The sequence below is a fragment of the Lissotriton vulgaris genome, chromosome 1_2, assembly GCF_964263255.1.
Source record: "Lissotriton vulgaris chromosome 1_2, aLisVul1.2, whole genome shotgun sequence".
Taxonomy (NCBI): Eukaryota; Metazoa; Chordata; class Amphibia; order Caudata; family Salamandridae; genus Lissotriton; species Lissotriton vulgaris.
Genome location: NC_141686.1, coordinates 361,805,996 through 361,950,174, shown reverse-complemented (window position 1 = coordinate 361,950,174; position 144,179 = coordinate 361,805,996). Strand labels below are relative to the sequence as shown.

The 144,179-nt window shown below is 47.8% G+C and overlaps 1 protein-coding gene across 1 annotated transcript; it reads left to right on the top strand.

Moving 5' to 3' along the window:
- Positions 1–82,052: 82,052 nt before the first annotated feature.
- LOC147736866 (uncharacterized) lies at positions 82,053–134,211 on the top strand. Its single transcript, XM_086952715.1, is given in 4 exon segments — positions 82,053–84,199; positions 124,667–124,730; positions 133,354–133,778; positions 133,977–134,211. Coding segments are annotated over 4 exon segments (2,871 nt in total).
- The last annotated feature ends 9,968 nt before the right edge of the window (positions 134,212–144,179 follow it).

The window sequence follows — 144,179 nt, the reverse complement described above, 5'->3', positions numbered from 1 at the left end:
CCGAGTTCCTATCAGTCACTCCTATGGCAGGCCTTGACAATCCTGAAGGCAGAGTGCATGGGCTCGTGTGAACTAAGCTCTGGCCCGAGCCGAGCCCGGTTGCAGCTTGCGGAATCAAGACCCAATGGCTGTTCCATGATAACGCGTACCATATCGGTAACTTCGGTGTCGCGTTATCAAGACATGTCGAGTAAGGTGTCATACGAATCGGGATGCTGCCCTCTCACCAACTCTGGCGACGAGGTTAGCATTCCGCCCTTCTAGAGGGACACGACATGTACGTAACTGTGAACCCCGGTTAAAGTTAACGAAAGCCTCAGCTCCACAAAATGGATGCTGCCACCACAGACACGAGTCTGACCTCCTGCTGCTGGGAGTCCTTCCAGCGAGGAGCACTTGGACAAAGGGTTTCCTGTCAAGGGCGGTGTTCGCACCGTCCCAGACAGGGTTTGTGTATTCTGGGTAGGTAGGGCTTTTGCGAGAAGGTGACTGCGGAGTGGCACCCCGGTGCTCACTACGCATCTGCCGGTTAGAACCAGTTCCAGGGGCGACAGCCCTGGCCTGGGGAAAGTCCGGCAGGGGAGAGGGGTGTAACTACCCCCCTTCCTGGTCCCACCCTTAGGGCAGGACCTAGTCATGTACCCACCCCTTTCTTTAGAATAAAGGCCGGAGCGGGGACCCTTCCAAATTAGATCATCTTTGAATCAAGAACTACTTTCTACGAAAGGACCTTCAAGACTCTTCTCAAGATTTCTCCCTTGTGGCTAAGGAGTAGTCACCCTGCATCAGCGGGCACCATCTAAGAACTCTGCGGTTTGCTGTAAGTCCTTCCTCAAGGAATCCGACGGCCCAGCTCGACGAGAACCGGCTTCCCTGGCACCTCTGACCTCTACCCACGTCATCAGCTCAGCTGTGATCTGTGGGTGCGACGAGACCTCGAGGGACCGGCCATCATCAGAACCTGCACGCTCTTAAAAACCAGCACGACCATCGAGGTAACTCTCTGGTGAGTGCTCTGGGGTCCGAGAAGCCCCGACCCTGAGCCGCTCCAGCACCGAAGTGCAGTCTCCCAGCATCTCCACGATCTGCGTGGGGCCCTTCTGCTCGCTGCTCAGCACGTTGTCTGGTCACTAGCCGCTGGCTCGTGTCCTTCTGTGACGACATCCGAGAATCGACACTGCCGGTCTGGTTGCTCCAGACTGGCCCTTGCTTCCATCTTTTCGAGAAGCACCCCGGACCCTCCTGGTCCACTCAAGACGCCGACAGCGACATCCGTCGTGGGACAGCTCGCACCTCCACCGTGGTCGCCAACAACGCCTCCTGGTCCGAGAGACTGCAGAGCCTAGCGTCGCCCACTCACCTGGTCGAGGTGACGGCCAACCGGTGCCTTCCTGGTACCCTCTGACTACTGGCTAGTAGTACGAACTTGGTCCCCTCTGCTTTCAGGTTTCATCAATCTCCGATCCAGGCTTGGATCTCTACGAACTATTCAGCACTGGTCGCCGGCCAGCAACTCCTTTTCTTCCGGCTCCTGGCTCGTCAGCGAAGACCCCGACGCCTGTAAGACTTGTGCAGCCGCAGCCCTCGTGGCTAGGTAACTCGGCACTTCGGTGCCTGCATAGCCTCCTTACTCTAGGGTCCCGAGTCCCTCGCTTCCGACTTGCCTTAACCTTTCCGTGTCCCCGGACACTTGTTTTAAACTGTGCACTTGAAGTATTTACTAAAGAGATTTGGTTTGTGCTAAATACCCTGTCCTCATAAAGAGTACAGGGCTGTTGTGATTCTTAATAAATATACTGTTTATTTTCATAACACTTGTGTGGTGTCCTTTCACTGGGTGTTCAAGGGGTACATGTGTGGTAAACAGCTGGCTTAACGCGCCCTCTCGAGTCTTTAGCCTTAGACTGCTCGTATCCACGCTACTAGGATAGCTGGTCTATAGGTTGACTTACAACCAAACACCATAAGGGTCGTTGGAACGATACATAGCGGTCGTTAGAATAGCGAACGTTGCATATCGGGCCAACTTCTCACAAGTCCCTTTTATTTTTGAGAGGGATCCGAAAATGTTCCAACACCGGCTCAGTGGTGATTTTTCTCTTGAGGAGAGACAGTTTTCCAGTATTAGCGTCGATGATGACCTCTCGACGCTCCTCCTCAGCAAGCGGCTGGAGCCGAAGCTTCGACACCACTAAGGCTGCTTTCGGTGTCAGTACCTCCTTCGAGGGCCCGCTATGTTTCGGCGCGAAAGCCTTCGGCGTCGACTTTGGCGGCAGGGTAAAACGGATAGGCGTTTGCGCCTTCGCAGGCTTCGGCGTGTGCTTAGGCGCCACAGTGTCCTGATCAGGAACCACATTGTCCTTCCGTATCCGCTGCAGGGATTCCGCCACCTTCATTGTCAAGGCAGGAGAGGGCTTGACCGGCTCGAGCGATCTCCCCGAGTCGGGAGTCGGAACGATGGCCGGCACCTTCTTCGGGGCCGACACCTCACGCGCCCTGTCCCCAAGGGCCGGCGCCGGCCGTGCCCGGGTCGCGTCGTCGCCCTGACGCTTCTTCGGAGCCGTCTTCGGGTCCTCGACCCCCTTCGGCGCCGACGCCGCCGCGTCGGTCGACTTCGGCGCCGACCCCGAGGCCTTCGGGTCGGCCATCTTGGCGTGGCTCTTCAAGTCGGCCATCTTGAATTTTTGGGAAGTTGATGCCTCCAGAACCTTCTGCCCCAGCGCAACTTTCACTTTCAGTTTCGGAACAGAGGGAGCGTGACCAGATGGCTTCACTTTCGTTTTCTTCAACGGGAGTGGCGCCTCAGAAATGTCCGTGACCGGGCCCGGAGGCGGGGACGTAGGACTTATAAGCAGATCTTGGGTAAGGCCCGAAGGCGATCCCTCGACCCGGGCCCTATGAAGGGGATTGACCCCTGAGTCAGGTTGGGGATGCTCTTCCTCCGGGCTATCCCCTACGGTGGCAATAGCCCGATCGTCGTCCCCTACCTCGTCGGCGACTTCGTCAAAGTCCTCATCACCCGCGTCGTAGGCATCCCCTTCGGACGCGGGACTAGATTCCGAACCTTGTACGTCGTCTTCGTCTCCAACAGATTCTTGGAATATGTCGTCTGGTGGGGGCGCCGCGGTAGCCGAGAACTTGGCCTGGAGCCTATTGGCCCGACGAATCTTGAGAGTCTTCTTGCACCGGAATTTCGAACACGCCATGCAGCTGTCTTCGTTATGGTCCGGTGACAAGCAGGTATTGCACACGGGGTGCACGTTGAGGTGTGAATATTTGGAATTACACACCGGGCACTTCTTGTCCGCTCCATAGCAGAAGTGTAGTGTAGGCCCGTCCGCGTCGAAAGCACGCGGAAGGGTAGCAAGAGTTCGGAGCTGAGAGTCAGACAAGAAAACCCGAACGCAACTATACCGACGCTCAGCCTAAAGACCTTCTGGTCTCGAGTAGAAGTTGAACAACTATCGGTTCCGACAGAGGGAACCGAAACACATCCGAACCCAATGGCGGAAAAAACACAATCTGGGGATGGAGGCGATGCCCATGCGCACTGTAGTCCAGGGGAGGAGCCACCTATCTCGTGATACTTCGAAGACTCTTCCAGGACAACAATGTGCAATCATCCGGACCCAACACTAGGCGGCGATCTATGCACAGATATGAATTCAGCAGCCCACATGCCTCGAACCAATCATGAATAGTAAAAGGGTGAGGCGGGTAGAGGTGAGTCGTCCGGCTCCGTGGACCGGGAAGAGCGGAACAAACTCACACTCGGAAGGCAGGGGTGAGGTACACCGTCCAGCTCCAGGGTCACTGAGAGCGGAACAGTTACACACTCGGAAGGAGGCATGAGGTGTGCCATCTGGCTCCAGGGGGCAGCGAGAGCAGACCAGCCACACACTCGGGAGGAAGGGGAGATGTGACATCCGGCTCCAGTAGGCAGCAGGAGCGGAACCACCACACACTCGGGGGAAGAAGTGAGAAGCGCCGTCCGGCTCCGGAAGGGCAACAGGAGCGGAACGCGCGACTAACTCACCGGAGAAAAGAAAATCTTCAGAGGCGAGAACGATCCGGTAATCAAAATGAGACTGCTGGAAACTCCTAATACAGGGTGCTAGGCAGGACTCGAAGAGGAACTCGGAAGCAAAGAAAGGGGGCGTGGTCACGTCCAAAGAACAGTAAGTCAAGCAGCGGCTTACGTTGGAGACAGCTTTTTACGTCATCTGGGGACTGTCTGTAAATTACCAAAAGCGAAGGGAGGCACAATTCCGAACATACATTAAGGTTAGTTTCATACATCCTATCCCCTAACTATCGTCTATTCCTAACAATAAATGCGCAGCTGAGAGCATGCACTCCAGCGAAGGACGATGCCAGAGCAGCCGGTGCGTTGCACTCATCAGATAAACAATGCATAGCAGTAAGTGTTATCCTATAAAACACACACAACACACCTGGAACCCCTCAGAATGTGACATCCAGTTGGTATTTATGGTCCCTTCTATAAGAGTAGGATAAAGTATCTAAACACAATGGGCCAGATTCACAGAATTAACATAAGACAAAATATTAAACTTACTACCATTTTGGAAGGTCTGGGCATCGGTCCTCTCCATACGCCTCCCCAAGCACACCAGCAACCTAATGGAAGACATCAAGAACGTCAATGAATAGATCACCACCTGCACCAACAATCTGGCCCCCCTTAAGCACATAAAAATCAAGATCACAAAAGCAAGCCAGCTGGTACACAGAAGAACTGTAGATTGTGATGCAGCACTGTAAGCACCTGGAAAGCAAGTGTAGAATGATCCAAGACACCGCAGACAATGACGTCTTCTAATCTGACATGCTTCCACCAGCAAGTCTGAAATGCCAAGTGAACAGCCCACACCCAACGCATCAAAGCCAACAACAACAGCACCAAAAATCTTCGTCATAGTTTGCCACCACCAGCAACATCTCCCCGTACAAGACCCAATGCAACAAACTCTGTAACTTCTTTTGGAAGGTGATCAAATCCACCTACGCCAACTTCAACCGGCAAACTGACTCCAGCAACCTGGCAGCAAGTCTTCCAATGTCAGCTGAAGAATGGACCTTGACCATGTAAAACGGCATCACCACAAAAGAGACTGCGGCAACCATGAAGACTATCCACTGTGGGGCCCCCTAGACCCATGCCCCCACCACACTTTCAACAAAGGTCTAACCACTGTCAGTGACGTCCTAACTCCCCTACTGAAAGACTCCTTCAATGCGGTCTTCTTCCCAGAAACCCGGAAGCAGGTAACTGTCACAGCCCTGCTGAGGAAACCCTCTGAGGATCTCACCAAACTCTCCAACTACTGACTAATCACCCTCCTATCATACATGGCCAAAGTCCTAGAGAAAACCATCAAGAAGTGCTTGACCAGCTACTTTGTGAACCACCAGCTCCCCAAGGCCATCCAGAGTATGGAAACAGAGCTCATTGAACCTACCTGGAGAAGTGTGGCTCAATTATTAGAGCGACAGACCCTGATGCAGAGATCTGGCCCGAGACCAGGGTTCAATTCCCCGCCTCGGCGGGTCTTGGGCTCAAAAATTCCACGGACCTGATAATTCTCGCCTCGGTGCCTATTCCAATCATGGAGTCCCACTCTGTAACTCTGGGCAATAGCTTGCTTAATCTCCACAACGGCCCCCACAACGCTAAGGATACCTGGCCTCCACCTTGGGGGTGCCCAGGAGTGGACACCTCACAGGGAAAGCTGGGATGGGTTCCACAGCGGTACAAGCGCCTTGAGACCCTTGCAGGTGAGTAGTGCGCTATACAAGTATCAATTTACATTTACCTACACCATTTGCATGATCCTAGACAGAGGAGAGGGTAAGGTCGTCATACTAATGAACCTCTTGGCGGTGTGTCACATGGTACCACATCTCATCCTCTTCAGGTGCCTTCACAAGGACTAGATTCAAGAACCTGCATGCAATTGATCTGCTACTTCCAGATAAAAAGAACTTCGACAGTTAACCTGACATCATACCCCTTGGAACCTGGAAATCTCATCTGCAGAGCACCTCAAGGTTCACTCCTCAGCAGAACACTATTCAACACTTAAATAACCCCACCGGCCTATGCCATCCACACCCACTACATCAATATCCTCTCCTTCACTGACAACACACAACTAATACTGTCCCTCTCGGACAAAATCCACAACAAAAGGAAACTGCCTGCATGATGGAAGTAGCCACTAGGATGAAGTTTAACAGTCTCAAACTCAACACTGACAAACAACACTCAACACTCACCATCCAACCTACGACCTACTCCCACCTCCAGCTTGCGCACCAGCAACCTAAGAATCATCATCAACAAAAAGATGGACATGTTCGCCCAGGTCAATGCCATCACTGCTTTCCATACCCTAAAGAACATTTTCAAATGGCTCCCGAGAATCACCATAAGACCGTCATCCACACACTCATCAACAGTAGATTGACTACAGGAACTCCCTCTATGCAGGAATCATCAAACAGCTCACCAGAAGGCTGAAAACCAGCCAAAACACGGCAGCCAGACGTATCCTCAACCTCCCACTCAGAACACATATCACAGCTCCCTAGCTCCAGATACAAAGGCGCCCACAGTTCAAACTCCTCACCCACACATTCAAGACACTACCCAACAAATTCCTGCCTAAATTAACAACTGCATCTTCTTCCATCAACCCCCTATGCACCTCCATTCAGCCAGAATCATACTCAGACACATCTCATGCATACACAGAAACAGATCCAGGTCAACTGAATGAATGAATGAAATGTATCTTGTCCTGCGCAAACTTTGCCCAATGGGCGTCAAGGCGCCTACTTCAAATAATACAGCTCGCCGGATCAAACAGCATTCTCTCATTGGTAGGCTCTAATGAAGCACCAAGTTTTAAGGGCCTTTTTAAACAAATCAATTGAGGGTAAGGTTTTAATCTCAATTGGAAGAGAGTTCCAGAGCTGAGGAGCGGCGACAGAAAAAGCTCTCGCTCCCCATCTGGTCAGCCTAGCACGGGGCACTACAAGTTGCAGTAGCCCGGCCGATCGAAGACATCTTGTTGGAACATAGCGGATGAGCAGGGTACCGAGTGCGTCATCGGGGCCAGCCGCAAGTGCTCTGTATGTAAGACATAGGATCTTAAAAGAAATTCTATACTGGACAGGGAGCCAGTGAAGGTCTCTCCTAGCAGTCGTGGCCGATGATGCCATAGGAAGGGCCAGAACAAAGCGCGCTGCAGCATTCTGCACGATTTGCAGTCGATGAATGAGGCCCTTGTTGAGCTCCACATACAAAGAGTTACAATAATCGAGCCTGGAGCCAACAAGAGCGACTGCGATCTGTTTGCGCGACTGGAGGGAGAGATAATTACGAATTCTATTTAGGATCCTAATAACACCCCAGCACATGGCCACGGTCCTATTAACTTGGAGCGTCATAGAAAGTGAGGTGTCAAAGACAACACCGAGATTTCTGGCTGATTGGGAGGGAGTGGGGCAGATGCCAAGAGATGAAGGCCACCACTCGCTCGACCAAACATCTTGGTCTTTCCTGAAGACCAAGACCTCTGTCTTGTCGCCGTTTAGCTTTAGGGAGTTGATGATCATCCAATCTGCCACATGCTGCATGCATGACCTAAAGCTAAGGGCGGATGTACGGACAGAGGAGTGAGCCAGCGATACCATGATCTGGGTGTCGTCTGCGTAAGACACCACCTCCATCCCCTGCGATCTTACTAGTCTAGCAAGGGGGGCCACATAGATATTGAACAGGGTCGGACTCAAGGCCGGCCCAGTGACCCCTGCCTCCCTAAGCCGAGATGTTAGGATGGCGGGAGACAGGGTATCGAATGCGGCCGTGAGATCCAATAGGACCAGTACTGTAGTTTGGCCGCTATCCACTTTGCGGCGAATGTTGTCTACCACAACAGTGAGAGCGGATTCAGTACTGTGATGTTTTCTGAATCCGTGCTGCGTGTTATCAAGGTAATCACTGGTCTCAAGAAAGGTGGAAAGATGAGTGTTGAGGTGTGCTTCTAATATTTTTGCCGGGGCAGGGAGCAATGAGATAGGCCTGAAGTTTTTAAGAAGGCCAGGATCCAAAGACGGTTTTTTAAGGAGAGGCTTCACAATAGCCTTCTTCCACACTGGTGGAAAAGAACCCTGGACAATGGCCCTATTCATGACTTCCAGCATAGGCGGAAGAATGCTGGTTCTACACTCTTTAAGTTTTTTAAGCGGTAGGGGATCCATTAGGGAGGAGGATTTGGTCTTGTCAAGTAGGAGGTTCAGTCCTTCCAAAGACAGTGATGGAAATTGCGTGAATAATTCGGAAGGGCCTTCACCCAAAGTATCCAGACTGGCTATGGCAGGAGGGACATCCTTATCCAGCGAGTGGCATTGGGCTTCTAGAGAGATATGAATGTCCGAAATTTTGCTGTGAAAGAAGTCCGAGATGTCATTACAGAGATCCTGAGAACTAACCACTGGATCAGGGAGTTGAAGAGAGCATAATGAATCAGCAATTTTAAAAAGTTCCCTAGATGAAGTTAGGGAACTTGTAAGATTGGAGAAATACTCCTGCTTTTCCATTACCACTCTCTGTTTGTACTCCCGCAAAGCGGACTTATGAACCTCCCGATCCTTCGGATCCCACGATTTCCTCCAACTTCTCTTGCTGCTCCTACACCCCTGCCTTAAAAGTCTCAGGTGTTCGGAGAACCAGGGTGCAGTAGGCTTCTGCCGAGCTACATATCGGAGGGAGGCGGGGGCAAGCTTTTCAACTGCATTGGTGACAGAATCCATAAGTTCTTGAGCTGCCTCATCCGCCTCTTTCAAGGAGAAGGACTCCGAGGTCCGAACATGAGAAGCAAGAGCCTCATCCGTGATGTTTCTAAAGTTTCTCCTAAGAGCAAATGTAGTGGCGGCCTGGTTCACTAAGGGCAAGGCAGGGAGAGCAAGTTCCAGCGGCACTGCAAAATGGTCTGTCCAGACCAGCGGCAAAGGGGGGCCAGTAGATAGTCTTAAATCACTAGAAAATACCCCATCCAGAATATGGCCAGCCCTGTGTGTTGGGCTGCTCACCAGCTGAACGAGATCACAGGCTCCAAGTGACTCGATTAATGTCAGGGTATCCTTTGAGTTGACTTCATCAAGATGGAAATTGAAGTCCCCCAAGATGGAGAGATAGGGTTTTCCAAAATAGGGTTCGAGGATTCTAAGTAGATCCGCAGAAAAGCTGGCCCTAGGGCCAGGTGGCCTGTATATAAGTATCCCAGTGAAAGAGACAGATGGAGCACACAGAATGCAGAAATATAGTGCCTCAAAGCGATCTTGAGGCATTGATAGAGATTTAATAGTGCAGGAAAGGGAGGATTTTAAAAGGATGGCAATTCCTCCACTTCTACGCAATAGTCTGTCCTGCCTATGGAGAGAATAGCCATCAGGAATGGCCAAAAGTAGATAGTGACCGGAGGAATCCGAAGTCCAAGTCTCCGTAATAAAAACCCAATCCGGCTGTCTCTCTTCCACGAATTCGTGGAAGGCAACATTGTGTTTGATAAGCGAACGCGCATTTATTAGGAAACCAGTTCTAGGCGGAATGACAGGATGGCTTCCAAGGCGCGAACGGGATCTAATGGGACCAGGAGCGAAGAAGCGAAAAGAAACTTTACATGTCATGCATAGACGGGAATGCAAAATTCCTTCAGGGGAGGAGCGGTGAGAGCATAGCTGCGCTAATGGTCTGAAAGCCATAAGTTCTGACATAGAGTATTGCCTGGGTACCTCAGAGAGTGGAGGGGGAGTGCCAGCCGAGTCCAGCCCGTCCTGCAGCCCGTCCTCAGCGCGGACGGGCGCAGACGGGCTGAACTCAGGCGTAACTCCGGCGGAAGTCCGGCGATCCCGCTGCGCGATGACGCTGCACGTAGGCGTGACTGATATTTATGCTGGTCGAGCCTCCTAAATGAGGACTAGACCGCGGTATGGATCACCCCTCACCTAAGATGGCCGCCAACGAGACAGGGGCGAGAGACCCGCGAAATGCGGTGAATTAATCCAAATTACGGTGCAAGTGAGAGGGACAGCAGTGCAGGTAAACATGGCCGGCACTCTAAAAACAGGGGAAAATATTGCAAACACAAATTAACCCAAAAGACAAAACGGGGATTTTAAAAACAGCAGGAGCTGCGCAATGATAGAGCGCTGCGAGGAAATGCGCCGAGGCTGGTATGAGAGCTCGCCTTCAATTTACCCGATATTTATGCTGGTCGAGCCTCCTAAATGAGGACTAGACCGCGGTATGGATCACCCCTCACCTAAGATGGCCGCCAACGAGACAGGGGCGAGGGACCCGCGAAATGCGGTGAATTAATCCAAATTACGGTGCAAGTGAGAGGGACAGCAGTGCAGGTAAGCGTGGCCGGCACTCTAAAAACAGGGGAAAATATTGCAAACACAAATTAACCCAAAAGACAAAACGGGGATTTTAAAAACAGCAGGAGCTGCGCAATGATAGAGCGCTGCGAGGAAATGCGCCGAGGCTGGTATGAGAGCTCGCCTTGAATTTACCCGATATTTATGCTGGTCGAGCCTCCTAAATGAGGACTAGACCGCGGTATGGATCACCCCTCACCTAAGATGGCCGCCAACGAGACAGGGGCGAGGGACCCGCGAAATGCGGTGAATTAATCCAAATTACGGTGCAAGTGAGAGGGACAGCAGTGCAGGTAAGCGTGGCCGGCACTCTAAAAACAGGGGAAAATATTGCAAACACAAATTAACCCAAAAGACAAAACGGGGATTTTAAAAACAGCAGGAGCTGCGCAATGATAGAGCGCTGCGAGGAAATGCGCCGAGGCTGGTATGAGAGCTCGCCTTGAATTTACCCGATATTTATGCTGGTCGAGCCTCCTAAATGAGGACTAGACCGCGATATGGATCACTCCTCACCTAAGATGGCCGCCAACGAGACAGGGGCGATGGACCCGCGAAATGCGGTGAATTAATCCAAATTACGGTGCAAGTGAGAGGGACAGCAGTGCAGGTAAGCGTGGCCGGCACTCTAAAAACAGGGGAAAATATTGCAAACACAAATTAACCCAAAAGACAAAACGGGGATTTTAAAAACAGCAGGAGCTGCGCAATGATGGAGCGCTGCGAGGAAATGCGCCGAGGCTGGTACTCTTCTCATACATCACTCCTAAAATGTGGAATGACTTCCCTCAACACATCAGAGCCTCCTCCTCACTTCTTGAGCTAAGCAAGTAGCTGAATACATGGCTCTTCAAAAACATTTCTAGAGTTGGGACAGATTGAGGTGGTCTTGGGTGCAAAATCGAAGCAGCTTAAATTTTTTTTCAATGTATTTATTATTAGGAATTTGTTAGACCCAGCGGTTTCCGGATGGTATGCATCTAAGCCATGCAGAATCCACTGTCCTAGATACACTTGTCTGATAACCTACGCTCACCCTTGGATAGCTTGGCACAGAGCAGTCAGGCTGATCCTCAGGGTAAAAGTGTAAAGTGTTGATACAACGCTCCACCTCACAACACCCTCTGGATGCTACAAAAAGACTCTACACGGTATGTATACAACACTGGTCTTTGTATTGCACATACATTGAAATCAAAACAACATACACATTGGATATATATTTTACAGTTATATCAAATTTTCAAACTCTTCCATTAGCAGCAGAACGGCATTCACATATATATAATTGTCCTGGGTGTTCACTTGCACCATTATCCCTTCAGCCTTGTAAGCAACATACACACAATACAAGCAATCCCTTCCACATTAAAAGCAACAGAAGCATATATCAAGGCTGTTCAGAGGTATTCTACTTTTCCGCTAACACATTTGCATGAACAACAACATTCCCATTATCGCGTACTCCGTATACTTGTAATGGTCACGAAATCACAGGTTCTCCCCACACTTTATGACTTAGCCCCTCAGCCACTCAAACTACACCAGCCAACGATACAGATTGCCCCTGCTGTCGACACTTTGATTAGATTAAGGGACCACCTTAAGAGGAAGGAAAGAGTTACACGTTTTTGTCCATCCAGATTACGTCCTCAGGCACCTAGTGGCACCTTCACAAGTGCAGGATCACTATCCTCCCCACAGGAAAAATACTGCAACACCAAAAGCTGGCGGGCTCCCAATTTGGAGAATGATTTCACCTCCGGCAGAGGTGGGAGCTACAGTTGCTCCAGGGAGCAAGTTGTGGGTGCACACAAGGCACGACAAGACCTTTCAGTCAGGCTATCCTTAACAACGTAGTACCTTGTGGCGTGGGCCTGGGGAGAAGGAGCGAGTGACCTCAGACTGAGGCTGCGATGTCCGGCACTGTTGTCCTCCCAATCTGGAGGTCGGACACAGTCTATGCTGCCAGCTTGGCTATCGGTTGGCTATCGCAGACTCTGCAAACTTCTCACAACGCCTGCTCAGAAACCTAACGCTTAGGAATACTAACTAGCAGAGGTGTCCGACTGAAAGCTCGAGCCTCTCAGGCTCATTAAACATCCCCTGCACTCATTGAACTTGTCACTCTATAGCCACCCCAGGTGAGCCACTGAACTTTACCAGCTCATTCTACGGCACAGTCTGGTGACTGCACACGTCGGAAGGGTCCTTGTCCCACCGGAGGATCATTTCCACATGTTTACCCCTCACCCTGCACGGTCCTTACGAGCTTGTGGAAACAGGGAGACCTTTTCTGTCCGTGGGAACTCGAGCCCTAGGAGAGTGGTTGGGGACCTGGGTCACAACAGTTCCCAATTAGCTGCAGGCCAGCAGCATCCAGGCAAAGTCCCATTCCTAGAGCACAACAAGCCACATGCCACCACTGGTCTGCAGATAATCCAGTTGCAGCCCCCGCCCCAATAGTTCTTCTTGTTGATGTCCCAGCATCAAACCAGCGTAGTATGTTTCCAATCCCCAAAGCGTCTCTAACTCCTAAAGGCAGAGCCCCAGTGGTTATACCCACAATGACCTATGAAGATGAGATCAGCTCAAAAGGCCACCTTTGAAATGCACGGGCCCTCTCTAAATGTTGTCATGTCTGACATCCTACCCTGGGAGGCTTGATCAGTATCTTTAGTGGGGCCACAAACCTACCATTTGGAATGCAGGTGCCAATTCCACCCCGTCTTAACCAACACAGGAAGGCCCCTCAGAGTGAGAGGTCTACAGTATACCGTAAGCCCTTAGTTTATGACTGTCTTATCAGAAATACACAGATGTAGCCATCCCCCAGCAGCCAGCTGTGAATTGGAGACAGGTGGATAGGCATACAGAGCCATTAGTACAGACATTACCAATTTCCCAAAGTGGTATTTCCACCGTCGTAATGTCGAATTCACTCACACGACCGGAGCAGGATCGCCATTACAAACTCATCGATATCAAACACTATACTGACACTCTTATGCATGCAGGAAATCCAGCTCAATAGCCTTTCCACAGTTCCCTCAAGCCAATCCAATACGAGGAGAAGGCCCTACTGTACCCAATACACTACTCATTGCCATTCACTACTAGTGCATGTAGCACACACACGCACATGCCCTACCCTTTACCGATACCGCACCCTGTCCCCAGGGAGTACTCAGATATAGCAAGAGACATGCAGAACCTTGGAAAGCGTCTTCTTAAATGCCAAGCATAGTCTCAGTAACCTACAGACACAGGCCCCGTCATGGCAAATCAGTGGCACATTTGAAGAACTACCTCCGTGTGTGGCACAACCAGTTCTCCAGGCCTATGGAGGAGGTGTTGAGTTACATGCCCTAGGTATAAGTCTTACCTCTAGACAATGGACTGACAGCAAACTCAATTTAGCCAATCATGTATACACTAATCACCAGTATGTATATGACAAGCACAGCACTTTAGCACTGAATGGCAGTGTAAAAATCGATCAAACTCCTTAGGATATTACATCAGCGGAAAACCAGGAGGGACAAAAGTAAAACAAATGTTGAGGGAAAGCACCCTAGAAAGGGCCACCACCAACAGAATTTATTAGAATTTGTATGTTTGATACAAAGGTAACACAGATCTGTGCATTATGTGCATAAACACATTTATAAAGGAGGACGGTTGGAACCTGGGACCTCCTAACTGTGTCACTTGAGCTGAGATTGGTAACCCGAAAATACATTGATCCCTCCCTTTGGTTCATTTACACCCTTTGGTGATTGGGATTAAATCCCAGATCCAAAGCTATAAAGTTGGTTCAAGTATTGGTACCACTAAACAGCACATTACCCCTATAACACTTGAAGACTCACATTCACGTCACTTAAATTACATTTATAGCTCCTAAAATATAATTCAACTTTTGGCAATTTATAAATAATGTTCATTCGATTTTTTTTCCAGGCCATCTTTTAGAACTCTCGTTCCCTCCCTTACACATTTCTTTCTTTTACATTTTGGCCGATATCTATTAAGTACTTTTTTCCACCCTTCGTGTGTTTTCTCTCTGTATCACTCTTATTTCTCTTCTCTTCTTGCTTTTTCTGCTCGCTCATCTTGTTCTCCCCTTCCTGCTGAAGTGACAACTAGAGCAGTATGACTTCAAGAGTCTCTTCGAATCCTTCATGTAGGCTTCATATCATAGCACAATCCTCATCAACACACCGTTGATGAGAGAGTGCAGCAACCCCTTGTAGCATTGTCATACAAGTAGCCCTGGGTGCTTGTGGGCAGACACATAATTGAAAGTCGTGCTGAAGTCTCACTCAAAGCTGCCAAATTCTTCCAAACTATTGGGAAGAACTAGGACTTTACATGTGACTTTGCTCAGACGTCTACAGTGTGCCGAGTAGTACCTGACTATTCTGCACAGAGCAGACCCTTTTACAGCAAGTGATCCTAAAGATTTCGGTACAGAGAGGAGAGGCCAAGAAGAGTGACTGACAGTCACGCCAACATCTGCTAAGACAGACACACTTGAAAGGCCTCCTACCTGGCAGACCCAAGGTCAGTGCACATACACACAATCCCTGCAGCAGACACACAACCTCTGCAGCAGATAATGCTATAAGCCAACCTATGCCGCTGGAAACTATTGCAATGACAGAGGTTTTACCTAGACTGAGATATGAAAATAGGGGCAAAGGGGCATGGGGCAGCAAGGGAGCCTTGACGGTCAGCTACCTGGGGGACATGCTTCTGACACAGTGGTACAGATGGGCAAGTCAACAAACTAACAGCGAGAGCCGCGCAAAGAGTGTGCACAGATTTCTCATAGAGCGCTAAGATGCAGTGCAATATGAACACATTTTACGCAGTGTAGTAAGATGCAATGCAGTGGGACAAATTCCTCAGTAAAGTAAGATGCATTGTAGTGACACAGATTCCTTATAGTGCTGTAAAGTGCAATGTGCAACGATCTGTCACAGTGCATTAAGATGCAGTGCAGCGTGCACAGATTACTCATAGTGCAGTAAGTTGCAGTGCACAGATTCCTCACAGTGCAGTAAGATGGAGTGCAGCGTGCACAGATTACTCATAGTGCAGTAAGTTGCAGTGCACAGATTCCTGACAGTGCAGTAAGATGCAGTGCAGTGTGCACATATTTCTCACAGTGCATTAAGATTAGGGCTCCCGGTTTTATGGTATTTATTTTTGTGACATTTCCTTCTGTATTTATCCAGATTTATTTTTTGTCAACTTTATCTGTATTTATCCACATTTATTATGGGTTTTGTGAAAAAACTAAAGCTGAAACGGATATATTTCCACATTTATTTAACCAATAAATATGAAGTAATGCTTGAATGCCTGCCAGCTTTTGGTGATCTTAACACCCGCAGAAGATAAATCAATGCACTTATATGAAAATATGCACATTTCAGTATCAGCCTTGTGCATAGCTACTGCTGTTTAAGCCTCTTTACTAAAATTCCTTTCTTTTTTACCCCCCTTAACCATCAATTCACACAGTTATTGGCCTGGCAGTCATGGCAAAGTGTATTTAAAATCACTCAAAAAGCACCCATTTCCGTTTTTCTCCACATTTAAAAATGAACACAGACAAGAAAATGAATGGTTTTCTGCCTGCATTTATCTGTTAAAATCAGTAAAAACAGGGAGCCTTAATTAAGATGCAGAGCAGTGCACAGTTCCTCTCTTTAAAACAAATGATGACCACAAACACCCCCAGGGCCGGACGGAAAGACCCACAGAGGTCCCAGGATAGAAGAGCCCGGCTCCTGAAGATTTCCTCCAGGATTATTCAGTCTATTTCTACAAACACAGCACAAGGTGCTGACAATCTCCTACCTGAGCAGAAACCTGTGCAGACATTTCCAGGCTCTCTCCTCCTCCTATGGCTGGGGTGGGGCAGGTGCTGATTTAGGGTCTGGGAGAGGTGGTGGGGGGCTGTGAGGGTCTGAAGATGAAGATAACTGCACAGAAAGACAGGGCGTCCTTCCTCCTCTGCAGCAGCCTGGACACAGAGGGAGAGGCAGGAAGTGATGTCAGCATCTGCTGCTTGTACTGTCTCTGCCACCGCTGACCTGGAACAGGAAACCCTTTCCCTTTCATACAATGTGCTCCGCTCTGCTGGCCACTTAAAGAACTATCACATCCAGTCTCGAGTGAGAAATACACAAGCATTTTGTGGCAGGAAATGCCTGGGTTTTTAGATGTCTCAGTAAGTATTTACAGCTTCACTTCACATGAGCATCTTCAAAACACTGATGCAGAGGACTAAAGAGTATTTACAGAAAGTTATCAACTGGAAGTGACAGTTTATATTTCATTAAATATATGAGAATATGTGATTGTGGTGCAATTAACCTGGACAGCTTATTAATTTTTCATTTAATTTTTTTTAATGCTTTATTTATTGAGTTTTTCAAATGTACATCATGGTACATAGCAAAATAAATAGAGAACAATACCATGCAATTTCATACACCAGACACCAGACCAAATACAGTGTGGCATAAGTCTTATGTCAAAGCGAAAATTAGAATAACAGATTTTTTCTAATCTTCCTGTGTTTTTGGGTTATTCCTTATCATAGTTGCCAAAGTTTCAGATTGCTATGAGTTACATTTCAATTACTTTGAGTGACACTTTCTGGCCAGCATAATTAAGCGAAGAAGAAGAGGAAAGCATATAAATATCAGAAATTACACCCATCTGTGCAACAAGAAACTAAAACGTTAAGTGCTGCAAAGCACCAGAAATGAACGGGCACTAACCTAGTGCACTTGTACAGTCAGAGGCACAACACCAATGTTAACTGCTGCAACTATTTAAAATATCTAAAAACACTCCTTAAACAATTCATAAGCAATAGCTGTGTCACCTATGGTTTCACAATTCATTTTCGTCATGCATGCCATGATGTAAAGCTGTTTCTGTGTTATCGACTGATGGAGCTAAATCTGTTTGTCTATTTCTGCATTACACATACAGCATAAATGATGTAATTCATAAGGATATATGTAGACTGCTGTGATTTCTGTCTCGAGTAGGCACGCTGGACGTGCGAGGAGCTCTCTGAACAGGTAGATGTCAACAGATTCAAAATTCGACAGCAACAATTCTAAGGGGCCCGGGCAGGTAGGAAATTGAACAAGGGACATGTTGTCACACCCTCGGATACCTGTTAGGAGGACGGGTCAGTGTTCTATGGGCACAAAAAGGAGGGTAGCTCAAAACAACGTTACACACAGAAAAGTTATTCCAGCTTTCACCAGCCTTAGTACACCCACTGGGCCCTACGCTTTTTGCTGGCAATCAATCGAGGCAAAGGAGGAACATCACTGGCCAGGCAGCTCTCTCTGTCCCATGCGAGACCTGGGTCCAGCCTTGTAGGATGCAAGAGGCCCGACACAGATTTCCGCTGCCTCACCCTTCATAATTATAGTCAGCTAACCGTAGTCTAGGTCACAGCCTGGCAGGCTGCTGTATTTAAAAACACACTCACTGACAACTCACAGTAGCAAAATAAAAATCATTCATTATACCTGAGATTCTGACTGCCACATGAGTTGGCACGCCACATGAGCTGGCGCGTCACGTGAGCTGGCGCGCCACGTGCCCACGACCTCAGTTTAGTTGCATCAGTATGGCCAGCCCTGCCATGTACCATGCATCAGGAGTTAGACTAACGCCTTTCAGTGTTGTGGTCCGCATCACTGTACTGAAATCCGAAGTCACACATTATAGCGCCTCCTTAGCTACTATAATGCACCATGATTGAGTGACAATGCATGTTGTGCGCTGTTCCTGTTAGGTTTCAGGGGCGTTCTCATGATCTGCTCCTTGCAGCTCTCTACTTTGTTAATATGTATTGGGACTGGACACCCCACGGGCCGATACGATGCGGCATCACGGAGGAGTCACTACCCAATGACATGGCTACTTAAATACTTAAAATATAATTGTGAAGCCTTGAGACATTTTAATAAGTGGGGGGGCTGAGTCACGGGGTAACCCTGAAGTGCTGCCGGCCTGCGCTACACGCAGCGTTGCGAGTGCGTGGCATTTCAGGAAGTTTTCACTGACACTTGTCAGTGTGTTGGGCAAATTAATGGTGCTCAGGTCCTCTTCGCCGCTCGCACCGCTGCATTGTGGATGAAGATCGATTCCCAGGCCCAGAGTAGGCCACGCCTGACTTGCCATTTTGGTGAAGCTGGTTAGCATTGCCATATGCTCACCAGCCCAGCGGTATAGATTCCGTGAGTTACCATGTCACACACAGGCTGATCCTACCAGCGCCAGCATTAGAGCTGTTGCCAGTCCGAGTCCGCAGCCTGTCCCCCTGCCAGAGTGAGTACTGTCAGCGCAACACACACAAAGGAGTAGGAAAGTGGATAATAAAAGTTGGCACATGCTCAGTGGAAAAAAAACTGCCCTCGCACACAAAATGGTGACATGCTTCATCATTGGGATTGCTTACTAACAACCCTGTGTTCCATGATGCCCCCTTGCCCCATGAGCATATATCTGGGAATAAAACTAAATAAAATATGAGAAATGTAAACAACTGAATATGTTGTGTGGCTATGGAAAAAACTTGATGAACGAAAACGTAGGCGAGACACAAGTTAATGCGAACCTTAGGTGTAAGAACACAGAAGTACCATTAGATGCCGGAAATCCAATAAAAAGTTTACTGCACACTACCTAGAGGAACACCACACAGTAAATGACCTACCCTGGATGGGGCTGGACTAACCCAGAATCAGACCATCTACAGGAGATAAAAAGAGATTACTCCTGATGAGGGAACAGAAGTGGGTTTACAGAATAAAAAGCCATGTGTTGGGATTGAATGATGATATTTCTTGCAACACTCTGAATATATAAAGTTGACCACTATATAGACTCCAGTTTTGATTAGGGACCCCCTTGCCCCATGAGTATCTATCTGTGAATAAAACTAAATGAAATATGAGAAATACAAACAACTGAACATGCTAGGCAGCAATAGAAAAAACTTTGATGAAGGAAAACGTAGGAGAGATACGAGTTAATGCGAACCTTAGGTGTAAGAAGGTTCCCTACATTTAACATTATCTATATATTGTATCAGTTTAAACATGTATAGGAATGATTCCCTTGCCAGTTCGACTTAGAGACTTAATTACACATCAGATACTGTTCTTACAATTTATAACACTATGGGGTTGATTCCGATCTCACGCGACAGCCCTTCCGAGAGCTGTCCATAGCCTTACCTTGCGACCGACTCGTACCAGGAGCCAGTCTGTCTGGGCGATGAAGTACGATGCGCAAACGTGTCACAATCCCGACCGACGCTTTGGCTGTGATTCCAGCAGCATTTCCCGTATGAGCCAGATCTCCAAACGCCTATTTGAGTCTCCCGGAAGCAGTTTCCACAGCATTTTCCGGCCGGACAAGTACGATGCGGACTTCCTACCTGCCGAACGGTTTGCCACTATTAGCACGTCACAGCATCCGGTAGAGCTGTATAGGTGGTCCGATTCACACCACAACACGATCCACGGCTATGAGACGGACCAACTCCCAACATGTACAAGACGGAGCAACAATCAGCAAGTACAAGACGAATCAATGATGAATCCCATCACGCAGGTCATCCCAGTACTGTATATCTATGACCGGATCAGGAACAGACGCGTACATCGCAGACAGTAAGTCAGACACCCACACAAACAAACGTCACGAACACACGAAATGCTAAACCCACATAGGGGGGGACATCCATTCCACCAGCAACAGCAAAACCACAGGGGTTGCATGGTCCTCACCACCAGCAGTCCCCACACCTGGGGGGGTGCCCATCACCACTACCATCCCCACACATAGGGAGCTGGATGCCCAGCACTACCAGTACCTCCTACACATAGGGGGCTGGATGCCCAGCACTACTACCATCCCCATTCACTACCACTACCCACACTCATAGGGGGCTGGATGCCCAGCACTACTACCATACGCACTCATAGGGCGCTGGATGCCCAGCACTACTAGTGCCCCTACTCATCGGGGGCTAGATGCCCAGCACCACCAGTACCCCCACTCATAGGGGACTGGATGCCCAGCACTACTACCATACCCACTCATAGGGGGCTGGATGCCCAGCACTAACAGTACCCCCACTCATAGGGGGCTGGATGCCCAGCACTACTACCATCCCCATTCACAGGGGGCTGGATGCCCAGCACCACCTTCATTCACACACATAGGGTGACTAAGCAAAGCCCCCAAGCCCCCTACCATCTTGGCAAGATTGAATGTGTGTGTGTGTGTGTGCAAAATGCCCACAACACAGATTCTGACAGCGAACATACAATGTGGCTCCCATCACATGTGTGCCCAAAAGGTGATTGTGGTGTCCAAAAATCTAGCATTTTAGGATCATAGTGGTAATGGGGTCTAAAGTCCACATCACTACAGTGACCAGAAGGTGAGTGTTGACATAATAATAGTAGCATCACCAAACCAGAATGTGTGATTACTGGTCCCAACACCACAAGCAATGTAGTGGCAATGTGGTGGTTGTGTCACATATAAACATAGATTTGGGAGGCAAAGATTGCTGAGTATCACAAGAACTCCCTCTGACATGTGCAGACAAGTATTGGCCATGAGCCCTGACAATGCCTCCAGTGTCCAATTAGACTATGTGAAAAGTGAGCATCAAGATGCATACACACATATCTTTACGAACAAACACACAAACTAAGGAATCCTGTGGAGACTGTTGATGTTAGGTGACCAAGACCCATATCATGGCAGCAATGAGACATACCAAACATGATCAATGTGCAGGATGATGAGATAGGAGATGCAGGGACACTAGGGAAAAACCTCCAGACAACATCAAACCAATGGAACGCAAAAGCCATACCAATGCAGAGGTGCAGATGCACAAACACAGACAGGCAGCCCCGCACTGCATATCATACACAACACGTGTGTGTGTGTCTCAGTGACAAGTTGTTACTTATTGTTTGCCTGCACTGCTACGGCCAGGGGAAATCTCCCCTTGGAGGGGCATACATAGGGGCAGGCCAGGCACCACAGGGACAGGATCAAGGGACAGCAGAATAGGGAAGGGGAGGAGTGATGGTTGATGGGTGCAGGAGTGTCACTGGCAACTGCAGTGGAGGTGTCTGACACAGTGGGCGCCGTCACCACTGCAGGGCCCAAGTCAGATTTGGTGGGTGCCGTCACCACTGCTGGGCTCAAGTTAGACAGGGTTGTTGCCTGCACCACTGCAGTGGGCAGGTCAAATGGTGTGGGCGGGGTCTCCACTGCAGTGCCCAAGTCAGACTGGGTGGATGTGCTCTCTACTGCAGTGCCAATCTCCAAAGGAATGTGATGGGGTTCAGGTGAGGTGGGCAGGACAGAGGAGAAGCGTGGCTCAATGGTTAGAGCGGCAGACCCTGATGGAGAGGTCTGTCCCGGGACCAGGGTTCAATTCCCGCCTCGGCGGCTCTTGGATTCAATTTCCCCGGACCTGATAATTCTCGCCTCTGTGCCTAGTCTAATCATGGGTCCCACTCTGTGACTCTGGGCAATAGCTCGCTTAATCACCACAACGGCCCCAGCAGCGCTGTGGATGCCTGGCTTCACCTTGGGGGTGCCCAGGAGTGGACATTTTCACAGGAAAGCCAGGATGGGTTCCACAGCGGTATGAATTCAGCGCTACGATGCCTCCGGGTAGAAGTGCGCTATATAAATACCCTACATTTATATAAATACTCTACATACATTCTCCACACCAGTGGCAGGAACAGGGTGAGCGTGTGAGGTGGGGGTAGAAGTGCATGTGGTGGGGGAGGGCCTACGCATTTTGGGGATGCAATATCAGTGTGTGGGGAAACCAGGGGCAATGTGTGGCGGGGGGACCTGTGGAGTGGTGGCCTGGGAGCTGCAGGACGGAGACTGTGTGGTAGAGATGCGGGATTGTGGTGGGGTCTTGCTCTTCCTGGTCCAGGGGTCCTTGCGGGTGGGGGCCTCAGTGTCCGTGCGCCTAGGGGAGGGTGTCCGTGTGGCAGGGGAACTCCCCCCTATGCGTGGTGACTTCCTCTTCCCCTTGTGAGGACTCCTAAACTGAGAAAAATTCTAATTTTAAGACTTTCAGTATTCACAGAAGGCATTTAGGAGTCCTAAAGGTAGGAGTCCTAACTTCTGTGAATACCGAAATGAGTAAGTGCCTTCTGTGAATACGAAAATGTTTGTCTTAAGTTAGTTCTGTGAATCGGGCCCAACCTTTATTGAAAGCTATCCTACTGGTAGCTATGGAGAGCAGCCTTCAGCTAAGTCTTGAAGGAATGTAAAGCAGCTAGATGCTATATATATATATATATATATATATATATATATATATATATATATATATATATATATATATATATATATATAAGATATGTATTTATTACTAAACACACCCCGCTAGTCTCTTTATTAGACTAGAGGTCAAAACACATAAATTACACTTCAATAATCACAGTAAAATAGCACAAATACACGTCAGGCCCTAGGGGCGAGCCAAACATATACTAAAATAATGGCATAAGAACCACGACTTAACTAGAAATAAAGCCTAGAGCCTGTAGAATCGCTTGGACCCCAAGGAACCACCAAAGGTAGTGACAAAGGGGACCCACGTGGGCCGTGTGCAGTGTGTGAACACACCTGCGATCTCCTGTTAGCTTCTATGGGGAAAGTCGCGGTTAGGTTTTTAAAGATTAGGGACACTTAGAAATGAGTCAGGACCAAACCCTTTTGGACTTAGGAAGTTCTAGGGCTAGCACCCATGGGAGCATTGTAGTACTCGTGTTACCTCACCCAGGGAAGCCGGGTGCATAGGTGTTTTTTGTTGTCGGGCTGCGTCATCGATTTTAATGGGAGCTGGTGAAGAAGTGCTGCTGCCGTGAAGATGTGAAGTGTCCGAAGAGATCCAAGCCTGGATCGAAGATGATAAGAACTTGAAAGCAGAGGGGACAGAGTCTGGGTCACTTGCCAGTGACCAGGAAGGCGATGAGCAGATGCCCACCGATGTCAAGTGATTTCAGGTGAACGAGGTGAAGCTTGACTCTTCAGCCACGAGGACCAGGAGGCATCGAAGATGACCAGAAGCTGGATTCAAGCTTTCCCATAAAGGATGTCGAGTGCTGCAGCATTGGTGCCCGGATGGGACACAACAAGCCTTGGCAACAGCAACCCACCCAGAAACAAGAAAGATGCTTCGGTGCAGACCAGCAAGGTCTGTGAGACTCACCACTTGGTTGGGAGACAGGGCACTTCAAGAGTAACCAGGGAAGTCCAAGGAAATACAAAGTTACCCCCTCAGGGACCTACCAGTCAATGGAGCAGGGATTGCGAATGGACCTCAAGATGAAACACAAAATGGCGGCCCACGGGTCACTTGGAATGACCAGGCCAACAATCTTTGGTGGATTTAGTGCTCAAGGTGGGCGCTACAAGTTAGCCCAAGCATGACTTTAAGAGATGTCGAGAAGTAAATTCACTTGCAGAAATGCACGATAACCAGGAGTTCCGGTTCCACGCTACTCACGAGAGCTGCAGGTTTCAGCTTTGCTGGGGACTCGGGTCGGTCTCTGAGTTGTCTGGAAATCCTCTTCCTGGGCTGCAAATACTTTGGAGTCCGGCAGGAGCTTTAATGATGCAGACCGGCAAATTGCTTTGTTGGTGCCTGCCAAGCAGGGGAGTCATTCCTTGATCCCAAGGGAGATTTCTTCAGTCCTCTGATCTTGAGCAGAGAATTGAAGGTCGAGGATTCAGCTTCAGAGTTTCGTCCAGGCTAATCTAAAGTCCTAAGGCCTGGGGTACCATACTTATACGGAGGTAGGGGGTTGGACATACTCTGGGGACTCACCTATGGGAGGGGACTCACCTATGGGAGGGTTTGGAAAGAAGGGTGGCTCCACCCATTTCCTTTGTCCAGTTTTGCACCAGAGCAGGGACTGGAAGACCCTGAACCGGTTTGAGCTGGACTATGCACAGGGACACCAAATGTGCCCCCAGTGCAGGACTTCAAAGCACTCAGAGAGTGCTCCTACCCACCCCCAAGACACATAATCCTGTCTGGGAGGTGGTTAAACCTCCCTGTGACAGGAAACCTATTGTCCAGGCCTCCCCTGCCGGAGTTTCGGTCAGCAGCAGGAGGCCAGACCAGTGTCTGTGGCTGCAGCATCCATTTTGTGATGCCAGGGCTCTATTAAGTTTCTATCGGGTATACCAGTGCTGTCATGTTTCTCCCTCTAGAAGGGTAGGATCATACTCCCACACCAGTTACTGGCCAATCCATTGCATTGCACGCCTCGTACACGCGTTCTGCATCGTTCAAAACATTCAAATCCAAGAGTTTGATACATTTTTGTAGTGAGCCAACGGATTTTTCAGCACACGAATCGTACAAGGGTCAAATGCGCGTCAGTCCCCATTGCAGTCAATGTGCAAGGAGTGTGCACGCCTCGTTCCTTAGACGTGCGACGAGTCTTTAGAATTTGTCACCCGTGTCAGTCCCCATTGCAGTCAATGTGAAAGGCATGCACACGCCTCGTTCCCGAGGTGTGCGATGGGTCTTTTGAATTTGTCACCCACGTCAGTCCCCATTGCAGTCAATGTGCAAGGTGTGCGCACGCCTCGTTCCCTAGGTGTGCGACGCGTCTTTTGAATTTGTCACACGCATCAGTCCCCATTGCAGTCAATTGCAAGGTGTGCACACGTCTCCTTCCCTAGGTGTGCGACGCGTCTTTTGAATTTGTCACCCGTTTAGTCCCCATTGTAGTCAATGTGCAAGGTGTGCGCATGCCTCGATCCCTAGGTGTGCGACACGTCTTTTGAATTTGTCACCCGCGTCTGTCCCCATTGTAGTCAATGTGCAAGGCAAGCGCACGCCTCCTTCCCTAGGTGTGCGACGCGTCTTTTGAATTTGTCACCCGCGTCAGTCCCCATTGCAGGCAATGTGCAAAGGATACCACCCACCATAGCTTGCCAGGGACCCATGGGCACACCAACAACAATACAGCCTGTGACACAGTATATCAAAGAGCATGTCAGGCTGCATTACCTGTGTGTGTATGTGGGTCAACATGTGATTTGGTATGTGGCACTTAGTGACACCCACTCCCACGCAGGGCAAGGTGTCATGGGGACCGATACCTTTGTGTGTTGTACACATAACCACTGTGATTGACTAATGTATAACCCTGGGCGAAGCTCTACGCTACGCTCGCGTAGTTTGCGAAGTCTGCGCAACTTCGCACTACGCGAGCTGCAGGTAGCACAGTGCGAATACGCGTAGCGAAGCGTAGCGTAGGGCAGCAGTCATTTTTTGCTTGTTCGCGGTCCTCAACGTCATGTTCGTGACCCTGAGCAAGCAAAATGACATCCCGGCAAGACTCTCAACGCGGGGAGGTCAGGTTTCTCATTGCGAGGGGCCGTGCATGCTCGCGACCGCTCGCGATGAGAAACTACCAGTTTGCGTTGAGAAAGCTGCCGCTCGAGTTAAAATCTACTCGAGTGGCAGAAAAGTACAGCTCGCACTGTGCAAGATGCCGTTTTCAATGATTGCACAGTGCCGGATGCTTGTTCGCACTGTGCAATCATTGAAAATGCATCTTGCACAGTGCGAACATGCTACTACGCAGCTCGCGTAGTGCTACATGAAGCTCGCGAAGTGCACTTCGCGTAGTTTCGCGTAGCGCTACCTCGCGAACTACGCCCACCAGTTCAGAGCACGAGCCATATACACAGTTGCCGGGGGATACATTATGTATGACATGTGACATACTCCCTGACTCTTCGGTAGAATGGTATGTGTGTCACAGGGTGTCCCAGTACCACAAATGTGATCTTCATCCACAGTATGTGTGCATTTTGCTTCGCAGATGACTTTGATTTCATAGGCGCAATGTCAAACGGTCACCACATCCATGTGTTTTGTCAACATAAGCAAATCAGGTGGCACTTCATGTGTGTGTCATGTGTGCATTGTGGTGTGTGCATGAGATGCTACATCATGATGGTGTCCTTGTGGCAATACAAGGTCCCTGTGTGTGTGTCTGTCAAAAACCTGTGATGTAGGGTAGACATCTGTCCTCACTAGTCACTGTGGTGTATGTCTGGTATGTGACACTCGTACTGATGTACTGTGGGAGAGCCTATAGATCTATCACAGCACAACGTGGACCTTGTTGTGTGTACCTGTAGAGCTGAGATGTCTGATGATGGGCATGTATCTGACATGTGTACCCATACCCAAGAGCACACATCATGTCCTTGTGTCCTGTCCTGTTGTTTCATGTGCTATTTAGCGTGGACACTGGCACATAGATAGGAGAACTGACAAACTGTCTTTGCTCATCTATCTACTGCAGGAGACCTGCTGTCCACAGACCGTTCCCTGACCTTGCAACCATGGTTGAACGTGACTGCATGCGACAGTACCGCTTCACTGGGCCACTGATTGAAGAATAGGCGGAGCAGTTGGCCCACACTTACAACCTGGCTGGACATACCCTACAGAGCTGACCCCCAAGGTGAAGGTGATGGCAACCCTACACTTCTTTGCCACCGGTACTTTCTAACACCCTGTCCCTACTGCTAGTGGGATGTCACAGACCATGTTCAGCCGTGTGCTTCGAGATGTGTTGGAGGCGATGTTGCATTTCCTCAACCACTACATCCATTTCCAAACACCACAACAACTCGCTGACATCAAGGTGACTTTTATGCACTGGGAAGGATGCCAGATGTCATTGGCTCCATTGATGGGACACATGTGGCTTTGGTACCACCACAGGCACATGAGCAGACATACTCAACATTTCCACTCAATCAATGCTCTGGTGGTATGTCTGTCAGACATGACCATTTCACATGTGTGTGCACGTTTCCCAGGTTCAGCGCACAACGCTTACATCATGAGGAGTAGTCACATCCCAATGATGATGTTACAGATGCATACCAGTGTGCCTGGCTTGTCGGTGTGTACTGACTGATTACCATTGTGTGTGTTTGCTAAAGTTGATTTACACCCTCTTTTCAGACTCATCTAATGTGCAAACTTTATGAAGGTGACTCCGATATATATCCCAATATGCCATGGTTGCTGACACCCCTCAGGAACCCTGTGACACCAGAGGAGATGCACTACAATGAGGCGCATGGTCAGACCAGGAGAGTGATCGAGCTGACATTTGGACTCCTGAAAAGCAGATTCCGATGCCTGGACGAGACAGGAGGGGCCCTCCAATATGCACCTGCTAAGGTGTGCAGAATCATCATAGTGTGCTGCATGCTACTCAACCTGGCAGTGAGGAAGAAGTTACCTCTCATACAAGATGACGAGGACCAACCTCCGCCAGCCGTGGAGGATCCTGCACTGGGGCATGATGCCAGTGACGATGAGGGTGAGGGTGATGTTCTGGGCCAGCTGATCCACAAGTTCTTCACATGAATGTCAGTATACAGTGATGTGATGTCAAAGTATTGTGTTTGCCTGATATATGTTGGTGGTGCACTGGTGCTGCTTGAGTGTGGCAGTGTGCTACTTGTCAGGATAGTGATGTGTCCTTTCAGGGAGTCTGTACTCCCAAACAGTGTTTACCTGATTGATAGGTTGAGTGTACGTAGTTTGGGTTTTGTTTTGGGCATGTATATTGTAGTTGTATGCTGTAAATCTGTTTTTGATTGTGTTTTCTGTCTGTCCTTCACAGGGTACTTCGGCTGCTGTGTGGTGAGGTCTGAACCCCAACACACAGATCCTTGTTCCAGAGTGCAAGTAGTCGTTGTCCCAACCAACGATGTGCTCCACACCCTTGGACTTTCATTGTTTATCACTTGGTTAATTTTTTATCACTGTCACGTGAGGTTACCTTGTATCAGTTGTGGAATTCTCACGTTGCGAATCTTTAATAAACCTGTGCTTCACTTTGGGATGCGCGCCGTCTGTATCTACACTTCCGACAGTCATTAGCATCCTGTACCTGTGGGCTGCTTGCCACTGACCTAGGATGGGTGTGGTGTACGTGCATTTGACTGTATTTCCTGTTAACACCAATGTAGGCGATGAGTTAGATGGACATGGTGAGTATGTGTTGTGTTGCACTAGTGGTGTGTCTACCTCATATGTATCACATTACCATGACTCACATAACGGTGTTCACATTGCTGTAGTAGTTTGCATGCAAGGTGTTCTTAAGCAGATCATCATCGCCATGACACAGACCAATGATAAATCACGACAGAGGCAAGTATTGTGTGATTGTGATTATATTTACAGACATGTGTAAGGATAGTGTACGGAATTGGAAGTGCTGTACAGTGTGAAGGTAATCCAAAGTTCACAGGTGAGTTGGTAGTGTTGCTAGATGAAATGTCCAGAGTAGAATCCACAGTAATTTGAGGCCTTGTCACAACTTTGACCCTCCATGTCAAGTGGGTGTTTCGGATGTCAGTCAACAAGGTTGAATGGTTTGCACACAAAGGTCGATATCAAGAACAGGTGTGGAGTCCCTGGAGGATATGCATGGCCATCAGCGTCTCACTTGCCCTTCTTTGGACGGCCCCTCGCCAGGCTGCTGCGGTGCTGAGGACTTTCCGCCAGAGTCCTCCTCCATCCCTGTGGCAGTTGCGGATGTTGTGGCAACAGATGTCGTGGGCGCACAGGGAGGTGCGCTCATGTTGGCGCTGATCTTGCGGAGGCATGTCAGTATGTCCCTAGGCACCGCCGTTAGACCATCAATTTGTCCCACTTGGACTCAATGCGGGACATGTGTGTCTCCACCTGGGACATGTGGGAGTCCAAGCGGGCATGATGGGGAGCCTGCTGTTCTTTGAGGTCCTTGAGGATCCACTACCTGGCCAAAACCTCCGGTGCTTTTGTGGTACGCGTCAATGATATAGTAAGAGTTGGCGGTCCTCCTCCCCCAGTCCAGAAATCCCACCATGCAGCATGCTTCCATTGCAGGGAGAGGAAGTTAGCTTTCAGGCTGTCAGGCATTGGTGTCCTGTTGTTATTTTGAGCCCAAGTCCCAGCAGGGTCTTGTGCTCTCCATAGCAGGGCCTAGTGTTAGCCATCTTGGCAGTACTTTTGTACTCCCTGTGAGGTGAGCAAGGTTCAGTGTGTGCTTGCTGGGACATGTAGGTGGGGGACTGTTGGCTGTGACTGCAACTCCCATCATGCTTTTGGCTACACCCACCTTTCCACAATACCTGCCTTTGCTTCCTGTGATTCATTTTCCTTATGTTGTGTGCCTGTGCTGACAGGTTGGCAGACAGTGGTGTCCTGGTGTTTTGTTGCACACAAGTCCCAACAAGCCCATGTGCTTCACACAGCAGAACCCAGTGTGGTAAATCTTTGTGAGATATTTTAATTGAGTCCGAGCGAATGCACTATACCAGGTGGGTTGTGTGGAGTTTGTGTTAAGGGGGGTGTGTGTGGAAGTACCTGCTGGTAGATAGAGTCAAAGCTGGCAGTACTCCTTCCCTCTAGGCCAGATATCCCACCATGCAGCATGCTTCCATTGCAGGGAGTGGAAGTTACCTTTCAGGCTGTCAGGCATTGGTATCCTGTTGTTTGTTTGAGCTCAGGTCCAAGCAGGGCCTTGTGCTCCCCACAGCAGGGCCTGGTGTCAGCCATCTGGCAGTACTTTTGCACTCCCTGTGAGCTGAGCATGGTTCAGTGTGAGCTTGCTGGGGCATGTGGGTGGGGGCTGTTGGCTGTAACTGCAACTCCCTTCATGCTTTTGGCTACACCCACCGTCCTAGCATACCCGACCTCCTTCCTGGGGCTCTGTTTCCCTGTGGGTGATTGAGACAGCAATGGCAAGATGACTGACAGTGGTGTCCTGTTGTTTGTTTGGGCACAATTCCCAGCAGGGCCTTGTGCTCCCCACAGCAGAGCCCATTGTCAGAGATCTTGGAAGTGACTTTTCACTCACTCTCTTGCGGATCATAATCCCAGGTGTGTGTTTTGGTGTTGGTGGTAGGGGTGAGTGTGACAGGGGCTGCTGGTAGATATAGTCAGGGATGGCGGTCCACCTCCCCTAGTCCAGATTTCCCACCATGCAGCATGCTTCCATTGCAGGGAGTGGAAGTTACCTTTCAGGCTGTCAGGCATTGGTGCCCGTTTGTTTGTTTGAGCTCGGGTCCCAGCAGGGTCTTGTGCTCCCTACAGCAGGGCCTAGTGTCAGCCATCTTGGCAGTACATTTGCACTCCCTGTGAGGTGAGCATGGTTCAGTGTGGACTTGCTGGGACTTGTGGGTGGAGGACTGCTGGCTGTGATTGTGACTCCCATCATGCTTTTGGCTACACCCACCTTCCCATAATACCTGACCTAGCTTCCTTTTGACTCTGCTTCCCTGTGAGTGGGTGAGGCAGCAATGGCAAGATGACTGACAGAGGTGCCCTCTTGTTTGTTTGGGCACAATTCCCAGCAGGGCCTTGTGCTCCCCACAGCAGAGCCAATTCTCAGCCATCTTGTCAGTTTTTTCAACTCCCTGTGAGATGTGCATGGTTTGGGTTGGAGCTTGTGGGGTCATGTGTGTGGGGGGGCTGTTGGCTGTGACTCCAACTCCCAGCGTGCTTTCTGCTACATGCACATTCCCAGCAGCCCAAGCTTCCTTCATTTTGACTCAGCTTTCCTGTGAGGTAGGGTGACAGTGGTGGCAAAATGGATGACAGTGTTTGTTGGTGATTTATTGTAATGCCTTGCCAGATCAGTAAGGCGCTAGCTAGTGGTGAGGTGACTACTGAATACTGTTGTGGCGCTTTGCGCTTGGAATTTGATTTAATAAATTCGAGACGCTAGTTTTTTAACTCCTGTGAATATTTTAAACTGTTCTCTTTTAAACCTACCTTTGCTTGCTCTTCCGGTCTGAGCCCCGTTCCACCACGGCTTGTGCCGCTTGTGTGGAGGGCATTGACAGACCAGGCTCAGCCCCCCGAGGGTGACTCACTACCGGCAGGGGCGGGTCCTCCACCCATATAGCCGCCATGCCTGCACTACCGTGCAGCGGACGCGCCGTGGGCGCGCCCAAGGCCTGCCCGTCGGCGCCCGTCCGACGCCATACGCCAGACCCCCTTGCTGACGGACTGCTCAGATGCTCCATTACTCCGGCAAGGACCTGCTAGCTCTCCGCACTCGGCCCCCTGTGCCGCCCATCTTTGGCGCCTAGATACCTCATGTACTAGGTGCGATAGATGTGGGTTCCAGACCACTGAAGATGTTCGTTCTCCCCCCGATATACTCAAGCTTACGAACTTAAATATATTTAGCCTGAACTGCAGGTCTCTAGTCGAACATCATGAGGATAAACTTGAGCTACTCACGCAAAGGTCCCTTGCCCTGCTTTTCCTCACGGAGACGTGGCTCACCAGTGACTCTACCGCCATTCCAGCCCGGGCTCTCCCACCGGGCTACTTTATGTGCACCCAGAATAGACCTAGTGGCGGGGGGGACTAGCTGTCATAGCTAAATCCTCTTTCCTCTGTACTCTCTCCCCTGTTACAATACCCGAGTGTGAGAGCACACTATTTAAGATCAAGATATCTGACAACTTTACCCTCACTGGCCTCCTCATCTACCGTCCCCCTGGGCCGGCATGGACCTTTCAGGAAGCCCTGCCCCAGACTGTCTCCACCCTTGCCCTGAAGACACCCAATTTCAGTATATTGGGAGACCTAATCTGCACTTAGAGCAACTTGACTCCCATGGCATCGCTAACTTTCTTGGGGATTTGGAAGCCTGCCAGCTATTTCAGCTGGCCAGGGGCCCATCGCATCTGGCTGGTCACCTACTTGACCCTGTGTTCTCTAACATGGAGGGAATTAGAGCTTACGATCCCCTTCCCCTCACCTGGTCAGAGCACTTCCTCATACACATATGCATCAATACTATAGCAACTAGTCGCCAGAATCCCCTCCCCCCCTCTGCAGGCACCCATGGCATAAACTGGATGCCCCCAGCCTCGAGTCCAGCCTAAATTCTTCCCGTCCCGATTGGCCTAGCAATTTGGAGGAAGCAGACCCTGCATATAGGGGATGGATTAACAACTCCCTTGATCTCCAGATTCCTAAAAAAAAGTCTCGGCCCAAGCGTGAACAGACTCACCCATGGTACACCGTAGCACTAGCAACTAAAAAAAAGAACTGTAAGACCCTTGAACGCGCCTGGAGACGCCCTTATGACCCCTCAGCAAAAATTAACTACAGGGCAGCCACGAAAGCATATCATAAACTCATACAAAAAACGAAGGCTGCATTCTATACTAATCTGATCAATACCACTCATAATCCTTCCAAAACCATCTTCTCACTGGTAAAAGATAAGACCAAAATCCCTGAGAGTACCCTCAACACTATCACCTCTAACACGCAATGCGAAGAACTGGCCCAGTTTTTTATTAACAAAGTTCAAGGAATCTATACGTCATTGGTCGCTAGAAGGCCCACCCCGACATCTGGTCAATTGACCTACTTACCTGACTACCTCCCACTCTTGCAAACCCTGCCCCTAATTTCTCATAAAGATCTTGAGTTCCTGACTACTAAGGTGAAGTTTGGGTCCCCTGACGATCCTGTCAAACCTGATACCTTTCGACTTCTACGGGATTCCATCTTAATTGAGGGACGGGAACTGATCTGTGGTAAAATTAATTACCTATGCATAATTTATACGGTAAAATCAATAAGAATAACTCAGAGAAATAAGAGGCAAAATCCGGGATATTGAGGTTTACTCAAAAGGGTTTTATTCCTATAAAAGGAATTGGGTTATTGGCTCGAGCCAAGGTGGCATACCATTCCGTCACCACATAGGTTCGGGAAGGGGCAGACAGACAACATTTTATTTACAGAAATTCATATATATAGTCAATGCATTACAATGAATGAATATGCAGTAGGCGTAACAGCTGAAAAAAGAGAGATAAAATATGAATACGTCATAGAAAAGGCGTTGCAATAGGCGTGCATAAAGGCGTGTACTAGAGACGTCATTCATCATGAGATCACAAATAGGTGGATCCATAGGAGAATCCTGCAATGTCAGCAGAAATACATGGCAGAGATGCGCGCGCAGCAGCTTGACGTGTGTCTGACGTGTAACTGGAGGGTGAAGGGGACTTGACATTTAGCACTACAAGTGTAGACATAAGTCTAGGATGTCAGATCAACCTAATCCCAAATCGTATCTGATATCGTATGTTTAAGGAACTGTAGTATCTGGAAGGGAAAAGGTCTCTCGGGCGGAGGCTACCCTATACTAGTTGTGAGTGCGTGTATATGTGTCTACGTGTCGGCATGCGGGGTGAGGGGGCATGGGCCTACCATGGCAACGGAGTCTATGAATTACTTGCACGGAGACAGAAAGACCGGGTCCATTGCTCCTGCAGCTGGGAGGATGTTTACTTGAGCTACGAGACAGGAATGTATTTTCGAGGAGTGGAGCAGATAATTCGAAGGTTGAATACAGTCTTGGCAGGCAGAAGGCTGGGCTATGCGCCGGAGCCGCGCAAGGAGTAAGGCAGGGGTCACTGGTACAGAGGCAGCCTGGGCTGAGGCCCTCAGAGTCGGAAGGCAGGAAGAGGCTCGATGGCAGAATCAGGGCCTACTTCGCCAGAGCTGAAAAACGTGTAAAGTGTACCACAAAAAGACGGTGGTATGGCATATATAGGAACTGAATATTCAATCCGTTCATGGCGGATCTGAAAGAGGACATGTTAAAGATGGACGCAAATGTATTTGCGTCTTCATAGCTGGCACAGGAGGGAAATCACATGCACTGCAAGCTAGTACATGGAGACGGTGGGGTACGCGCTGGGGAACACTACTCGATCAAAAATTATATTTCCTCATTCCCTCCTTGTTCCCCACGGACCCTTCATGATACATCGATTCTCATCAATTGATCAATCTGTTCACTTAACATCATTTGCTCTTCTTTCTTCTTTTCGCGTTTGGAATGGGAACTCGGATGCGGAATGCATGAAGTAGCACACAGGCCGCAAATCGCCGGTCCACATTGTAGACACAGGCAACAACTGAGTACTATGAGAAGGCCAATACCTAGGAGGGATAGGATCTTCCACCCCCAGGCAGATAACGTTGTCCAGAACCAACCGGACCAAGTCCAGGTGCCTGGAGTCTGATGTATTAAACTTGCAATTTTATGGAGACGTGTAATAGCTTTGTACACGGTTGGCGCGTTATTTGGGATGAAAACACAGCAACTTGACCCGATGACCTTACAAGCTCCACCCCTATCTGCCAAGATGACGTCAATAACGAGACGATTTTGAAGAACAACAACCCGCATGGCGGACTGCTCCTCCGTTAAGTTACCTAGAGCTGAAGTGGTCTCAAGCACCACTGCTTCGAGGGTTCTGGTTAATCTACGGATCAGTTTACTATTAGAAACAGTACCTAGGTAGGGGAAGAAACCTTTATTAAAATCTGTATATTGTTCCCATGTTGTTTCAGTATAATCGACAAGCGGGAGATCTCTTTGGTATCTATGCTTTACCAGATTAGTGTTTCTATGGTAGTCAGGAGGGGCTAGAAAAACAGGCGGCAGAAGGAATGCAATGTAACAGGTACCATCCCAATCTAGAGGCAAACGGACATATGCTGTATGGCCACAAACAAAATAGGAATGACGTAAAGCCCTAAACATGGATCTACCATGATCACTGAAATCGACCACAGTAGTACATTTACTATGACCTAAGTGTACGGAACCATTCTTGCGAACACATAGTTCACCAGTAACTGGCAATACTGCCATAGCAGGTAGAACAGGAGCAGCCTCGGATTCGACAGATAAAATCATGAATGTGACTGTGTAATTACCTAACCCATATACTTCGTTTTCTAGATCAGTTCCAGTATCTACGGGGAGTCCCTCCTTGTCAGGGTAGCATACTTTAAGCAAGACTAAATTCAGGTTTCCCCAAACCCAGTTACCTTCGTAAATAGCAGCATCAGAAACTAGGGAATTGAGCATTTTAAACCATGCACCACATGTGCCATTGTGAGTGAACGGGTACGGAAAAAGGGGCAGAACTCCCTTGTTTTCTTGGTAGGGAGGGAGTCGACCACATATCCAACAGTTTGTAGCATTGGTAGTCTGATGGGAGTGATGTAACATACTAATGAAAGTGTTATTGCGCAGCGCAAGTCTGTAGGACAATTCATGTGGGGGTAATTCACTAAAAGAATGTTCGGCAGTAACATTATAAGCAGATTGTGCACGCTTGAATATAGGGTAATATATGTGTAATAAAACACTAGCAGTAATAATCAGAAGACTTAAAAAAAACATAATAAGTAGTGTCACTATACAGCGACTGCGAAGTGATTTACAATATGCATTCTTCTTATGTTGTCTTTGTCTATCTCTCTCTCTATCTCGATCTAGGGGATACATGTCAGAAACTAATTTAACCGATTCACCTAGGGGAGGACTTAAACAATTAAACTGTCTGACTTGCTAGATCGTAATTTCAATCTGTATTCCTCTGAAGCGGTTTTCTCAACCAAAGGGAGTTTTGAGTCAGTTTGTGTAGGAGGGCAGGGCTTAGAGTCCAAGTCCGAAGGAAGTCCGTAAAATTTCTTAATGTGGCTGGAATGCAGCCATCCCTTCCTGCCCTCTATCTTCACGGCTGTCCTCGTTGTGAGCAGGACCAATTTCGGGGTTTGCCAGCGGGGCTCCAATGGGCTCCTCCGATCAAAGTTGCGGATGAATACGTAGTCACCCGGGACCACCTCGTGGGGCTTCACCTCGGTGTTGTCGGGAAAGGCTGCAGCTACCTGTGAACGACAAGATTGTAGTGCAGACATCAAGGAGGCAAGGTAATCTGTCAGCATAAGACAATCAACATCAGTTATTTTTCGTGGAATAGGCGTCCCCCACATATTCGGTGGTCTACCAAAAACCACTTCGTACGGGGATAGCCCAGATCGGGAATGGACCACCATCCTCATATAGAAGAGGGCGACCGGTAATGCAACTATCCAGTCCACACCCTTCTCTCTACAGATCTTGGAAAGTCGGATTTTTAAAGTCTGATTATGGCGTTCCACGAGACCTGCTGCCTCAGGATGCCGGACACAATGGAACTTCCACTGATAGCCTAACAGAAGTGTAATGTGTTTCACGAGCTCGGATGAGAATGGCTGGCCATTATCTGAGTACACGATACGGGGCAAACCATACCGTGGGAAGTATTCACGAACCAGCTGCTTGGCAGTGGTTGGAGCAGTGTAATCGGGAACTGGGTATGCCTCTATCCATCGGGAAAGAGCACACACAACTACGAGGACATACTTGAATCCTCGACAGCGTTCCACCTGGATATAATCCATCTGGAGTATTTCAAAAGGGTGTTCGGGAGGCTGAAATCCACCTTGTTCTACGGGGATGCTTTTACCTGGATTGAACTGACCACAAATCATGCAAGTACGCACTTTCTGTTTGGCTGCTGCCCGTAAGTTTTTATTGGACCATATGTGTTGAATACTGTCTAGCATTGCTTTCTCTCCTAGGTGTGCAGGACTATGTATTGTGTTAATGATGACTTGTACCATAGAGTCGGGGAGAAACCATGTAGATTTTCCCTTCGTCATCCATCCCTGGTCCGTTTGGATCCCTCCTAGTTTAGTCCATTCCTTAATTTCATCTGGTGTAGCATGTGTCTGTATGTCAATCACATCATGTGCGGGATCCCTGACTGTCATGCAGTGTGATGGTACAACTATTTGTGTCTGGTCAGTTACATGAGTTCGGTTTTGAGCAGTTCGCTTTGCTGTTCGGTCTGCCAGGTCGTTACCCTGGGAAATGATATCAGTAACCTTTGTATGTGCCTTACATTTCATGATAGAAATTGCAGTGGGTAGATGTATTGCATCTAACAGAGCTTGAATGAGGGGACCGTGTTGGATGTTGGCACCGTGAGAAGTTAAGTAACCTCTCTCTCGCCAGAGGACTCCAAAGTCGTGAACGACTCCGAATGCATAACGTGAATCCGTATATATGTTGACTTTCTTATTTCTGGCTTGAATACATGCTTGTGTCAGAGCAATAAGCTCTGCTGCTTGAGCTGACAAAGTGTCAATACAATTGGTCTCAATGACTTCCGTGTCTGTCGTGACAGCGTAGGCTGCCACTAATTCACCTGTCCTTGTTCTCATACATGAACCATCCACATAAAGTGTCAGGTCTGGATCTGGTAACGGAACATCTGTCAAGTCTTGTCTGGGTTTTGTTGTGATAGTAATAACTTCAATACAATCATGTGCCAATGGATCTACTCCATTTAGTGGCAATAACGTGGCAGGATTTAATGTGCTGCAGCGTCTGATTTCGATGTGTGGTTGAAACAATGTCAGTTCGTAACCTGTCAATCTTGCTATGGTCAGGTGTTGGGTCTGAGTCCGATTTAATAGGACTTCCACGGAATGTGGAACCTGTACTGTCAATGGATGTCCTAACACAATGGAATCACTCTGTCTGATTGCTAAAGCTGTTGCTGCAACTGATTTCAAACACGCCGGAAGGGCCTGGGCTACTGGGTCTAATGTGCTAGAAAAGTAAGCACAAGGCTTGTGTGAACCTGCTTGTTCCTGAGTGAGGACTGACAAAGCAGTACCCTCGCGTTCTGTGACAAAAAGTGTAAAAGGCTTACTGTAACATGGTGTTGCTAAAACAGGTGCTTGACATAAGGCTTTCTTCAAGTCTTCAAAAGCTTGTGTATGTTCCTGAGTCCAAGGGAGGACAGTCGAAGTCGCTGCCTCCTGTGTCGTTAACTGAATTAGTGGTTTCGCTAGAAATGCATATTGGGGAATCCATTGTCTGCAGTATGAAGTGAGGCCTATGAAAGCCCGTACTTCCTTTTGTGTTCTGGGTGGTGCCATATTTACAATTAACTGAATGCGATCAGGTGTGAGCTGCCTCCCCACTTTGGACAGCAAGTGACCCAGGTACACAACTTGCTGAACACAGAATTGTAGCTTCGAAGGAGACACCTTGTGTCCCTTGTCGGCCAGGAAGTTCAAAACAGTCAGTGAAGCATTTTCACATTCGGGTTCGCTTCGAGCGGTGATCAGCAGATCATCGACATACTGAAGCAGGGCAGTGTGAACTGGCATGTGAATACTGTCGAGTTGCTTTTTCAATGCTTGACTATAGATGCTGGGGCTTTCTGTGAATCCTTGAGGTGCGCGGGCAAATTTGAAAGATCGTCCATTTAAACTGAATCCGAACAAATATTGGCTTTCCGGGTCAATAGGGACACTGAAGAAAGCGTTCTTGAGGTCAATTACAGTGAAGAACGTTGCTTCTGAATCAATAGCAGTCAGTAATGAAGAGATATCTGGGACCACGGGGTACTGTGGTACAATACATTTATTCAATTCGCGCAGATCAATAACCAATCGATAAACAGGTGGAGCATTTGGGTCAGTACGTTTAAGAACAGGAATGATAGGAGAATTACACACATTGGAGTCAGTTTCCACAACCACTCCTTGTGCGATGAGCTCGTCAATGATTCCCAGTAAAGCCACTACAGCATCAGGGGGTAACTTGTATTGTCGAATTCGTGGTAATACCACTCCTGCCTTGAGTGTGACTCGATATGGGGTAATGTGCATGCAACCTACATCAGTGGGACCCTGCGCCCACAAGTGTGCAGGGACGTTCTGTAGCCGGGGATCCATATCTCTCAATACATAATGGCCTTTGAAATCTCGCAAAAACAATCGTACTCCTTCGGGAGAACAACATATAATGGCTCCTAGAGCTTTCAATGTTTTTATGCCTAACAGGTTTTCTGGACATGATTTCGTGAGCAATAAATCTGTAGTCCGTGTCAGAGGACCTACTGCAAGAGGGAGGGGTTGTGACACTTCATTAATAATGGGTTTTCCTGAAAATCCAAGGGACACGTTCTGTGAGCCTGAGAGGGGTGCCCCTGGTACCTCGTTGTGACTTATCGTGGTTCTGCTTGCCCCTGTATCAATGAGAAACTTTCTGTCTTTCCCTAATACTTGACTATGTACATAAGGACCATTTTGATCTACAGGAACCTCAATAAGCGGCAAGCGGAACTCCCTCTCCAGGCTGTTTCATGTGTATCGCTGGTAATCAGGGTAATCGCTCTGTGCATACTGGTACATCTGCTGTGTTGTGTTTTGTGTTGCGGTAATGGGCTGTTGTTGGGGTATCGCTACGGTCTGTGTGGAGGCTGGCATGGGTGCAATATGTTGTATATTCTGAGGTACTTGTTGTAAACTCTGGTCTTGTCTAGGAAGACGCGGTCTCTCTTTAGTCTTACCCGTGGCGATATTATGTTTCAGAACTGCACAATCGTTTATATAATGACCTGGCTGTTTGCAATAATTACATACACCCTTTACAGGAACTGTCGAATTACTGGGTTGGGTCGCACCCTTTTTCTGACCATCGGCGGGAACTGACTGAGCAACTAACATTTTCATTTTTGTATCTTTCATACGTCTTTGTTCATGTTCTTGTTCTTCTCTAAGTCTATTCTGGTGGTACTGTAACATTTGTAACATTTGTGAAGGAGTATTAGCTTGCCAAGTGCTTTCTACTTTCAGTACTCTATTCTTAACCTGGGGCAAAGAATTCTCGACTAATTTCGTTACAAAAAGATGTGGATATGACTCGCTACTCGCTTTCAGACCGCTGTTTATACCAAAACATTTCTCAAATCGTGTATAGAAATCACTAGTGTCTTCATCAGGTTTCTGTTTGCATGCTGAAATTGCACCCCAATCTTCCTTTTTCGTACTCAATAAACGTGGCAATACTTGTACTAATAAACCTGGTAACGCTTTAACTTTGTCTCCAAGCCCTAGGCCTGGCACTCGGGTATCTTCTTCATTTTGTAATCCAGCCCAATCAATCTTTGCATCTCCCACCTCCCACTCTTTTTCTTTGAGTTTCTCGTATATGCCTGGAGGTAGTAGTACTTTCAGTATTTTCATAAGGTCGGGATAAGTGTAATCGCCCATTAATAACATATCTTTTATTTCGCGGTGAAACCCGGCGGGGTCTTTATCGTGACTGGGTACTAGTTTCTTCATTTCCAACAATTCAATTTTTGTTACAGGTGTATACACGAACACACGTCTAAGCGTGCTGTCTGCGTTCTGTACGGGGTGCACTTCTCGCAACGGATTCTGTCTATCCATATAATACATGGTTTTTCGTTCCATAACGGGTGCTGAGTTGATCTGCGGACATAAGAATGTACTATACTTGTGGCGATGTTCTAGAATTATTTTATTTAGATCGGTACCTAGACCTTTCCATCTGTTCGTGAGCAGTTCTATTAATATATCAGGCAGAGGGCCTGGATCAGAATGTTGGCTTTTATACAATAAGAGCAGATGTTGTATCATGTACATACCAGCTAAACGCTGTTCACTCGGTGTCAAGTTCAAAAACGTATGTGCTAACGCATCATCACCATATTTCTCAGGGCTGTCAGCCCATTGCACGGCTGACCTGGCTAATTCCTGTTCATCCATAGAATCGAGTACATGGTACCCCATTCGCTCTTGAAGTATTCTATCAGTGGCTTGGAATAAGTGTTCGGGGGTTCTCGGATTACACATGGCTTCCTGATATATCCTTTTACTTTCTGGGCGCACTGGGCGCATCGAATTATTATATGGTCTTCCTTTACCTACATAAGCTATCATTTCTCTGGCCGGCAACTGTGTGTGTTCTGGTGTCTCGGCTTCCTCCTCTGCCTCCTCCTCTGAGGATTCATGTTTGTCTGAATCTACTTCCGGTGTGGGCTGTCTTTTCTCATGCATCTTATTTATTGCAGTTCTGATTCTTCGGTACATATTATCTACACAGGCCTCCTTGTCATGCTGTCCATCTGCTATATTCTGACCCCATCTGTGGAGTGCTTTTACATCTTCTGGGTTCATACCCGGCCTATCCACTTCTCAAATTAAGCAGTTTATAAGAAACCGCAATATCTTGGCTTTAGTATCCACTTTCTGATAGGCCATGGCCTCCTTAATACTTTCAGGCCCTACTCCTGTCTGAACATACAGATATATTCGATCTAAGTGTTCTGTCATTCCAGGTAGTGTCATTAGGAAGTTTGTGACTCGCCGTAAACGTACTGATGCGAGTAACATTCTCTCGTCATTCTTTTTACCAGGTACAGGATCATATCTACAGTCTGCAAGGCGATCTCCATAAATTGTAATATCTGTTCTAGGTATACGCTGTTGCGCTATTTCTCTAAAGGTCATGCGATGGGTGGGTGGCGGGGTCTGGAAACCTATCGCTCCTCCGGACGCGCCACCTGAGGCGCCGGCTCCGACGGGGTTTGTCGGGTTTGTATCGAGGGAAGTAGGAGGTGGAGGGAATGCTGGAAGACCAGGAGGAATCGGGGGAGGAGTAGCTTGTCGGGGAGGAAGTGCATAATCGTTCTGACCGTTAGGCGCAGGCACTCGTGGCAATGCGGTATTAACATATGCGGGAGCTACATCGTCTAGATAGGAAGAAAGAAAAATGTCCTTTGCTGTCTTCTGGTGTTTTTTAGTCGGGAGCAACGGGGGTGGTAGGTCGTTCGGTACTTCTGGAGAGGCCTTAGGCAAGCCCTTTGACAAGATGGGGAACATGCCATTCATAAGTGTATTTCGCTGTCTCTCTACTTGTTCTAATTTTACTCTGATACCTTCCTCAACTAATGCGTTTTCTCGGGTCTTGTCAGACTCCTCCTTACTCTTTTCCTCTAGTCTGTGTGCTTTTTCTGTGCGCCTATGCGATTCTTTACGCCATAACTCAATGGCATCCTTCTGTGACTGTCTGGCTTTCTTTTTCCATAAAGCTTCTTCTACTCTCATGATGCAATCTGCATCCCATGTCCCAGCAGCGGGCCATCTCTGATTCTCCGACAGTTCTTTAGTGTAGTCCACCCATAGGTCGAGAAACAAAACGGCATCTAGGCCGTGCTTATGGTACATAAAGTACCCTGGAGTGTCCCTAGGTGGAATGGGAACAGCTTCTTCTAGAACCCCTTTACGGGTTTTTATTTGTCTTAGTTTGGAGAACAACGGCATTCTGTAATCTGGCTACCTGGTCCTTACTCAGATATGAACATGAACACACTATACATAAAACACGTTTAAGCACAATAATGAAGATCGAACATTCACTCACACCACGACATTTGAATGACACCTTAAAAACATTTCAAGAACGAACCACATTAATTACAATGAAAACCTACCAACCACGTGAAACAGGATGCACCGCTAAACGGTACAGATACACCTTCTACAGATGCAAACTAGATATACTGCTAAACAGTACAGATACACTGCTAAACAGTGCAGACCAGGCTCGTGTACCCGAACCCGTCTTGACCGGCACAAGCTAATGCGCACGTCAGGATGCGTCCCTAGCAACGGTACTCACCAGGAAGCACGGAAACAGAAGGCCTCGGAAACCCCGGACTGGACTGGGCTCGGACTGGATTCGGACTCGACTCGTGACGCAGATACTTCGGAACTTCGGAACCTGGTGGGCCTCCGTATACCTCGGATCTTGCTCTCTCAGCTAGGCTCAGGTCGGGATCCTCCGCACTCCTCACCGCCTCGTCTGGGTGTCGATCGCAGCCTCAGTCACCTCCGTTGGCCTGAGGGAGATACAGGAAATCCTGCGGGTACGCGTAGTTGTCCGTCCGGCTGTGGCAGGGGGCTAGGCCTGCAACGCACCTCCGGCGCGTGGGGTGGGGGAGGGGTCCCTATTCGGGCGCCAGAACTGTGGTAAAATTAATTACCTATGCATAATTTATATGGTAAAATCAATAAGAATAACTCAGAGAAATAAGAGGCAAAATCCGGGATATTGAGGTTTACTCAAAAGGGTTTTATTCCTATAAAAGGAATTGGGTTATTGGCTCGAGCCAAGGTGGCATACCATTCCGTCACCACATAGGTTCGGGAAGGGGCAGACAGACAACATTTTATTTACAGAAATTCATATATATAGTCAATGCATTACAATGAATGAATATGCAGTAGGCGTAACAGCTGAAAAAAGAGAGATAAAATATGAATACGTCATAGAAAAGGCGTTGCAATAGGCGTGCATAAAGGCGTGTACTAGAGACGTCATTCATCATGAGATCACAAATAGGTGGATCCATAGGAGAATCCTGCAATGTCAGCAGAAATACATGGCAGAGATGCACGCGCAGCAGCTTGACGTGTGTCTGACGTGTAACTGGAGGGTGAAGGGGACTTGACATTTAGCACTACAAGTGTAGACATAAGTCTAGGATGTCAGATCAACCTAATCCCAAATCGTATCTGATATCGTATGTTTAAGGAACTGTAGTATCTGGAAGGGAAAAGGTCTCTCGGGCGGAGGCTACCCTATACTAGTTGTGAGTGCGTGTATATGTGTCTACGTGTCGGCATGCGGGGTGAGGGGGCATGGGCCTACCATGGCAACGGAGTCTATGAATTACTTGCACGGAGACAGAAAGACCGGGCCCATTGCTCCTGCAGCTGGGAGGATGTTTACTTGAGCTACGAGACAGGAATGTATTTTCGAGGAGTGGAGCAGATAATTCGAAGGTTGAATACAGTCTTGGCAGGCAGAAGGCTGGGCTATGCGCCGGAGCCGCGCAAGGAGTAAGGCAGGGGTCACTGGTACAGAGGCAGCCTGGGCTGAGGCCCTCAGAGTCGGAAGGCAGGAAGAGGCTCGATGGCAGAATCAGGGCCTACTTCGCCAGAGCTGAAAAACGTGTAAAGTGTACCACAAAAAGACGGTGGTATGGCATATATAGGAACTGAATATTCAATCCGTTCATGGCGGATCTGAAAGAGGACATGTTAAAGATGGACGCAAATGTATTTGCGTCTTCATAGCTGGCACAGGAGGGAAATCACATGCACTGCACGCTAGTACATGGAGACGGTGGGGTACGCGCTGGGGAACACTACTCGATCAAAAATTATATTTCCTCAATCAATAGATCTCTTCTGTCATCCACCATCCCCAAGTCATGGAAACATGCCAAAGTTATACCCCTGCTCGAAGGCCACTGTCACTGCAATCTCTGCCTGCCGTAGCTGTGGAGTGCTGCGAACCACTGTTTTGCCCAAGGATCACCGGGAGAGGAAATCTACACGGGCGTGCAGCGGGACTGCGAGGACCAGGGGGCCAAGTTCCATCTCAGTGGCCGCACCTGGGTCCTCTTCCCGCCCCGCCCCCCGCCTACTTCAACGCCTCGCGGCTCCCGCTCCGCGGGAACCGCTCGAAGGCCACTGTCACTGCAATCTCTGCCTGCCGTAGCTGTGGAGTGCTGCGAACCACTGTTTTGCCCAAGGATCACCGGGAGAGGAAATCTACACGGGCGTGCAGCGGGACTGCGAGGACTAGGGGGCCAAGTTCCATCTCAGTGGCCGCACCTGGGTCCTCTTCCCGCCCCGCCCCCCGCCTACTTCAACGCCTCGCGGCTCCCGCTCCGCGGGAACCGCTCGAAGGCCACTGTCACTGCAATCTCTGCCTGCCGTAGCTGTGGAGTGCTGCGAACCACTGTTTTGCCCAAGGATCACCGGGAGAGGAAATCTACACGGGCGTGCAGCGGGACTGCGAGGACCAGGGGGCCAAGTTCCATCTCAGTGGCCGCACCTGGGTCCTCTTCCCGCCCCGCCCCCCGCCTACTTCAACGCCTCGCGGCTCCCGCTCCGCGGGAACCGCTCGAAGGCCACTGTCACTGCAATCTCTGCCTGCCGTAGCTGTGGAGTGCTGCGAACCACTGTTTTGCCCAAGGATCACCGGGAGAGGAAATCTACACGGGCGTGCAGCGGGACTGCGAGGACCAGGGGGCCAAGTTCCATCTCAGTGGCCGCACCTGGGTCCTCTTCCCGCCCCGCCCCCCGCCTACTTCAACGCCTCGCGGCTCCCGCTCCGCGGGAACCGCTCGAAGGCCACTGTCACTGCAATCTCTGCCTGCCGTAGCTGTGGAGTGCTGCGAACCACTGTTTTGCCCAAGGATCACCGGGAGAGGAAATCTACACGGGCGTGCAGCGGGACTGCGAGGACCAGGGGGCCAAGTTCCATCTCAGTGGCCGCACCTGGGTCCTCTTCCCGCCCCGCTCCCCGCCTACTTCAACGCCTCGCGGCTCCCGCTCCGCGGGAACCGCTCGAAGGCCACTGTCACTGCAATCTCTGCCTGCCGTAGCTGTGGAGTGCTGCGAACCACTGTTTTGCCCAAGGATCACCGGGAGAGGAAATCTACACGGGCGTGCAGCGGGACTGCGAGGACCAGGGGGCCAAGTTCCATCTCAGTGGCCGCACCTGGGTCCTCTTCTCGCCCCGCCCTCCTGCCGTTCCCCCTCCTATCATCAGTATCTGGCTAATCTATTTAAAGGAAGTAAGTCGCGCGCACGCGGGACGCGCGCGGGACCTAGCCCGGGGCTAAGCCTGGGCCAAGGGCGGGCCCGTTTTAGCCCGTTCTAGACCGGGAAAGACTGGACTGGGCCTCCCCACTAACATTTTCTTATATCTGTTACTGTATACCTAGGCCTTCTGAACCTCACTGTATAGTTTCTGGTTGTGTATTCGATATAACTGCATTATTTAAGTATGTCTCCCAGAATCACCCGAAACAGTAAAGCTGCGCATACTGCCCAGATTATAGGTCCCATTGACCAATTCATTGCTAAAGCACATGACGCTATTAACCAAGGTGTGCTATTATTAGAGAGAAGGGTATCACAAGATCTTGCTATGGCCAGGCGCTCTTCACTGGGCTTACTGGCCTCAGCTATAACACCACAACGTCCCTTGGTGCCTGACTCCCAATATGAAACCCCGTCAGTACCAGGGACGGTGGATTTATCAGTATCCATTGACCTCTCTGTAACACAAATATCCCAGCTTTCTGCTCCTCACCCCTCAAGATCACTTGAGAGAACTCCTATTCTTTTTCCCAATATGGAGGTGAATCCTCCATCCCCGAACACCAGGGGTCAACGGGAAGGTGCAATCCCGAAAAACAAAAACAAAAAGAAAAAAAAAGATAACTACCCTACCCAGAACGCCACAGACTCCCAACAGGTTTTTCAGCCCCAATTTAATGATGATCTACATTTATCAACTCACCCTGTACCACTACCGGAAATTTCAAATCAGCCTAGCATCTTAATATTGCCTGAAACAATTGATCTTTCATCTGACAATTGTAGTATCGTCCCAGAAGGTACCACAGGCATAGGGCGAAACTCTTTCCCGCAAGATATGCCTATTTTAGCCTCCATAGAGGCTCTAATCAAATTACATCTTAACCCCATTAAACTGGTTTTATCTAAGATCGAGAAATCATTAGCCACATTGACAACTGAATTAAAAACTAACACTACGACAACTAAGCCAGCAGCTCCAGTGACTCGGCAACCTAAATCAATACCTATTCCAAAACCGGTAAAATCAGGGGCCACTCTCCCCAAACAAACTTTACAACTTCCTAAAGCGGTGACCACCACAGCGGTGGTTCACCAAAAATCTGCCCCCATAACCAGCCTTAACCCTCAGCAAACCTCATCAAATTCAGCCACAAAACAACCTGTTATTCCTTCTGCTCCCGCCCCTCCTGTACAAAAGGCCACTTCTTCCGGTCCACCACCTGCTCGCCCCGCAGCTAAAACTCCAGTCAATAAAAATGCGGCCTATAATACAAGGCGTAATGTCCCTCGCTCAGCTCATCTCCCCCCAGAAGCTACACCGTATGTAGCTATTATGACCGGGGTCCCAGCGTTGCATGTCAACTCTGAAGAACCCGGTTGGTCCTTAAAAAATAAGGTTCTTCATTGGCTGTCATTGAATCGCCCACTTCCCCCATTTGTCAACAACGGCATTGTCTCTGTCCGTAGAGTTCCCTGGGTAGGGAAAGAGAAAAAAACCATCCCAGGTGATTGCATCATAATAACTTTCGAAGACCCCCAAATTATAGAATATATCTGCCCATGGGGTGCCCAAACCTCCTCGGAAGGAATTGGCACAAAAAGGTTAGCCTTCTTCTATCCCCCAGCCAACCTCCTCCCACCGGCCCCTGAATGGAACTGGACTCAGGTAGGGAACCGACATAGAAACACGGATTGGATAAACTGGCAGGGACAAGGAGGCAGAAACGCCATGCCTTCTTTGGATTGGAGAGGAGTCCCCACGTCTAACAGGTTTGACTGTTTGGAGATGGTGGACTGACCACCAACAGCCAAAGCCCTGGCCGCTGGTAACCCCTCCACTTTAGAGCCCCGACTCTTGATGCCAGTAATCTCCCCTGTCATTCAAAAACCGTCGCCCATACCCACGTCCTCATTACCACCAGCCAAGTTAACTGTTTCAGAGGACATTCGCACCTCCCAACATGTTGGTTCTCAGTTTCACCCCCATCCCAATAACCTGTGTGTAAATCATCATGAAAGTTTGCCCCGATCTCCCAGCACTGAGACGACCTCTACACAAGGCAAACAACCTCATGATGGACTGATAGCAACTGCCAACGGACCACCAGCGACCACCTCACTGCCGATATTATTCTGGAACGTAGCTGGTCTGCGACCCAGGATGCTATCGGCATCATGGTTGGCTTTTGCTACCTCTCATACGATAATGTGCTTTCAAGAGACGTGGATAACTGACCCACTCCACATTCAAGGTTACGTAACATTCCACTCTTCCGCTACTCCCTCAACACACGGCAGACCAAAGGGGGGTCTTGTGGTATACGCATCTAATAAGCTCGAAGTTAAGAAAATTTCCCTGCAGTGTACTTCCTTGTATTACCAGATCCTTTTGATTACTTTCAAAAATGGTATTTTATACTGTCTCATCAATTTCTATAATAATCTTTTACCTGTAGAATGTGTTAAAATTGTCTCTGAAATTTCACTTTACGTAGACAATCTACGTGCAAGGTTTGCGCCAACTACATGTAATGTAATTTGGGGAGGGGATTTCAATGCACAATTGTGTTCCCACTACATGAATTCTGAATGTGGCCTCCTAGACGAAAACGATTGCCCTATGACACATTTTACTCACTCCTCTGTAGGAGATTCTTTTAATGGTAGTCTAATGTCTTTGGAATTGTCTTTTGCTAACGAACTTACTGACCCCCCCCCGTGGAATTTAATCCTACTTTTCACGGAAGGGGTTGTTTTAGCACCATAGACTTTATACTATGTTCTTATTCATTAAAGGGTACTGTCTCACAGTTTAGTACAGGATCTGAAATCTCAGGAGACCACTTCCCCAACACAATAGTACTATCTCTAATTTTGAATGCCCCCCAACCTTTTAAGAAAAGCCTTTTGGCTCAAGAAACACTGTCCATGGCCAAAAATAATGGGTACTGTGTGAAATGGTCAAGAATCGAACCAGTAGAAACAACAACCACTGTGATCTCAAACGCACTCCCATGGATCAACACATGTTTAAATGAGACATCCTCCCCAGCGCAAATCATCACCAGTTTTGGGGAAATTCTGAAAGTAATCCAGAAGGCCCTCTATAGATCTCGCAAGCAGGACCGCTCCAAGGAGCCAGGTTGGTTCAATACGGCTTGCAGGAAAGCTTTAAACGCCCTAAAAAAAGAGCTACATAATCCAATCAGGGACCGAGTAAAAATAGCTAAACTAAGACAGGATTATAAGCAGGCTCAGCTTAACTGTAGGAGAGACCATAGGAACGACTTATGGGCCCAACTACACGAGAGTTGTAATAGAAAAGATAGCGTTCTATTCTGGCAAACGGTAAAAGCTCCCTTCCTGAGTGAGGGTAGCTCCCACCAATATTTGGATGTAGCTGTGTCTGCGGATGAGTGGGTGTCCCACTTTTCAAAAATCTTTAGTGACCCCATCGCAGAAAGTGTCACTCAACCAAATTTTGTACCCGAGCCCACTGAGAAGGGGGAATATCCCATCGACCTCAACTTCTCTCTTGATGAAGTTATAAGCGCACTATCTTCTTCAAAAGCCGGAAAAGCCCCTGGTCCTGATGGTGCACCACTAGATATATTTCTTTTTAACATCGAGTTGTGGTCGCCAGTAATCACCCAGCTAATCGCTGCTGTATTAAAAGAAGGACTCTTGGCCTCTTGGTCTTCCTCCATACTGCTCCCAATCTTTAAAAAAGGCGAGAGAAACAACCCTACGTGCTACAGGCCCATATCCCTCCTGGATTCACTAGGTAAAGTTGCGGGCCGCTTAATTTTGGACCGCCTCCAGGACTGGGCGACAGAAAAAAACATCTTAACAGACCTCCAGTACGGTTTCCGGGAGGGACTGGGCACTGTTGAACAAGCACTAAATCTAACACTTCTAATAGGGAAATATGCTGGAGTTAAACGGGGAAACCTTTTCATGGTTTACGTCGACCTCAGTGCGGCGTTTGATTGTGTAATCCACGCCAAGCTATGGTCTATCTTGGACAAGTTGGGTGTCGACCCACCTCTTCTCAAATTCTTGCGGGAGCTCTATACTGGCGCATCGGCTCGCGTAAGATTTGGCACAGGTGGTGAGTTGACCCCATCTTTTCCAATAAATCGTGGAGTAAGACAAGGCTGCGTCCTCGCCCCCTTTTTATTTAATTTATATACTAACGGCTTGGAAGCGGCCATGTTGGAGGGGAGCCGGGATCTACCTACCATCAATAAGCGCCCGATACCAGCACTCCTCTACGCGGACGACTCCGTAATTTTTGCTAGGACCCTAGTGCAACTCCAGAAACAGTTAGATAAATATTGCACTTTCATTCTCTCACTTGGGCTAAAGGTCAATAAGACCAAGACCTTTGTTATGCAATCAGGCCCCAAGGTAAAAAGCTCGAAACATCTTTGCATAGACCAATCAAAACTGGAACGCGTCACGGAATACCCCTACTTGGGTATCCTCGTAGACGATAAATTATCATGGAAAAGGGCAATGGTAAATAGAAGATTGCTCTACCAACGTGCAACTTCTGCCCTCGTTTCCTTTTCCAGAAAAGTGGGCAAACCATCTCCCCCAGTATTGCTTAATATCCATCAAGCAAAATGCCTGAGCATTGCTACGTACGGAGCCGGGGTCTGGGGCTACGTAAAAACAGATGAACTACAAAAAATACAAAATGGCTTTGTAAAATATCTTCTGGCTCTCCCGCAGAGCGCCCCCTCTTTCGGATGCCATACAGAGCTTGGGATAGATTATCTAACAGATTATGTTAGGTGTCAACCAATGCTACTATGGCATCGCATATGGACAAAGCCCCAGTGTCATCTTACGCGTGCCCTGATCTCAGATTGTCTCGAGATGTCGGCCTGGAAAAACATTCCATGGCTGTCTTACGTGATTAAATTCCTGAAAGACCTTGACTTTACTCAGTACATCATCGAGCCTTCAGCCATTACTGAGATGAGTAGAAAAACCCTGAAAGCACATTGTCTTACTCATCTAAGGGAACTCCGTATGTCCAGTGAAGTATCCAAACAATCCAATGCCCACATTCTGATGGTTCAGACGTCTCTAGGCACCCAACCATATTTATCATATTACATATCTAATTATGAAAAGTACCTATTAACAAGGTTTCGATTTAATTTGTTTTTCCGTTTAGTTACTTTTCCTAAAATGTCTACCTGGTCACACGATTTGGATAAATGTCCATGTGATAAGGTCTCCCCCCAAACAACAATGCACGTGGTACTGTTTTGCCACTACTACGCAGTACCACGCAGGCGCTGGGTCGTACCTTTGTTACGACAAAGGGGGTTGAGGACCTGTCGCCCGGCGTTCTTAGCCCTGCAACAGCTTGACTCGCAATTTGTGGCAAAGAATTTAGCTGTGTTTTTGAAAACTTGTATAGCCATCCGTAAAACCCTGGAAATGAACTTGTCTGATTGTCAGTACTAGTGCTGTAAATGTATATAAACTGTACCCCTAAAATGTATTAACAACAATTGTGATTTTTAATGTATTGTTTTACTACGATGTACTTTTTATGATTGACAAAACGGTTAATCGAATAAAAGAATTGAATTGAATATACCCCTGCTTAAAAAGCCGACCTTGGACCCCTCCCGCCCGGAGAACTTTAGACCCATCTCCCTTCGGCCCTACCTGGTCAAGGTGATGGAAGCCCATGTGAACTCCATTCTGACCAGCCACCTAGAAACTAACGGGATCCTGGACGAGTCGCAAAATGGCTTCCGAGCAAATCATAGTACGGAGTCAGCCCTACTGGCAGTCACAGAACAACTGAGGGCCTCACAAGATCTGGGGAACACCTCTGCTCTCATATTGCTTGATTTAAGCGCAGCGTTTGACACGGTCTCCCATGAGATTTTGCTCAAACGTCTTGGGGAGATCGGAGTCAGAGACGGGGCGCTCTCCTGGTTTGCTTCATTTCTATCGGACCGCTCCTTCCAGGTTCACGCCCTTCCCTACTCATCCAGCAGGCTCCCCCTCAACTGCGGGGTCCCGCAGGGCTCCGCCCTCAGCCCCACGCTGTTTAACATGTACCTCCGCCCCCTGGCCCTTTTGGCCAGGGAACGTAAGATCAAAATGATCTCTTATGCGGACGACACGCAGCTTATATTCACGTTCCCCAATGACACCTCGCCTGACCAGGCCAAATTTCAGGAAGACGTAATGACCATCTCAAACTGGATGTCCGACAATTATCTCCAGAATAATTCCTCCAAAACTGAGGTGCTCCTGTTGGGACGCCACGTACAGAAATGGGACCACCAGTGGTGGCCCCCGGATACGGCCCCCCCCCCCCCCCCCTAAACCAAAGGAGGTTGTAAAGAATCTGGGTGTCCTAATGGACAGCGTACTTTCTTTTGAGTCGCATGCAAAGAAGGTTGCTGGTACCTGTTTCGGCCGCCTACGCTGCATCAAACCTATATTGGGCTTCTTCGAGCCACCTACCCGGCAAGTTATAGTCCAATCCCTGGTCTTATCCCACCTAGACTATTGTAATGGACTACTGCTGGGTACTAACAAGTCAGTCGTCAAAAGACTGCAGAGGGCTCAGAACGCAGCCGCTCGCACTCTCTTTGCCCTACCCAAACATAGCCACACCTCTCATCTCTTCAATCGACTTCACTGGCTGCCAGTGAAACAGAGAATTGAATTCAAGTCTCTCTGTTTAACTCATAAAATTCTAAATGGCCAGGGCCCTCAAATACTGCAAGGACTCTGCACCCCCTATACTTTCACACGGGCCTTGCGCTCTGCCGATCGCCATCTAGCCTGCACCATTAGGGTTCGCAGGAGCAGAGCGGGCGGCCGCTCTTTCAGGTCTCTGGCCCCTGCTCTCTGGAACTCCATCCCCATTGAAGCACGTGCCATACAAGACCTTTGGCTTTTCCGAAAATGTATTTAAAACCTGGTTGTTCGCCTCCATCTAGACAGTCGACTCTTCGGTTTCTCATAGTACTCTCTCTGTTGTCCTCCGCTGCCACCCCTGGTTGGTTTTTCCGCAAGCGCTGGGACGCCCTGCTGTTGGGGCAGCCATGCGCTATATAAGTAAAATTAATATAACATAACATATTTGTTGTTAGGTTTGTACATGTTATGACGTAGTTCCATATTACTGTGGGGTGGCAGGTATTGTGTTTGTGTAACTGGCATACACGTTAAAGGATACTTGCCTTTCTGTTGCTATGGCTTTGCTGACAGTACTTGGTTTCACAGTCCCCTTGACATTGATATATGTGTATTGCCGCACAATATTGGGAATATTGGTTGTGTACTCACCAGGCTCTGGTATTCCTGTTAATCCATGGATGCCCTCCTGTGGTAGGATGGCCCCTCAGCTTCTCCTCCCAGGACCTGAAGTGTGTTGGTTTGGCAGGAGGGCCACCGCCAGTCTGCTTGCGCAAGGTATGCTCCCTGTCGATGAGCTTCTTGACCCTCCTGCGCACATCATAGTACCTGTTCCGTATATCGTCCTTTGTGCGTAGACAAGGTGCTTATGCATTACACCTTGTCAACAATCCTCTCCCACATCTTTGTTTTCTGTGACATGGGGGTCTGTTGGACCAATGTGCCAAACAACTGTGGCTCTACTCTGAGTAATTCGTCAATCATGACTTCCAACTCACTATCTGTGAACTGTGGATTCTTCTTGGGGGGCATAGTGCTGGGTGGTTATGGGGATTGATGTGTGTGTGAGGGTGTGAGTGTGGTGGGTGTAAGTTTGTCAGTGAATATGTGATTTAGTTTTTGAATGGTGCAAATGGTGTAGTTGTTGTGTGGTGTGTGAGTTTTGGTGTGTCTCTGCAGTGTGGTGGTGTTGTCTGCTGTCCTATGTCTGTAGTTTGCAAAGGATCATGGTAGGGATTCCTGGCCTTCATGTATGTGGGAGTTGTGGGTGTGTCTTTGTTCCTTTATTTGTTTTAGATTTTATTTATTGGCTTTGTCATTGCTTTTTTTGGTCCTTTTTAGGTCTCGTGTTTGGCAGCGCATGCGCTCCATGCGCTGTCTAAGCGAGACTAAAGTAATCTCTATATGTTGGCAAGCAGCGGGTAGTTTCTCCTGCTGCTTGCCATTGGCTTAGGGTTGTTCCCCCATTTCTTACCTTTGTTTTCAGTGGCTGTTCTGACTTCTGTGTAGACCGGAAGCAGCAGTCACCAACTACAGTTTTTAGTCCGCACTGTTTTGTCTTGCGCATCGCTGCCTGACCTAAACATGGCAGCAGCGCATGCGCAAGGAGCTGGTGGGCAGCGCATGCTGCTTGTTCTGTTCTGTGATTTAAAATACTTTTTTTGTATGTTTTCTTTAATTACGACACCGGTAGCAGTTGCCATGTGAATAAAGAACAAGACCCGATGGAAAGCTCAAAGCTCGAGGTAATCCGCTGATGGAGAATCGCTTCGTTTCGTGCCCCAAGCACCCGATCTCGGTAATCATTCAGTGTGGCACAAAGAGGCGTTCAGTATGTGAAGGGCCCTCGGCTGCAGGCCGTTTGTTTACCTATTGCAAAATCTTCTGTTGCGCAACAACCTGAGGCTCGGTGTGTCATCGGGTGCACCTTTTTTATGGTCACCAACTTTTACCTTCACCACTTTGCATGTAAGGACTTAAAAATTCACATTGGCAAAGGAATGGCCAAACTACAAGTCCCAGCATGCAAAGAGCCGGACAAACAACCATGTACTTGTAATAGGCGTTCTTGCTGATAATGAGGTAGATCGCAACTCTGCAAATTGTCACAAAGAGCAACAGCACGCAAAAAAAAAAAAATCAATGACAAATGTTGTTATAATCCATATGGCTAGAATATTTCCCGTTATGACATTCACTTATGCCTTTAAGCAAGATATTTTACACCCGCAATGAAGGCCTGACTGCTGCTGATAGGATGTTGTAAAAGTGGTGTTTTAGAGTACTTAAGTCTGTAACACCCAGAGAGGTTCACACATACTACTAGATTGTTGCACTTGATGCCTTTATCATTTAACTGGTTGGTAAAGTCGTTGCGTGACAATACAGCGTCACTGCACATTAGAATGTCTTACTGTTAGCAAATGGAAAGCAGGTGGCATGTGTTAATGAATGTAGTGAAGTTGTTCTTTATTGGAAAAGTAGATTTATGAAACGTCCCATTAGGCTCTCGGTTTTTGTGGTAATAAAGTAACTCATAAAAAAAGCTAGCCACTGAGTAGAGAGTGACTTTAACGTTTAATATCATTTTAATAGTCTGACCGGGTATTTTTCTAAGAGATGTTCCCACCCCCTATAAATCTTGCCTTGTCATCCTGAGACAATTCTCTCAAAGGTGTTAAGTGGACATATTGATGCATCTTGTCCTGATGGTAGCTTACCAGTGTGATGTGATTGACATGCTTTGTGTGCAGTGACGCTCCACAATCGCCGTTATTATTGTTGTTGTTATATTATCTAGGTTTGCAAAAGCGTGTTTGCTGGATAGATGTCTTTTGCGCTTTGACATCGGATCAAATGAAAGCCTTTTCTTCACACCTGTGCCTCGCAACACAAGTCCAGCACAACAACTTTTACATATGAGGCACTCAAAAAACCCTTTAAACAACACAATTCCACAGTCCCAGGTATCCGAAAGATGTGCGCATGTGTGGGTACAAGCCTGGGCCACGCCAGTGTGCTCTGGCATTCACATGATGAACAACCGGGACTTATGGGCCTGGCGGCGCAGGGTACGCCTTAATCTCCGAGTTCACCTGCCTTGTCGGACAGCGACACGAGACACTCTGTTTAAGCATAGAAAACCAGGGGGCAGATTTATGATGACTGGCGCATCCCCAGGGATGCGCCAGTTATCATGCACCGCTGCTCTGCCACCCATGGTGCGCCGCATTTACAATGCGGCGCACCATGGGGCAAAAACGGCACAGATGCGTGACGCATCTGTGCCATAAAGGTGGCGCATTGCTGGAGTTTCGTCGCAAGCACAACGCAGCTCCAGCAAGGCTCGGGGGTGCCCCATCTTGACAATGCTGCGTCAAGACCTACGCCTGCTTCAAGCAGGCGAAGGGTTTTGACGCATCATTGTCCTGAAAGTGACTGAGTGAAATCTTATAGATTTCACTCAGCCACTTTTAGTAGGCGTTCCTGCGCAGGAACGCCACCCCCTGCGCAGGAACGCCCCCCCTGCGCAGGAACGCCTCCTTATGGCGCAGGGCTTTACAACGTGACTCATCTCCTAGATGCATCACGTTGTAAATAGGGTGCATTGTTTGCGCCGCCGTTGCGTCAAATAAAGTGACGCAATTGCGGCGCAAGGGCCTCATAAATCTGCCCCAAGTTTATTAGCTGCAGCTAAGCACAGTTGTCCTAGAAGTACAGAGTAGGTTCTTAGGAGACTGCCACTTCAATTCCGTGGCGCACAATCTTTTATTACACACATATTTACGACATGTACTCCCAATACATACAAAGCTAACCAATAGGAGACGTTGGAAAACAAGCTATCGAATATCCCAAATACGCCCTTCTTTCAAATCCTGTGTGTTACCCCTCCCCACAAGTTAATCAATGCTAGTGCCATAATCTAATTTGCAGGTGGCAGCACGTATCTGTGTGCCTCAAAGGATAGTTGTATAACAAGAGAATACAAGAAGAGAATGGCAAAGGCCAGTCGGATAAGATAAAGTGAGGAAAGAATAGGAGAGCCAAACAGTCAGTCGAGACAGGGATCAATCAGCCCAGACATGGATTAGAGACTCGGCCCGACCCTGACATCGGCTTCGTAAACAAGGGCAGAGAGTTACTTTTTAACAGAAAGAGACACGTAGCAGCTGGAAACGACAAAAACACTCAGATCGCCGTGCTGCCTGAGTGAAGGCAATACAAAATGGCGACGGGACACAAAATGGCGGCCAAATGCAGAACGAAGTCGAAAACCAAAGAACCTCAGACCCTCCTTTTGCCATTACTCAGACAAAACACAAAAGACTCAAGTTAGTCTGAGTCGATGTCAATGGCCATGAGGTCATCAAGCTGTTGCTGCAACATCATTTTAATGTGCTCTGTTCTCTGTGACACAGGTCTCGGGACGCACATGGTGGTACAAAGACCACAGATGGCAGGTCCACATTGTACGCACAGACAACAGGAGAAAATGATGGCAAAAACCATTCCTAGGAAGGTTAATACCTTCCATCCCCATGTGGACAGTAGTCCCCAAAACCATTCCATCACCGACCAATCTCCTGCATCTTGATGAATTGACTCGGAAATTACGTGCAATTTAGAGATGGCTTGGTATACTGTGGGGGCATTATCAGGAATATAAATGCAGCAACTAGACCCGAACAATTTACAGACTCCTCCGCGATCTGCGAGAATAATGTCCAGAACCATCCGGTTCTGCAAAGTCATAAGACGGTCCGCCTGAAGTTCGGCTGTTAAATTACTCAAGGCTCCAGAATTCACATTTATGGTAGCCTCAACAGCACAAACTAGTTGCCTAATATTCCTGCTATTGACCATTGGGCCCCAGATAGGAAGGAGTCCTTTGAAAAAGTCCCCTCCCTCTTGTCCTGCGGTGTCTTTAGTATCAATAACTCCTCTGCAGTATCTATTTCTATGATGACCTGAAGGAGCAGTGTATGTCGGAGGGAGAAGAAAAGCCACATAACATGTCCCTGAAAAGTTAGTGGGGAGCCACGTGTAGGCTCTGTCATGACGGACAAAATATGTGCCTTGAGATGGTACTAATGGTGAAGGGATCTGTGATGAATAGATATATGTACGGGAACAAATACTCTTTTCCTGTTGGTTTTCAATATTTTTACCTTTTATCTGTAAACACAAATTTCCTCGATGAGATACGGTCCAAATTGGTGGTGACATTCCTTGTCTAACCTTATCTGTGAGGCTAATAACATAACGAGTCACATTCCAACCATTATAAGCTCGTTTCTCATCGACGGGAATCTTACCACTTTCGGAAACTCTAGCCATAGCCACTATTCTCTTTATCACAGAACTATGACTAAAATCTGCTCCACCACCATATGGACCAACAAGATGATGTCGAAGTTCATTCTGGTATGCATTGGAAAACATAGTCAGATAGGCCCAAGCAGAACCCTCATAAGAGAACGGAAGGACTAAATATGGCATCCCTTTCTCTGTGTGATGGGGCATGAGTCCACAAACCCAACAGTCAGTTGTATTGACTGCTAGTTGATGCTGATGCAACAACTGAATAAATGAGTTGTTAAAATATTCTGTTCTCCTAATTTGTTCGTGTTCTGGGAGTGTATAAAACTGATGCGGAAAGACAGTAGTGGGAGAAGACAAAGAAACAGAAGTAGGAACAGGTGCTTGCTGCATAGTGTGAACAACCCAACCCACACGAGCCAATAAAATACATGTACATATTAAAATGCACAAAGTTATGCCACATGGACTAAACTAATTTTAAGAAGAAGGTGCCAGCAAGGGAATTTGTTTTATCAGAATCGATCACAGATTATAGACACATAAGTTAATTATTATTGTCTATCCAACCCAAATGGTATCTGTTAACTGTTATTTGAGTCTTACTCTTTAGACAAAGGAACAAATCAAACAAAAGAAAAGAATTTGCTACACGGGAAATTGATTTTATGAAAAAACTGATTATTATTTATATTTTTTTTAAGTGTACAGCTAAATAATTAAAATTCAATATACATAAAATTTCAAATGAACAGGAATTAAATCAATCACTCCATTAATTCATCTGAACTAGAGTCCAGTACAACGAAAAATATCATCAACAACTCCTTTGTTACAACAAAAGAGATGATGTTGCATGAATTCAATCAAGATGAAAAGGATCTGGACAGTTCGGTCGACGTTTCGGTCTTATAGTTGATGACTCCTTAAGACCATCTTCAGGACACTCAATAGTTACATGGGAATATGATCCCCTGGTTATTACTCTATGATGTTACCCACTTGTGAATTAATCGTGAGTCTGTCTCTGTCTTCTCGTTTATTTTGCATCTTTTTGGTCCGTTTATTTGCTTGGGACCTGAGTGACGTTTTCAAATGAAAGTGTCTTGTTGATTAGACGTGCACTTGCTGTTGCTCGATTCACAGCATAGCCAACTCTCTCGAACCCGACGTGGTCTGTGATCGAGTCTGATAAAACAAATTCCCTTGCTGGCACCTTCTTCTTAAAATTATTTATCAGCCCGAGCCCGCAAGTGTATATTGGGTAATCCACTCTCCTTGAATACATGGACTAAACAACAATTTTTTACATTTGCTGTTCATTTTTTGTTTTTCATCATTCTTTCCAAATTCAATATCCATTCTCTAAAGCGTTGCTCACGGTAATCTTCCTAGATCACTTAGTTGTGGTTATCAGCCGCCCTATGACACTGCAAGTCCTGCAGACCTATGTCACTACTCAGGTCACAACCTAAGACTCCTACCATGACCCTGCAACTTGATGGATGGTAAAAAGTATGTCTCTTAAAAGTATAACCAAAAAGAGTTCAATTGTTTTTTGTCAGTCTCGGTCTCAGATTGTACCGAGCCTTGTCTCTGGATTTGCTGTGTTCAACCGCAGACGTGGTGGTACAGCTTCTTGCAAGACATCGTCATCTTCTTTCTCAGATCTCATCCGATCCAGACGTGCACTACTGAAAGGCACCAACCAAGGGACCCTTTCGCCTTCACTATCACCTATACCCTTGCGAACCCACTGATCAAAAGGCAAAGGCAAAGGTACCCTTTTGCAGTGCACGCTGTGGATCCAATTATTCTTTCTGACGACTTTCACTGCTGTACGTGTCTCAAGAATGACCTGTCGAGGCGGCCCCCAGCGAGGTTCCAGATTTTTCTTCCGCTGAAAGTTCTTCAGACAGACCCAGTCTCCGGGTTGGATGTAGTGCCCTGGGTCTGTGGAAGCCTCTGGCAAAGCGTTTTGTACCTGCTGATGAAGAACACGCAATTTAGTGGTGAGGTCATTTAAGTAGTCAATCAACATAGGATACGGAATATCAGAGTACTTTTTAGGTCATGGGACTCCCCAAACATTAGCTGGGCGCCCAAAAACAACTCCGTATGGGCTGAGTCCCAAGCGAGAATGTACAGTTGTTCTCGTAGATAGGAGTGCCAAAGGTAAAGCATCGGGCCAAGGAAGACCCATGCTGGCCTGAATCTTTGCCAGTTTGAGCTTGAGAGTGCCATTATAGCATTCTACCAAATCCGCTGACTGAGGGTGGTTTGCCGCATGGAATTTTTGCCTAATACCAAGGCCTGCACATACCTTCTGTATGATTTGGCCTACAAATTCACTTCCGTTGTCACTCCAGACAACTCGCGGCAAACCAAACCTGGGCAAAAATTCCTTCAAGAGGACTTTGGCAGTGGACAAAGCAGTATTATCCTTTAGGGGGCAGGCCTCTATCCATCTGGAAAAGGCACACATCACCACCAGAACATACTTTAAGTTATTGCAACGTTCCATATGAATGTAGTCGATTTGTAATACCTCAAAAGGATAGGTAGGGGGAGCAAAATGACCTGCCGGAGTTGGGGTCCCCTTTCCTGGATTATGCATCAAACAAACGATACAATGTTTCACCACATTTTCCGCAAATTTAGGGATTCCTTCATTCTGCCATACTGGAGCTAGAAGTTTGCATATCCCTTTGGCACTGATGTGGGCTGGACCATGCGTCATAGTAACCACAGGCAATACATAGGCGTCTGGTAACAGCCAACGTTGGTGTTCTGACAATTCTGTCCAACATCCTGTCGCGTCCAACATTCCCGTACTTTCTCTCCACTTACTCAATTCCGTCTCCGTAGCTTCTTCTTGAATCATTCTCACACTTTCTACTGTGTCCTCACACATTCCTGCTTCTCTGACCCATCTTGCAGGGCCTGCAACATACATGCGACTTGTAGCATCTCTCGCTGTTTCTTTCGCTAGCTCGTCCGCAAAAGCATTCCCGCGACCCACATCATCAGTGATCCTTTTATGTGCACTACAATTCACAATTGCTATCTGGGTAGGCAAAGCAAGTGATTCGAGAAGGTAAGTTACCAACTGACCATGCTGTATTTTAGTACCATGGGAAGTAAAGAATCCTCTTTCTTTCCAGAGATGGCCAAAACTGTGGGCTATCCCGAATGCATATTGTCTGTCGGTGAACACATTCACTCTCTTCCCTTCAGCCAACACACACGCTCTTGTCAGGGCAATCAATTCAGCTGCTTGGGCTGAATTCTGTCTAATGCGTGCTGTTTCCACTACTGTATACAAAGTAGTAACAGCATAAGCTGCAGTCTTTTCACCATTGGGGAGCTTAAAACAAGACCCATCCACCCATAGGATCCCATCCGGGTCCACGAGTGGTGTATCTTTTAAGTCTATTCTGCCTTTCGTTTCCTCCTCTGTACGGAGAAAACAATCATGCTGTTCTTGGGTATCTTTCTCTTCTGTAATGGGTAACAGTGTTGCCGTATTACATCGCATAATGTGTATATGACTAGCCAAAAGCGTCAACTCATACCCAGACAAACGAGCACTGCGTGGTAATTTAACATTAGGCTTGACAGTAACCACGTAAGGTGGAATTTGAAGCAAACCAACATCATTTGGACCTGTAGCCCAAAGGGTAGCAGGAAGGGAATGTAATTCGGGTGGAACATTTTCTTTAGACAAATACATAGGAGAGACCAAGTTCTTGCCTAAAGTAAGATGTACACCAGAGGGGGAACAGTGCAACCCCAAAATGTTGCATGAAGATGTTTCAATAAGTCCAAACCCAGCAAATTCTCACCGCAACCACTCGTTAAAATGAGCGGGGCCTCCAAGTCATAAGGACCAATTGAAAGAGGCAAAGGGCAAGAAACCGGGTTATGAACTGGGGTGCCAGAGAAACCTACAGAAACGTTTGTTAAGCCAGACAAAGGTGCCCCAGGGAATTTAGAATGAATGATAGAACTTCTCATTGCACCAGTATCCAAAAGAAATGGCTCTGAAACACCCAATGCAACACTTTAACATAAGGCCCATTCTGAACCACTGGAACTGATACGACTCCCTTACTTTGTCCATGGCTGTCCTAACTAGTATGAAAATCTTCATTCCCACCCTCAACACAGTAGTCGTCATTGTAATATTGTGCAGACTGAGTATTCTGTTGGTTAAAATAATTCAAAGAATGTTGAGGGGGAAAGGAACGCTGTGTTTGTGACAACGCACCTCGCCCTCTACCCCTGAGTACTGACTGAAAACTACCACGGCCTCGTGGCCCTGGTAATCCACCATTACGCTGTAATAAAACCAGACAGCTATTCTTAAAATGACCTTCTTCTTTACAATAGGCACATTGATTAGGACCGAGCAAAGGTCGCGGGACAAAAGGTTCAGGTTTCTGTAATAACCTCTGAAACTGGGGAGGCTGTTGAAATTGGTGCTGAGCAGAACGAGGGAGATAAGCCTGTTGCAAAAGAACCTTCATTTTCAATTCTTTAGTCTTTTTCTCGAGTTTATCCTTTTCCTCTTTATCCCTATTCTCATAATACTGAGCAGTGGCTAATATCTGGGCAGACGAAGAAACAGCCCACGAACTCTCGCAGTCTTTCAATTTATGCGACAATTCTGGAAGTAAATTAAATCCGAATTTGTCCACAAATAATCACTGTCCACCGTCAGTACTCATATCTTGACCACTGTGGTCGATAAACGTCTCCTCGAAATGGGTAAAGAAATCGGAGACACTCTCCTCTTTCTTCTGTTTACAAGCCGCTAACTTATCCCAGTTAACACGTAAGGCAGGCATCATCGTTTTCATTAAAGTAATGATCCTACCGGGCAATTCTGAAATTAAAGCATCGAGTTTAGCACCACCCACTTGTGCAGCATCCGCAGTAAGTATAGCAGCCCAATTACCATCTAAAGATTGATCATGGCCCTCCCTACGAATCCGAGCCCATAAGGCTTGTGGGACTACATTTCCCATCAACATATCAATGTCGGCCAAATTCATAACGCAAGCATCAACAGTCTGGGACAGCTCTTTATAATACCCAGCAGGATTTTTACGAGGGTCCGGTAAAGCGCCAAAACTTCAGATCGTTTCCAGGGGACATGTACCCATATACGCTGAAAATGAGCAGGGACACCTGGAACATTGCCTGCCTGTGGAACCGCCTCTCTCCATATTGGAGGAACTTCTCTCATAGGACAATGTTTCACTTTTTGACTAACTGCAGGATCATGTTCAAGAGAAGCCTGAGAAGAAAATAAAGACCTAAAGGTGACAAGTGTCCTTACGGCGTTCTCAACCTCAGAGCCCACAATAAGTCCCTTATCAAATGTAGCCTGTATATCTAACAGACCCTGGAGAGCTAAACCCAATTCCATATCCTCCCAAACTTTAACAAGAGTGTCACACATAACATTAAAAGCATATCTTTGACTGGGCGCATCCCACTGGTGAAAGGTGCTCATAATATCCTGCACACCATACTGCGTAACACTCATAATCCATTTGCGGGCAAGATTATCTAACACAATTCGCTCATCGGGTCCTGGGAATTGACTACGGGATTGCCTTCGAGAAAGAGCAGGAGTTAAGTTAAAAGATCCAAAGACGGCGGGAGAAAAGGCCAGAAACAGTATCGACCAATCGTCTACGAGCGGTAGGGGAATCTGACAGTAGAACGGGAGACAAGGCATTAGGCAGAGTAGAAGGGGGGCTGACAGTTATAAGAGGAACCGAGGATAAAGGAGACTGAGGTATAGGAGTCCCAGGAACGGGAGTCGGTGGCAAAGGAGGCGGAGGTGGCAATACTGGAAGAGGTAATTGTGGAAGCGCCGGGACCTGTGGCGGACCGACAAGTGGCTGAACAAGGGGCAACAGTGGGGGTGCATTGGCACCTTGTACATAGGGCGGAGGCAGTCTCAACAAATGGGACATTAAGGGATTTTCGTCAAGATTCTTGCTCTGTGGGGAAGTAGGCAACACAGGGTAACATTTATCGATTGCCATACAATGCTGTCTGTCAGAGACTTCAATCGCCTGATCAATCTCATTATTTTTAAACTGCTGGGCAGCCTGTATATTCGTCATATTTTTCTCTTTCTTGTCTCTTTTCACATGCTTAATTTCTCTCTGTTTGGCTTCCTTACGCCAGAGGCGGAAAGAATCAAACATTGCCGGCCGGGCTTTTCTTTTGAACAAAGTTGCTTCTAGGTTATCTAATATATCAGACTCGAAGCTACCATTTCGTGTCCACTGTAAAACACCATCTTTCTTTGTGTATCGGATCCATGCTTCATTAAAGACAATGGGGCCAACACCATGTTTTGAATAGAGCTCATAAGTCGGAGTTCCGACTGGAGGAATTGGACAAGACTCCTCCAACCGGGAATCCTGATTACAGTTAAAACAACAAAACTTCCAAAATTTGCTAAAACCAGACATGTTGAAGTCACTGAAAAATCAGAGAAAAACAAAGAAGTGGGCGCTACCCACAAATACTTAACTAAATGTTTTCTCACGCCAACAGAGGTCCGTCTATAGTCTGGCAATACCAATCATCACCAAAGGGCCAAGGCCGGGCGGAAGTCAAGGCAGCAGTCGTCAGCAGCCGTCGAGAAGGAGTAGCCGCGCTGCAAAAGACCTTCGGTTCACTTTGACATGCAGGGGTCGCTTGACGTGGTTCGCGAATCCTCCAGAATTCTCCTCCAGCTCCTCACGACCCTGAACCTCTACCACTGATCCCGCACGAGCCCCATGTTGGGTGCCAGTTGAAGAACCGGGCCTTATGGGCCTTGCGGCGCAGGGTACGCCTTAATCTCCGAGTTCACCTGCCTTGTCAGACAGAGACACGAGACACTCTGTTTAAGCGTAGAAAACCAGGTTTATTAGCTGCAGCCAAGCACAGTTGTCCTAGAAGTACAGAGTAGGTTCTTAGGAGACTGCCACTTCAATTCCGTGGCGCACAATCTTTTATAAAAATATAGAACAAAGATGACAGGTCTGCTGTGTATGCTTCTGTACTAGTGACTAGGAACCAGTGGGATTCATGTAAATAAAATATGAGTTACATCTGGCTGAGAAATTCTCATCAGCCCACCCTTCTGGCGGAATCTCATCATGTGGGATTAGTGGTTCAATCCAAACACCGCCCAAACCATCAATCAGTGGTGCGGATGTGGATATCAGAAGAAACTCTGGCCAGAATGTTACTCAGAGAATGATCCTAATGGAGTGTTGTGCAGTGCTCTAGTGAAGTGGTGATTAAAATTAACTACTTGGACAAAAAGTATATTTATTAAGGATTGTACAAGTGTCAAGAATTAAACCCATGCCTGGTAGTCTAAATTTATAACTACACTATGGCGCTGTGCAGGACGGTCAACATGTTTCAGCCAAATGGAAACTCTATCCGGCTTTCGTCAGGACCTTAGTGGTGGTAAGCTATTGCAACATATAAGTGGTGGTGATGTGCAAATTTAAAGAATAAATGATATACTTAATGTTACTTATATCTACCAGGAACTTGGAGCCCCAATGTATGCTGGAAGAAGTAAGTTGTCTTTGCTCTTATTGGAGAAAACATACACAGACAAGCACATATTTACATGTATATCCACATGATAACATAGAAACCGTACAGACAACACAGCAGCATAAGTATTTTATACTTAGCTATCAATTGAGCATACTAGCTCCCTTACAGAAAGAAATTCCCTTTCCATAATACTCACCCAGCTTTTTGTGGGAGAAGACCCCACCTCGCCCGGCAACCGCTCGGGACTATGAGGCCCCGCTCTAACGTGTAAAAGAAATAAAAGAAATAATAGGGCATATTTTAACAAACACTGGCTTATATGTCCCAGCTAAAATTGCTTTACACCTAAAACCCTAGCTAGCTATTGTGGACGCCACCAGCATATCCCATGATCTAGTCCCCACAGGTGTCAGCAGAGGGGAAAAAAGGACTCATACTCGCAGTATATACCCAAACATGATTGATTGATAATTGCAGTAAAAAACATGAAAGTTGCATACTGTTACCTTAAGTCTCATATCCATATATAATAGAGTAATTGGAATGAGACATTATCATTAAGTTGAAAATAAAGCTTCTGCATAGTTACAAGTTGCAGCTACCTCGTTACAACAAAGTGTCAATAAATGGAAGAGCAAGGATCTTACCTGTCCGTCAGTACCTCTCTCTATCATCCGAGAGGAAGTGGAGGTACCGACAGGACTCGACCTTCTGCTTTATATAGTGGAGCTAATTGGTTAATTTGCTCAATCTGTCCCACCTACGTAGACAAGGAGTCAATTCTCTCTGCGCATGATCGAAGTAGACTGGGGCTGTTGCTGATGAACTCTACATGCGCGGAAGAACGCATACCACGGGATAGAGGAACACTACTCTATCGCGCATGCGCAATGTTATTTACATCCCGCACCAAGTGCTGAAGCGCGCGAAGGCATGCTTGTCATAGCACGCGTGCCCGGAGTGAAGAGCGCTTGCTTCTCGCGCACGCTTAGTACGGTAATTGACATCGCCCTCCGTCACAGGTTGAAAAGTGCTCGATGTATTACCCTTCTCTAAGCGTTGTTTTGGCGATCTCGGGCATGTATAGTTTTATATCTCAACAGATCCTTGACCCGAATCGAGACACTGCATATTAGTTAGCTGCTGAAAGAGGAATTTTCAATTATCAGGCGACCGCTATGAATGTACTCGTGGAGCGGCACTGCTCTCACATCTAAGCACTCTTAGATATCATTATCAGTACACAGGCAAAGTGCAAATGTATAACAAGAATATTAGTATGTCACCAAGTGATGGAAAGGAAGGTTTGACCATCTTGCTTTCTAGCACGATTACACTCCACCACTGGAATGAGAGATACTGCTAATCATGGAGCAAATAGGACAATGTGGGTGTACTGTTCTCATGTCAGCTACAGCGACACCCACGGGATGGTGTCATTCAGTCCCTTGCTGTCACTTTGAAGTCTGAAGATCCATTTTTGCTCCTTAATGAATAAAAACCTTGGATGGTCGCTAATATGTGATGGTATGTATGGATGTTCAAGGATCACCCATTTCAGATCTTCTGCCTGGTGTTTCATAGATAAAAAGTGATTTGTCATGCAGGTAGACTGTTTATGACATCGAATGGTGCTCTTATGTTCACTTATTCGAACCTTCATTTTGCGAGTGGTGTGGCCAATGTATCTTAGTGAGCATGGACAGGTTATCATGTAAATGACACCTTCCGTGTTGCAATTAGTGTGCTTTTTAAGCAACCAAGGTTTACCTTTACCAAAATCCACTTTGTCAGCTTTGTAGGTTTGGGGACATGCATTGCAAGAACCACAAGGAAAGTGACCACGGACTAGTGGAAGATTCTTGAGTGTATTGGACGTTTCTGTCACTTGTGCTCTAGGTCTACTGTGAACCAGACTGTCGCGTAGGCTGCAAGCTCTTTTGAAAGAGAACAAAGGAGGCAGAATATTAGTTTCAGCTACATTCAGAATGTTCCAATGTGTGCGTACTGTCTTCTGGATCTTGTTGGAAAGAACACTATATGTGCTGACAAAAGTCAGTCTCTCCAAGGGTACCTTTTCAGGTCTCTTTTCCAGAAGAGCCTCTTGATTATTGTTCGAAGCTCGTTTCCAAGCCTTTCTTACTAAATAACGAGGGTACTTGCGCTCCTGCAGTTGTTTAGAAAGTGCACTAGCATGTTTCTCAAAAAGTGGTTTGGATGAACAGTTCCTACGAACCCGTAGGAACTGTCCCACTGGGAGATTTTCGCGTAAAGCTCGAGGATGGTGGCTGCTGAAAACTAGCAACGAGTTCCTGGACATGGGTTTTTTATAAAGTTCACATTCAAGTTTCCCTTCTTTAGGGAAGATAAGAATGTCCAGAAACGGCAATTGTTCCCGGCTGAACTCTACGGTGAATTTGAGAAACTGGTTCTGACTGTTGAGCCATTGATGGAATGATTCAACCTCTGATGGTGTACCTCGCCAAACCACAAGGATATCATCAATGTATCTCTTCCATAGCACCACCTGGTGGAAGTAGGGGTTGCTATGGTTGAGAACATGCTGTTGTTCAAACAAGTGAACATACAGGTTGGCGAGGCTTGGGGCAAAGATACTCCCCATAGATGTCCCTGAGGTTTGAAGATAAATTTGGTCTTCAAATTTGAAGTAGTTCTCCATCATGGCCAATCTAGCACACTCCATGATGAAGTTCACCGGAGTTATGCTCTTCAAGTCACGTGTGGCTAAAAGTGATCTAATAGCCTCTAGGGTCTCTTCCTGCGGTATGCAGGTATACAGGGACTCGACGTCGAAACTGACTAGAAGGTCAGTTGCAATGTCGAATTCCACCTCCGGTAGCAGTCTGAGCACATCGGCCGTGTCCTGCAAATACGTGGGCATCTCTTTTACGAGAGGCCTCAGGAAATGATCCACAAAAGTGGACAGAGGTTCCAGCAGGGATCCGATCCCTGAAATGATCGGACGTCCAGGGGGGGGGCCTGATGGATTTATGAATTTTCGGTAAACAGTACAAACCCGGCATGACCGGATTATTCGTTACCAAAAATGTGGCCTCTTGGGGTGTAATCCACCCTTCTGCACTCCCTTCGTCCACTAGGATCTTAATTTCTGTTAGGAGTCGCGGAGTGGGGTCACTGGCTAGTCGTTGGTAGAAGTTGGTGTTATCCAATTGTCGTTGGCACACTTGTCGGTAGGTAACCGTGTCCATAATAACAGTTGCACCCCCTTTATCCGCCGGCTTAATGATGATAGATTCGTCTTCGGATAAATGTGCAAGAGCAGTTTTTTCTTTGACGGACAAGTTTTGGAAGCTACCTGGGTTTCCCTCAAATAAGGCCATGACATCATGGGTCACTGCTTGCTCGAACGTTGTTACTTTTGAGGGTACCTGGTGTGCTAGTGGAGTGAAAGTAGATTTGGGGTGGAGCCCTGTATTGATTGAACGGTCGTCTCTTTCTGTAGTCAAATCAGTCTCTTGAGTCTTAAAAAAGAAATGAAGGCGAACTTTCCTATAGAATTTCTCTAACTCACATCTGGTATCAAAAGGGTCCCCCTTGTTAGTAGGAACAAAGCCCAACCCTTTTCCTAAGACATCCTGTTCATCAGTAGTCAAGTCTCGTGAGCTAAGGTTCACTATTAAGTTCCTGTCGCCCCGTGCTGGATGTCGCCTGAGCTGCTCTTCGGATCCTGGGATTTGGGGAAAGTCTGCGCTGCCTCCCACTGGACACTCTGTTGGCCTCTTCTTCTGCCATAGCTGCGGCCCCGGCCCTGTCCTAAAAAAGACGGGTCTTGAAAAAATTGAGGATGTGGAGGAAAAGTCTGCATGTGTTGTGCAAACGGTGGTGGTTGGAAACCCCACGGTCCTGGTGGCCACCATTGGCCCTGATTCTGATAGAAACCCCGTGTACCTCTCCTCCTACTGAATCTGCGCTGTTGTCCGCCCCCTCTCATTTGTGACGTCCCTGCATTGGAACTGTCAGAATCAGTGTCAGCATCTGATCCGGAGGACGAATAATTAGAGCCATAGCGTCTGCCCTTATTATTATAATCTGGTGCAACCCAGTTATCGTCAGTGTATGAAAACATTTTTGTCATTGAAAAACGCGCTAGATCCTTTTTGAACTTCTCTATTTTAGAAAGAAGAATGTTGTCATTATAATCCTTGTTAGTTTTGTTGGTCTCATCTAGATGTTTCTTAAAAACAGTATTAGTGAGAGTGGCTTTAATTTGTACCTCAAGTAGCTGAATTTCTATTAAAATAGCATCGGCTGTTCTCTTGGCGGTGTTAACTATAAGGATCAGCCAGTCTCGCGTACACCGCCATGCGATGAGAGACCAATCACGAAGAAAATCTCTGTCTGTTAGAAAAAGTCGCGGGGTGTTTGTTACAATCAGGCCTGTTGGTGAACATTTGCCCCGTAAGTACTCAGCCATTATTATCCCATGTATGGAAATTCGGGAATGGCTTTTCTTAAGGTTCAATAATATTGACCAATCATCTTTTATGGTGTTAACATTATCAGGTAAGGAGTCTAGAATACTTGGGTTATTCGCCAAAATGGAGTTGAGTGCTTCATCATCAAATGCCAACCCCGTGAAGTCAGCCATGGTCAACAGGAGGCGTCACACACAAATAAGCTGGGTGAGCGAAAAGAAACATCTAGATGAGACCAACAGTGTTGGTTCCCGTCCCTTCTAGAAATATCATGGGACAGGCCTCTTCGGTTGCCATCATTCAACCTCATTCCAACAGATCCATTGGGTCATCTGCATCCCCTAGTTCTCCAAGGCCATCTACATCTCATGGCCTGGAGGATTTCAGGGGACGTTGGTCTAACGACTCTCTTTCAGCGAGCCTGGGCCCCTAGTACCACTAAACGATACCGATCAGCCTGGAACAGATGGGTTCGTTGGTGTGTGGCAAAACACCTGGATCCTGTGGGCTCCTCTGTTACTGACGTAGTAAACTTCCTTGCTGAACTTTTCCACAAGAATCTTGCATACTGCACCATCAATTCTTTTAGATCAGCAATTTCCGCTGGTCATGCCCTAGTTGATGGCTCTCCTGTTGGAGAGCATCCTTGGGTTTGCAAACTCCTCACGCCCCCCAGAGCCACGCTATTCTGGTTTATGAGATGTTAATGTGGTTTTGCGTTTACTTTTATCCTGGCAGGATAATAAGTACCTTTCACGTAAGGAACTTTCGGCTAAACTGGCTATTCTCCTCTGTCTCATATTCTTGCAAAAGGGCTTCTGATGTTCGTGCCCTTGATATTTCTGCCAGAGTCTTTACTCTTGAGGGGGTTACATTTACTGTTTCTAGGAGAACTAAGTGCAATACCAGGTCAGTATCATACCCAGCTTTTCCTGATTCTCCTAAACTGTGTGTTGTTCGTTGCCTCAAAACTTATGAAGATGTGACTCTGGAGGTCCGCCCTCCGTGCGAAAGACAATTGCTTATTGCTATTAAGAAACCTTTCAAGGCGGTTTCTTCTCCCACCATTGCCAGATGGGTCAGGTGGATCATGTCTGAGGCTGGCATTAATATTACAAACTTCGGCGCTCACTCCACTAGAGGCGCAATGGCATCCAAGGCTGTCCAAGATGGGGGCAGGTTGGAGGACATTATGAATGCAGCGGATTGGTCTTCGGATGACCTGACCTGACATCGTCAGAGACGGTCGCTCCACCCGCCGCGTGGCCCCTCCTTGAGTCACCCGGTCTCCCTGCTCCCACCGCTCGCCGCCGCTCCTGTAGGCGTGACCCCTGTGCCTTCCTCTGGTTGTTCCTCTGTGCCAGTTGTACTTTTGTGCTATTATCCCCTGTGCCTGTCTCTGCTTTGTTTCTCTGCGCCAGTTGTGCTGCTGTACTAGTATCCACTAGTGACAATTTCCCCCCGTGTTGTTTTTTTCCTCCCCCCCCCCGTGTGGTGACCCTGATTGAGTGAGTCCTGTACTGCTGCCGTTTTTTCCCGCCTTCTGCCGTCGCACCCCGCTCCCCGCCGCTGCTCCCCTGTGGCCACACCCCCTTCTCGCTTAGGACCTCTCCCCTTCCCTTCCCATTCGCCATACCACTCCCGCCTCCCAGCTGCTCCTCCCTCGCTCCGCCCCCTCACTCTCCACTTATGGCAGAGTCTGCACATACGCGCAGCGTTCACGCGCAGCGGGCGAGCTGATTGTGCGCCAAAGGTGCGCCAAAGGCAAGCCCGTCTGCACCTGTCCGCGCCTGGACCGCGCCCAGCGCCAGGACCCCTGGCCCCCGAGGAGGCCAGCCCACACGACGAACTTACGACGCCGACACCCTCAACGCACTCAACTCCGGCCGGAACCCCGCCTGCTACCAAGCCACCCCTAGACGCACCCACGGACCCTTCACCTGCAAGGCCTGCAAGTTCACCTGCCTCCGCACCTGCACCGCACCCGCCAAGCCAAGCACCAGCAAGACCCACCTCAAGTGCATCCTGCTCAACACCCGCTCCATCCACAGACACGCCATCGAACTCTGGAACCTGCTCGACGCAACTTCACCAGACGTCGCCTTCCTCACTGAAACCTGGATGAACGCCTCCTCCGCACCCGACATCGCCATCTCCATCCCAGACGGATACAAGATCACCCGGAGGGACCCCATCAACCAGACGGGAGGAGGCATCACCATCATACACAAGAACACCATCCGCATCACGACCGACTCAAACAACACCTTCTCCGCCGCAGAGCACCTCCATTTCCAGATAAACGTAGACCCAAAGACGACGCTCAGAGGCTGTAGTATGTTTATCTAGGGATCTGTATCGATACTCCTATTTCTGACCCTTGTCCGGTTAATCAATCACTAATGGCCATACAACGGCACAGAAACCCGTTTTCTGATTAGGTCATAGCGCATGCTATCACATTAGGCAAGCACTATTCCTCCAGCCCCCCCTAGAAAGCATACTGAGTTTTGATTCAGCCGAGAACTTCAGTAAAGAATGTAAGAACGACCAGTTCTTATGACATCCTTATTGACGTATTATGTCCATCCTTACGTCAAACTCGGCACCTTTCAGGTATAAATAATACCGACATTGCCCTAAGCAAACACACGGTGGTGACGAGCTTGGAGCAGCGCTACTTGCCGGAGAGCCCAGCTGATGCAGAAAGCCCACAGACGCTGCCCCTCCATTTTGACGCGCTGAGAGAGACGCTGCCTTTTCTCCTGCCGAGAAATCCAGCCTCCAGCGTTTCCAGCCGCCCTCGCGGGTAACTGGGAAAGGCTGAAAGGTAAGCGCTGCAGTTCTTTAAAACGTAGCTTAATGTTTGATTTGCGCAACCTGGTCGCGCTTTTTACTTTCTAATTGACCTCTTTTAATTTTTCGCGCCTTTTCAGCCATTTTAATTCCGTTATAATTCCGCCGCGCTCTATGTGAGGGTAACAAGGCTTTCTAGGACATTGCTTGCACTCTAATCGGAGACACTCACCGCTGTTACAGCGGCCCTTTAGCTGCTTCTGCCTGCGAGGAGGACATCTTGGGTGAGGTAGTGCCGGCTGTGGCAGACATCTTTGTTAGCAGGCTAGCTGCTGCGTGACGCGATAGGCTCACAGGAGGCCATTTAAACCTGTCACATGCAAGCGCGCAGCATACACGCGCAGCGGGCGCGCCGTGGGCACGCCGGAGGCGAGCCCATCTATGCCCATCCATGACCAGACGGGACCCGGGGCCAGAACCCCTGGTTCGCGCATCACCTATGACAGAGGTGAGCTTTTGGAAATTAACCTGATTAGCACTTCTCTTGAGGAGGGGAGCGCGGCCCTACTCCGACAGGTAGGATTGGGGAGGGCCCAGGAGAAAGGGTCTGGATGGCCTCATGCTCATAAAGCTGGGGTCGTGCATTACGGGCTGTTAAACACCGCTCCCTCCAAAAACACAATGGAGAGGTGTTCTCATTGCTGGAGGACGGGGAATTTGATGTGTTGGAGATCACGGAGACGTGGCTGGAGGACTCCTCGCTACCGGATCTTGTGGCTGCCTTACCAGCAAATTTTTCGGTCCTACATCGCAATAGAGCGGGAGAGAAGAGAGGCGGAGGGGTGGCACTTTTCTTTGCTGATCGTATGCGAGGAGAAACAATCTTGGCAGAAGATTTGGGAGGGGCGGAGGTTCTCGGTGTTAAACTGAGATTGGGGATAGATTGCCTGACAGTTCTGGTAGTGTATCGTCCTCCATGGGCCATGCCGGAGTTTCCAGACCTGTTTCTGAAATTAGTGCAAGATCTGCGCTCGAGGTACGATAATATGGTCATCTTGGGAGACTTTAATTATCACTGGGAAACTACCCCAAGAGAAGGGCAGGCTAGCCAGATTGATGAGGCATTATCATCGCTAGGTCTAACCCAACAAGTAAAGGGGCCGACACATGTGAAAGGTCACACGCTTGATCTGGTGTGGACGTCACTTCCGGTACAGGGAGTGACGATTACGCGGCCTTGTGTCTGGTCGGATCACCACCTAGTGAAGGGAGATCTCCTGATGAACTTACAAAAAACGAAACCTGTAGAAGGCCAGAGGGTGGTGAGGAAATGGAAGAACATCAATGGAGACAATATGGTAGCACACCTTTTAGAGAATCCATCCCAGAACTCTCTGGATGAGAATCCGGATGCTCTTTGTAGCAACTTAGATGATAGACTTTGAAGGGCGGCCGACTATGTGGCGCCAGCACGAAGGGTCAATTTAGTGAACAGAGGCCCGGGATCCCCTTGGTACAATGACTCTCTAAGGGAGAAGAAGAGAGCTTTACGCAAGGTGGAGAGAGCTTGGCACAGAGCCTACGACACTAAGGCGAGAAGTCTTTATATGCTAGAACTAGCGACCTATAAACGGGCAATAACAGCCAGGAAGGCGGAGTTCTATGAGGAAAGGATCACTACAGCCAAAGATCCACAAAAAGAAATCTTTCGAGTCCTAAATGAACTCAGGAAAACAAAAGAACAAAGGCCGGAGTTCACTTTAGAGGACTGTCAGAGGTTTCAGGACTTCTTCACTAGCAAAATCACAGACCTCATCTCGGAAATTGCCTGTACTCCCATGCATGTCTGTCCCGTACAGACCATCTCGGCCAAGAAGCTGGTGGACAGACCTTTGGACACTCTACCTTCAATTACGAAGGATGAACTGTCCCTGCTTGTGGGGCGAGTTAAGTCTGGCTCCCAGGCCGATCCCTGCCCTCCTGAAGTATTCAAACTGGCTATGCCAGGAATAGAAGAAGAGGTCTTGACTCTCCTGAACTCATCCTTAGCATTAGGCAAGGTCCCGACAGCCTTCAAGGAAGCACGGCTGATCCCTCTGTTAAAAAAAACTGGGGCAGATGTGAAGTGCCTGAAAAATTTCAGGCCTATCTCCCAGATCCCTTTCCTCGCTAAAGTGCTAGAACAGCACGTTTTGTTCGATCTCTCTGACCATCTGGAAAGGAATGGTCTGTTGGAACCAAATCAATCGGGGTTCCGTGCAAATCACAGCACGGAACTGGTCATGCTGTCTATCGTGGATGAGGTTAGGAATAGGGCAGATAAGAAGATACCTGGTGCCCTGGTGTTGTTAGACCTCTCCGCGGCGTTTGACACCGTGTGTCATAAACAACTTCTGTCGCGGTTGAGGGATTTCGACATTCAGGGCACAGCTCATGCCTGGTTTGCATCTTTCCTACAAGGGAGGACGCAAAGAGTACAGCTGGGAGAATTGCACTCCACTGCAACACCAATCTCTTGTGGAGTGCCACAGGGGTCTGCCCTGTCGCCCCTGTTATTTAATATATATCTCCAACCTTTGATTTCACTCCTCAATCAAATGGATTGTCAGGTATATAACTACGCTGACGACACCCAAATCATTATCCAAATGGACAATGCTCCGGGGGCGTCAGCAAGTCTGCAAAATATCCTTAAGCATACAGCTAACTGGATGTCGTTGAACTCCTTAAAAATCAACCCGGATAAGACGGAGGTTTTACCTATTACCATCGCTGGTAATCCATGGCACGACGGGTTTTGGCCAAGGGAACTTGGGCCGCCCCCGGAGCCTGCAGTGGAGGTAAAAAGCCTAGGCATCCATGTGGATGATAAACTATCCATGCGGAAGCAAGTCACCACGGTGGTAGGAACTTGTGTCGGCCTTCTCCGACAACTTAGAAAAATTGCGCCATTATTGTCATTCTCCACCTTGAGATGGGCGGTGTCCGCAATGATACTATCAAGGCTGGACTATGGCAATTCGCTTTATCTGGGACTGCCCCAAAAACTTTTGGACAAGCTTCAAGTGGTGATGAATGATGCCGCTAGGCTCATTTATAAAAAACCTAGGAGCTCGCATGCGTCCCCACTTATGCGCGAGTTACACTGGCAGCCAGTAAGGCAGAGGGTGCTCTTTAAAGGGCTATGTATTGCACATAAATCGCTCTATGGTAAGGCGCCAAGATATATTAAGACCCGCCTGACTCCATACAAACCGGGTAGGTTGTTAAGATCTGCTGAAGCAACTTTTCTCACCCAACCACGCTTCAGATTGGCTACAGTGGGTGGTTGAGCCATCTCTAATACTCTCCCAGCAGTCTGGAATAATCTATCGGCGGATCTGCGAAAGGAATCTAATTTGTTGTCCTTCCGGAAGAAGCTGAAAACTGTTCTTTTCCAGAAGGCCTGGGTTGGGCTATAATTCCTGGAAGGGCTTTTTTAGGAACTTCTGCTGTGCTTACCTGACAAGCGCTTAGAGACCCCCCGGGTTATAACGCGCTATATAAATCGAATAAAATAAATAAATATCGAGTTCTGAGACTGAGATACCAGCCCTCCAGCCTTCTAAATCCCAGGTACTGAACTAACTAACCCCTTACAGAGATTTCTTGAGTCAGATCCTTGGCAAAACAAACTTAACTTAAACTGCTACTTATTTACTCCCGCCCACGTATTAGGCTTAGGTCAGGTACACCGGGGTAGGCGTAGTTAGAAGCACCAGTTGAGAACGATTAGTCAATGTATATATGTATGTATATCTTTTATCCATTTTAAGTATCATATGGCTAAGAAACCATATCAATGCTTTTACAGTATTATTTTATAATCCTGCTTTTACTATATGCACTTTACTTAACCTTAAGTATTGCAATTGTAGCGATTCATTTCTCTTGTATGAGAAAAGAGACTGATCAATAAATAACACCTTTTTATTGAACACGCCCGTCTCTTCTTTTCTCTACAATCTGGTGAAACTAAGAATGCACGTATTGACTGAGTAAAATAGCTGTCTTGTGTTTTCACACGACTCTAGAGATATACTCTTGATTAGGGAGAGCAAAGTTGTCATGTTCTATGGTTGTCAGAAACTAAATCCCTTCTTGTCTATCCAGGGAGGTTAAAATCCTCCTTGCCTATTCGAGAAAGTTTCTAGTGAACTCTGAGCTAGCTGGCACACATAACTTTAAGTCTAATATCGTCAGTAGAAGACCTAGTTAACCTCAGTCCTACTTCTATACTATTGAAGATATTATTCCAATGCGCAGAGCCTATTGGGATAATAGGAACTACACTACATGGCGCCCAACGTTTGGTAAGGCGATAAATCTAACGCAAGGCATTAGAGTAACTCAGTCGTGCTTTTTCAGACAGACCCCTTTTTTCCCATAAAACTCCAAAGATGTCTGGAGTGGGTGAAAGGTTAAATCCGCCAAACTTAGTAGGAGGAGACTCCTATGTATGGTTCTTGGTTTATTCAACGTTGAAGGATACACTGTTCCAAAATATTGTGCATCTAATCTTTGTTTCCGTAGAAACCTGATCTACAAATAAACAAAAAAAAACTTCCTGTCAGTAAAATGTCAGACAGTGAAGTAGAAAGGGAGACAGCTAGAGTAGCAGCTCAACTCCTAGCGGATGACAATAGTCTCCTGCAAAATGAACCGGGTGCAATCATCATCCCGGTCACCATAAGAAAAACTATAACTTTAAAACTTATAGAAAATGGACTGACACCAAGAGGTGGTACAGTCATTTTCGTAATTGAGGCACACAAATATCGGCAGACAGAGGTATTCTATTCATGGATAAACTTTCCAGCAGCAAACACTGTAACAAAGGAATTCCACTATTACAAAATAGAGGAACCTCCGAATGAGTACACTCCTTTCGAGGAGGTGGAAATACCACTGAAATACCAAGAGCACCTGCTCTGGTTTAATGGCGCCCTAAAACATAATGACCACATCACCAGGCTCGGTCCACTAGGTAGACCAGGAGCAAAGTGGCCGGTTCCAGCCAGCTACACATCACATGCTGACATTAAAAGAATGTCAAGCGAAGAACTCTTAGTTAAAATAAAAGAATTAACACAGGCATGTAGAGACTTAGTTCAATTGGCAACTGAGGATATAACTTTCCTCCAGAAACTGAAAGAAACAGATATAGCAGAACAACCATTTGAACTTGCCAGAATCATAGAAAAATCCGATGAAGAACTAGGAAGAGATAGTTTGGGTGGGAAACCAGTGAAACCCCAACTAATTGAAAATCCTGAAAAGGTATTTATTAAAAATAATCTAAACACTCCAAAAAAGAGCTGGGATGGAAATAAACAATCCACTCCCAAAGAAAAAAGATTCCAGTCAAGAGGAAGGTCTCCTCGGCGGAGAGAAAGATCTCTGGACCAAGGACACAAGTCTCCCCAAAGGGCGCCCTCTGAGAAAAGGTACAACCTTAGAAATAGGGATAATTTAAAGAAACCTGATAGATATCAAGATATTGATACACGTCCCTCTCGATCTTTTCAGACTTCCTCGCAGAAATCGGAAAGAAGAGGACGGTCAGAACACAGGGTAGAGCACGTCAAGTCCAAAGACAAAGAACCTGCTCATCAAAGTAAAAAAATACAATTTCCAAAGAAGAAGGTAGCCAGTATTAAAGTAATCAAACATGCCGAAGATACTGAGGACACAGCTGAAAAACGGAGAATGGGCTCAGACAATGCTAGACAGCGCAGCAGAAGTGAGCATAGCTCGCAAGATCCTGATGAATCATCTGGAGACAGTGGACACGAATGAATACATTCAGGTGGAAACTGCAGATACCAGAGTTAGCAAACCTCATAAGATATATGAAATAACATTGCGTATAGAGGGAGATAAGACTAGGAAAATAAGGGGTCTATTTTGGGATAATCTCTCCAAGGGCTATGACAACCCTCTAGCTGAAAAAGACTGGCCACCGGAGTTTGTCAGGGAGTGCCCTCATGGCGAAGAAATGATTATGCCTGCCTTCTCAAATCATATTCCAATTCATAAAAAATATACACTCGCAAAAAAGTGGGCAGTAGCCCAAGCTCCTGCATTATATAAAAACCATGTGGGATTGGATGAGGACTCTCCTCCTCACAAAATCCAGTTAAAATCTCAACCTACTGCGCAGAGGCAGTACCCAATTAAGCAAGAAGCTAAAAAACAGGTAAAAGGGATCTAGATCAACTTGAATACCAGGGGGTGATTGAAACTTGCACCTCACAAATGAACAATCCTTTGTTTCCTGTCTCCAAACCAGATGATTCATATCGTCTTGTTTTGGACTACAGACACTTGAACTCATGTTGCAAGACCTTTGCAGTACAAAACTCACACAGTGCAGCACTAATGAACAGCATAGTGCGCAAAACATACAAAACAACATTAGACATCTCTAATGGATTCTTTTGTCAAAATATAGCACCAGAAAGCAGATATTTGACCGCGTTCTCAATAAACGGCTCGCAAAAAAATTTCGGTCGTTTGTCACAGGGGTTCAAGAACAGCCCAGGATTATTCTCAGCGAGAGTAACAGAGTTACTACAAATATATGATGATGAGGCATTATCTTATGTCGATGACATTTATCTAACAGATGATGACTTGGATACTCACTTAAAAAGAGTGAACACCATAATACTTGGGTTCGCAGCAGAGGGTTACAAATTCAACTTCAAAAAGTCAAGAATTGCCCATCTAACTGTCCTGTTTTTAGGATATGAATTATCAAGTGAAGGCAAAAGCCTGGCAGACAATTTCCTAGAGAAATGTGCTATAATCCAAGCACCTAGAACGCTAAAAAACTTACAATCAATTCTAGGTTTCCTAAATTTCGGAAGAACTTACATTATAAATTATGCAGAGAGGGTTAAACCCCTCTATGATCTAATAAAACCAGATTTTAAAAGAATCAATTGGACTCAAAAACACACAGAAATTTTGAGATCTTTACAAACAGACATGTTAGTTAAAACAAAACTACAAACACGCGACAACACACGCAACCTTGTGATTCGAGTCATCCCAGGAAGATGCGGATTCACATACCTAACCTCTAATGAGGGAGAAACGGTACCAATAGCATACAAATCACACTTGTACACAAAAGCTGAAATGAAATTTAGCCCAACGGGAAAAATTCTAACCACGGTACAGACTGCTGTAGCGAAAGAAAGAGCCCTAGCACAAGGTAAACGAATAATCATCGTGACACCAATACCAGCCCTGGAGGCGGTAACAAAGGCAAGCATTCCGAATGCTAAAGCACTACATCCGAGATGGATACAGTGGGCTAATTCCCTTGCTGCAACAGACGCGGTATACGAATTTGATCCTAATTTAAAAACACAAGAATTTCTCCAATATGAATTTGAATGTCCTCTGCCGACCGAAATCCTGCCTCTAGAACATTACGGCTGTATAATATATACGGACGGATCAGCACAACCCGCAGTTGGGGGTAAACATGCTTACAGTGCTGCGTGCGCGATTGTTAAAGGTCGCTGGCACGAAGGGAAATTTAGACCACTGGTAACTAAAACACAATCTCTAGGAGATTGTACAGCTCAGCGAGCTGAACTACTAGCATTCAAGATGGCGCTTGAAAATACCGATCAAGAATTCCCCACACTCATAGTGTGCGATTCATATTATTGCGTTCAGTCTTACAATGAATACTTGCAGATCTGGGTTCAGAACGGTTTTAAAGATGCAAAAGGTGGCACAATCAAGCATAAAATGCTTTGGGAACAAGTAGTTCTTTTACAAAAAGAACTACAAAAGACTCACGTGATACATACACTGAGTCATCAACGTGATGGCGTTCACGTTGCAGGGAATTCATTGGCTGATGAGGCCGCGAAGGCAGCTGTGCAAACGGCTTCCGTAGCTGCCATCACCCGGTCAAAAACAAAAATAGACAGCGAAATATTACAGGCTGTCTGCGCTACGGTAAAAGATGCGATAGAAACACTCCCGAAAGGCTTTCCAGTAAAGTACTCATACATAACTGATGCGAATAATGTTCCATTTGCTTGAATCCCTGGAGTGGGGGATAGGGCAATTCCAAACATGGAACATAGGTTAGGACTCATTATAGCGGCACACGAAGGGCTTGCTTCTGTACATGCTGGCGTTTCAGCCACAGTATCATTATTAAAACAGAGATACTGGTGGCCAAGAATGAGAAGACAAACTAGGAACTATGTTCTAGAATGTGAAATATGTCAAAGAATGAAGGTATCAACAGTGAAACGACCAGCACAGACGCCCCTTCTAATCTCAGATAAACCATTAGCCTGTGTTTACCTGGACCACTGCGGTCCCTTACAAAGGGATGGTAACTATAAATATATCATGGTCGCAGTGGATTCATGCACGAGATTCATATGGATGTGGCCCCAGCGATCGGCTGACGCCAGAACTGTTATAAAGGATTTGCGAGTCTTTATCGGCACATACGCAATTGGCATACTACATTCTGACCAGGGTCCTGCTTTTAGCTCTCGAGCTTATAAGGAGGCCATGACCAGCATGGGCATTGCATTGCAGTACTCTTGTCCCTTTCATCCTGAGGGAAACGGAATTGTGGAAAGAAAAAACCGTGACATAAAGCAATCTATAACGGCAAAGGTATTAGGTTCGGGAGCTGGGTGGGTCAAACATTTAATAAGTGTCCAACGTAGTCTTAATAATCTGCCAAGAAATTCTCTGAGAGGTCTCAGTCCGTACGAATTATTGTTTGGCACTAGAATGTTAATCCAGGACTTGGATAGTCAAACTTCAGTGGTGAAAGAAAAATGCTTTGATATCAAAGATCGTTTGGCTATTTTACAGGACTTAAATGAAACAAGAAAAGACCTGAGCAACATAAAGTTGAAACAGCAGCCAATAACCACTGAAGAGAAACCACCTGTCCCAGCAAGGCCTGTCTGGATTCCAAAAATCGGGGATCTGGTCAGAGAGAAGATCACGGTAAAGAAGGAATTTGGGCCTTCTTACAGAAAAGCAGTTCCTGTCTTGTCTGTCAACGGGACAAGATCAGTAGTACTACCGCCCCTTGCTGGTAAAAAGGAGAACCGAGCTGTATCCATCGACCTGGTTAAACCACAATCATGTGGCCGATAACAAGTAGTAGGCCAAGTGGACTCCCAAGAAGTAGTAGAACACCAAAGTTTGCTACAAAAACAGAGGTTCAAACTGAAAGACTAATCACATCTGATAAACCTACAGTGATTCAACAAGGACTATGCAACAAAGCCATGGAACTTAAACCTCTTGAAACCCAAATCAAAATTTCACATCAAGAAACACCATTCTACAGTGATGTAACTATTGACTATGCTAATGAAACAAAGCAAATACCAATTGACAGAACAGCATCCGGCTACTTCATCAACTTCGATGATTTTTCTGAGGATCCAAGTGAACCTAAGGTATAGCCAACAACAAAAACTTTTAAAGACAAAGCGAAGGAACTCTATCATCAACTAAAAGAAACCTATCTGATTTCTCCATGGATTGAAATTTGGGTGGCACTAGGTGTATTTGTCCTCATACTTTGGCTCATCATGGTACTATGCTTGGGACACTTCATTGAGGGAAAATATGCTACAATGGACACAGCAAGTCAGAATATCAACTTGGTCTTAAAACCACACAAGTCTTCACACATCGAGAAAAGAGAACTTTCTTCAGTAAACTTCACAGCCAATCCTATACCCGGTGGGGTAGCATGGGACAAAACTGAGTACGAAATATATGGTCCGGTTGAGCTCCTGAAGTATCCACATCAATTCAAGATTTCATTGAATGACTTTGTAAAACCAAGCACATTCGCTGATGATTGGGACTTTGAAAGTATTAATGATATGATGTCTGATCTAGTGATGTCTGCTAAATTTACAGAACATGATTATTTGCAAGGTTCATCTAATTACGATCAAATGTTTTGTTTCAACCATTATGGTAACCATTATCTGCATAAATCTACTCAACCTAGAAATGTTTTAAATTATAACCAATGGGAACATTGTGCAACTCCACCAAAAGGCAGTTCAAAAACATTTTATGATAAATATTCATACTTTTCAGGGTTTAACACAAGTAATGCAGAAACATTCTATTTCAAATTGTTAAATAAGACAGGAGTGAAAACCATGCTTACGAACACAAAATTGATATATTCGGACTCATTTTTTGAAAAAATGAATACATTCGGTTTTGATTTCTGGAACAATAATATTGAAACGAAAACGATCTGGGGCACAGAAGATTGGCAAGTGCAAGGTACAGAATCATTATTTAGAGCCTGCATGATCCCAGAACAAATTATATTTTTGAATGACACAATTCAACAGACTACCTGTCTTGGCCTAGCCAAAATCAAAGACTTAAACAAACCGTCTATTCCAAAGCCAACACCTGACAGTAATAGCACTATAGATGTTGAGATAGACGTATCCCATATTTTAAACCAAAACAGAACACATCCTGATTGGAAACAATGGTTGATCTGGCCCACAGACACAAATAACTGTCAAGACAGATTCCTGAACAAAATACAGGGGTTCACATTGACCAGGCCAGACCCTAGATACTCCCAGAGACAACATCCAGGGATTGTAACTACTTACAGTGTGGGGAAACTGTGCCTTCAATGGCTACATACATCCACACTTGCAGAAATTAAGCAACACTTAACTTTACTTAAAGAAGGTGCTGACTTGCGTGATTTCATTATGGGACCGCGCAAACAGTGTCAAAAACGTTTCATAGCGGCCTCTATATATGCAGCTTATAACGAAGCTTGGAAAGAAACTCAAATTGAGACAGCAGAAAAAATACGGGAAATTGACCGTGTTAATTTGGAAAAATCACTTTCTGTTGTGGACAATGGGTTAATGACTCTGTCTTCCAGAATATATTCACTGGACAGTATTGTATCTTCTGCAATCGATATAATAGAGCAAGACTTACTGATGTTGCAACACGGTCAGTCTCAATTACGTTCTATTGTACAGCTTGGCTGGACGTTACAAAATCTGCGTTCAGGCTATGTGCCTTGGCGTTTAATCAACACAACGTCACTATTCAATATCTTTAACCTTACTGATAAACAAATCAGTTTGGCACAAAAGGGTGCTGATTATACAATTCTGAGCATTGAAAAACTTGAGAGATTACCATTGACAATGTCAGAACGACCTGTCATTGAATGGATAACACATGGGATAATAAATATTCCGATAACAACTTTCCAGTTTCAATACTGCCAAAAATATATACAGGCAGGCCAGTATGAAAGGTTGGGTAAAGGATACATTAAGTCAACATGGAACTTGCCCTATACACACACATGTGTCAGTAATAAAGGACAGAGTGTATTTCTTAGTGGTAATAATTGTGAAAAATCACTAAGTGGTATACTTCTGTGTCAGGGTATAAGTTTGCATGGGGCCTGTGAAGGGACTTCAAATAACCTTTCATGTCACCAGCTCGGCACACCTGCAACACAAATAGAACCATTCTTTAGAAGACTTTCGAACGGGAGTTACATTCTAATTGTAGATCACAGATGTTGTGGCTTGCTGCCAGGAAAACCTTATCTAGTAAGCGTGACTTCCAGGGTCATGTGCTGTGAAAGAGTATTGTTCCTGAATGATGCTCCAGACAGGGAGGGAAGGTTATGGCCCAGTTTAAAAATCTCTTCTATTCGAATTGATACTTTAAGCAGAATGAAGACAGTGCTCCTACAGACGCCAACCCATTTGACGTCATCAAAAGAAACGTATGATCTCCAAGTTGCAAGGACAACGGCAGAGATTCATTCATTGTTATCAACAAATTGCCTCCTACACTTCGCAGAAATGCTAAACGAAATTCTAAACATTTCTGATACGAGTGGTATCGCGAGTGTATTTAAGACAGTTTTTTCAGGAGCTTTAACCCCATTCAAAGCGATCCTGGGTATTTTTCCAAATTTCGTCCATTCCATCTTTGGCGGACTACCAATCCTGTTGGGACTAGTAGCAGGCATTTTATTTTTGCTACTGTTGCTTCGCTATGGCAAGCCATGTCACAGACAAGACTCCAGCAACAATGGAAGAAACGATCCTAGCTATACGCTACCGGGACCGCATAACTAAAGTCCTTGGATTAGCCCGGCTACGAGATCTGAATATGACCTGGTTTCTTTTGTTCAGACCCTTATGGCAGAATTGTGTTATGCCTGTATTAAGGTGCATGCTATGCGGCGAGGAATGCGTGTTGGACACCTGTCTCACACTACAATCAGAAGTGCCATTGGATGCAGAAATTTTGTTGAGTCCAGTAACGGCTCATGCATTGTGCTGTCCCCAGCGGTTACCTATCCTGATGACGGCATTCGTGGAGACTTCACCACTACGATTGAAGGGTAGTGAAGTACAAGATGAAAGCAGCATCGATCAGGTACGACCTTCTGTCAGCTATGCTGATCAAACCATCACTGAAAGCGATCATGCCCATGACTGCATGGTAGCAACATTTTCCAACCTAGTCGAACTTTCACCAAAAGCTGTAGACTGTTTTTTCAATAGTCTATCTGAAATGATGTTTTCACCAGAACAGAGAGAATAACTTTAAGCAACGTGCACACAGCGTTCCCTGAACTCTGAATTTGGCCTTCAACTTTAAAAACAAAGCCACTAAGAATTTTTTCCCGTCTTCCCCTGAAAACGAGAACTTTTTCTCCAAATCCAAAATATTTACCTTTTTGGCACTTATCTTCTGCTTAAAGTAAAACTATTCTTAGAGAACAGAGCTTCTATTTATAGGAACTCTAGAGACATTACCTCAACCTCAACCTCTAGCTTATTTACAAGTAAATTGTATTTTTATGTGATGAAGTGGTCTCGCACTTTTTCTTCTGTATTAAGAGCCATTTCATGTGTAATTTTCGCTTATCATTCATGCTGATTTAAAATGTGCATCATTCTTTGCATTATTATACTGCTTGATTGCATACAGTAGCTATACTCATTTTTTGTGTATTTCGCAATACCAATTTTCAAATGCAAATTAATGTATTTTGGGGTGGTTCGGTATACACATGCACTGTTAGTTATGTTTACTATTGCTTAGGTTAGTAAATATGGACATAAATTCCGTGGAGTGGGTGTAGTATGTTTATCTAGGGATCTGTATCGATACTCCTATTTCTGACCCTTGTCCGGTTAATAAATCACTAATGGCCATACAACGGCACAGAAACCCGTTTTCTGATTAGGTCATAGCGCATGCTATCACATTAGGCAAGCACTATTCCTCCAGCCCCCCCTAGAAAGCATACCGAGTTCTCAAAACAAATCAAACCTCCAGCAGACCTGGGAAATCCCAGCAGCTATTGTTTTGATTCAGCCGAGAACTTCAGTAAAGAATGTAAGAACGACCAGTTCTTATGACATCCTTATTGACGTATTATGTCCATCCTTACGTCAAACTCGGCACCTTTCAGGTATAAATAATACCGACATTGCCCTAAGCAAACACACGGTGGTGACGAGCTTAGAGCAGCGCTACTTGCCGGAGAGCCCAGCTGATGCAGAAAGCCCACGGACGCTGCCCCTCCCTTTTGACGCGCTGAGAGAGACACTGCCTTTTCTCCTGCCGAGAAATCCAGCCTCCGGCGTTTCCAGCCGCCCTCGCGGGTAACTGGGATATCGAGTTCTGAGACTGAGATACCAGCCCTCCAGCCTTCTAAATCACAGGTACTGAACTGACTAACCCCTTACAGAGAATTCTTGAGTCAGATCCTTGGCAAAACAAACTTAACTTAAACTGCTACTTATTTACTCCCGCCCACGTATTAGGCTTAGGTCAGGTACACCGGGGTAGGCGTAGTTAGAAGCACCAGTTGAGAACGATTAGTCAATGTATATATGTATGTATATCTTTTATCCATTTTAAGTATCATATGGCTAAGAAACCATATCAATGCTTTTACAGTATTATTTTATAATCCTGCTTTTACTATATGCACTTTACTTAACCTTAAGTATTGCAATTGTAGCGATTCATTTCTCTTGTATGAGAAAAGAGACTGATCAATAAATAACACCTTTTTATTGAACACGCCCGTCTCTTCTTTTCACTACAATCTGGTGAAACTAAGAATGCACGTATTGACTGAGTAAAATAGCTGTCTTTTGTTTTCACACGACTCTAGAGATATACTCTTGATTAGGGAGAGCAAAGTTGTCATGTTCTATGGTTGCCAGAAACTAAATCCCTTCTTGTCTATCCAGGGAGGTTAAAATCCTCCTTGCCTATTCGGGAGAGTTTCTAGTGAACTCTGAGCTAGCTGGCACACATAACTTTAAGTCTAATATCGTCAGTAGAAGACCTAGTTAACCTCAGTCCTACGTCTATACTATTGAAGATATTATTCCAATGCGCAGAGCCTATTGGGATAATAGGAACTACACTACAAGGCACTCTCGTATACAGACCCCCGGGACCACGCACACAATTCAGCGACGACATCACGGACTTCATCAGCCCGCACGCCCTCCCCTCCGCTGACTACATGCTCCTAGGGGACCTCAACTTCCACCTGCAGAACAACAAGGACCGCAACACCGCCGCCCTGCTGGACAACCTCGCCAACCTCGGACTCAAGCAACTGGTCAACACCCCCACCCACTACGCCGGCCACACGCTTGATCCCGTCTTCTCTTCCAGCAAGCACATCACCTTCAGCCACTCCACCGGAATCCACTGGACCGACCACAGCTGCGTCCACTTCAGCTTCAGAAGAACCACGACCCACCACCACCCGCAATAGGTTCCTCACAGGAGCTGCTGCAAGATCACCGCCGAGCAGCTCACCACCTCCCTCAGCCAGAACCCACCCGCCAGCACAACGAACCCCAACGAAGCAGCCCGCAACTTCACGCAGTGGCTGACCGCCTGCGCCGACGACCTCGCGCCAATGAAGAATCCTCCCAGCAGACCCAGAAGCAAGAAGGCCTCCTGGTTCACCGACGAACTCAAGGACTCCAAAAAGAACTGCCGCACCCTCTAAAAAACCTGGCTCCGCGACCAGACCACAGACAACATGACCGCCCTCAAACACGCCACCCGCAAGCACCACCAGCTTATCCGCACCACCAAGAAGAAACCACTGAAGGAACGACTGGACAACAACGCCCACGACAACAAGGAACTCTTCAACATCGTCAAGGAGTTCTCCAACCCAAGCACCGGCAACAACGACATCACTCCTTCACAAGATCTCTGCGACTCTCTCGCCTCGTTCTACCACCGCAAGATCGCCGACATCCACAACAGCTTTGACGCAACATCCACACACCCTACCGCCGAACCAACGCCCCCCACCGCCACCCTCCGCACCTGGACCACGGTGACCACCGAAGACACAGCCCGCACGATGAGCACCATCCACTCTGGATCTCCAACTGACCCCTGCCCCCACCACGTCTTCAACAAGGCCGACTCCACCATCGCACCCCAACTCCGGAACATCATCAACACCTCCTTCAACACCGCCACCTTCCCGGAGAGCTGGAATGAAGCCGAGCTCAGCGCCCTACTGAAGAAACCAACAGCGGACCGCACCGACCTCAAGAACTTCCACCCCATCTCGCTCCTCCCTTTTCCTGCCAAAGTCATCGAGAAGACCGTCAACAGACAGCTTGCCGCCTTCCTCGAGGCGAACGGATCCCTCGACCCCCCGCAGTCCGGTTTCAGAGCCAACCACAGCACCAAGACCGCCCTCATCGCAGCCACCGACGACATCCGAGCCCTGCTCGACAACGGGGAAACAGCGGCACTCATCTTCCTGGACCTCTCTGCAGCGTTCGACACTGTCTGCCACCGCACCCTAGTTCAACGCCTAAGCAACATCGGTATCCAAGAGAAGGCACTGGAGTGGATCATCTCGTTCCTCGCCGGAAGAACACAGAGAGTTCGCCTCCCCCTGTTTCGATCCGAGGCCACCGAAGTCATCTGCGGCGTCCCGCAAGGATCATCACTCAGCCCCACCCTCTTCAACGTCTACATGAGACCTCTTGCAGCCATCGCACGCCAGCACAACCTCAACATCATCTCCTATGCCGACGACACACAGCTGATCCTCTCTCTCACCCGAGACCCCAACACCGCCAGAACCAGTCTACACGAAGGGATGAAAGACGTCGCCGAATGGATGAAGAACAGCCGCCTGAAACTGAACTCAGACAAGACGGAAGTCCTCATCTTGGGACCATCGCCCTCCGCATGGGACGACTCCTGGTGGCCCCCCGCCCTGGGCACCACTCCCAAGCCAACAGACCACGCACGCAACCTGGGCTTCATCCTGGACTCCTCCCTCTCGATGACCAGACAAGTCAACGCCGTCTCCTCATCATGCTTCCGCTGGATCCCGACCGAAACCAGGAAGACGGTCACCCAGGCACTCGTCACCAGCCGACTGGACTACGGAAACACCCTCTACGCCCGAACCACAGCCAAGCTACAGAAAAGACTCTAACGCATCCAGAACGCCTCCGCTTGACTCATCCTGGACATCCCCCGACGCAGCCACATCTCCGGCCACCTGAGGGACCTGCACTGGCTCCCCGTCAGCAAGAGGATCACGTTCAGGCTCCTCACCCATGCACACAAGTCTCTCCACGACCTGGGCCCCAAGTACCTCAACGGCCGCCTGACCTTCTACACGCCCACCCGTCAACTACGTTCCACTAGCCTCGCCCTCGCCGCCGTACCACGCATCCGAAGAGCCACCGCCGGAGGCAGATCCTTCTCCTACCTGGCGGCCAAGACATGGAACTCCCTACCCATCCACCTTCGGCTGACCCAGGACCATCTCACCTTCAGGAGACAACTCAAGACCTGGCTGTTCGAGCAATAGCGGACCCCTTCCCCCAAGCGCCTTGAGAACCTTCCGGGTGAGTAGTGCGCTATACAAATGTTATGATTGATTGATTGATTGATTGGATTCAACTTTCAAAAAGTTTTATTTTAAGACAATCCATGAGGCTGCTTCTTTGGTGGTGAGTAAGCTTTGAACAAGCATAATCCTCGCCTCCGCTTTCTGACATAGAATGAGAAATGTCCTAGTTCACACAAAGAAAAGTTTCAATTCTATTAAGGACGCGGAGGCAAGGATTATCCCACCCTGGCTTTGTCTAGCCTTTCACCCCCTGGATTGTGGGTTCCAGTGATTGTTTCTTCAATTGAGAGAAGTATTAATTTTCTGGAGTTTTCGGTGTATATATATGACTGTACTGCTTTTGCATGATGTTCCTTTTGCATCTCTTCCTGACATTTTCTGTGTTTATCCACATCGCAATGTGATTCTGATGTATTCCACATTGTACTGGACAAGATATTACTATTTTCTCTCTTCCCTAGGCTTCGATCAGAAAACGGACTAGCGGGTAGAGGACTTCTTTCCATCAGCAGCAACGAAAGAGGAAGGACTAACGGCGGGGGATGCCTTCATGCTGTTGCATGGACTACTATTGGTTATTGTGTTACCATGACCACCGCTAAGCATGTTGGGCAGGGTAGTTTATGGTTGTTGTTTTTTTCACTGTGCTTTTAACTTGCGGTCCAATAAAAATGGAGAAAGGACTAGCATAATCCTCGCCTCCGCGTCCTTAATAGAATTGAAACTTTCCTTTCTGTGAACTAGTAACTTTCTCATTCCTAGAGTGAAAGTATTTTTTACCTTTTGAGTGTTTCAGGCTCATTTATGTGAAAATACTTCGGTGACTAGGGCAGTCTGCGCATATGCGGAGAAGCAGTGCGTGACGTTAGATTGTGAGAAGGACTTCAGGGTCAGCAACGGCAGAGTCAGCAGCACCGGATCCCGAGTGACAATGACAGTGCGCATGCATGCCGTCACACGCAAGCGCACTAAACCGGCAGAAGAGTGGGGAGCTTAAAAATACATGCATCTAAGACATGGACCTTAGTGCAGCTGTGCAGAATACTGCGCATGCGTGGAAACGCGGGGGTGTACAAACAGATGGGGTGAGGCTATCGATAGAACACCGGATACAGCTCTGCCCCCTCCACCCTGTCCTGTGTAGGGCCTCACGCGGCTCCCATTCTTGGTTTCAGTTTCAACGGTTACCTCACTATCTCACTCTATAACAACGGTACTGTCATGATCCAAGCCAATGACACCTGTCTTTCGCTCTTTGACCACCTCTTCCCCTCCCTACTCCCCTCCTCTGTGACCGGGTTTTCCCCCGACTCTGCTTCTAGCTCCACCCATTACTCCCTCTCTCCTCCCCTGACCCCCCTACACTCCAATTGGCTGCACTCTCAAGAATCACAGGTCCGCCCTCTTCCCGCCCCCTCCCCTGTGACTTCCTCTCCTATTCCTCCCCCTCACAATATGCCCCCTCCCACTTCACTTCAGCCTCACCGCTAGCTAATGCGCTCCTCGTCCAATCTGCATCATCCCGGTACTCCAATCTCTTCTCCTCCCCCATTTTCCTTCCAGTCACCCCCCTTTTTAGTCCACCTCTCCTCCAACCTTCTCCCCCAGTGAACTTTCCCTACGCTCCCCTTATCCCTTCTTCCATACCTCCTGTCCACCTCCCCCTCCCCTCGTTATTCACCCGGATTTCGCCTCAATCCCACTGCATCTCTCTCCTCCCTCCCACTCCTCTAGCAATGCTATGCTACTCCCTTTCCCCCCCGGTAACCCTGTCCATTTCCCTCTCTCGGGTCCAACAGTACCACTTCCTTTCCCCAACCTCCCTTTCTCTCAACCCCCCCCACTCTGCCAGATGCCCGTTCCCTCACAGCCTCATCTCCTACCTGACATGCCCTCCACAACCACCTCACCTCTTTTCCTCCCAAACCTCCTTCATTCCCATGACTCCACACAGTCCTCCCCTCTCCTTCTTCCCTACCGCTGTGTTCCGCACCCTTCTCCCCCTAAAGTTATCCCTAATTCCTCTCCATCTTGCAACACCAACAAAGGCAACTCTCCCTTAACCTCCGACTCATTAACTCCCGCTCTCAACCTCCACCTTTCCCCACTTTTGAACCTCACACCCCAACTCACCTCCTATCCCCCCACCTCTCCCTGCCTTCCACCACCAATTCCACCCCCACCTGTTTCCATCGATCCACCCAACCTTCCGTGCTCTGCATTACTCTCGCTGGAAAATAAGCTAGGTTCCCTTATCACCTCCATCTCCCAGCTTACAGCTGCAATTTCACTTCTAAGCTCTAAGATTTCCACCTTTCCTTGCACCCCCTCTCCTTCCCAACTTCCCACGAGATGCACCTCGCCCCCTCACCTCAATTTAGCCAAGCTCAATCAGTCGTCTGCAAACTTTGTTACCTCGCACAAGCCTTTGAACGCCGCCCTTCCTCAACCTGCATACCATAGCAACCCTACTATCTACACTATTCCAACCATCTCCTCTGTCAGAACCAAGCATCCACCTAAACCCTCCCGAGCACCCCCACATAAGCACAACATCCCGATCACCCTTCAGAGCCCAAGTGCCCCCGTCACCAAAACAGTCTTGACAGAGCTGCGCTGTCTGCTCCACAACTGCAGATCTGCAGTAAAACACAAACTTGAAATCTCAGATACCATCACCCACCACAATATTGACATGCTCTTCCTCACAGAGACCTGGTTCAAAGATACCTCGCATTCTATGTTTGATCTCCTATTACCTACAGGCTATTCTATACTTAGGAATGACAGAACTGACAACACGGGGGGAGGTGTTGCAGTCATCTTTAGAAACTCCCTTCAACTGAAGTCCTCTCCTATCAGCTCCTTCCACACCTTTGAATGCCTTTCTATTGAGCTACAAGTGCACCACCATTCACCCCTTAGATTCCATGTCATTTACCACCCGCCTCGTAGTGACACTTCTTTTTTGGAGGAACTCACTGACTTCATCAGTAACCAATACTAGCAAAGTGACAATCAGACCTTCGTGGGTGACTTCAATCTCCACTGGGGCTCACCGCAAGACTCCTCCGCAAACTCCCTGGCCACCTTCCTCTCTGTTAACGATCTCATCCAACACTGCACAGAATCAACACACTCTAAGGGCTCAATCCTGGACCTTGTTATTTCTAAAGCAGGCATGCTTTCCATCACAAGCCCTATTCACGTAGACTGGTCTGACCACCTCCTCATCCCATTCTCTATTCAACTATCACACGCTATAACACTTGGCCAACCCAAGAGGGCTATCTCCTGGTTCCGTGATGTTAAAAATATTGATGTCGGTCCCCTCTGTGAATCAGCTTTGTTATCACTTCCAAGGCTAGGCCCGAACCTAGATGTTGACGATCTCACCTCCCAATGCCTCACAGTTCTTGCAGATGAAATCAACAACGTCGCTCCACTCAAAAGAAAAAAGGTTAAGGCCCACCCCCTCAGCACCTTGGTTCAACAAATCCCTCTATGAAGAAAGGAAGCAGCTAAGATTCCTGGAGAAACAATGGAGGCAAGTGCCCTCCACCGATAACTTGTACACGCTTCGCTCCGCAAGATCCAAGTACCACAAACACATCTTCCTTGGGAAAGCGGCGCACTTCAAAACCCTCCTTGACTCAGCCAAAAATAGACCCAAAAAACTATTTGATCTCATCAAGAGTCCTGACTGCTCTCCCCCTTCCTCCAAGCTGGAGGATTCTGCAAAGAGAGCAGCGGATTTCGCTATATTCTTCGACGAAAAAGTGAAATCACTTGTGGATCAGGTCGCTCATCCTACCCCTCCAGAGGAGTGCAAATCCTTAGCCATTTGGCAAAACTTTGACCCCATATCTGAAGATGCCCTTCTCAAGTGCATCTGCGAAAGAAAGCCCTCCAACCATCATCTGGACCCCATCCCCAGTGCCATTGCCATTGACTTTTATACCCTTTCCCTCTCCTACTGGACCACTCTGGTCAACCTCTTCCTCTATCAAGGCTCCCTTCCTGTCTCCTTCAAAACTGGGCAGGTCACCCCGCTTCCTAAAAAACCAACTGCTGATGCGTCTGACCTCAACAACTTCCGCCCCATCACTAACTTACCCTTTCTTGCGAAGATTACAGAAAGATGTGTAGCGAAACAACTCTCTCGTCATATCAAGGACAATGATCTTCTTGACAATTTCCAGTCTGGCTTCATTCAAAACTGCAGCACTGAAACAGCCCTACTGCAAGTGGTTGATGACGCGCTGAGGATACTCGATTCGGGGGGGTCCTGTCTTCTAATTCTCCTTGACCTTTCTGCTGCCTTTGACACTGTCAATCACAACACCCTCCTCAACATTCTTAAACAGAGAATGGGCATGGAGGGCACTGTGCTTAAATGGTTTGCCTCCTTCCTCTCTGATAGATCACAAATGATCAAAATAGCGAACAGTCTTTCATTTCCTGTGGCGGTAGGTCAAGGTGTTCCTCAAGGATCTATACTTGCACCCACATTGTTCAACCTCTATTTAGAACCACTAGGAAATCTCCTAAGTAAATCTGGGATCCACTATCATCTCTATGCTGATGACACTCAAATCTACCTCAAGGTTGCCTCCACTCATGATCTCTCTATCCTAAGCTCTACTCTCGACTCCATTCATAACTGGATGTTTACTCATCAACTGATTCTGAATCCCTCCAAAACCGAATTCCTCCTCTTCTCCTCTTCAATCTCTCCTCCCCCGGTGCAATCATGGATGGATCAGTTGAATCTACTGAACACTAAACCCATCATTGCCGACAGAGCATAATCCCTGGGTGTCATTCTCGACAAAAAACTCAATCTAACCCCCCACATCAATTCCATTGCAAAGTCTGCTCGATACCCTCTGCGCCTTCTTTGGGGAATCCGTCGCTTCTTCCCGGAGCAGGACCTTATAACCCTGGTGCAATCGCTGGTCCTCTCCAGACTTGACTACTGCAATTCTCTTCTTACTGCCCTCCCCAAATCCCACCTTTTCCACCTTAAATCTAATTTCCATTCAGCAGCTCGTTTCATTTATGGGACCAAAAGAAGCGACCACATCACACCTATGTTATCCACCCTCCGCTGGCTTCCAATCGAGGCTAGAGCTATCTACAAGACTGCTTGTATCACCCACAAAGCCTTGCACTCCTCCTCTCCTCGCTACCTGGCGAATAAACTGAAACTCTCTGGAGGCTCTAGACCTTCACGCAATGCGGAGAATCTACTGCTTGAACCTCCCACTTTCAAGAAGGAAAGAACAATGGCCCAATCCTTTTCAGGCAACGCGGTGAGAATCTGGAACTCCCTTCCGCCGCATCTCGACCACCACCGCCTCCCGGGCCTTCAAAACTGACCTCAAAGTTCTCCTCCTTCAAAGACACTTCCAAAGTTAACCACATGCGTGCGGCGGCTATTTTTGCGCTGTGCGGCTTTTTTCAAAAAGCCGCGTTACATGACGAGCTCAGCTCGTCATGAGCGTGCGAGCGGCACAACTCATGACGAGCTGAGCTCGTCATGAGCAGGCAAGGGGTTAATTCACGCCCTCTCTATTATCTGAAGGAAGCCCTTCCATTATAGAAAAATCTACTGTACATGACTATGGAAGTGTCTTCCCAGTGTGTTCTTGTGGTTTGAGGGTCTGCCATTTATTGCGGTATTATCTTTCTACCTGTGTTTGGTCCTTGTGTGTAACATACACCCGTCACTTTCTCTTGTAACACACTGTTTGCTACCTCTTACATTTGTTTATTTCGATACCTGCACAAGTGCCACCATGGCCTACATAACGTTTGTTCTTGTGTTTGAGTGTCTGCGATATATTGCAGTATTATACCTCTATGTTTACTTTGTATGCTTTTGTAACCTGCACAGGTCACTTTTTCCTCCTGTAATGCACCCTTTGCTACCTCTTGTATTTTGTTGGCTCACGATTGTCTTTTTTGCCTCATGTAACTTAACGTTTGCTTTTGTAATTTGTTCACTTGTAATGTTCTCATGCTCATGTATCAGTTCTGTTCCTATCGGCGGCGGGGGAAATAATTGCTGCCTGCCACAGCCTCTGTCATGCCATGATGGCAGGCCGCCAGCCGCGGCCGAGGGGGCCGCAAATCGATTGCCTGCGCAGCGCCCCGCACCTGAGGCTGGCTACAGCAGCCGGCAAAAGTCAGCTCTGGGCTATACTGTCCTCGGCAGCATCAGCATGGTGCCTGAGCGGCTCAGGCCTCAGGCGCGGCAGAGTGCGACGGTGGTGCGGCCCACCTACGGACAGAAATCGCTCAGACACCAGTGGAGGAGTCACTATCCCCGGGTGCATGCTGCCGAACTAGTGTAAAACTGAGACAGTAAGTTACTTGGCCATGCAACCTGCCTGCCACTTTAGTAGCACTGTGTTGCCAAACTCACACTGTACACTACATGATGAAGTCCCTTACGGCGTATATATTGTTCATGATGCAGCCGCGCTTTAATTAAGGCACGAGCCAGTCAGTAATATGTTTGCCGGCATCGGTGGAGCCTGTGCCTGCTCTGCTGCACAGCACTGCAAGAAGACATACTTTATCTGTGGCATAACGTCGCTCGACAGGAGTAGAAGTGGGCAGTGCTTTCATTTTGCTTAAGGTTGATCGAGCGTTTGGATCTTATTTTAGCTTTGCGTGTTTTGAGTGAATGCATTTAGCCTGGGCTTGTATGTAGTTGTCTACGGACTGCTTTTGCTCAGTGGAACATTATAGGCAGAGAGAACAACTCTAGGCCAATAAGCAGCAATGGAGGGCCACATTATGAAGGAAAGCTTACTAGATTGTGCTGCATGAAGCGCAAATTACGTGGCATAATGCATTGTGGGGCAGTATTTTTTTGCTATTTTGACTCGAATTAATACTACTTGGGTAAAAGATTTACATTGGTCGGACTAGTTTAACAAGTACTCTGCAGCAGGAAGAGAAGCTCCGCTGAAGGGTGAACCAGTAAAGCATGTGTGCTGTAAGTGAGTGTGTTTTTAAAATGACATTTACAGTTTATGTTTAATACCGAGTACGCGCTGTTCTCTTAGTTTAGTCAATTGTGCAAGTAAGTGTTAACTAAATTCGCAGTAGTAGTAGGCAGCGCACCGGACCCCAGGGCCACTCACTTAATTATACTGCTGTGACATTTTAAAAATCATTTTTGAAATATAAATAAAACTTTATAAATAAATAACCAGCCTGCTTGACTGTAACCGCAATGTGTGTAGCAGGCTCTCCTGAGGCTTCAACAGCATGGTATCACAGTGCAGACTGTTGGGGCCGGAGTCATCTGATTTATTCATTTCTGGCATCAGACCTGAGTCAGCTTTGTGATCTAGGCCCAGGTCGCGTGTGGGAGAGCGGCATGGAGTTTAGTGAAGCTCCTCGCCTGGTTTATTTATTTTTATCATTTGGGCTCTCTCTAAACAGCCTTAGTCCATCAGTTCACAGACTCTTCAGCGCGCGTACTGACTGTCACTCGAGACAGACTACATTTGACCTTACCTGTGTGTGCCTGAATCTGAAGGCGAGGTGTTGGATTCAGGCAGTGGCGTAACGAAACATGAGGGGGCCCCCCTGCAAACTACATGGAGGGGGCCCCCCTTCCCATCCTCCGTGCCAGTCTAGAGCTCTGAGGCTAGCGACCCGCCATACATGCAGCGGAAGCGGGGCGATTGTTACGCCACTGTCACCAATGCAGCCGTTATAAGTAACACTGGATGGTGGAGTCAAAGGTTGGGCGTAGTCTGCCAGCAGGCTATCATAGGTGGTGGACCATTCATTACAGGGTCCCTGCCATCAGTAGGCCGGGGAAGTTTGCCCAATTTTAGGTGGGTTTCCTGATGCAGACTCCTGTCATGATATACAACACCGGGCCGACTTATCGTTCAGTTTTGACAAAAGTGCATCCACTGCTCCTTCTCGTTTCCATTTAAAAACATTAGACAAAGCGATAATGCAGTATTTCAAAAGCAGATGTAACTACAAAGAGCACATTTTGATAATACATTTTTATTTTTATTAGACAATAGCAATCTTGAGAGGCATTGCATAGGTTCATACACACTTTGACCCCAATTCCATCACAGTCTCTCTCTCTCTCTCTCTCTCTGTCAGTCAGTATCTCTCTTTCAGTCAGTCAGTCTATCTCTCTGTCATTCAGTCTCTCTTAGTCAGTCACTCTCAGTCAGTCAGTCTCTCTCTCTCTCTCTGTCTCTCTCTGTCAGTCAGTCAGTCAGTCCCTCTCTGTCAGTCAGTCTCTCTCTGTGTCAGTCAGTCTATTACTCTCTGTCATTCAGTCTCTCTCAGTCAGTCTCTCTCAGTCAGTCAGTCAGTCTCTCGCTCTCTCTCTGTCTGTCAGTCAGTCTCTCTCTGTCAGTCTCTCTCAGTCAGTCTCTCTCAGTCAGTCTCTCTTAGTCAGTCTCTCTCTGTCAGTCCGTCTCTCTCTCTGTCAGCCAGTCTCTCTCTCCCAGTCAGCCTCTCTCTCTCCCAGTCAGTCAGTCAGTCTCTCTCAGTCAGTCATTCTCTCTTTACCCCAGTCAGTCAGTCTCTCACTCTCTCTCTCTCTGTCAGTCTCTCTCTCTGTCAGTCTCTCTCTCAGTCAGTCTCTCTCTCAGTCATTCTCTCTCTCAGTCAGTCTCTCTCTGTCAGTCTCTCTCTGTCAGTCTCTCTCTGTCAGTCTCTCTCTGTCAGTCTCTCTCTGTCAGTATCTCTCTGTCAGTATCTCTCAGTCAGTATCTCTCAGTCAGTCAGTCAGTCTCTCTCACAGTCAATCAGTCTATCTCTCCATCAGTCAGTCTCTGCCTCTCTCTCTGTCTCTCTTTCTCAGTCAGTTTCTCTCTACCTTAGTCAGTCTCTGTCAGTCAGTCAGTCTCACTCTCAACCAGTCTCTCTCTCTCTGTCAGTCAGTCACTCTCTCTCTCAGTCAGTTTCTCAGTCAGTCAGTCTCTCGGTCAGTCAGTATTCAGTCTGAGTCAGTCAGTCTCTACTCTCTCTCCATTCTCTCGCTCAACTCTGTCCACTCTATCTCTGCTGTCTCTCTCTCCACTTTATCTCTCCACTGTCTCCCTCCACTGTCTCCCTCCACTGTCTTCTTCCACTGTCTCCTTCCACTGTCTCCTTCCACTGTCTCCCTCCACTCTCTCTCTCCACCCTCTCCCCCTTCTCTCTCTACTTTCTCTCCACTCTCTCTCTCCACTTTCTCTCTCCACTCTCTCTCTCCACTCTCTCTCCGCTCTCTCTCTCTCCACTCTCTCTCTCTCCACTCACTCTCTCTCCACTCACTCTCTCTCCGCCCTCTCTCTCTCCACCCACTCTCTCTCCACCCACTCTCTCTCCACCCACTCTCTCTCCACCCACTCTCTCTCCACTCACTCTCTCTCCACTCACTCTCTCTCCACTCACTCTCTCTCCACTCACTCTCTCTCCACCCACTCTCTCTCCACCCACTCTCTCTCCACCCACTCTCTCTCCACCCACTCTCTCTCCACCCACTCTCTCTCCACCCACTCTCTCTCCACCCACTCTCTCTCCACTCACTCTCTCTCCACCCACTCTCTCTCCACCCACTCTCTCTCCACCCACTCTCTCTCCACCCAGTCTCTCTCCACCCACTCTCTCTCCACCCACTCTCTCTCCACCCACTCTCTCTCCACCCACTCTCTCTCCACTCACTCTCTCTCCACCCACTCTCTCTCCACCCACTCTCTCTCCACCCACTCTCTCTCCACCCACTCTCTCTCCACTCACTCTCTATCCACTCACTCTCTCTCCACTCACTCTCTCTGCTGTCTCCCTCCACTGTCTCTCTCTCCACTGTCTCTCTACTCTCCACTCGCTCTCTCCACTCGCTCTCTCCACTCGCTCTCTCCACTCGCTCTCTCCACTCGCTCTCTCCACTGTCTCTCTCTTCACTGTCTCTCTCTTCACTGTCTCTCTCTTCACTGTCTCTCTCTTCACTGTCTCTCTCTCTCTCCACTCTCTCTCTCCACTCTCTCCACTCTCTCCAGTGTCTCTCCATGCTCTCTCCACTCTCTCTCCACTCTCTGTCTCCACTGTCTATCTCCACTCTCTCTCCACTGTCTCTCTCCAGTGTCTCTCCATGCTCTCTAGCTACTCTCTCTCTCCACTGTTTCTCTCCACTCTCTCTCTCTCCACTCTCTCCCACTCTCCCTTACAAAGTAGTGTGCGTTCCATGGTTGTCTGCAGAAATGTTTCCAGGGGAAGCACATTTTTAACTTCATCACCATCCCCCTTGCACCCTTCTCTCCTCTGCCTTGCACCCTTCTTGCCCTCCTTCTTGCACCTTTCCCCCCCTCCCCCTTGCATCCTTCTCCTCCTCCCCTTGTACCCTAGTCCACCTCCGCCATGCACCCTTTTCTACCTTGCACCATTCTCCCTCTGCCTTGCACCCTTCTCCCCTCTGCCTTGCACCCTTCTCCCCTCTGCCTTGCACCCTTCTCCTCTCTGCCTTGCACCCTATTCCACCCCCGCCTTGCACCCTTCTCTACCTTGCACCCTTCTCCTCTCTTCTTTCCACCATTCTCCCCTCTGCCTTGCACCCTTCTCCCCTCTGCCTTGCACCCTTCTCCCCCTCCACCTTGCACCCTTCTCCCCCTCCACCTTGCACCCTTCTCCCCCTCCGCCTTGCACCCTTCTCTACCTTGCATCCTTTTCCTCTCTGCCTTGCACCCTTCTCCCCATCTGCCTTGCACCCATCTCCCCTCTGCCTTGCACCCTTCTCCCCTTTGCCTTGCACCCTTCTCCCCTTTGCCTTGCACCCTTCTCCCCTTTGCCTTCCACCCTTCTCCCCTTTGCCTTTCACCCTTCTCCCCTTTGCCTTGCACCCTTCTCCCCTTTGCCTTGCACCCTTCTCCCCTCTGCCTTGCACCCTTCTCCCCTTTGCCTTGCACCCTTCTCCCCTTTGCCTTGCACCCTTCTCCCCTTTGCCTTGCACCCTTCTCCTCTTTGCCTTGCACCCTTCTCCCCTCCGCCTTGCACCCTTCTCCCCCTCCGCCTTGCACCCTTCTCCCCCACTGCCTTGCACCCTTCTCTACCTTGCATCCTTCCCCTCTCTGCCTTGCACCCATCTCCCCCGCCGCCTTGCACCCTTCTCTACCCTGCATCCTTCTCCCCTCTGCCTTGCACCCTTTTCCCCTCTGCCTTGCACCCATCTCCCCTTTGCCTTGTACCCTTCTCCCCTTTGCCTTTCACCCTTCTCCCCTTTGCCTTTCACCCTTCTCCTCTCTGCCTTGCACCCTTCTCCTCTCTGCCTTGTACCCTTCTCCCCTTTGCCTTGCACCCTTCTCCTCTCTGCCTTGCACCCTTCTCACCTCTGCCTTGCACCCTTCTCACCTCTGCCTTGCACCCTTCTCCCCCTCCGCCTTGCACCCTTCTCCCCTCTGCCTTGCACCCTTCTCCTCTCTGCCTTGCACCCTATTCCACCCCCGCCTTGCACCCTTCTCTACCTTTGACCCTTCTCCTCTCTGCCTTGCACCCCTTCCCCCCTCCGCCTTGCACCCATCTCTACCTTGCACCCTTCTCCTCTCTTCTTTCCACCATTCTCCCCTCTGCCTTGCACCCTTCTCCCCTCTGCCTTGCACCCTTCTCCCCCTCCACCTTGCACCCTTCTCCCCCTCCACCTTGCACCCTTCTCCCCCTCCGCCTTGCACCCTTCTCTACCTTGCATCCTTTTCCTCTCTGCCTTGCACCCTTCTCCCCATCTGCCTTGCACCCTTCTCCCCTCTGCCTTGCACCCTTCTCCCCTTTGCCTTGCACCCTTCTCCCCTTTGCCTTGCACCCTTCTCCCCTTTGCCTTTCACCCTTCTCCCCTTTGCCTTTCACCCTTCTCCCCTTTGCCTTGCACCCTTCTCCCCTTTGCCTTGCACCCTTCTCCCCTCTGCCTTGCACCCTTCTCCCCTTTGCCTTGCACCCTTCTCCCCTTTGCCTTGCACCCTTCTCCCCTTTGCCTTGCACCCTTCTCCTCTTTGCCTTGCACCCTTCTCCCCTCCGCCTTGCACCCTTCTCCCCTCTGCCTTGCACCCTTCTCCCCTCTGCCTTGCACCCTTCTCCCCTTTGCCTTGCACCCTTCTCCCCTTTGCCTTGCACCCTTCTCCCCTTTGCCTTGCACCCTTCTCCCCTCCGCCTTGCACCCTTCTCCCCTCTGCCTTGCACCCTTCTCCCCTCTGCCTTGCACCCTTCTCCCCCTCCACCTTGCACCCTTCTCCCCCTCCACCTTGCACCCTTCTCCCCCTCCGCCTTGCACCCTTCTCTACCTTGCATCCTTTTCCTCTCTGCCTTGCACCCTTCTCCCCATCTGCCTTGCACCCTTCTCCCCTCTGCCTTGCACCCTTCTCCCCTTTGCCTTGCACCCTTCTCCCCTTTGCCTTGCACCCTTCTCCCCTTTGCCTTTCACCCTTCTCCCCTTTGCCTTTCACCCTTCTCCCCTTTGCCTTTCACCCTTCTCCTCTCTGCCTTGCACCCTTCTCCTCTCTGCCTTGCACCCTTCTCCCCTCTGCCTTGCACCCTTCTCCCCCTCCGCCTTGCACCCTTCTCTACCTTGCACCCTTCTCCTCTCTTCCTTGCACCCTTCTCCCCTTTGCCTTGCACCCTTCTCCCCTCTGCCTTGCATCCTTCTCCCCCTCCACCTTGCACCCTTCTCCCCCTCCGCCTTGCACCCTTCTCTACCTTGCATCCTTTTCCTCTCTGCCTTGCACCCTTCTCCCCATCTGCCTTGCACCCTTCTCCCCTCTGCCTTGCACCCTTCTCCCCTTTGCCTTGCACCCTTCTCCCCTTTGCCTTGCACCCTTCTCCCCTTTGCCTTTCACCCTTCTCCCCTTTGCCTTTCACCCTTCTCCCCTTTGCCTTGCACCCTTCTCCCCTTTGCCTTGCACCCTTCTCCCCTCTGCCTTGCACCCTTCTCCCCTTTGCCTTGCACCCTTCTCCCCTTTGCCTTGCACCCTTCTCCCCTTTGCCTTGCACCCTTCTCCTCTTTGCCTTGCACCCTTCTCCCCTCCGCCTTGCACCCTTCTCCCCTCTGCCTTGCACCCTTCTCCCCTCTGCCTTGCACCCTTCTCCCCTTTGCCTTGCACCCTTCTCCCCTTTGCCTTGCACCCTTCTCCCCTTTGCCTTGCACCCTTCTCCCCTCCGCCTTGCACCCTTCTCCCCTCTGCCTTGCACCCTTCTCCCCTCTGCCTTGCACCCTTCTCCCCCTCCACCTTGCACCCTTCTCCCCCTCCACCTTGCACCCTTCTCCCCCTCCGCCTTGCACCCTTCTCTACCTTGCATCCTTTTCCTCTCTGCCTTGCACCCTTCTCCCCATCTGCCTTGCACCCTTCTCCCCTCTGCCTTGCACCCTTCTCCCCTCTGCCTTGCACCCTTCTCCCCTTTGCCTTTCACCCTTCTCCTCTCTGCCTTGCTTCCTTCTCCTCTCGGCCTTGCACCTTTCTCCTCTCGGCCCCCACCCCATCCTTGTCCCTGTCTCTTCTCTTCTCTTGTGGGGTGGGGCCCCCACCCAATCCTTGTCCCTGTCTCTTCTCTTCTCTTGTGGGGTGGGGCCCCCACCCCATCCTTGTCCCTGTCTCTTCTCTTCTCTTGTGGGGTGGGGCCCCCACCCAATCCTTGTCCATGTCTCTTCTCTTCTCTTGTGGGGTGGGGCCCCCACCCAATCCTTGTCCCTGTCTCTTCTCTTCTCTTGTGGGGTGGGGCCCCCACCCCATCCTTGTCCCTGTCTCTTCTCGGGTGGGGGCCTGTCACTGTCTCTTCTCTTGTGGGATGGGGCCCCCAGCCCATCCTTGTCCCTGTCTCTTCTCGGGTGGGGGCCTGTCCCTGTCTCTTCTCTAGTGGGATGGGGCTCCCACCCCATCCTTGTCCCTGTCTCTTCTCTTCTCTTGTGGGGTGGGGCCCCCACCCCATCCTTGTCCCTGTCTCTTCTCTTCTCCTGTGGGGTGGGCCCCCCACCCCATCCTTGTCCCTGTCTCTTCTCGGATGGGGGCCTGTCCCTGTCTCTTCTCTTCTCTTGTGGGGTGGGCCCCCACCCCACGCCATCCTTGTCCCTGTCTCTTCTCTTCTCCTGTGGGGTGGGCCCCCCACCCCATCCTTGTCCCTGTCTCTTCTCTTTTCTTGTGGGGTGAAGCCCCCACCCCACGCCATCCTTGTCCCTGTCTCTTCTCTTCTCTTGTGGGGTGGGGCCCCCACCCAATCCTTGTCCCTGTCTCTTCTCTTCTCTTGTGGGGTGGGGCCCCCACCCAATCCTTGTCCATGTCTCTTCTCTTCTCTTGTGGGGTGGGGCCCCCACCCAATCCTTGTCCCTGTCTCTTCTCTTCTCTTGTGGGGTGGGGCCCCCACCCCATCCTTGTCCCTGTCTCTTCTCGGGTGGGGGCCTGTCACTGTCTCTTCTCTTGTGGGATGGGGCCCCCAGCCCATCCTTGTCCCTGTCTCTTCTCGGGTGGGGGCCTGTCCCTGTCTCTTCTCTAGTGGGATGGGGCTCCCACCCCATCCTTGTCCCTGTCTCTTCTCTTCTCTTGTGGGGTGGGGCCCCCACCCCATCCTTGTCCCTGTCTCTTCTCTTCTCCTGTGGGGTGGGCCCCCCACCCCATCCTTGTCCCTGTCTCTTCTCGGATGGGGGCCTGTCCCTGTCTCTTCTCTTCTCTTGTGGGGTGGGCCCCCACCCCACGCCATCCTTGTCCCTGTCTCTTCTCTTCTCCTGTGGGGTGGGCCCCCCACCCCATCCTTGTCCCTGTCTCTTCTCTTTTCTTGTGGGGTGAAGCCCCCACCCCACGCCATCCTTGTCCCTGTCTCTTCTCTTCTCCTGTGGGGTGGGCCCCCCACCCCATCCTTGTCCCTGTCTCTTCTCTTGTGGGGTGAAGCCCCCACCCCATCCTTGTCCCTGTCTCTTCTCTGGGCTGGGGGAGGAGAGGAGAGAGTGGGGGCCGGGCTCTGTGCTGCCTCAGAGGAGCAGTGGAGACTGCTGTCCCTGGGGCCCCCATCCTCTTTCCGGGACTGCCTCTGGCTCTGACTGAAGTGAAACAATGTATATTGATACTTTGTTTCTCTTCAGTCAGAGGGAGGGGGCGAGGGGCTCCGAGCAGGCTGCACCTGCTTCAGACGCAGAGGGAGAGAGGCTTGCTTCAGCGCAGGCCTCTCTCACAGCCCTCCGAAGAGCTGAGGGGGCCGGGGTCCCCTGGGGGCCCCCTTCATTAACTTTAGAGAGTGAGGCCCCCCCCCGCACTGCAGGGGCTGCGGGGGCGTTTGTTACGCCCCTGGATTCAGGGGACTTTTGACACTTGCTGTTCTCCAGGCTTCAAGCAGCATTACAGGGCATACACAATACCCGACTTAAGACAATGCTGCTTTTGTGCCGTTTCAATGTTTTCACTTCTTGCCCATGGACAGAAAACACATTTCAATTTTTGCCAGAAGTGTCATCTGGTGTATTTATGTTTGGGGTGTTACTTGTCACTCGCAGGATCACGCAGACGCCCTGTGTGACACTAGAGATATTTATGCCAGGACATCAGGACAGGCTCTGGTGATGCTCAGGTCCACCACACCTCTGAATGCCTCATGTGCACCCATCAATACCCCTTCTACATTGGTGGGGCATGTTCCAGTAAAGAGCTGTGTTCTCTACTAAACTGTTGTCTTGCCAGTGGGACTGATTGCACAGCTTCGCTCCAGGGGTTCTACAGCCTAAACGCAGGTCTTTGCTCCTTTTGGTGTTAATTCTTAGCGGAGCCATGTGACCTGCTTTCTACATGTACATAGCTGCCAAGGTTTTAGATTGCTATGTGTAACATTTTCATAATTTAATTTTAAATATGAGTCAGCTGCCGCAGGCGTTTGCAGTAAGTAGTCCCTTGCTCAATTGGGTCTAATTTCTAATATTTATATGATTCCCTCATCTAAATTGCTAGATTTTTGCTTGCAAGACAGTGTCACTCATAATCATTGAAATGTCACTTATAATTACACAAAAATTCTGAAAATGTCACACATAGCAATCTGGAACCTTGGCAGCTATGCTAACCTTCGTGCGCCAGTACATCGGGTGGGAAGAAGGGCTGCGGAGATCAGCAGATACGATGCTTTTATTTTTACAAATGGGGCTGATTCAAGCACTGTTGCTCTTTGGGTGGACGGTTTTTAACACCTCCTTTGCAGTAAAACGCCCAAAGTTCCACCAGTAGTTGGTGTGAAATCCGAGCAGTGATTAATGCTGTGATGCCGCTAATAAGGAGGTGTTCTTTTACTGGGTTACATATCACAGAAGTGGCCGAGATTTTGAAATGTATGCCAGTAAACTGAAAGCCTGCTGGGAGCGATCCATTCCGACGAGCGCGCGCATTACCAATCACATAAGACAATTGTGGGGCTCAGCTCACAGTAGCAATTGCTCGAATCTCGCACCCTGGGGTCCCTGAATACAGCAGCCCCCACTGCACGACATGTGACTGTGGTATCGTGACTGCTAGTTAATTTTACTCGTCTCACCTGTGACCTGCAGCTTCGGTTTCAGGAGCAGGCTGCTTTGCGCCGCACATGTGCAGTTTACATTGAACATGACTCAATATAGTCACACCCTAGCCTCCGCCCCGCCCTGAAGACCATGCAGTGGCGCGCACTGCTGCACTGCACCACATGTAAAGACTCTTGTGACTTTCATGGCGCACATCGCTTGTACGTGTGCGCAGGAGCGTAACTGTAAAACAAACTGGTCCCAAATCCAGTCAATGAGCGTACTGGGCTGAGGGGGCCCCTTGGAGCTAGGGGCCCTCGCACTGCGGGGGCCTTTCTTACGCCCATGGTGCAGCACCATTTAATTTATGGTGACTTGGAGGGCGCGTGTGCACCATTTAGGCTTGCTGCTGGCTCCTCTGAGACTGAGGGGCCCCCTGGGGCCCCTGGAGCGCATGGGCCCCCCTGCAATGCGGGGGCTGCGGGGGCCTGTGTTACGCCCCTGTTCCACCCCCCTGTGGCAGCCCGGGCTGAAACAGCCCCCCCCCCCGACCCAGTACTTCGCAGGTCTTTAAAAGGCGATCCCCTTGTTAATGACGCTTTGTTGGTTTTTTCCCCCTTTCGAGAACCCCTGCATCGCCACTCTTTGCTGGTAGAATTAGAACTTTTAACAATACTAAGCCCTGTGAGGAATCGGGTTTTTAGGTCGAGCAGACATAGTCTGCACGAGACCTATTGCTGCCCGTATTTGGGAATGTAAACACGAGAGGGGCACGAGCGCAGATTTCACCTCGTGGGCGCGCACGGCGCCGTGCCCCTCTCGTGCCTCATATTCCCATGCGCAAAGACACTCACACAGCCACACTCACGCATGCGCACATACACAGCCACACGCATACACAGGCACACACACACTGCATACACACACGCACCCCCCTTAAACAGACTCCCGCGCACACAGACAGACACACGCACAGACGCACTCAAACACACACAGACACGCGCGTACACCCCCCCCACCCCCTCCACTCACGGGCTCTCGCGCACACATACACACGCACACAGACACACACACATATCCCCCCTCCACTCACCGTGCTCTTTTGTCACGTCGCCTCGCTGTGCTCTCCAGGCTCCGCACTCCTCTGGTGTTTTCTTCGGTGCATCACCATACGCGGGGCTTCCCTCACGCTTGTTTCTTCTTCTGATCTACTACGGCGCTGACGTCAGTACGCCCAGGGCGTGGCCTAGGTGTTTCCTGGGGCTGACGTTGAGGTGGAAGCAGACTTGGGAGGTTGAGCTCCTAAAGATAGCAAACACCGGCGAATCCAAAGTTGGGTCGGTGTGACGGGCAGAGAGCCCGGGCTTCATCGGGTCCAGGTGGCCTCAGGCTGGAGAGGGTTTCAGTGATCTCCGAGACTGTGGATGTTAGAACTTGTCACTGCGAGGCGGTAAGCGCGGCGGAGCAGGTGATAGTGTTGAAGCTTTGCTGGTTGTGAGATGTTTTGTGAAGCCGATCACCGCAGCAGGGAGGGGTAATATCAGCAGGCGATAATGACGGGAGGGCAGATGTTGGGCGTGTCATGACGAGAGTAACTGATGTGTGGACAGAAGTCGCCATATGGGGTGTGTAGGCTGCCCGGAAGTACCCACTGCGCGCGGGGTGACGATAAAGCAAGAAGTAATCAATGGGCTCATGTATACGTCGTTTAAACACTTCCGAAATGTGCTCAAAGTTTCGAATGCCGCTCGAGATTCCCATTGAAGCAAAGTCACGTGGGTGAACATATGTGAGATCACCAAAAGTCAACACATTGTTAAACATTATTGAATGGAATTGAATTACAATAACTTTTATTTAACTATTAATTATTAAAAAAAATAAAAACTATTGTTATTTGTAATATCAATACATGAAAGTCTTGTAAATACAACACATATTGCATTACAAATGCTATAGGTGTCACATTTTGCGAAAGTTATAACTATTGGCATGGTAAATGACAAAGCTAATAATTTCGCTATTTTCAAAAACAAAACATAAATAAAAAAAATTGTCATTTACAATACCAATAGCTCAAACTTTCCGAATGCGAGACCTATTGCATTGCAAATGCTTGTTGCTTGTAAGAATCGGGAGGCGGTAGACTAGCCTTCAAATCGGTAGTCTCACGCCTAAATCGGGAGGGTTGGCATGTCTGGATTGAGTGATTAGGTGGGTCAAGAGAAGTAAAGAGAGGTCAACAATGTGTATTGCCACAAAGAGAAATGGCAGTCCTAAAATAATCGGTGGGAGGGGAATTCCTCCTTTCGGAACTAGGGCCCTCACGCACCCAGCCAGCTAGGTGCCATGCTTCATCATTTGGGCCTGCTCCTCGTTGGGTCGGCGCTGCAATACCTGACGGGCCCCCAAAGAGGGACTCTTTGGCAGAGATCTTTTGTCCTTTGCCGTTTGGTGCAGTGGAGGTAAGGGACCTATAAAGTGTGGATGTGGTGTAATGGAAAGTGATTAAAACAGGTTGGGTAGTCCAAAGAATGACTTTTATTGAGTTTGGCTCCCCACCTGGTTAAAAGGAAGTGTGGCGACTATCTGAACTAATGGTTCGGGATAACTGCGCTCTACTCCTGAGGGGTCGACATGTTTGTTGCCTCATAGTCTGGAGGATCAGTGGCAATTCACCAGGACCTAGTGAAAAACTATCAGTTTGTATGTTACATGCATATTGTGCTGTGTGTTATGTAGTTGGCTTGTGCATTATTTAGCTCTTCTCGTTGAGTCCATTGTCGGTTGTGCCCAGACGTAGGATAGTTTTTCCTTCGAAGCACGATAGTATGGAATCAGTGCAACATCCTTTTACGTGTTTTAGGACTGTCCATTTTATGTCTTGTGTCCCATGTCTTTTTTTCTTCGTAATGTTGTACCATGGGTGCATTCTGGACTTTGCATTTAATTCTTGATCTGTGTTGAGTGATCCTCTTTTTTACTGCCTGAGTTGTTTTACCTACGTATGCAAGGAGGCATGGGCATATTACACAATATATTACGTTGGTACTATTGTAATTTGTGAATTCTTCATGTATGATACTTTTGCCTCTGTATTCAAATTTATCTCCTTCGATGGTACTCAAGCATGAGATGCAATTCCCACATTGGTTTTAATGGGAGGTAGTGCTAGCATGGTCTGTATGGAAACCTTTGGTGTCTTCACCTATGTATTGGCACGTACCTGTTTGTCTTCGATGTTTTTGTCAGCTGACAGCTGTCAGGAGCCTCTGTTGGTTGCTGTCTTAATTCACAGAGTTTACCTTGGGTTGTGAACAAAAGTCTGATCCGAAGGATGTAAGGAGCCAGATCACTTTTGTTTGCCATGATGGTACTGTCTGCCACCTGGGATGTATCTTGTCTGCCACCTGGGATGTATCTGTGAACAAGTTACGGTTAGCTGCTGCACAGATGAGGAGAAGAGTTCCTCGTAGGCCAGTTCAGTGTCTCAGGAGAGTGTAGATAGAGGTATCCAACTGAGTTCAAAGGGGCATAGAACTGATGAGTGCCTCTGAAGTAGAGGGCCACTGTCCATGCTCTTTCACCTAAGCATGTAATCAGATGTAGTATTGATATATAGGCAATCAACGTAGCATCAGTTTGGTACATTCATGATTGATTTAATGCCTTTGACCCATATTGAAATAGTCTTATTGAAGAACACCAAGTCGCTTATTCTTATTAACCACATGGCTGCTGGGCGTTTTCCCCCCCAGTGCTGGAAAATGCCATTTTAGTGGCACTATGACGAGCTCAGCTCGTCATCAGCACACGACACCCGTGGGTGATGACGAGCTGAGCTCGTCATCAGCATCGAAAGGGTTAAGAGATGCAATATCAATAAGCTGGTAATCACCATCGCATCCAGTCAGATAAAATCTTGAAAGGATTATTGCTTTTGATAAGTACTAGCGTGTAGTCTCGTCGGGTATGCCGGGTGATTGCCTATATATCTATCCTACATCTGATTACGGAAATAGCACTTTGGTGAGCTTCCCTGCACCTGCTTCACTAATGATTGCTGCTCCTGTGTGGGCATAGGGTAGGCTTCCGTGAGCTCTTACCCCGTCTTCAGCCCTGGTGCTACTGTACCTGCTGCACTAACAATAGATGTGCCCATGTGCTGTGTAGTGTTCAACCTACAAGGATACAGAACACTAAAAAGGCCTTTGCTGCAACTGTCCAGCTGACCAGAGGCATGGACTGGACTGGTCCCGGCTGTTGGTCCTTGACTGAGCCCATATGAGGCTCTAAGTGCTTCCCATGAGGTCCTGGGAGGCTGTAGAAGTGCACTCCTATTATGGAAGAAGACTTAAAGGACTACAGTCAAAAGGTAAAATCTTTGACCAGCACGAACCTGGTTGGTGTATCCGACCTGACTTCCATCGTGGTCACCATCAATTTATGCCTAGGTCTTCCGCAACAATGGAGTATCATTGGCACCTTGTGATTCTTGGCACTATCGCTACTTGAAGCGTTACATTTCATATCTCAGATTCCGCTTATTGGGTTTTGTCATTTTAGTGTTATTTTGTTCATTACATTTTACATTATATTTCTATTTCGTGTTTTTATTTTTATTGTTTTGCATTTTGACTTTTACTGTTTTGGTTTCTGCATACATATTTTACATATTGTCCGATGTTAAGCCTGCCTGTTCCGTGCCTTAGGTACCAGGGGGTTGACTCCAGGTTACTTTTAATGGCGTTGAGAATTCACTCTGACAGGGGTTGTGATTTTTCCTCTTTCACCACAAATAATAATTCAGTTTCTTGCAGAAACTAGCAGAGAGGTTTTAGAAATTATCTGCAAATAGGCAGTTGATAACCTACCAGGGTTGAAGCACCTGGAATATGGGACGAGTATCGTGCGGGAACAGAACCTCTACAAAATTCAGTTTAGAGATAAACCAAGCTTCACGCTTGAACGTCACAACTTTTTAAAACAAATGTATTGCAGCTCTTTGCATTTTGACAGCCCCAAGCAAATTTGAGAACAGAGTGGATGTATGTAGCAGAGACGAGTTTGTGTTTAACTGTTTATCTAAGAATTTGCAGGAGAGATTACTGAGCTGCAGAACCCAACTCTCCCCGAGAGGTGAACATTCCTAAAAGCATAGAGCGCTACACGCTTTCATCTAAGACGCTGACCTCTGAGGAGGGCGCATCACCAGTGAGTCGCATTCTTGGGACTGCTCTGGGTTATTCTGTGAACTCCAGAGACAGAACAAAAAGGAATTGGGCTGAGAAAGCTCATCGTGGCAGTTGTTACAGGTGTGGGTTTAAGGCACACGTGGGAAGTAATGGGAAAAGCCCGGATCAAGGACAATGTTGCAGTGTTGGGGCATTTTCTAGCAGTATGAGTGTATGCACTACTGTAAAAGTCGGCACAATTGATGTTAATGAGGAAGAACGTCTCCAGAGGGAATAACTTAGTTTTAGCAATTTGATTCCATAGTTCGTTCCACCTTCATGCGACAGGTAATGTGTCCCTTGTGTATGGTTCATGCTGGTACGGTGTTGTTAAATGGAATGGCGGATTCAGGACTACCCATCAAGATTTGGTGTGATGTAGCCTTTGATAAAACTAGAGCTGTGAGAAACAGCTGACCAGCTCCAGTATAAATCCCCACACCTTAGGTGAGCAGGATATCGATATTTACTGGATTACTTTGTTAGTCTGCTGGAATGATTGGGTAAAAAGATCCACTCAAAAATGTGTGTATCTATCAATGGAAGGTAAGGGATGGAATGGCACAATCAGACTAAGTTGGTTTCGCTATGAGGCCGGTTCCTGATAATCCAGCGGTGTTGAGTGACATGCCTGTATCGAATGTAGATTTTGATGCCAATGACATTAAGAATACTTTACTACATTCTCCTGATGTTTCCCGAGTGGGTGCAGTGAATGGGCTAAGCATTGCATCAAACTTAAAGCTCAGGCAGTACCTCTCATTCATAGAGTGCGCTCTGTTTTTCTGAGGGTACGGAGTGAGCGTACTGCCCTCTTACATGATTTATGTCACCAATTCCTCTGAAAGGTTTTACCAGTTTTTATTGTCCAGAAGAGGTCTGGGGACATGCATCTTTTAAAGTTCACAGACCACAGCCCTTTGCTTTGAACCCTTAATGTTGTCAGTAAGGCCCCTGTAAGGTTGCTAAGGCTGTTTTTAAAATTACAACTTTGACATCAAATTAGTACACAGAGACAGACACTACAGGGCTGGCTGCTTATCTAGAAAGCCACTTTTGGGTAGTTTGGGTGACGAGGATTTGGATGTTCATGAATGTTTGTGGCAGCGGTGTTAGACGCTGTCCATGATGCTGCTTGTGCTGACCCAGGAGTGGTGCAAGTTCACAAGGACTTCACAGATGGTCTCCCCTGGGACTGGTGCTTAAGTGCTGAGGTGTTTTGGTGTGCTCAAGTGTGAGTGGTGAGATCCGCATTGCTGGCCTGCCTTAAGTTGTGATGCTGCGGACAGTAGCGTGTCTGCTAAAAGCGATGGTGTGACTGGTGGAACAATAAAGCCAAATAAGAGAAAGTTATCTTCCGACACCGCAGTCTTCGTGACTGAGACCAGTAACACTGAAGACTCCGAGACTCACAGCAGTAATTTCTCCTTTCAGAGCGTTATTGCTGCAGATGGAGTGAAGCCCAGAAGTAAGCACATTACTAAGGTACCAACAAAGTTTAATATTGTTCATTTGTATTAATTGTTTCTCTTTTGCAGCATTTGGAAATGCTTTTTCTAGTTTTGTTGCTTTTTGTTTAGTTTTTTCATGTAGGCTGTTAACTTTGGTTTAAAGGGAATGATGTTGTAGTGTGTGACCTTAATGCTGCAGTTTGCATTTCATTACCATCGTTTGCTTACCCTGGAAAATCTCCAGGGTGGAGGAGGTTTGCTGTTCCACAGTGCTTTCTTCAGCTTCTGGGCAGTTGTCGCTCTGTGACGATCTGTGGTCCTGTTTCTCTGCTCTTCTTGTAGTAGCTCTTATCAGAGCTTCATCCATCCGCCAACGATAATAAGATGCCAGGCATCACCCAGCACACAACACAGACTATGATGTGCTACATCTATCTGCTCGGCGCAGTTAAAGTGCGGATAAAGTTCTCTGGACCCATCTGGCTGTGAATGTAACCTAAGGGCTTAAGATGAAATGAAGAGCTTACCTCCTTCCTGAGTGGCTCCAGACTGCTGTGTGCAGACCTGATAGCTGGCAGCACCCTGGAGTATGTATGTATAAATCAGATTATGTTGGAAGTAACCAGCAATATAGTGGAGGCAGCACCCTCCCATAGAGTAGGATTTCTCATAGTATTTTATTTCCTGACACATTAATGGAGATTGTGGTTTAACAGGCAGAATAACAACACTGACCATACATTTTTCTGGGGTTGTCTTTAAAATGACGTACACATTAGGAATGGCACTTTGTTCTGCTGGAATAATAACACAAGTTATCTTACACTCTATGTTGTTGCATGGATTGTTGGCTGCAATGCCTTCCATGTTTCATTCAAACGTGCTTTCAACAGGCCACATATATGATTTGCTGCTGTAGAGAAATAATGCTCCTGTTTACTGTGGCAGACTCAGAAATATTGAAAAACTTCATGATTTCTCTTTCTGCACTTCATAGTAAAACCTTTCACGTTTTCACTCAGTCATTTGGCAGAAACATAACTTAGGACCATTAAAATAGTTGTGATGGGGAACATTCATGTGGGGTTAGGACTGGCTCGACCAGAGTGCTTGCTGACTTGGAGGAGTATGGAGTTGACCCCCTTGCCTGGTCCGGTGTGGAACCAAGCCAGCGATGCTTTGCTGCAGGCTCATTTGCCCTGATAGCTGGTCAACAGTTTGAGGAGGAGGAGGCAAAGAGCTGGCTAAGTGTGCCATGAGGCTGGCATTTCAGTACATCCCTGAGAAGTGAGCTTTGAGTCGATGTGGTGTTCCTCTTATACCACGTGCAATTCATCCTCTCCAAAGCCTCAAGAATTCCTGGGTGTGAAGGGTGGCTGATTCTGATTGGGTGCTTGATAGTTTACCAGAAACTCATGTTCTTGATTGTTCATGTTTGTCAGTAGTTGATTAAACACGCCCAGGGGTTTTATCTCTGTAGTTGACACAAGCTGCAATAAAGGTTTCTTTCTCGTTGCAAAAAAAGTATGAATGGCCGACGAGCCTCTGTAGGTCAAAGAATGGAAGGGCTGGGGAACTGTCATTCATCTCACTGCTAAGCAGAGCAGAGTCATGCTTCATCCTCCGTCAGGCCTCTGATTTTGACCAACATCGCTTAGAATACTGGGACTTTAGAGCCCATCCTTTAATGAGAAAAACAAAACTACAAGTCCCATAAGCAATAGTGGCGGAAGGTGTCACGCATGACCTGGGGCAACATAAGATTCAGCACATCTAGTTCCATATTTGACACAATATTTAATTTATAACCTTTGTTTTTTATGGTCATGAGTCATCAGAATACTAAAAACGTGTCTTTTATTTTTAAGGTCAATTACGTAATGGTCACCAGCTTGGAAGCTCTGTTAATTCTTCAGTATTTGTCATTGATCTCCATGTGTGGCTAGTTTGGGTCTGCCCCTGCATCGTTCCCGATAACTCGCACAGGTAAGGAGCTTGTAGCAGCAACATGATAACCCCATACTTGTCTGTAAGAATTGTGCTCCGAGGCAGGTATCTGATCATTTTTGTGAAACAAGCAAGGGCCAATATCTGCTATGTACATTTGTTATAATAAAACAGTCAAATCGCAGTATACTGTTCCGGAGGTTCGTCCCAGAGACATTATCTGTAACTGAACGCAGACACCCTAGGAAGCATGTGCTCTTAAGACAAGTTGCATTCACTCACCTGAAGGTGACATGCTTCATCATTGGGCTATACTCCTCACCAGGCCGGCGCTACAATGCCTGGCGGGCACCACAAGAGGGCATTTTGTCGAAGATCTTTTATTAAGTATGCCGGATGAGCATAGTAGGACAGAGGGTGTTGTGTCATAAGATGTGAGATTGGTGAAGTCTGAATATAAGATCAACTATCGACCAGTTGCCACAATATAGTTAATGTGATCTTCCTGCTCCATGTTGAGATTAAAAACAGTGGCAGAGAAATTGAGGAACTAATGGCCCCTATCACTGTGTGAAAGCATCGATCACCTATGGACCTGCTGGTAAGCTGGGGTCTATGCTTCAGGTCAACTTTTTTCATGCCTCGTGTAGTCATGGAGCAATCTATGGCATTTCATCAGTACCAAATATGGGAAAATGGGTAAATGTGACCTAATCTTCTCCACAGCGTGAGGAGCTCTGTAACTCAAAGCCCTGCACCGTGCATAGGTGATACGGTGCCTATTACCATCTTACTACCACAGGTGAGCGCTGCCTAACAGAGTACACTAGATACGGTAACCCTCCTAAAATTCCGGACATACTGACTTATCCAATAGCGAGGACGCCCATCAGAGGGCAACTGGTTTGAAAAGCACATGCTTCCTAGGGTGTCTGCGTTCAAGTAGAGATAATGTCTGTGGGACTGAACCTCCAGAACAGTATACTGTTAGTTGATTTATATGAAGAATGTGTATACTGGACTGTCATTTTCCTTGTCATCTCTTGTCATATGTAAAATAAAACACAACACTCCGGGAGGCCAACACATCTATCATACATTTAATGCAGAAATAGCAAAAGGCCAAGTAAACTAACAAGTGACAATTGTCTTTGCAATGGACGAGAGCATCCACCTTAAAGCAAGTTGGAGTATATAATGCTAATGCTACACAAAGTATTTTTATACACTTTTCTCCTAATAAAAGAAATATGAAAACGTGACAGAAACAGTTACTGAAACGACACTCATGAGTAGGAGGCAGAATCTTCTCTCGAGAGGAATGTGAGGAGTCCATGAGGTGCAGATAAAAGATACACAAGCTGCAGAATTCACTGTTTCTGGAAATAACACTTCTGTTTTAGGTCTCGTGGTGATTACAGCACGAAGCGCTGTCTCGCCAGAGACCTATTGTGAGCGACTCTGCTTTCCAGGAGACAGCACCTGGCCGCGCACATTTCCTCTCCGAGAAGGCGATCGGAGCGGGCCACGCGCACGCGAACGCGCTCGCTGTGGCCAGCTGCTGTCTCCTGGGAACCTCCAACACCACACACCACACATGCATGCGCATACCCAGAGACACACACACGAGCGCCCATGCACGCACGCACACATACATACATACAGAGAACCCCTCCTACCCCCGCCGTCGCACACATACACACACGCGCACACACCCCCTCACACCCCACTCACCAGGTTCTTCTTGCGTGTCCCTCGGCAGCCAGCGGGTCATTCTGGGCAACAGGCAGGGGCCGCGGGGCTCTCCACGAGCACGGGAGCCCCGCTAGCTGAGACGCAAATCTTCCGGCGGGTACAGGAGCGCGGGGTAGATTCCCGCCTGCTTCCTGTATTTGTCCGGACCCCCCCCATCCCAACAAAGGTTGCCTGGCTTCCTGTTGAAGCCGGGCTGCGGCGGTGAGTTTGCTTGGTTTTTTTTGCTACAGCTAAATGTGCGCACAAGTTGGATGCTTGTGTTGTTTTAACTTTGTTTTGGACTTGTAAGAATAATTTGTTTTTGCTATGACATCCTTGGAGGTCTACATTTAAGATTCGCCCAATGCTCTGCTTTTCTTACTAGCATTTTTACTTATTGTAATGTTAACTGAGGATTATCTTTTCCCCCTCAAATTCCCTTTTCCGATTTGTGTAACTGTGTCCAAACAGTTCTTAGGAGAATGCCCAGCAGCACGTCTCTAACAGATGATGGAAAACCTAACTCGTTATTAGTGTAAAGCCAAGACCATGTTCATGGTAATTTCAGCTTTATTTGTTGCCAGACTATATTAGTTGCCAGACTTCTCATACTGGTTTTACTTTGTACATAACGGTGATGATGAGTAAAGGACTAGGAGCTGTTGTTCAGTGTGTAGGGTACATTTGGGGGCTGCAGTACAGACAGGCTACTGGGCCCGAACTCTGGTGGTTGAGGTCATTTGCAACTTGTGTCCTGGAGTTTGTTCTGCTATGGCTCCAAACTGGTCCATAAACACCCTTTCTGCAATTGACTCTTGGGGTAGCAGCTTTCAGTGGTCAACTGTTTTGTCTGGATGATGGTGTTGGGGTCGGGGGCAAGATCTCAGAACTCAACTTTCAAACAACAACCACAATAAATGCTTTGTCAAACCATATACTATTTTTGGTGGAAACACAGCCTTTTATTATCACAGCAGAGTCTAATAGGACAGTATTCAATAGGGCTCAGCTGCAAGGTCGTAAATACGAGTACGATGTTTAGTGAAGCAGCCCACCAGCTGTGTGGCGTTTTGAGAGTGGTTTTCATGTCTAGATCTTACATTCTAATGCATTTACAAGCACATGTGCCATTCACTCGGCCATTAGTCATTCGGGGTAGTTCAGTTCAATGAACGTACCCAAATTAACGGGATTGCTTATGCAACAGTCACTGCATGTTTAGTTCAGCCTTTTGTGAAATGTTCCGTTATCTGATCACCCAATCAATTTAACTTGGCACTGAAGTTGGCGACAGGGAAGGAGCTCAGCAGGTGTCTGTCCTGGCCTATGCAGCCTACAGGAATGTTATAGGTAGGTGTGGACTCTGGCCTGGTTCACATGAAGGGTTGCTCCTTTAGGCATTTGTGGTCCCTGAGCTGTGATCTGCTTCAGCAGCAATTGCAGTTTCTCCTAGGGATCCTCCTGAGGGTCGGCTGCAATAGGACCAAGACTTCAGGCATCACATGGGTGTTTGACTGCACAGAATGACTACTTGGCTTGATTGATGTACCCGGTCGACTGTAGGGGCTGCTACTGGAGAATCTGCACAAAATGCTTTGGTTATGTCTTCACTTCTAAGTGCAGTTAGTCTCTGGGTGTTGCTCATGCCCGCAAAACTCCTCCTGAACATTTTCCCTTCATTAATGGCCTTAGCACTCTCCTTCCTTCCCCTGAAGCAAGGGAGGCAGGTGTCTAGAAGCTAGGCAGGTAGATCACCTGCTTCTCTAGCAGTTGTGCTGATTTCAGGTATTGTCCCTTACCCTCTGCAAAACTGCCTGGCATGCAGACACCTAAAAACGTCCTCAACTTGAACAACAGAAACTATAGTCCTGCCTCTCTACTCTGGTACCTACCAAATCAGCAGTCCTTTCCAATCAAGGTCCTCATTCAATTTCCAACTGAGCCCTGTCTCCTTCCTCCCTCAGTTTGGTACCTGACCCTCCCATCTTCCATCCACAAGAATGCAGGCAATCTGCTTCACTGTCTGGGGAAGCTGTCCTCCTCTATCTTGTGCTATGCTAACCCAAGGGCATTCCGAATGGATCCCACTGGTCCCAGAACTCAGGCTATGTGATACACACTTACTACACATACACTCGGTCGACATGGATAAGGAATGTCAAAGCAAGATTTTGGGTTTCACACAATAGTAGAACTTTACATTAGAGGGGTCAGAAGTCCGCACCCTTTATAACCATAAGGTTTGGTCACACTAAAGATTGACAAAACATGGTACCCTGCCAGCACCGCTTTATGTGATGCACATGGGACAGTAATAGTAGTCCAGAGCTATGTGCATCTCTCCAAGTCGCCGAACAGTTTCTGGACCTTGCATTACTGGAGATAGGCCTATGCCTCTGTGGACACCCTAGGATAGCATAACACTAGGGTCATGGTAAAAAGTTGAGATACCAGTGTTATAAGCAGTCGGGTACACACCCATTAAGGGGACAAACTTTCAACTACAAACTTTCTCAGAAACTCTTTGATGAATCAGTCTGCTGGGATAGCACATATTTTGTTCCCCCCATGTTCCACCTCAAACTTCGCCAGGTACCTGTCAAAGCCACAATTCCCTTCCCCTCCAGGTTTCTGTTCACCCCCAGAATAGCCCTCTTACATGAAAGTGCATGAAATCATCTCTGGGCTTAGCTTGGAAAATAAGAGGAGCTGTTCCTCCTCCATCATAATTGTGCATTTTTTGATAGTGGCTGATAATTCTTTGTGCAGGCTCACATTTTCCAAGTTCACCATCTCTGTTCCCACAGTGACCATATTGTTTCTCCAAGTATTGTGGGGAGATGTATACATTTGCCCCACTAACGGTAGGAGTTCTCGATCTCCTTCCCAACCAAGTTGAATTCTGCTGTACTTTACATTTTTCTCAAAGTGTCAGCCTGGATTCATGATGAGACTCGGAGTACTCTCAGCTGCTTTCCTCGTAAAAGATTATCGAGATGCTCAATCTTGGCATCTAGGACCTTCACCACATCGATTTGAAGTTTCCCCCAGGTTTGGAGTCACTTTTTTGCAGTCTTCTGTTCCTTCTTCTCGGTCTACATTGAGTTGGCCAAGTCCTCCATCTGGCTTTCTACAGCCTTAACTGCTTTTTACGTCTCGTGGCGTTAACTGCGCGAAAGCGCGTTCTCGCCAGAGACCTATTGTTCGCGCCAGAGACCTATTGTCTCAGCTTCCCAGGAGACAAGAGATGGCCACGTGCATCTTGAAAAATCGGATCGGAGCAGGCCGCGTGCGCTAGAAAGTGCACGCTGTGGCCTTCTCCTGTCTCCTGGGAAGCGCAAACACACACAGCCACACCTCCCCCTGCTTTCAAACACGCATGCGCACACAGAGACACACACACGCACACGCATATACGAGCACACATACACGCACGCATACATACAGAGGCACCCCCCCGCCGCCGCACACACACACAAGCGCACAGAGACCCTCCCGCATCCCTCCTCCAACTAAGGCCAACTCACCGCATCTGCGCCACTCCTCCCGGCCCATGTGGGGCATCGGATTCCGACCCACCAGGCACATCGCCTAGTTCCCGGCGCCCCACCAGCGTTAGTCCGGCTTCTTCCGTGGAGACTGCTGGTCACACTGGCATTTCCTACCCAGGGGAGAGGCATCACGGGGGCGATACGGGCACCATGAGTGTCCTGCTGCTGGCTGAGCCTTGAGGGAGCGCACCCTTCCTGGACCACTGAGGCCAAGCCCTGCCTCCCGCCGCTGCAGTGGGAGGGCAGGACAGTGCAATACGATCACACTACGCGCAGGAAGGTCAGAGCGTCCGTGACGTACGACGCGGTCGTCATCTGAAAGTAAATAAAAAGCACTTGCATGCTGGTATTTTTAGTCTCCCTATTTGGCCAAAGTACTTCAAGACCCACAAACACTTTGTTGAAGCAAACGAAGAATAATGGTAGAATAGTTATTTATCCTCTCCTATAATATTTAGGGAACTTATTTGCCTCTCTTTCAAGTTTCAAGGGAGGCTCAGAAATACAGGCACTTTCATGAGGCGTCAGCCCCGTGCGTGAGGTGCATCATCAGAGCTGTGTGAATATTAACTGCGTCAGCCCCGTGCGTGAGGTGCATCATCAGAGCTGTGTGAATAATAACAGCTGTGAGCCCCGTGCCTGAGTTGCATCATCAGAGCTGTGTGAATAATAACTGTCAGCCCCGTGCCTGAGGAGCATCATCAGAGCTGTGTGAATAATAACAGCTGTGAGCCCCGTGCTGAGGTGCAGCATCAGAGCTGTGTGAATAATACCTGCATCAGCCCCGTGCCTGAGGTGCATCATAAGAGTTGTGTGAATAATAACAGCTGTGAGTCCCGAGCCTGAGGTGCATCATCAGAGCTGTGTGAATAATAACTGTCGGCAGCCCCGTGCTGAGGTGCATCATCAGAGCTGTGTGAATAATAACTGCGTCAGCCCCATGCTGAGGTGCATCATCAGAGCTGTGTGAATAATAAAAGCTGTGAGCCCGTGCCTGAGGTGCATCATCAGAGCCGTGTGAATAATAACAGCTGTGAGCCCGTGCCTGAGGTGCATCATCAGAGCTGTGTGAATAATTACTGCGTCAGCCCCGTGCGTGAGGTGCATCATCAGAGCTGTGTGAATAATAACAGCTGTGACCAACAGCATACTCTTGCACACACTCTCACTGCTCACCAATTCAAAGTTTGCTAAAAATTTTATGCAACGCATTGTCATACACAATGCCAATAACTCAAACTTTAATGCTGCGAGACCTATTGCATTGTAAATGCTTGTTTCAATATTCAATTTACTACAAGATGTAGGAAAGTGTGCAGATGGACATCACTAAATAAAATGGTTCTGGGCCCTAATAGAATCATGTAACTTTGCAGGCATATTAAGGCTAACAAACACATCAAATTAAAATAAGAATCTTGTAATTGGGTAATGTAATATATTACTACACATTGTGGCGGTCATGTGTAAACACTTATCGGTATTAAAGAAACCAGTATATCCAGTTATGCATTCTGAATTCCTTCTTCCTAGAGGCCACCACTGCTGCTAGCCAGCTGTATTCAGCAGTACCACCTGTGACCTATAATCCTGCACTTAATCAATACCAAAGGTCGTCAATGCTTCTAGCCAACTCTGGTGCCACTCGCACCCCACCACCCTTGGACCTGTTATACTTTTAGCCAGCTCCAGTCAGTAGTGGCCCCTTGGGCCTGTATGTTATCCTACTAGCCAGCTCCTGTTAGTACTGGCACCTGTGACCTGTTATCATTCTAGCCAACTTGAGTCATTAGTAGCACCTTGGGACTAGTGCTCATACTAACCAGCTTCAGTCAGTATTGGCCCCCTCATATCTATTATCCTGCTAAGTAACTCCAGTCAGTGGTGACCCCTGTACCTTAAATCCTGCAAATATTCAAAACCAGAGGTTAACTCCACTGCCAACCAGTTCCAGTCAATATTGACATGCATTGTTACCCTGCCTGTAATGAATACCAGAGGCTAGCGCTGTTGCTAGCCAGCTCCAGTCACCAGTGGCCCGTCACATATTATCCTCAATAGGATCAATGCCCAAGGCCTGTGCAGCTGCTAACCTGCTAGTCAGTAGTGACCTCCCAGACCTGTTATCCTGCATATAATCGGCAAGGCTTCGGCCCTAATAACACTCACCCCACATCCTTATGGTATATTAGCAATGTAATTAATTTACATCATACGGTAGGTACCGCACTATTACACACGGTCCCAAAAACAAAGAAAATCAAAATTTTCCTAACCTTTCAGCACTCCACCTGTCAAAAATGACCAAATCACGCCAAGCACTATAGCCTGCCACATCACATGGCACACTCAGCCACAACATGACCAGATACCAAGGCAGGGATTTGGGGCCATTAATCCTCTGTTCGAAGCATGTATGCTGTAGATGCACATGCTTTGCATACTCCTGCCATCTTTTGTTGTGTCCGGAGGTTTGCAAGTTGTTTTTCTTTGAAGAAGTCTTTCCAGTCACGAGGTAAGGTGACTCCACCTTTCGGTGATAGTGCGCATGGGCATCGACTCCATTGTTGGATTGTTTTTTTACCCCAAACAGGTTTGGATGTGTATTGCTGCTCTGTGAAACCGCTCTTCGGGTGCCCCTCAGTGCGCATTCCACTCTACCCTCAATGGTAATGTTTCAGTACCCGTTTACCTGTTCTCTGCATTTCAAATAGATCGACAAACTCTCCATTTTCTATAGAAAACCTCGTGGGCAACCGTCAGGCCTTGCTGCATAGAGCCAGCCATCTGCAAATGGAACGGACTCCATTCCATTTCTGTCCTAGGTGCCACGCCAAGTACCCTCGCACCGACCTACATCAAGTTTGTAACTTGTGCCTCTCTCCGGAGCACAAGGAGGAAGACTGCGACGCTTGTAAGTCGTTTCAGTCCAAGAGGACTCTACCCGATCATCAGGCTCGATGACGAGAGAGGCAGCGTCAAAGCATTCAACACACTCTGGATATCTTCGGGCAAGAATCTGACCAAGACGAGATAGAAGCGTCTGCCGTAGAAGAAGAGGCCCATCTCTATGCCGTGGCACAATCGTTGGGGCATGCTGTAGCAGCCATGTGATTGCAATTCTACTTCATGCCAGTTCCATAGGCGACAGACCAAATCTATAGGTTATCTTGTGCTCTTCTGGCATCTAAAGAGGCCTAATAAACAGCATTTGGGTGTCAGCTCAATACTTAGTTGTGTGGCATGCACCATTTCTTCGACAGCTAGTTGCCAGAAGGAGTGTATTTCATCGCAGGACCATGGTTAATGTAAGAAATCAGACCCCACAGTGTTGCAGCGCAAGCATATATCTGGGCAAGACCCGACCATTCGATGAAGGTGTTGTGGCGTTAAGTAGGTTCTTTGCAGAAAATTATAATGTATCAGTCGAAAATGGGCATTACTAGAAACCATGCGTATTAGTTCATAGGCCCCCTGCCAGTATTGATCTTCCATTGGAATCTCGGGCCCATGTGTAGTGCTTACTGTATCTGATCGCATTGTTCTGTAAAGATGCATACTTAGGTGTCTACACGCTCCATAGGTTAGCAGTATCTCAAGAGTTTGAGTATGCAGCGGAGCTGTCGGATAGCATGGCCAGGTGTGCTTATTTGTGTCTGCCAAGCCCGAATATTGTAAAAATTGCCCCTGGCTTAGGATAAGTCCCATCTGGGTACTATTGTTCGCATCCCCATCCCTCCATGCCTGGAAGGACATACTGAGTGCTATCAACCTGATTGGTTTTAATATCCAGATTGGGAGCTCCCTATGGAATGGTGCGCGCTTTAGTACTCTCACTACAAACCATTAACATACTCTGGCCACCTGTCGCACAATATATGGAGTATCTCTCGGTGTTCCTGATTCCTCCATTAACAGCTCTGGAAGACAACCAGCGTCCACCATTCCCGCCAAGAGCCGCATTTTCCAACTAGGGACTGTGTTGAGCCATAGAGCTGCATGTTGCAATTGAACGGCATAATATTAGGGGTCCAAATGTGGGACCTCCAATCCCCCGCTGCAGAATTCCTGGTCAGTGTGGCCAAAGCCACTCTGCTATGTGTAATGACCTTGTTGAAAGATTTAACAAGACCATGAAGGGCTTGATTGGTGGACTTCCTGAAAAATTCAAAAGAAGATTGGATGTCTTACTTCCATGCCCGCTTTTTGCCTATTGGGAAGGCCCACAGAAGGGAGTGGGGTCCTCCTTATTTTAGCTTCTGTTTGGGTTTCCTGTCGGGACCACTATGCCTTGTGAAGGAGGGATTGGAGAAACCTCTTGTTGAACCTTAGCAAGAGATAGTTGACTATGTGCTTGGCTTTTGCTCCAGGATGTATAAGTACATGGAAAAAGCAAGCAAAAACATTCAGGACAACCTAGCTCCAGAAGCTCTGGTAAGGCCAAAAGGCTGCTATGGTTGAGTTCCAGCCAGGGCAGATGGTGTTAGTTTTGGGTCCTATGGCTCCTAGGGCTCGGCAAAGTAAGTGGAGTGGGCCCTACCCTATCCTAGAAAGAAAAGGAGCGGTCATCTACCTGGTAGACCATGGCTCTGACAATAATCATAAGAGTGTCTTCCATGTCAACTGCCTTACACCCTACTATGACATGGCAGATGTGACCATGCTCAAGGTTACAGATGAGGATCAGGAAGCAAAGAGTGAACCTGTCCCTGACCTGTCCGACAATCCAAAAGATGGGTCAGTGGAAGGTGCGGTCTTGTCAGACACCCTACCTGCCCATCAGGAGGCTGATTGCAGGCAAGTCCTAAATCGGTTTGCTGAGCTCTTCTTTTAGACCTCTCGCCAGAATAGCTGGTGTATCCATGATGTAGACGCTGACGAAAGCCTACCTGTCGAGAATAAAACATACAGGTCGACTGAACATGTGAAAGAGAACATCAAAGCTGAAGTAAGTATGATGCTGGAATTGGGAGTTCTAAAGCATTCTGAGAGCCTCTGTACCTGCAAAATTGTCTTAATCCCCAAGCCTCGTAACCAGAATGGTAAGAAAGAAATTAGGTTTTGTGTGGACTATTGGGGTGTTAATGCTGTGACCAAAAGCGATGCATACCAAATTCCATGGGCAGATGAACATATTGACAGGTTGGGAGCAGGTAAGTATCTGAGTATGTTTGATCTCACATCAGAGTACTGGCTGATAGGTCTGACGACTCCAGGAGCAAAAGAAATATCTGCATTTTCAACCCCAGATGGGTATTATCAGTTCACTGTAATGCCCTTTGGTTTGAAAAATGCACCTGACACTTTTCAAAGGTTGGTGAACTAAGCTCTTGCTGGATTGTAATCCTGAGTGCAGCATATCTACACAATATTGCTGTCTTTAGCTCCACCTAGCAGAATCACCTGATCCACCTTAGGAAAGTACCAGAGGCTCTGAGAAGTGCAGGCCTCATTATCAAGGCATGCAAGTGCCAGATAGGTCAGGGAAAGGTTGCATACTTGGGTCACCATGTGAGTGGAGGCCAGGTTCAGCCCTTACAACCCAAGATACTCAGAAGTTCGCAAATCTTTAAAAACATTTCTGTTTGCTCAAGCTTTTCCACGTTAGTCGTCCGGCTCTTCACTCCCCCTTGGTCTGTGTCCCCAGCGCCAAGAAACCGGGTGGTGTATGTGCACTTTATAAATATTTTAATTTCAATTTCAATTTCAAGATCTAGACCATTCTGGACTGGGTGGCTCCAACTACCCAGACTCAAGTGAGGGCCTTCCTAGGCTTCCCTGGCACTATAGGAGGTTTGTGAGGGATTATGGCACCATTGTGGCACCCCTCACAGAACTGACTTCCAAAAGAATGCCCAAAAAGAGTGAACTGGACTGTGAGCTGTCTAATGGCTTTTGACACGCTTAAGGAAGCAATGTGCTCTGCAGCTGTTCTGAAAGCTACAGATTATGTCAGGCAATTCATTGTGCAGACTGATGCATCTGAACATGGTATAGGAGCAGTGCTATCCCAAAAACATGACCACGGTCAAGATCAGCCAGTGGCATTCATCAGTAGAAGGCTAATCCGGCTAATCCGGCTCCCCTACCGACCCCTGCCCACACCACATCTTCAACATAGCCGACTCCATCATCGCACCCCAACTCCGGGACATCATCAACAGCTCCTTCGCATCCGCCACCTTCCCGGAGAGCTGGAAACACGCCAAGCTCAGCGCCCTCCTGAAGAAACCCACCCGGACCCCACAGACCTCAAGAACTTCCAACCCATCTCGCTCCTCCCTTTCCCGGCCAAAGTCATCGATAAGACTGTCAACAAACAACTCTCTGCCTTCCTCGAGACAAACGGATCCCTCGACCCGTCGCAGTCCGGTTTCCGAGCAAACCACAGCACCGAGACCGCCCTCATCACAGCTACCGACGACATCAGGTCCATGCTCGACAATGGGGAAACAACTGCCCTCATCCTCCTGGACCTCTCAGAAGCCTTCGACACCGTATGCCACCCCACCCTAATTCAGCGCCTCAGCAACGTCGGAATTCAAGGAAAGGCCTTGGAGTGGATCTTCTCGTTCCTCACCGGAAGAACCCAGAGAGTCCGCCTCCCCCAGTACCGGTCCGCGGCCACCAAAGTCATCTGCGGCGTCCCACAAGGATCCTCGCTCAGCCCCACCCTCTTCAACATCTACATGAGCCCCCTCGCAACCATCGCACGCCAACACAACCTTAACATCATCTCCTACGCTGACGATACCCAGCTGATCCTCTCCATCACCAACGACCCCGCCACCGCCAGAACCAGCATCCAGGAAGGAATGAAAGACGTCGCGGAATGGATGAAGCTCAGCCGTCTGAAACTGAACTCTGACAAGATGGAAGTCCTCATTCTGGGACCATCCCCCTCCGCCTGTGCGACTCCTGGTGGCCCCCCGCCCTGGGCACCGCCCCCAAGCCAACGGACCATGCACGCAACCTGGGCTTCATCCTGGACTCCTCCCTCACGATGACCAAGCAAGTCAACGACGTCTCATCATCCTGTTTCAACACCCTACACATGCTCCAAAAGATCTTCCGATGGATCCCCACCAACACCAGGAAGACGGTCACCCAGGCCCTCGTCACCAGCCGACTGGACTACGGGAACACCCTCTACGCTGAGACCACAGGCAAACTCCAGAAAAGAGTCCAGTGCATACAGAACGCCTCGGCATGAATCATCCTGGACATCCCCCACCACAGCCACATCTCTCCTCATTTGAGAGACCTGCACTGGCTCCTCCTCAGCAAGAGGCTCACGTTCAGACTCCTCACCCACGCACACAAGGCTCTCCACGACATGGGTCCCAAATACCTCAACAACCGCCTCACATTCTACGCACCCACCCGCCAGCTCCGCTCCGCCAGCCTCGCCCTCGCCACCGTCCCACGCATCCGCAGAGCCACCACCGGAGGAAGATCCTTCTCCTACCTGGCAGCCAGGACATGGAACTCCCTCCCCACTCACCATCGGCAGACCCAGGACCACCTCTCCTTCAGGAAACTGCTCAAGACCTGGCTCTTCGAGCAGTAGCGACTCCCCCCCCTTCCCCAGCGCCTTGAGACCCTTACGGGTGAGTAGCGTGCTTTACAAATTCGTTTGATTGATTGATTGATTAATCCCCAGGGAACAGCATTGAAGTGCCAGTTAGATGGACGCTTTTGCTGTGGTTTGGTCCCTTGAGAAGTTTAGGTCAAACCTGTTTGGCTCTCACTTCCTAGTTCAAACCGACCACAGGCCTCTCCGATGGTTATTGCAAATGAAAGGACGGCTAAAGTAGTCCATCTCCCTACAGGGAATAGACTTTGACGTGAAACAGAGACCTGGGACTGCCAATGCAGATGGACTTTCCAGGTTGTCCCATTTAGACGATGTTAAATGTTATGTTATGTTAAAAATCCTTTTCGTCTGTCTCTTACCATACGTGGTGGGCGTGGGTATCCTTCTTACGCAGTGCCCACACCTCAGTAGATCTAGCACACCTATCGCCTTCCATCTCTAAAGGGGTTTGGAAAACCTTGGATGACTATATGGAACTCTCCTCGAAAGGGTTAGTACCTCAATTCCCTGTTGATTCGTCTGTCTAATTGTTGTTTGTTCTTTGTGTTACATTGGGTCGCTCATGTGGGAATCCTTCTTTTTTCTCTTCTTTCAGCTTTCCTGTCCTCTCATCCCGTTCTTTCTTTCTGCTGGGTCTTTCTCCCGTCTTTCCTTTTTTTTTTCTTTCTTTTCTTCTACTTCCTCCCTTGTCCCCATCCTCAATTTTAGAGAGTGATGCGTTTTGCTTTTGATCACTGACAGCCTATATTGGTTCATATTCTCAACTTTGCATTGATTGTCTTTTTTAATTTATTTACATCTATTTTACTTACTTCTTGAGTGATGTATATTCTCTCTTTTTTTTTTTTACGTATGTCAGATTGTATCACCTCTATTGTACTTGGTTTTTATTATTTGGATCATTATCTCTCTCAATAAAATCTTCTTGAAATCAAAAAAGCACTGTATGCTATGTTATGTTAAAAATACTTATAATGCGCGCGCACACCACAAGGTTTCATGGCGCTGCGGACAAGGGAGTCCTGCCGCTAAGTGATTAATTCATAAGCCTGGCGAAAGAGGCAGGCCTTTAAAAGTTTCCAAAATTGAGGATATGATATGATCGATCTAATGTCCTGAGGGAGAGAATTCCAAAATTGAGGGGCCAGGACCGCAAATCTTAGTCCCCCCAATTTCTAGCGTTTAAAGTACGGAGTAGCGAGGGGATTCAAATGGGAAGACCTAAGATCCTGAATGTAGATATATCTCTGGACCCGAGTAGATACAGACACTGGGCAGTTGGGGGGCGCTAGGAGGCACACAACCAAAATGGCCGCACGCCTGTGAGGCTCTGGACACTTGGCAAACTGCCTTGTCATTTATCCTGATCAAATGACTGCATATCGTCATCTCAGAATGGGAATAGTACATTGAAGCTGCCTACTATATGTCGCTCCAGACTCAGCCCCTGGCGATGTCTGCCGGCGCTGTCATCGGCTGGGGAAGCTGCCCGAGACATCAGTGACAGCCTGTGGTGCCGAGTGTGCGGCTGGACTGGCTACTAGAGACTTGGGGCTCTCCACGCGGCGCCTGGGCCGCGAGAGTAGTGAGTCTTCCGCCCCCTTGCCGAAGACGTCTCTTGGGGCCACTGACGGCCCTACCTGCAACTGCGAGGCCAGTGGCGGCAACATTCAACTCCCCGCCCCCGTATAAGATAGCGGTGGTGGCCTGCATGCACGCTTACACGCTCCTGCCTGAAGCAGCTGGGGCCGTGATGGTGGCATTCAGCTTCCCGACCCCCTGGACAAGATGGAGATGAGGCGGGCTGCACTTGGACCGCACTTGCATATGCCCCTACCTTAAGCTGCGAGGCCCGTGACATCTGCATCCAATTTCCCGATCCCCCGGACAAGATTGAGGTGAGGCTAACTATACCCGCTCACGCTTCCTAGTGCGTCGCTCCTTTGCTGATTCCCTCTGACGCCCGCCATAACTGTCCGCTGGCACCTCGGCTCCCCGCAGTGCGCCGCAGCTCCTGAGCGCCTCTTCACTCTGTGCATTTGCTGCGCTGGAGGCTTCACAGGAGCAGAACTGCCTGCATTTAATACTTGGCGCTCATCACAGCCTCAGACACACCATCACTCTGGTAGACATTCTGTGACTGCTCCTGCCTGAACTTAAATCTTTACTCAGCTTTTGCCCTGCGCCACGGTGAGGGGAACCTGAATCACCACTCCCCCGCACAAACTCAGCTGCCATTGCCACGTGCTGCGCTAGCTGCCAACGCTGAGTGTATTTGGCGCTTGGCACTTCTTACTGCCTTAGACAGGACAGTTATGGCACGTCCCCACACTGACGGGAATACTGTGAATACACCTGCTTGAATCGACGCCCCTTTTTTACGCCATGGTGAGGGGATACTGTGCCGTTCCTCTGCACAACTCTGCATGCATGGGGACAATCTGTTGCCATTGCTACCTACTGCGCCGGCCGGCGCCCTTGATTGGACTTTGCGCCTCTTACTGCTTCAAACAGGATAATTCTGGTCTTCGCTATCACTGCTCCGGTGGGAGCTCTGTGGGTGCACCTCCCTGAATCTTCACTTTTAATCAATTTGAGCCCTATGCCCCGGTGAGGGGACCCTGTGCCGGCTCTACGCACAACTCTGCACGCAGGTGGTTCACGCTATTCCCTACTATATACTTCGTCTACCCCTTTAAGCTGTAATATAACAAGCAAAGCCTGGATAGCCCATTTTTCAAAAATATATGCTGCCACATCTGAGTGCGAAGATATTTTTGAAAACCTCACACCTGCCCAAATTCAAATATCTCTGTCAGAGGTTGAGGATGCAATAAACCAGAGCCTGGGAAACAAAGTCCCAGGTCCGGATGGGATACCAATCGACCGTATAAAATCTAGGCCAGAGTTTTGGGCTCCCTTGCTACTCAAAGTTTTTATTAATTTAATAACACTGAAATTCTGTAATTGTCCCCATCTTTAAGAAGGGAGATAGATCTAACCTGAGTTGTTACAGACCAATCTCTCTAATTGATAACACTCTTAAGATATTGGGGAGGGTTTTATTTAACAAAATCAGAACTTGGGCAGAGGAGGAAAACATAATAAATAAATGCCAGTTGGGTTTCCGAAGTCATCTTGGAATGGTGGAATAGTGTCTCAATCTTAATTTAATCATATGTAAATATACCATCGCCCGACACAGTCCCCTCTACCTGGCATTTATGGACCTTACATCCGCCTTTGATTTTGTTAATAGATCCAGGCTTTGGCAATGCCTTTTAGATTTTGGGTTGGATAAAGACATGGTGCATTTTTTTGCATATTTACATAGGGATCTAAGGGCGCGGGTGAGAATAAGTATGGACGGGGCAGTTTCAGGGGACATAGTATTTGGAAGAGGCATCAGACAAGGGTGCGTCCTTGCCCCACTTTTATTTATTTTATACATTAATGAGCTACACAATGTACTGTCCGACCAAACTACAGATGTCCCAATAATCAATGGCAACAAATTGCCCGCCCTATTATAAGCAAATGACGCTGTTTTAATGGGGCGCACACCCAATGCTCTTCGTATTTTAGTTAGGGGTTTTGTAGATTTTATGAATAGCCTGAATCTTTGTACACATCTTAAGACATCCTTTTTAATGTGTTGTGGCCCTAAAAAATGTCTTATTAATGCTATTACCTTGGGCTCAGACTCCTTGTTATGCACTCGCACTTTCCCGTATCTGTGTTTACAATTTTCGGGTAACGGATCCTGGACACCCCATCTGTCATATGGACGGGCCAAATTTTTAAAAGCAATAAACTCAGTAATAAGCCTCCCCCAACCAAAAAGAATCGAGGTAGTATTGTCCTTACTTAAAATTTATAGGACACAATGCGCACCAATTCTGACTTATGGGGCTAAAATTTGGGGTTTCATAAACCTGAAAAGTGTCCAGGCCGAAGAAGGCAGATTTTGTAGGAGAATTTTGGGTTTACCAATTTCATCATCTACTTTTGTCTGTCATAATGAGTTAAGATTACCTTACTTGGAGGATTATATTAGGTCCCGCCCTGCCATGTTTTGGTTAAAGGTCTGGCAAAATCCGGCAGCCTCGCTAACAAGGGAGATCTTGGCTGATTGTTTAAAATGTGACAGGGGAGGTGACATACCATGGCTCGTGGAGGTACGGGGAATTTTGACAGCAGTTAATCTTGGCCATATTTTTCATAAACCTGACCAACCAGATGGAATTGATAGAAAGATCGTCCGTGAAGTTTTATATAAATATTATAGGGATATAAGATATGCACAGGAGCTTACCAAAGTATCCATGGGACAATATATATTAATGGCCGAAGAAGGCGGACCTCCTTCTCGTTTACCTGCTAGATATCTCCAAGGTGACATCACTCGTTGGGAGCAAAGCGTTCTTTTTCGCCTTAGATCGGGTACAATAAAATATTTGCTGTGCTTCCCCATAGGCTATCGACCCAATATTGAGGACCTGGCCTGCCCTTGTGGCAATTTTGGAAAGCAGTCTATGCTGCATTTTTTCTTTTTCTGCACCTTTTATCAAAAGTATAGTATGCAGTTACTGATACCATATTTTAGGACAATGGGAATAACGGATTTCAAGGTTGCATATAAAACTATTCTTCAGCTTAACAATGATGATTTAACATATCGAGTCTGCACTTTTTAAAAAATGGCTATTCGCTCACGTTCTTCCATTAATTCTTGAATGTGGTATTAAGATGTACTATAGGCATTTTGGGATTTTATATTTAAATAGGGTAATATGTAATATGATTAATATGCAGGTGTATAGTGCACTATGTTTGGAATTTTGCCTTTTTTGCTGCTATTCCTTCTACCGTTACCTGCATTATGCACATTGGCACTTTTTGTATGATGCTGCTATCTGTAATTCTTAATGTGTTCTAATGATTCTTTGCTGCTACTTTTTGAAATATTTGCACTTTGCCCTTTGGCACTTTAGTATTGAAGCTGCTATTGAATATGCGTGATATTTCTGCCATGTCCTCATTGAATAGCTCTATAGTTGAACTTTGTTTTAAGATGACGGATTATGTAAATGTTTTTATGACTAATTATGAGAAATGTTTGTACTTTTATGCTAATAAAGCTCAATGAAACTGAAACTATATAATTCCCCGGCACGGTACTGCTCGTCTGCTCCACTGAAGCTGTTAATTGCACTCCGCTCTAGCTACATTGCCCCTGGCATCCACACCAGAAACTGATTTCTCGGTCCCTTGTCGCTGGACCTCCTTGCCACACCCAACCTACGGCTGTCATTTACCACCACCTCTGCCGATTTGCACCGTTTTGCTGACCCTCTGCCTGGTATTAGCCTGGCCTTCTTCACCGCTGCCCCTCTTGCAGAGGAACAAATCCGCGTTGGTCTTTGCCTTTTTTCTGTACCAGGCCACTTTGCCTGTTAGGCAGACTGCATGGTGAAGCCCGAAGGCCGACAAACTAAACTCGCCTTTAATGCCAAGAGATCTGTCACACAATCTTACACTGAAGATCCGGAGCCATCAACCGCAGCGTCCTCCTCAGTCCCCCTTCCAGCTCCGGAAGATGAGGTCAGATCACTACAATTGGACACGCGCCGCAGCCTGTCTGACCTCTCTACCAAAATGGACTCAATGAGCACGCGCATGGACTACATAGTCCAAAAGGTTGAGAAACATGATGAGCGGATCAGGGAGGCGGAGAAGCGTATTTCAGATACGGAAGACACTACCTCGCAGATGTTCCACCAAATGTCCCAGATGGATAAGCTCTTAAAGGTGATTGCTGCCAAGAATGAGGTCTTGGAGACTAGAAGTCGGCGCAATAACATCGCGTTACAGCACAAACACCGGTAGGATGGAAGATTTCCTTGAACATCTACAACGCACAACCTTTGGAGCGGAAGCCTTCTCATCTCAGGGGCTAATCCGAGGCCGATAATTGCTTGCCTACTAAATTACAGGGACAGAGACGCTGCGCTGCGGCTGGCCAGAGATCATCAGAACTTACAATTTCTTACAAACTTCTCAAACTTCCCCCTATTCACAAGGGCTGTGCAGGAGGCCGGCCGTAAACTTCTTCCGGACAAGCAAGAACTCCGCAAACTTCAAATTGAATATGCTTTGCTCTATCCAGCACGTCTGAGAGTCACCTACAGGGATAAGCATCACTTCTTCATGAACGAACAGCAGGTGGATGACTTTCTTCGCACCGTCAAAAAATACACTCAGACGAGGGACTCTCCAGAGCGACTCTCCCAATCGCCATCATTGAGTGCTGACTGAGTTTAGTTTCTTGCCCCACTGGTCGTGAAATACCTCTCTGTTTTTTGTCCCGTGAAGAACCTTGCCACCCAGCTGCAGTGTGCCATCCTAGTTCTGCGACACGCCAACTCTACCGTCGGTGCGGCCATACTGCTGGGGACTCTGGGGAGTGATGTCGAGTTGTGTACATTCTTGCTGCACCCAGCTGGTTCTGGACTACACCGTCCTATGCTCCGCTCTCAAGCCACAGATAAGTTCTGCATCTTAATGCATAATGACTGTATCATTCCCTATTATAAACTCTCACCCTGCTTATGTGGGCAAGATCTGTCCCCCCTATTACTGATGTCTCTTGGGGCTGTACTCCCACCCTCTTTTTCTCCCCACCCCCTTTTTTGGGGGGAGGGAAGGTGGGACAAGGGGGGGGGGACAAACAAAAAAATGTAGTTCCCCCCTTTTTAAAAGGGGGGAATTTTTTTTTGACTGTGACTTATCTGGCGTTGTTTGATCATCGCACTATGTTTGCCAAGTACCCTCCCCCCTTGACCATCAGTACTGAGGGAGGATTTCATTGCACACTGGCATCCCCCCACATGGGAGATCCCCTTAGATCACTCTGCTTTCGCAATGATTTTTTCCTTATTAACAACAGTTGCAATGTGATAGTTGTGTTGGGTGATGGTGGTACTGTCGGCACATTTGAGGTGCCGCTGTGGGTGGGGGGAGGGAGAGGGATTTATGTTTATTGTTTGTATTGTTTTTTAGACTTTTTGACAGGCACTGACTCTGTTCGACGGCATGCATGGTATGATACTCTCTGCCGGCCACTTATTCACCTTAAGAGCGTACCCCTTCCAGTAACAGCACGCTGAGCCCCTATGCCTTAACCTAATCTCCTGGAATATTCAGGGCATTCGGGACCCTCAGAAATGTAGGCAAATCATCTCTTACGTGGACAGACATCATGTACACATTGCGGTATTGCAGGAATCCCACCTTGACCCCTCCCGCTCTCCCACATTTGCCAGTAAGTGGGCCATGACTCATGTTTTCTCCTTTTACTCCACATACTCTAGGGGGGTGGCCATCATAGTCAAGCGTAACTCACCCTTCATCCTGGAAGGCACACAGCTGTCTACTATGGGGCACGCTTGGGACTCAATCGGTCACAATAGTGTGTAGCTACAGTCCAAATACAGATGACCCGGATTTTTATACCACACTATGGGGTCGCATTCTGCAAGTAAGTTCCACTCATGTTATTTGGGGGGGGAGACTTTAACTCTGCTTTCAATCCGGCGATGGTCAGGTCAAACCCCCAACCCGTTTACTACACCAAAACACAGGCAACCATACAGGGAATTCTCACGGCCCATGGGCTCACTGACGTCTGGCGCCATCTCCACCCTGGAGATAGAGAGGGTACCCATTATACTGCCCTGCATTCCTCATGGGCCAGATTGGACTACTCGGTAGTTTCCCGGGGCACAGTTTCCTGGACATGCTTGTGTCCCACTTGATGTATTGTTTTGTGATATTTTCTCCTTTTGCCGATCTGGGTTCCGCCAACCTAGTTTAAACGACTCAGAGCGATAATCGTCTCTTTTCTATGGGGTACAGGCTGGCGCAGAGTAGCCCTGAGTACACTCATGAGGCCCCGGGCGGAGGGAGGGTTGGCGGTCCAGGATTATGAAATGTAATATCTAGCAGCCCAGCTCCAATGCAATGGTTGGCGAGGGCCACCAGGGAAGAAGGTGAACCTGGTGAGCTGCCGGGTCCCCTGATGGTGCTCTCTCGCAGTGTTGAGGAAATATAAATTTTGGTCATGTTATGTTCCCTATCGTGTACCCCACCGACTCCATGTATCAAGCTTAAAGTACATGTAACTTCCCTCCTGTACCAGCTATGAAGACGCAAATACATTTGCGTCCAACGTTAATATGTCCTCTTTCAGACCCATCCTGAATGGGTTGAATGGTCCGTTCCTAAGTATGCCATGCCAACGTCTTTTTGTGGTGTACTTCTACGTTTTTTCAGCTCTAGCTAAATAGGCCCTGAATTTCTGCCACCGAGCCTCTTTTCTGGCTTCTGACTGCGAGGGCCTCAGCCCAGGCTGCCTCTGTACCCGTGAACTCTGACTTACTTCCAGCGCGGCCCCTCGCGCTCAGCTCAGCCTGTTTTCTGCCAAGACTGACTTCAACCTTCGAATTATCTGATCTGCTCCTCGAAAATGCATTCCTGCCTACTAGTTTAAGTAAACATCCTCCCAGCTGCAGAGCCAAAGGGCCGGCCTGTCTCTGTGCAAATAATTCAAGTAATTCATAGCCTCTGTTACCATGCTCCCATGGAAGGCCCATGCCCCCACGCTTCTCCTGCAGACACTCAGGCGCTTATACACGCACTCTCAGTCAGTATAGAATAACTTCTGCCCCAGAGACCTTTCCGCCCAAATAGCTTAGTTCCTACAACATCAGATATCAGATATGATAAAAGTACAAGTTGATCTGACATCCCAGACTTCTGTCTCTTTCCGTCAGTTTGAATGTCAAGTCCCCTGCACCCTCCAGCTTCACGTCATTCACACGTCATGCAGCTGCGCTCGCATCCAAGCTTCCAATTTCTGCTGACATTGCAACATTTCTGTTAGTGCCACCCCTTTGTGACACCTATCTGTGACGTTCCTAGCACACACCTCCAGTTCACGCCTCTTGATTACGTACTAGTACCACGTGTATACTGTTATCTTGTCTTCTCTCAGCTGTTACGCCTCCTGCACTGTTGCTTATGACATGAATTAAGTATATAAGCTATGTACTGTTAATAAAATGTAGCGCTCTATCCCTTCTGACACCCCTGTGGTGGTCAGAATCAGATATCTTGGTCATGACCATTCCTTTTTGAGGAATAAAACCCTTAAGAACTCTAACACCACGGACTCTGGTTTTTTCTTTCCGATTTGAGTTATTTCTGATTAAGTACTTACCTGCATAGAAATTAAGAGAGTAAATTAATTATTTATGTCATTTTGGCGCCCGAATAGGGACCCCTCCCCCACCTCACGCGCCGGTTGGCGCATTGCAAGCTCTGTCCCCTGCCATCAGTTAGATGGAACCTACGCGTACCGGCAGGATTTCCTGCATCTCCCTCTGACCCACGGAGGTGACGAAGACTGCGATCAGTGCCCAGACGAGGCGGTGAGGAGTGCGGAGGATCCCGACCAGAGCCTAGCCGAAAGAAGCAAGGTCCGAGGTGTCAAGAGGCCCACCAGGTTTCCCAGGTTTTCCGAGGTTTTCCGAAGTTTTCCGAAGTATCGAGTCGAGTCCAGTCGAGTTTTCCGAGGCCTTCTGTTCCGTGCTTCCCGGTGAGTACCATTGCTGGGACGTATCTAGACGGGTTTGGGTACACAAGTCCGGTCTGCACTGTTTTTAGGCAGCGTATCTGTACTGTTTAGCAGTATATCTAGTATTCTGAATTTCTGCACTGTTACACCAGTGTATCTGTACTGTTGAGCAGTACATCCAGTATAGGGGGTAGTGATCTATGTTTTAAATGTCTTTTTATGTATGTCGTGGTATGAATGTGGCCGTTTAATGTGCATTATTGTGTTTCTCGTATAAACTAGCTGTAACCAGTATTAAGTAGTAAGGATTGAGTATTCAGTAATAAGTAGACAAGATGCCGTTTTTCAACAAGTTAAAGCAGATAGGAACTAGGAAAGGGATACTGGAGGAAGAAATTCCTATTCCCCCTAGGGACACTCCAGGTAACTTTATGTACCATAAGCATGGCATAGATGCCATATTGTATCTAGACTTATGGGCCGACTATACCAAGCATCTAGACGAAAGACACAGATGGCCCACTACCGGAACATGGGATGCCGAGTGCATCATGAAGGTAGAAGAAGCATTATGGAAAAAGAAAGCTAGACAATCTCAGAAAGACGCCATAGAATTTTGGCGTAAGGAATCACATAAGCGTGCTGAGAAAGCACTCCGTAGAGAAGACAGACTTAAAGAATCAGAAAAAGCCCAAGAAAACGAATTAGTCACTGAAGGGATCCGAGTAAAAACAGAACAAATAGACCGTGCCCGAAACAATCTTGTAAACGGTATGTATCTCGCGGCCGAGGGTACACCTGAGGCCCTATCAGAAATACCGAAAAACCTACCGCCACCATTAGTGCCAACTAAAGTAATGCATAAGACTACTAAAGACATATTCCTAAATTCGTATTTAGAGGATGTAGCACCAGCTTACGCCAATCTGCCTGTTCGTGCCCTGCCTACTGACAGGGACGGGGGTGGCACTCCGCCCCCAGATCATGTTCCGCCGGTACCGCGACAGACCTCCCCCGCTCCGCCAGCTCCACCACTTCCCACACCTAAAATAGACCCACCGAAACAAGGTTTACCTGATCCTACTAAACGACAAATTCAAGTCCAGATACAGACTCCACAGGGAGATAATGCCCAAGCATCCGCTTCAGGAGGTGCGACCGCGGGTCTTCGGACCCCGCCATTAACACGCAGATTCAATATCAGGGATACGCAGAGTCCTCTCACATTCAAGTCTCCTCGTCTTGACGCATTCAGAGAAAACATTTCCGTTTGTAGATATGATCCAGTACCCGGTAAAGACGATCTAATGATATTGGCATCACTACGGTTAAGATCTGCTACTGATATCTTGCTATGCTACGTAGGAATGAAGGACCGTCTAGATAGAATATATGAGTTCGTTCAGACAGGGAAAGACCCTGACAGTATCAAGGATGCCATGGAGAAACAGAAGGTTGACATTCAAGCACAGATACTACGGTTTTTCATAAATTGTCTAATAAGAGAACGAGATAGACCTGGAACAGATCAGAGTGAAATGGATACACTGAACAAATGGGGTAAAAATATAGCTGAAGGAAAACATGACAAGGGGACTTGCATAGCCAGTATGTACAAGAAAATTAGAAAGGCAGTAATAGCAGTACACCAAAAAGGGAACGAACAAGCTTCATCCGAGGAGGAAGAAGAACTTGAAGAACCAGAAAGGACTACGGATACTATAGCGTATGTAGGTAAGGGAACTTACCTTAGGAAGGGCATCCGTCCGGAAAACAAGAGAGTTTTTCTCTCTGCTTTAACAAATCCGAATTCTTCTGAACATCAGTTCCAGGAAACTGATAAAAGGCTTCAAGACCGAATGGGGTACCATGTACTCAACTCTATGGATGAACAGGAACTAGCCCGGTCGGCTTTGTTATGGGCCGAAAATCCAGATATATATAATGATGATACATTAGCGCAGACATTCTTGAACCTCTCCCCAGACGAGCAGAAATTAGTGTATACATGATTCAGCACCTCCTCATCAAGTACAGAAACCATCATTCCGATCCAGCTCCCTTACACGAAACACTAGAAGCACTACTTATGGACAGATGGAGAGGTTTCAGTACCAAGTTAATACAAATAATTCTAGAACAACGACATAAATATAACACTTTCATAAGCTCTGAATATGTTCCCGCCCCGCCTCCAGAAAGGAAAACGTACCACTTGCAATGTGGTAGTGGCATTGAAAGTCAGAACCCCTTACGAGAAGTACACCCAGTTCTGGGTGCGGATCACCTCTTGAAACGTGTATATGTACACACGCCACTGACTAAGTTAGAACTGTTAGAAATGAAGAAACTAGTTCCGTGTCATGATAAAGACCCTGCAGGTTTTCACAGAGAGCTTAAAGACATGTTACTAATGGGGGATTACACGTATGATGATATCATGAAAATGTTGAAGGTGCTGTTGCCCACGGGCATTTACGAGAAATTAAAAGAAAAGGAATGGGAGGTGGGGGACACAAAGATTGCATGGGCAGAAATAGAAGACGAAGAAAGCAAACGGGTCCCAGGGGTAGGCCTTGGGGAAAAGACTAAAGCATTACCCGGTTTAATAGTACAGGTCCTGCCAAGATTATTGACAACTAGAAAGGAAGATTGGGACGCCATCTCGTCCTGTAAACAGAAACAAGATGAAGATACTAGTGACTTTTATTCAAGATTCGAGAAATGTTTCATTATTAATAGTGGCCTCAAACCAAGTAGCGAGTCATATCCGCATCTTTTTGTATCAAAATTGGTCGAGAATTCCCTACCATTAGTTAAAAACCGAGTGTACAAAGTTGAAAGTACTTGGCAGGCAAATACGCCATCCCAGATGTTACAAATGTTACAATATCACCAGAACAGGATTAGAGAAGAACAAGATCAGGAACAGAAACGCATGAAAGACACGAAGATGAAAATGTTAGTAGCACAGACGGTCCCAGCCGACAGCCAGAGAAAAGGTGGGACCCAGACAAGTCACCCTACAGCTCCCGTTAAAGGGACATGTAATTACTGCAAGCAGCCAGGTCATTACGTACATGAATGCCCAGTCCTGAAACATAATATATCAACAGGTAAAACTAAAGAAAGACCGCATCTGCCTAGACATGATCATGGGCATCAACAGACCTCGCAGAGCGAACAGCCAATGCAGAACACACAGTCTATTCATGCTCCATCACACACAGCACAGACAGTAGCAGTACCACAGCCACAGCCCATTGCCGCGACTCAGCAAGTTTCCCAACAGATGTACCAGTATGCCCAATCTGCATATCCAGATTACCCCCGATATACATGAAACAGCCTAGAGAGGGAAGGTGGCCTGCCTCTTATTGAAATTCCTGTAGATCAAGAAGGTCCTTATGTACACAGTCACGTATTGGGAAAAGACAGAAAGTTTTTAATTGACACAGGGGCAAGTCGCACCACAATCAGCCATGATGAAGTCCCAGGGGCACCCCTCTCAGGCTCACAGAATGTTTCCCTTGGTTTTTCAGGACAGCCTATTGTAAATGAAGTATCGCAACCCGTTCCCCTGGCTGTGGGTCCATTATCACGTATTACAGACCTGTTACTCACGAAATCATGCCCAGAAAATCTGTTAGGAATTAAAACTCTGAAAGCTCTAGGAGCTATAATATGCTGTTCCCCGGAGGGGGTTAGACTCTTTCTACGGGATTTCAAGGGTCACTATGTTTTGAGAGAATTTGATGTCAGATTGAAAAATGTGCCAGATTACTTGTGGGCAAAAGGCCCAACTGATGTAGGTTGCATGCATATCACTCCATACCGTGTTACACTCAAGACAGGTGTTGTTTTACCCAGAATCAGACAATACAAGTTACCACCCGATGCTGTAGTGGCTTTACTGAAAATCATTGAAGAGCTCATTGCCCAAGGAGTGGTCGTAGAGACCGACTCCAATGTCTGTAATTCACCCATCATTCCGATTCTTAAACGTACCGACCCCAATGCACCGCCAGTATATCGGCTGGTGATTGATTTAAGAGAATTGAATAAATGTATTGTACCACAATACCCTGTGGTCCCCGACATCTCTTCCTTATTGACCGCTATTGATTCTGAAGCAACGTTCTTTACTGTAATTGATCTCAAGAACGCCTTCTTTAGTGTACCTATTGACCCCGATAGCCAATATCTATTCGGATTCAGTTTAAATGGACGAAGTTTCAAATTTTCCCGCGCACCTCAAGGATTCACAGAAAGCCCCAGCATCTATAGTCAAGCACTGAAAAGACAACTAGATTGTATTCAAATGCCAGTTAACACCGCTTTACTGCAATACGTCGATGATCTGCTGATCACCACACGAAGTGAGCCCGAATGCGAACAAGCATCACTGACAGTTTTACATTTTCTGGCCGACAAGGGACACAAGGTGTCCCCTTCGAAGCTACAATTCTGTGTTCAGCAAGTTGTGTACTTGGGTCACTTGCTGTCCAAAGTGGGGAGACAGCTCACTCCCGATCGCATTCAGTTAATTGTAAACATGCCACAACCGCAGTCACAAAAGGAAGTGCGGGCCTTCATAGGCCTCACTTCGTACTGCAGACAATGGATCCCTCAATATGCTTTTCTAGCCAAACCTCTCATTCAGTTAACAACAAAGGAGGCAGCGACTTCGACTGTTCTCCCTTGGACTCAGGAACACACACAAGCTTTTGAAGAATTAAAGAAAGCCTTATGTCAAGCACCAGTTTTAGCGACACCATGTTACAGCAAACCGTTTACACTTTTTGTTACAGAACGTGATGGTACAGCATTGTCTGTCCTCACTCAAGATCAAGCAGGCTCACATAAGCCTTGCGCTTATTTTTCAAGTACATTGGATTCAGTAGCCCAGGCACTCCCTGCGTGCTTGAAGTCAGTAGCAGCAACAGCATTAGCCATCAGACAGAGCGATTCAATTGTTTTAGGCCATCAATTAACAGTACAAGTTCCACACTCTGTAGAGGTTCTGTTAAACAGAACCCAGACTCAGCACTTGACTATAGCACGACTGACAGGTTACGAACTAACGCTATTCCAGCCACACATAGAAATCAGGCGCTGCAGCATTTTGAACCCCGCAACACTGTTACCCTCAGTTGTGACAGATCCAGCCCCGCATGATTGTATAGAGATCATTAATGCAGTAACCAAGCCTAGACGAGATTTAACAGATGTCCCACTGACAAATCCAGACCTGATACTTTATGTGGACGGTTCATGCATGAGAACAAATACAGGAGAATTAGTGGCCGCATATGCAGTGACCACTGAAACTGAAGTTAAAGAAACACACCGTATTGACACACTGTCCGCTCAAGCGGCAGAGCTTATTGCTCTGACCTGAGCCTGTATACTAGCCAAGAACAGAAATGTCAACATATACACTGATTCCCGTTATGCGTTCGGAGTCGTACACGACTTCGGCATGTTATGGCAAGAAAGAGGTTTCTTGACCTCTCATGGTGCCAAGATCCAACACGGTCCCCTCATTCAAGCACTGTTAGATGCAATACATCTGCCTTCAGGCATATCTGTTATGAAGTGTAAAGCACATACTAAAGTTACAGATTCTGTTTCCCAGGGTAACGACCTGGCAGACCAGACAGCAAAACATACAGCACTGACCCACACTCAGACAACTGATATGACAAAGACAATAGTACCGACTACATGTATGGCAGTCAGGGATCCCACACTAGATGTTATCGATATTCAGGCACATGCTACCCCAGATGAAATAAAGAAATGGATTGAACTAGGAGGGATCCAGACAGATCAAGGTTGGATGACGAAGGGCAAATCTACATGGTTTCTCCCCGACTCTATGGTTCAAGTCATGATAAATACAGCACATAGTCCAGCACATCTAGGAGAGAAAGCGATGTTAGATAGTTTACAAAATCTTTGGAACAATAAACACTTACGAGCAGCAGCGAAACAGAAAGTGCGTACTTGCATGATCTGTTGTCAGTTCAATCCAGGTAAAAGCGTCCCTGTAGAGCAAGGTGGATTTCATCCTCCCGATCACCCTTTTGAAGTCCTCCAGATGGATTATATCCAGATGAACAGTTGTCGAGGTTTTAAATATGTCCTTGTAGTTGTTTGTGCTCTGTCCCGTTGGACCGAAGCATACCCAGTCCCAGATTACACTGCTCCGACCACTGCCCGCCAGTTGGTTCGTGAATTCTTCCCACGATACGGCTTGCCTCGTGTCGTATACTCAGATAACGGACAGCCATTCTCGTCCGAGTTAATGAAGCAAGTTTCTTTACTGCTAGGATACCAGTGGAAATTCCATTGTGTCCGACATCCCGAAGCCGCAGGCCTGGTAGAAAGGCATAATCAGACACTAAAAATACGCCTTGCAAAGATATGTCAGGAGAAAGGGGTCGACTGGATAGTCGCCCTGCCCGTGGCACTGTTCTATATGAGAATGGTTGCCCATTCGAGATCAGGGCTATCCCCGTACGAAGTGGTTTTTGGAAGACCACCGAATATGTGGGGGACGCCCATTCCGAAGAAGATCACTGATGTTGATTGTAACATGTTGACAGATTACCTTGCCTCCTTGATGTCTGCACTCCAATCATGT